The sequence below is a fragment of the Microcaecilia unicolor genome, chromosome 3, assembly GCF_901765095.1.
Source record: "Microcaecilia unicolor chromosome 3, aMicUni1.1, whole genome shotgun sequence".
NCBI lineage: Eukaryota > Metazoa > Chordata > Amphibia > Gymnophiona > Siphonopidae > Microcaecilia > Microcaecilia unicolor.
This window is the reverse complement of record NC_044033.1, coordinates 320127204-320271382: the sequence shown is the minus strand read 5'-3', so window position 1 is coordinate 320271382 and position 144179 is coordinate 320127204. Positions and strand designations below refer to the sequence as shown.

The 144179-nt window shown below is 44.4% G+C and overlaps 2 protein-coding genes across 2 annotated transcripts; both read right to left on the bottom strand.

Moving 5' to 3' along the window:
• Window positions 1-11295: 11295 nt before the first annotated feature.
• On the bottom strand, window positions 11296-12225 carry LOC115464666 (olfactory receptor 1019-like). Its single transcript, XM_030195027.1, has one exon. It carries the CDS (start codon window positions 12109-12111, stop codon window positions 11296-11298), a length of 816 nt encoding a protein of 271 aa, XP_030050887.1. The 5' UTR covers window positions 12112-12225.
• A 39495-nt stretch (window positions 12226-51720) lies between these two features.
• LOC115466829 (oocyte zinc finger protein XlCOF22-like) lies at window positions 51721-134413 on the bottom strand. The gene is made up of 6 exons (XM_030198375.1): window positions 134170-134413; window positions 105945-106071; window positions 97744-97854; window positions 86244-86357; window positions 57656-57769; window positions 51721-54565 (listed from the first exon to the last, which is right to left on the bottom strand). Exons 1-6 carry the CDS (start codon window positions 134191-134193, stop codon window positions 53094-53096), a joined length of 1962 nt encoding a protein of 653 aa, XP_030054235.1. The 5' UTR covers window positions 134194-134413; the 3' UTR covers window positions 51721-53093.
• Between the last annotated feature and the right edge of the window lie 9766 nt (window positions 134414-144179).

Genomic DNA, 144179 nt, shown 5'->3' with positions numbered 1-144179 from the left:
GGGACTCCTCCAATTCTCCCCAAAGATTACGTGGAGGGGCATAATCGAACGCTTTCAGCTATAATGGAAACCGAAGGCGCCCAGCTCAAAAACGAACAAATTCAAGGCATTTGGTTGTGGGAGGGGCCAGGATTCGTAGTGTACTGGTCCCCCTCACATGCCAGGACACCAACTGGGCACCCTAGGGGGCACTTGTAACAATGAAAAAAACAAATTAAAATACCTCCCAAGTCCATAGCTCCCTTACCTTGGTTGCTAACACCCCCCAAATCCCCCCTATAATCCACTGCCCACAACTCTACACCATTACCATAGCACTTATGGCTGAATGGGGGCACCTAGATGTGGGTACAGTGGGTTTTGGGGGCAGTTTGGAGTGCTCCCAGTTAGCAGCACAAGTGTAACAGGTAGGGGGGGATGGGCCTGGGTCCACCTGGCTGAAGTCCGCTGCACGCACTAGCAACTGTTCCAGGGACCTGCATACTGCTGTGATGGACCTGGGTATGGCATTTGAGGCTGGCATACAGGCTGGAAAAAAAAGTTGTTAAAGTTCTTTTTTTTTTTGGTAGGAGGGGGTTAGTGACCACTAGGGGAGTCAGGGGTGGTCATCCCCAATTCCCTCCGGTGGTCATCTGGTCATTTAGGACACTTTTTTGGGACTTGTTCATGAAAAAAAGGATCAAAAAAGTGACCCAAATTCACGCTAAAAACGCCTTTCTTTTTTCGATTATCGGCCGAGGACGCCCACATCTCCTCGGCCGATAAACACGCCCCAATCCCGCCTTCACCATGTCTCCGACATGCCCCCGTCAACTTTGCCAGTTTCTGCGACAGATTGCAGTTGAAGACGCCCAAAATCGGCTTTCGATTATACCAATTTGGGCACCCAAGGGAGAAAGACACCCATCTTCCGATTTGGGTCGAAATATGGGCGTCTTTCTCTTTCGAAAATAAGCCGGATCGCCACCTCCAATGCCTCTACCTCTTTCTCCCTGAGCTCAGGCACTACTGGGGAGAGCCTGTCACAAAAAGCCTAGACACCCACCTGAGGTTACCCCATGAACAGTGGTGTGCTGGAGCAGGCTTTCACAGGCTCACAAGAGCCGGTTGTTAAGTTTTTAAGAATTTTGGGAGCCGGTTGTTAAAGTAGGGCCTCCATGGCTACTTTAACAACTGGCTCCCAAAATGTGGGCTTGGGCCCCCTGCTGAATTCTCTTTTACTTTGCTGGTGGGGATGCTAAGCCCTGCCAGCCAAGTAAATAGACTACTGCTGCTCCCTGCTCCTTGTTTCCAGCTCTAGGCAGCAGGCTGGGACTTCTCGAGCATGTGAGAAAATATAATGTTAGGTGTTATTCGTAAAGGATGGCAGCATATGCTTATTTAAGATTGACATGTTATTTCCACAGAAGTCACGTGGCTGGTGTAATTTATTTCTTTAGGGGCCCCTTCACTCAATGTGTAATTAACAGAGAATGTGGTAAAGGCGGTTGTTTTAATATCTATGATTAATGCATCTTTGTATTGATATCTGGTTGCTTTTAATTGTTCTTAATTGTTTTGATTCTATTTTTTAGTACTATATTCATTATTATTATAACTAATCAGGGCCACCTTAAGAGAACAGGTCCCACCACGGGAGGAAGTGAGCAGGGCAGGGCGGAGTTGAAACCAAGGAGTTTAAAGGGAAGGGCCAAGCAGAGACAAGGGAGGCCCGTGGGGAGGAAGAAGAGAAGCCCCAGCATATGACCTGACAATATATCTGAACCTGACTGTGAGCGGGCTGAGGTAAGCCCTTCTTTCTCTATTTATTTATTGCATTTGTATCCCACATTTTCCCACCTCTTTGCAGGCTCAATGTGGCTTACAATACATCATGAATAGTTTGAACTTTGTTTGAACTTTGTAAGTTTGCTGGTGGCCTGGCTAGAGCCAGACCTCAGTGGTGTAGGAAGGGGGGGCGGTGGGGCGGTCCGCCCCGGCTGCACGCCACTGGGGGGGGGGTGTCGGCTCCGCTAGTTCACTGCTCTCTCTGCCCCGGAACAGGTTACTTCCTGTTCCGAGACAGAGAGAACAGGGAACCAGTGGAGCCGACACAGCTCCCAGCGACATGCACTCGGGGCGGAGTGGCCCTCCCGCCTGCCCCCTTTGGTAAAAATGCGCTCGGGGGGGGTGCGTGCGTGCGTGCGCTGAGGGGGGGTGCCGTGCTGCACTCGGAGGGGAGTTGCAGCGGCGAACCGCCCCGGTTGTGTCAGCCACCTCGCTACGGCACTGCCAGACCTGATACCTAGAGTAGAACTGAAAGGCTATGTTTGGAGTGTGGCAACCCTGCAGCATACTTATTGTTGCATTCTACCTTTTTGGCCGGCGCTTGTCCTGCTGAAGGAAGCCAGATCCTGACCTCTGGGGAGGGGACATTTAGCTAGTGCTGAACAGACAGGCTTTTATTTTTGTTTAGACTGTACTACTGTATGTGGTTTCTCTCGCTGGCAGTAAAAACATGGAAAGGCTACTCCAGGCTTTATTATAGGGCCAACAGCAACAGCAGGAGATCATGCAAAAGCAGCAGCAGGCACAGCAACAATTTATGCAGGCACAGCAACAATTTATGCAGCGGCAGCTACAACAGCAGCAACAACAGGTGCAGCAGCAGCAATAGTTACAGCAGCAACAACAAGTGCAGTAGCAAGTGTTGCAGAAGCTCATAGAGCTACAACAGGGCTCTCAGGCCCAAGCGTGGATAAGTACCAAACACCCAGTTTATCAACAGCCCCTCCGGGTTCCGTGTTGAAGAAAATGGTACCGAAGATGATCCAGACTACTTTATGACTAACTTTGAGAGGACCACCCAATTTATTTGTTGGCCGGAAAGGTCATGGATGGCATATTTCTCGAAACTACTGACTGGAAGCAGCCAGACAGCATTCCAGGATGTTAATGTGGAGGTGAAAGCAGCCATCTTGGAGAAGGCAGGCTGTATCCCAGAAGCCTATTCACAGCGGTTCAGGAAGGGTTCCATGCAAGCCAAAGAAAACCCCAGGAATTTCTTTTACCACCTCAAGGAGGTCGCCTGCAGGTGGCTGCAGCTGGAGAGAAAGACGGGACCGGAGATTGCAAGAATCATCCTCCTGATCAGTTTCTGGAGGGATTACCACAGGGTATGAAGCAGTGGGTGCAACATTTCCCCAGCCTGACCTCTGGAAGTGTGTTAAGCAGCTGAGGCCTTCTATCAAGCGCAGCCAGAGTCTGTCTGTCATAGAGAAGAGGCGACATGATCCATCCAACAATATAATCTGATCCGGTATAGAACTCTGATTAATAGCAAACCATAGTAGCATAGTTTTATCAGCATTCAATTTTAAATGATATTGTACAGACCAGCTTTTAATCTTATCAGTAGCAGACATCAGTAAAGCACTATGTTTGTAGCTTTGATGCGGAAGCATTGTTGTTACCGGTAGGAGCCCACTTAAACACCTTCTTCTTCTCCATGGCAGAGGAGACACTTACCATATCTGGTCTCCATAGAGCACTTTGTGTAAGGGAACTGAGGAAGAATTATAGTTCATTGTGGGAACGTTGGGAACAAGATCTAGGTACTTGCTTGATTGGGATATTCAGGGGACCCTTCTTGGTAGTCCTCGGGAGGTTGCCACTGCTACTACTACTACTACTACTTAACATTTCTAAAGCGCTACTAGGGTTACGCAGCGCTGTACAATTTAACATGGAAAGACAGTCCCTGCTCGAAGAGCTTACAATCTAGAAGACAAATGTACAGTTAATCTGATAGGTCAGACAGATTGGGGCAACCTATATGTTCGAAAGGTTAGGTTCCCACTTCCAAGTTCTACATTGCGCCACTATGTCCCAACTGTAGCTGGCAAGGGCAGCAGGGCTCTTTGGCTCAATGCTCTAAATGTCACCTTGGGGAAGGCTCCTTCTATCATTCTATGTGGGGGTGCTCAAAAGTACTTAGTTTTTGGTCCACAATGGGGAAATTTATTGTCTTCTCCTTACATTTTAAGGTGCCTTTGACTCCCCTGGCCTATTTGTTGGGTAGAGTGGCCTCTTGGGCCTTGGGAGGGGGGCAGAGTCTCTCCTTGTTTTAGAAATTAATAATTGGAAACCCTCAGGTGTGTCAATCATGTCTAGGTCTCGACAGAGCCTCTTTCTTACTGGAGCTGGTGGTCTCAGATACATGCTCTGGCCACCTGGGAGGCTTGGGATGCCTCCTCTTCACATAAGCGGGCTCAAAATTTCTTGTTATTTGGGATTTGTATATCCAGGTACTCTCCCTTCGGGCGGGAGTTTGTTACTTAACAGGCTACAACTTTGATTGCTCTGGGGATGCGTTGTTGCCCATGTCCTGGCCAGATGGGTGGGTAGGGGGGATTGGGAGGGTTGGGTGGGTTTGGAGGTTGATATGGGAGTTATATTTGCAATGATATGGTAATAATTTTGGTGACACACAGCTTGTAGAGAGTCATGTTCCATATATTTGTTGTTGCACTTTTTTCTAGTTTTACGTTACTGATGAGAAGAGTTGCACTAGTTAATTTGTTCTGGTCACTAATAAAAATTGTTTAAACATAAAATTTTTAAAGTGGGATTGGAACCTGGGTCCCTTGGTTTACATTCCACTGCACTAACCACTAGGATTCCCCTCTGCTCTGCATGAATAACTATGTAGCCACTTTCTAAGAATGCTGCCATATAGATATCCATATCCCTTGTTTTCCCCCATTCATAATTTGGACGTTCCAGTTTGTAAGATTTTCATTGGCACTTCCTTGTCATTATATACAAATCATTCTTTACTGTGATGAATTTACAGACCATCAGCTCCCCCTCTCTCGAACTACTAGCTTGCAAAATTAAGGAAAACTTATTTGATGATTATGCTGCATGTTATGCTATGCTCCCCCTGGAAAGTGACTCAGTGCAGAAGATAACTTCCAGGAGACCCTTTCTAAACACTCTGTACACTATAGTATTCCTACTAGGGGATTCCAACCTTCACCTAGAGAAAGCCTCCAAACCCAGATCACAAAATTCTTTGACACTTTGGAAGCAATTGGGCTACAGCAATTGCTCAACACTCCCACTCACAGTAAAGGTCACCAATTAGACCTACTAGCATGCATTACAGCATCCAAGGGAAGTGCCTTCCTCTCTTTCAATACTAAAGCAAGAGTCCTCTGGTCAGATCACTCTCTACTGGACTTCACACTATCTTGAAGAAAAACATTTTAAAAAAGGGGCCGTTCCTCAGCAACTTTCCCACTACAGAGCCAAGATTGATCCAGCCAAGTTTTGGTCAGACGCCATCAATCAACTCCTCTTAACTTTCTTTACCAATGATAACTTTTTTGAAAACTGGAACTCGACCTGTGGAGAAATTCTTGACTCCTTAGCCCCAACCAAATGCAAAGTGAAACCTATCAGAACCTCAGATAAATGATTTGACCTAGAACTTATCCTCTTAAAACACTCATGCAGAAGACTAGAGTGGTTCTGGAGATGTTCCCCTACCCTGGAAAATAGGAACACGTGGTGTACCAAGATCATGGAGTATAAGCTCCTTCTGGCCAAGAAAAGGAGAGACTACTATTCCAAGCTAGTTGGAAATGACTGACCAGATAGCAGAAAACTATTCTTCCTCCTCAATAAACTAATATAAACCATCTGACAAGTATCGGAAGCAAAGCCTCCCTACCTGCATCTGACTTGGCCACCCATTTCCAGTCCAAAATTCAGACAGCCAGGAACCATATCACGTACCTCACCCTTTTACACTCCCACTCCCACATCAGCTGGCAGAATCTGGTCTCACTTCGACGAAATCCAACTCCCTGAGGTGAAGCACATATTTACAAAATACACCAAATCAGTCTGTTGTATGGACACCTGTCCTCCCTAATTAATTAGACTAGCCTCCCCAACATTACTTACGGCCCTCATTCAGGGACTCTTTTACAGAGTGGCGGTAAGCCCAACGTGTGCTTACCGCTCACTCTTCTGGGACTACCGCTGGCCCAATGTGGCCACCGGTGGTAGTCCTACCCTGAGCGCGCCATTTCCAGAGGAAAAAGAAAACCCCTGGAAATGGCTTGTGTGGCAATAACCAGGCAATAATCAGGCATTGCCGTGCACTGCCTGATTACCACCGTGCACTGCCTGGTTACCACAATGTTAGCACGGGAGCCTTTATCGTCACCTCAATGGGTGGCAGTAAGGGCTCCCCACAACATGGCCACACAGTAAGAGTTATTTCACTACATGGCCATTATTTTTGGCTTTTACTGGCTGCAGAAAAAACGGCCCTGGCACGATGGAAAAATAGTCCCTGCTGCTAGCACAGGACCCTTTTTCTCACAGCTTGGTAAAAGGACTCCTCAATGGCTAAACCACTATCTGGTCTCTGGTAAATTTCCCCTTGCAGGTAGCGACATTTTCCTCATGCTCATACCAAAAACACAAAATCAAACAAATCCAATATAAACAAATATCGTACAGTGGCTTCCATTCTTTTGTTTGTCCAGATCATGGAGGGTTATGTGACTGAACAACTAGACTGCTACCTTCAAAAATTTGACATCCTCCATCCCTCCCAATCAGGTTTCTGAGAAAAACTACAGCACTGAAACCATGGTAGCAGCACTGGTGGCATACGCCAAAGAACTATAATGTGCGATTGTTATTCAATTTGACTTAAGAGTGCATTTGACTTAGTGGATTTTGAAGTTATGATGCAAATTCTGAGCTACTTCGGCATCCACAGCTCAGTCCTATCTTGGTTCTGCAGATGTCTAACAAATCCCCACTATATTGTCAAAAAAGATATTGTTCTTTCTAACAAATAGAGCCCCCCCCCCCCCCCACCAGTGGAATCCCCCAAGGATCCCCCTTTCCCCTCCTTCTTCAACTCCTAATACAATCTCTTGGTGCTACTCTAGATCAAGACAAGTTAAAACATTTTATCTATGCGGATGTTAATACAGTGATTATTCTGGTTTCTCAACTCTGGACTGACACAGTACACAGTACAGCATAAGCATGATTGCAAACTGGACTGCATTCCATAGGCTTAAACTAAACAAGAGTAAGACCAAGTTTCTATGGTTGGGTTCTATATCAGACCCCAGATATGTAGACTTCCTACTACTAGAAGGAAATTGGTTCACTTTGGAACTTCATTCTAAAATCTTAGGAGTAGAGATAGATCATCTACTATCCATGCAAAATCATACTCAGTCACTCATTAAGCAATCCTCCAGACTCCTGGTCCAAACACTAATCCTTCCCAAACTGAATTACTGCAACCTAACATTATACGTCCGTTCAAAATCAGTGATTCACTGCACACAGCAAGTGCAGAACTCTGCAGTCAGACTACTCTTCAGACTACCTCGATTTCAATCACTTCAGCCTTACTTTTCAAAACTTCAGAGTTCAAATTAGGCATCACTACCTTCAAAATTCTCTCTTGGAATGCCCCTGACTACATGCTGAATCCAAACATAACACCTTCTACTTCCTCCAGCTCAAATTTCTGATGTACAAAAATCTATAGTCAATCAAACACCTCATTTTGTTCATACCATACCAGCTAACCAAACTATGGAACCAACTCCCTGTATCTATGATATAATACACGCACTACCTTCAAATCAGGAAGTCTCTAAAAACCTTCTTATTCTGTAAGACCGGCCTATCAAATTCTTAAACCAATAATCATTATTGAGGTCTCATCCTAAACCACGACACTTCTTTGCTGCTTAGCACATCTGTAATTCCTGGAGTGACTAGTCCTGCTCTTGATCTATCTTTGATCTGAAAATGTACAGTTGGAATACAAGATCTAGAATAACAACAACAATAACAATAATGATAAAATGGCTGTCTATGTATTTTCCAACAGGAAATCTCAACGTATTTCCTGTTCAAAAATATAAGTGAGATAGGTGACCATTTGGGACATTCTGACATGGACATCCCTATTCTAACTTGGACATACTTTTGAAAATGCTCCTCCAAGTCTATTCCTCCAATTGGCATGCTATGAAAATATTTGATAGAGGCCATTCAGATACCAGCTGATAAAATGTCATTGTGGAAGAAAGTATAGAAAGTATCCATTAAGAGATGTGATTCTATCAGTCTAGTACTGAGATTTTACAAATTTCTAACATGGCTTCCATAAAAGTTGAAACATCTTAATTATTGGATTCACAAGATTTAGTTTTAACTTCTCCTGTAACATTACTAGTGACTTTTGATAAAGAGCAGGTTGTTTTCAAGCATCTTAAGAATTTGGATTTTATTTATTAGGATTTATTTACTACCTTTTTGAAAGAACTCACTCAAGATGGTGTACAGTAAGAATAAATCAGACATAAGCAATAAACAATTAACAGCAGTAAAAATATTCAAATAATACAAAGTATGGCATAGTATACTACTTACAATGTCAACACAATAACTCAAAAGAAATGGAAACAGTAGTATTGTGAACTGGAGTGTTTCAACTGAGGCACTGTTTTTTCTAGCAACTCCTTTTTAAATATGTTCTCAACATATTGTATGATTTTTTTTTTTTGCTCTTTCTCATTTATCCACTTTTTTTGAATGCCAAGAAGTCTGTTTTATTTGATTTGATATATGCTTTTTATTAAAGCAGTTTGCAACAAAAATAGCATATGATTAAACAATGCATTGGAATTGAAAAGAAAAATAAGAACACCCATCAAATTTAACTTAAAAATACAATGTTAAAACTTAAGTCCTTAATTTATACAGCTTATGAGTTGCTGAAAGCCATTTCAAAAATCCAAGTTTATAAAATTATTTGAAATCCAAAATAACTAGACAAATTTCTGACCATAGTAAGCATAGAGTTGTATAGAAAAGGTCTAATACAACTACTACTACTACTACTACTATTTAACATTTCTAGAGCGCTACAAAGTGTACGCAGCGCTGTACAAACACAGAAGAAAGACAGTCCCTGCTCAAAGAGCTTACAATCTAATAGACAAAAAGTAAAGCATTTAAATTTAAAATATTTAAGCAGTCAAGCACAAGAGAACAGTCACAGAAGGACAGAAGATGTTGAAGGGTGGTCAGTGTGATTAGGTGTAACTCTGGTTGGAGTAGTGGGAGAAGGTGATAGAAGAATAGAAATGGGTGAGGTAAAGTAATGAGTGGGTTGATAGGGAGGTTATATAAGACATGTCACTCTAGGGGTGGGTGGGTAGAGGGGTAGGGTGGGTGGAAGCAGGAGAAGGTATTCTCTGCAGCCTATCTGTGAGATGGAAAATGCTCTCTGAAGCTGCTGCTATAAGTTGTTAGTTTTCTCTCCCTGAAAGAGATCCAAGCCACACCCACGAAGTTCAAACTGTCAGTGGGGAGGGTGAGGGGAGGAAATGGCAGTGCTTGATGAAAAAGAGAGCTCAGTTTGATAGGAGATATACTATACAACTAAAGACTCTATTCCTCATAGAATTCAATCTCGCCAGTTTCATTGATGGGGATTGTAATAAACATCACAGGGAGGACCGTAAGGAATGTTGATGCTCTTGTTTGTTCAACTTTTCTGCCAAATTTTCAAGAACTCTCATCTTAAAGGCTTTGACAATCAAACAAAACAATTTAAATGTGATCCTGTTAGGCATAGGTAAGCAGTGTAGGTCTCTCAAAATTGAAGTAATATGATCCAATTGTTTTTTCCATTAACTACCAACATGCTGCCATATTTTGGATCAGTTAGAGTCATTCTAAATTAGTTTTAGTAAGACCCGGAAATAGAGAATTGCAGTACAAACGCATGAGTTATCTTGATCAAGTTGAATCTACTCAAAAGAAATTTCAGTTGACCAATCTAAGTTGGAAATAAGATGATTTGACCAGAAAACAATGTATTTATCAAATTAACTGTAACAAATTAATCTTATAATGACTATGGGGCTCATTTTCAAAAGAGAAAAATGTCTAAAAAGTGACATCAAGCAGCATTTGGTCATTTTTCTCACAAAAACATCCAAATCAGTATTTTCAAAATCCATTTTCCAGACATTTTCCTATGCTGTTTGTCTGCAATGCATCCAAAGCTCAAGGGGGCGTGTCAGGGGTATGTTAAGAGTGGGATTTGGGCGTTCCTAAGACCTGTATGTTTTTCAGTCATAATGGAACAAAGCAAAACCGTCCAGAACTAACTTTAAGATGTTTTGAGCTAGATCTGTTTTTATAACAAATATGCCACAAAAAAGTGCACTAAATGGCCATCCAACAATATAATCTGATCTGGTATAGAACTCTGATTAATAGCTAACAACAGTAGCTTTGTTTTATCAGCATTCAATTTTAAATAATATTGTACAGACCTGCATTTAATCTTATCAGTAGCAGACAACAGCTTTCCCATTATATACTCAGGTACAGTAGGTATGTTGCTGCTCCTGGAGGGCTCACAATTGTGAAGTAAAAGCCTTAGGGCCCCGTTTAACTAAGCTGCGCTAGAGGTGTGTTATTGCTTTTAGCGCATGCTAACCATTAGCTTGTGCTAACTGTGTAGGTGCCCATAATATTCCTATGGGCACCAACATAGCGCACGCTAATTTTGTGCACCTGCTAAAAATGCTAGCGCACCTTAGCAAACACTACTACTACTACTATTTAGCATTTATCTAGAGCTACAAAGCGTACGCAGCGCTGCACAAACATATAAGAAAGACAGTCCCTGCTCAAAGAGCTTACAATCTAATAGACAAAAATAACGCAAGCAAAGCAATTAATTTGTAGAGGAAAGAGGAGAGGAGGGTAGGTGGAGCCCTTAAAGTGGGATTGAAACCTAGGTCCTATGGTGTTACAAATAGTGCTGTATGAATTTGTGGGACAATTGTATTCCATTGTTTTGAATGAGTAATAATAATAATTTATTATTATAGAGAATGCATATTACCTTTAAACATGTCAAACTATATGGAAGTAATTTTGTAACAACCATCTATAAAAATGTCCATTATCTATTTCTAACACAATCCCAGAATAATCAACAGTAATAAAAAGTTATGCTTACTCCAAAGCCGGGGTAATTTTCTATATGTATTCTGTACAGGTACATACATATTTTATATAGTGTGTATACATAGTATATATATACTGTACAACTCTACTCCTCACCATATCACTGGGAATGGACACCTGTAATTTGCATAATGTATTTCCACAGTTGCATGAAGTTATACACTAGCACAATTTTATAAGTAAATTTCCACGTGTAAAAAAAATAAAATGCTAAGTATAACCCATACATTTGTTTGCATTTACAAATTTAGCAAGGGCTGTCTTCACTTCTACATTTCTCAAGCTATAGATAATGGGATTTAACATTGGAATCAGAGCTGTGTACAGCAAGGAAAACAGTTTGTCTTGGTCTGGTGAATACATTGAAGTTGGCCTCATATACACACACATGATAGTTCCATAGAACAGAATAATGACTGTGAGGTGGGAGGTGCAGGTGGAAAAAGCTTTGCGTCTCCCTCTTGCAGAACGGATTTTCAGGATGGAGCAGATGATATAGATGTAGGATGTCAGAGTTAATACAACAGGAGTAACTCCCAGAAACACTCCTTCAGGAAATAACAAAATTTCTATACTGTACATATCACTGCAAGAGAGTTTGATCAATGCTTCATAATCACAGAAGAAATGGTTAATCTCATTATTTTTACAAAAAGAGAACTGAGATGCAAAAATTGCATGCGGTATAGTCTCCAGAAAGCCAACTGTCCAGGAAGCAAATGACAGATGGACACAGGCTCTCCTGTTCATGATGAGCACATAACGTAGAGGGTTGCAAATTGCAACATATCGATCATAGGCCATAGCAGTGAGAAGGAAGAATTCTGTTCCCGTGAGAGACATGAAAAAGTAGAGTTGACTTATACATAAAGAAAAAGAAATCAGAGTCTCTCCTGTCAATAGACTGTGCAGCAGTGTAGAGAGAGTGACGGAGGTGTTACAGATATCGAGGAAGGACAGGTTACTGAGGAAGAAGTACATGGGTTTTTGTAGATGGGAATCAGCACAAACTAACAATAAAAACATCAAGTTTCCCAGCACAGAGAGCAGGAAGATCAGGAAAACTGTGACAGAAATGAGGAACTGCAATTCAGGATGGTCAGAGAATCCCACGAGAATGAATTCTGTAACGGAGGTCTTGTTTTCCTTTCTCATTGATTCAATGTTCTTAATCTGTTGGGATTTAAAGGATACAAAATATAGAGGTCAAAAAGTCAAAGCAATTTAACTGAGTAGAATAGGCTCCTCTACCCAGTTAAATTGCCTGTGAAGGGCTATCGACTGATATACATTGGCACTTAACCAGATAGTGCTACTGAATATCAGACTAACTGCTTAAGCCAAAACCGGCTATTTAGTGGGTGGTCTGGTGGATAGAGTCGGCATTTAACCAGTTAAGTTCCGATATTCATCCCTTCACCAGTCAAATAACACTACATATTTAGCAATCCTATCCAGGGCCGCCGAGAGACTGGGCCGGGCCCGGGGCAAGGCTACCCCGGGCCCCGCACCCTGCCATCCTCACCACCCCACCCCCTGAGGTTGCCACCGCCACTCTCTCCCTTCACCCCCCCCCATGAGGTCGCCACCACTCCCTCCCCCGAGATCGCTGCAGCCACTGCTCCCCCTCCTCCCCCCGAGGTCGCCGCCACCGCTCCCCCCTCCACACCTGAGGTCGCCGCCGCCGCTGCTCCCCCCTCTGTCCACCACTGGGCCCAATGCCGCAGTCCCACCCACCCTCCGTTGTTGACTGTCTGCCTTCTGCATTGAAATCGCAGTTTCACCTCCGTGAAAGCAGCGCTGCAGGCAGCAGAACACCTCCTTTCGGCCCTCCTTCCCTCCTTGTGTCCCGCCGTTGCGGACGTTATGTCAGGCGAGGGCTGGACACAGGGAGGGAAGGAGGGCCGAAGGGAGGTGTTCTGCTGCCTGCAGCGCTGCTTTCATGGAGGTGAGACTGCGATTTCAATGCAGGATGCAGACAGTCAACAACGGAGGGCGGGTGGGACTGCGGCACCAGGCCCCCCCTTGGAGGCCTGGGCCTGGGGAATTTTGTCCCCCCCTGCCCCCCCTCTCTGCAGCTATGATCCTATCTTTCACCAGTTTAACTTAACTGGTAAAACTGAATATCGGTACTTAACCAGTTAAGTACCACCTGTCTGCACATACCTGGATATTCAGGGGCTCTTTTACAAAGTGACGCTAGCCTTTTTAGCATGCGCTAAACAATAGAGATGCCCAAATGGACATCTCTAATATTTAGCACATGCTTATTTTTAGTGTGCGCTAAAAATGCTGGCACACCTTTTTTAAGGGATCCCTGAGTACTGGTGGACTGGCATTGAATATGTGGGCAAAAACTAACAGTGATGAAAAAATTGTTGACCACTGCTGGTTGAATACTTACCCCATAAAAAATTAGGGGCCATTTTTCAAAGTTGCAGGAGGGCTAATTTGTAGGTAGCGCACCCAATTAGAACTACCACCAGGGTAGCGCATGCACCAAATCTTGCGGTAGAAAATAATTTTCTATTTTCTACAGGAGGGGGGTAACCGGCCGAGCGCTCACATTGGCACATGCTGAATGGTTACCAGGTGGGAAGCATGTTAGCCCTTACTGGTAGATCAAAGGGTAGTGGTAAGGGCTCAGGCCATAAATAGGCGTGCACTAATTTTAATATTAGCGCAGGCCCATTTACCAGTCCATTAATTGTATTTTTCCCAGCCATGGTAAAAAAATGGCTCAACGCATGCCTAAAAGAAACACCCACAATACCGCAGGCCACGTTTTACCATGGCCTTGTAAAAGGACCCCTAACAGAAGAAAATATTTGTAGTTACACAGCAGATGATAGACTGTCAAAATACCCAGTGTACCTGAATGTAACTCACCTTGAGCTACTACCGAAATAAAGAAGAAAGAACACCAATAAATCATGGATGAGGAACATTCTGTACAGTATATGTAGACAGTCATTTTATAGCAAGGAAAGTAATTTCTGAGGGCACATAAGTGCTTACGTTACATCTATTTTATAAAGGATATATATATACACACTTACGTGCCTTTAGAAATTAGCCGGTGAAACGTAGGAATAGATATTTTCATGGCCTTTGAGTCAGCTGCAATTGGTCCACATATTTACAGTCATGTACATATGCCAGTTTGTGTGTACATCTAAATTGATTAATTAACCAATTAGCACCAATAATTGGCTTTTAAACAAGCAATTATTGGCATTAATTGAAAACAATTAACATGTACAGGCTTGACATGCCCCTATTATTCTCCCCCATGTATGCCTCCTTCCAATTGTGTGCTATGACATTTACATGAAAGTCTATAGTGAAAAGCTTAGGGCAAGCACATTCGTAAATGCAGGTGCTCTTTTTACAGAATTGCCTCAGATATTAAGATCAGCAAGCAAGTTATAGGTGATGCTCTTTGAGCACAATTCTCAAAGCAATGAGGGTACATGGGCTGGCAGGAAATTCCCATTAAATGGCTAAGCTCTATCGAGCAGGGACTGTCTCTCTGTGTCAGGTGTTCAGCGCTGCGTGCGTCTGGTAGCGCTATACAAATGTTAATAATAATAATAAAAATGTGCACATTCTTTCATAATATATGTGTTGTGGGTGAGGGGTGTTTTCATAGGGATCAGAAAATAATGCATGTGGATTGTGATTCAAGTCTAAGGTGGTGGGGGGGGGGGGGAGTTGCCAATATTGGCTACAATTAAGACGTTATTTTACTCTTAACTACTAACTAGGTCTGACTGCTTAAAATTAGACTTCTGCTAAAACAGCATGAGTTAATGGTAAAATAACACATCTTAACAGGTTGTTCCCCCCCCCCCCCCCCCCCCCCAGTTCAGTACATTCTGTAGAAAAGCTACACAAAAATCAGGTACTGAAGTTTGCAGGTACATTGTACTTGCAACAAGTTTTATGAGCATATCAAATCTTCTCAATGTATGGATAAAATATATCTGAAATGTGTTTTTAACTCTATCCAATAAATAACAACAGATATCCTTCAGAGATGCAAATGTTCTGTCTGGCTTCAAATCTGAAAACTGGATCATAGTAATATGGAATTCTGTCTCACCTGGGGTAGATGTTATCATTAGACTTATCTTTAGTACAAATGCTGCTTTATTTCAAGGTGCAGTACATATGAAATAACTGAATAACATTTTTTAAATTACAATATGATAGCATTCTCCAAACTATGACTTGAAATAAACTGCCATATAATAAACTTATCTGCCAGTAGATTGTGAGTTTCCAAATGAATTAATTCATTACTGATTTCTAGTGTCTGCAATGTTTCCGTAACCCTACTTCCCCAGCCTTTTCAGGTCCAAGGCAGGGCTACATTTTCAAAAATATAGTACAGCACACCAAACTAAACAGTATAAAGACAGAAGAGACTCAAATGACCAACAGAGAAACTAAAGAAGCACTCAGCACCCCATTAGAGACAGGAAGGCTCAAATGAAGAGGCTCAAGAAGGGGAAGAGGAGAGGAGGAGGTGCTGTGTGCAAGGTGCTGGAGGAAGCAGGGTCCTGCAATCCCGCTTTGCATGCTGCTAGTTATTTCCTACACTCTGTGGATCATGCTGTATCTAGGATGCAGAGGGATGTGTGATTATACATGTGCTGAGAAAGGAGCTCCTGAATGTTCAACAGCCATCGGTAGGGTGTATGTGGCGGGGAGGGGGTGTTTGTTTTTAAGATGCTGAATTGTAGGTTGAATTTTGGATTATTTTTAGACTTTTTCTTCATTTTTAGACATAGAGAACATAAGAGTAGCCATACTGGGTCAGACCAGTGGTCCATGTAGCCCAGAATCCTGTTTCCAACCGTGGCCAAACCAGGTCACAATGACTTGCAGAAACCCAAATCATGGAAACATTCCATGCTATAAATTCCATGGCAATAGTTTGTGTTATCATTTGTGTTAGTATTATTTCCCAATACATGTTAGAACTTTTTAGTGGCACATCAGTTATCTTTACAGATGAAAACTTGTAGGACAACATGCATTTAATCATTTTAGAGTGCACTAATGTTTTAATGATTAACAACCTTCCTTCAAAAACTGCACTGGCTACCAGAGGCTCAAGAAGGGGAAGAGGAGGAGGTGCTGTTTGCAAGGTGCTGGAGGAAGCAGGGTCCTGCAACCCCTGCTTTGCCTGCAGCTTGTTATTGCCTATATTCTGTGGATCATGCTGTATCTAGGACAGAGAGAGGTATGTGTGATTATACATGTGCTCAGAAAGGAGCTCCTGAATGTTTAACAGCCACTGGTAGAGTGTGTGTGTATGTGGGGGGGGGGGGGGGGGGGGGGGGGGAGGGGGGTTATTTTGAGACATTCAATTGTAGGTTCAATTTTGTGGGGGAGGGGTTTTTAGACATATTTCATTTCATTTCATACATTTGTGTTAATATTATTTTCTAATACCTGTTAGAATGTTTTAATGTCATGTCAGTTGTCTTTTCAGATAAACACTTGTAGGGCAACGTGCATTAAATGAATCATTTTAGAGTGCACTAATGTTTTAATACTATAACAAAACAGAGGCAGCAATCTGCACATAGACAGTCCCAAACAGAATAGAACAGACCATTATATTGAAGACACAGGTATTTATTGACCAAAATGTCTGATGTGGTCACATTTCACCTTCCAAGAGGCTGTCAGGGGCTACACTGTACAATCAAAGCATGTGTGTCTTCAAGTATAAGACCCTAAAGCATATTTACTAAGTTTTTTCTACATATTATGGCTTTTTGAAGCTTTTAAAGTGCTTTCAATGTAGGGCACCTCTGACCTCAGGCATGCAGCATATAAACCTGCTAGCTCAAGTGTGCTTGTTTTCATGCTGATTAAGAAGGAGAAATCCTGCAAGCCAGAGAGCTGCTGTTTGTAAGTAATTGTTTTCCTATTTGTCAATCTTGAAGCATTTTGGAATCAATTATTGGCGCTATATTTATTTTTTAAATAACTTTTGTTGCTCTTCTTAGAACCAGAGAAGTAAAAGAGAAGCTGGACATAGTTGAATATTTTCACTAGGACAACCTGGATCACCTATCGTCTATAGAAGTTGCTGGAACAGCTCTCGAGGCTGAAGAATTAAATATCCTGGGGATCAACACTTCCAACCAGGACCAAGCTGACACGTATTGCATCTGGAGCCTGCCTGAGTCTCTCTGCATATTAACAGCAAAGACTGAAAATAATACTCTTCTGTTATACTACTTGTTACAAACTATTACACTCATAAAATGAATTAGAGGGGATATCTGCAATCTCATAAGAAGTAAAGAATATAAGACAGATAGAAGATTTTGTAAATTCTATTTGTAAACTGCTTCTGCCAAAGTAACAGCCTCTGCTATTATTATTGTCCCAGATATTTGCCAAACAAAGCTCTTAAATTAACAAGTTGATTCAAAATGACATACTGGGTTAGTATGACTCATTCACTGTGTAGAGAGTGCAGACCGTATGGAATATATCTCGGCGGTCTCCTGGTCTTTACCAGTCCTAGCCCTGGTCCCAACCAAAGAAATGAGTTATGTGAGTGGTTCCCCTTTATAGTTATATGGTAATACCATGAAATCCACCTTACACCCAGCGAGTTATCTGGGCAATGACAATGCATATCAACAATGCCTGGTTAACGTTTGGGTCCTATCCAATTTTGCTCCCAGACCACCCTGGCACTAATCGGCAGGCACCAAGTTGGTCAGAACTGATATTCAGAGACACTCTCTGGTAATACAAAGCAGGAGCCTCTCTTACCTGGTTAAACTATGCTGAATATCCACCCTATAATTAATATCAAATTCTTGAGATGACTTCCCACTTGCATATGTAGAACAGACAGCAGCTCTTTCCTCAAATGCTCACCTTCTTAAAAACACTGTAAGGGCTTCTGGGACCCGATCACAGGACTATGGGGTAATTCACACTTCCAGTAGCTCAGAAGAGAAATAATTGGGCTTGTGTGTTTTTTAAAATACATTTTTTAATTCAGCATTTTATTTAAACAGAGAACAATTTAACAATAATTATCAGGAAGCACAGAAAACACAAGTTAACAATGCATGTACAATATGACAGATTCAGTTGGCATTCAAGGGTTCCCACATTTTGTGATAGGATTGCATGCGATTTAAACATTCAGCAGCAACAGCCTCACATTTAAAATACATTTTTAAAATTAAAGTTAATAGCTGAATTCTGAAAGTTATAAATAATATTTCTGTTGGACTTGGGTATTTAATCCTACAAAATTATTTGTTTAAATTATTATAGTTCTTGATGTGGTGGTGTACAATAATCAATAAAGAAAATACAAAGAAACACTATATAATAATAGGAAAGGAAACTTTAAGAAGAGTGGGAAAACACATGCAGAAGACAAGCTTAACAGGTAGGCATATTAGCAGTAACGTCTACAATAAAACATTTATTACACCAGTATTTTCCAAGTCAATCCTGGAGTACCCCTTGCCGGTCAGGTTTTCATGATATCCACAATGAATAAGCATGAAAGAGATCTGTATAATATGGAATCAGTTCATGCAAATCAATTTCATGCATATTCATTGTGCATATCCTGAAAACCTGACTGGCAAGGGGGTACTCCAGGACTGACTTGGGAAACACTAGTTTACGGTACTTTGAACCTTTTATAAATTTAAATGGCCCTCGTTTAGCATCCAAGGGTTCCTTTTACCAAGCTGCAGTCATCATTAACGTGTTGGAACAATCACTTTCAGATATATCTCAGCGACAAACTTTATTAATATCATTGGTCTTTGAACAAGATCTTAATGCTATCATGAAACAATATTTTAAAAATGCTATGAAAAACTTTTGTGGATCAAGGGTTTGGATTTATCCGGATGTCACTAAGATGACTCAAGAAAAAAGGAAACTATTTCTGTTACTTAGAGAGGAAACCAGGGCAATTCGAGCTAGTTTCTTGTTATCTTACCCATGTAAATGTATTGTGAAATATCAAAATGTGAAATATGTTTTCTTTGAGTCAGACCAACTTAAAAGTTTTTTGGATCAAAAAAAGCTCTCCAGTGTAACTCCAGTGAGAAGTACAATAGCTGATTAATATTTAAGATTGTGTAAAAAGAAAAATGCCTTAATTATTTTGATATATTTCCTTTGATCTCCTTGTCTATGTTGGAATGCCCCCAATTATTGAGGTCTAAGGAAGAGAAAATATATCTTTATGTTAATGATTTTGATAATCATATGTTTAAATGATTTTCTAACTCTGTGTTTCTAATACAAGATGTAAGGCTTCTTTATGTTAATAATAAATAAATAATAAATTTTAAAAAAAATGGCATAGCAAGGGGTGCACTGAGGGTCTCTTGATAATTTTTAAATATACAAACACAAACCACACACATAAATATTTTTGCAGAGGGGCAGATATGCTAACCACTATTACCACCTCCTCTGGAAACGAGTTCCAGAGCTTAACTATACGTTGAGTGAAAAAACATTTCCTCCTACTTGTTTTAAAAATATTTCCATGTAACTTCATTGAGTGTCCCTTAGTCTTTGTACTTTTTGAAAGAGTAAAAATTGGTTCATTTCTACTTATTTTACACCACTCAGGATTTTGTAGACCTCAGTCATATGTCCCCTCAGACATCTCTTTTCCAAGTTGAAGCCTCTTTAGCCTTTCCTCATATGAGAGGAGTTCCATCCCCTTTATTATTTTGGTCGCTCTTATTGAACTTTTTCTAATTCTGCTATATATTTTTTGAGATACAATGACCAGAACTGAACGCAGTACTCAATGTGTGGTCACACCATGGAATAATACAGAGGCATTATAGTATTCCTGCTCTTATTTACCATCCCTTTCCTAATAATTCCTTGAATCCTGTTTGTTTTTTTGGCTACTGCCACACATAAAGAAGAAGATTTCGGCATATTGTCTACAATGACATCCACATCTTTTTTTTGAGTGCTGACTCCCAAGGTGAACCCTAGCATCATGTAACTACGATTTTTAGTTATTGAGCACATTATGGCATATATATGATATACACTAAGGGATACTGTATATGTATAGGTTGTCAATTGTTTCTTATCACTGTGTATATATTTTTATTCTATTTTGATGTTTTTAAGATTTTGTATTATTTATGTCACATTTTTATATTGTATTTATTGGGTAAGCATGTTTAATTGGTATATATTTTGATACACTTCTATATACTATTAAGTGCTTATCATGGTATTTTCTTTGTTTTACTTTATAATTGTTATTATTTTTATTATTCATTGTAATTCTGAATATTTATTATTTTGTAGCCCCTGACACTGCTCTTATGTGGAGAAACATGGCCTGTGATGGGCATTGCTTTGGTTTGTGTTATCAATAAAAATTTGTTGGTATTTGTCATTGAAATGCTTGGTTTGTTTCCATGTTGGAGTTTGCAGATCAGTTGCCCTGTTATTTCCTATAACCTTTTCCTCCAGGAAATTGTCCAAACTTTTTAAAACCCAGATAGGCTAACCGCCATTACCACATCCTTCAGCAACGAGTTCCAGAGCTTAGCTATTCTTAGCATGAAAACAAATCTTTCCTCCTATTTGTTTTAAAAGTATTTCCATGTAATTTCATTGAGTATCCCCTAGACTTTGTACTTTTTGAAAGAGAGAAAAATTGATTCACTTTTACCCGTTGTACACCACTCAGGATTTTATAGACCTCAGTCATATCCTCTCAGTTGTCTCTTTTCCAAACTGAAGAGCCCTAACCTCTTTAGTCTTTCCTCACATGGGAGGAGTTCCATCTCCTTTATCATTTTGGTTGCTCTTCTTTGAACCTTTTCAAATTCCACTATATATTTTTGAGATACAGTGACCAGAATTCAATGCAATACTCAAGGTGAGGTCACACCATGGAGTGAGATGGAGGCATTAAAATAGTCTTGGTCTTATTTTGCATCTCTTTCCTAATAACTCCTAGCATCCTGTTGGCTCATTTAACTGCTGCCACACACTGGGCAGAAGATTTCAGCGTATTGTCTACAATGACACCCAGATCGTTTTCTTGAGTACTGACTCCCAAGGTGAACCCTAGAACCCTAGCATCAGGTAACTACGATTTGGATTATTCTTCTCAATGTGCATCACTTTGCATTTATCCACATTAAATTTTATCTGCCATTTGGATGCCCAGTCTTCCTGTAAGTTTTCACAGTCTATCTGTATTTTACAGCTTTGAATAGTTTTGAGTCATCTACAAATTTAATCCCCTCACTTGTCATTTTGATTTTCAGATCATTTATACATATATTAAATACAGACAGTGATTCATGCCAAATCACCTAGAATGGTGGTAAAGTGTTTAAGTACTGTCAGGAAAATTAGGATAGTGCAGACTCATGCTAACCCTTACCCATGTGCCCCAGCATAAATCCCTCTTTCTTTTATCTCTTCTGACCCCCCCCCCCCCCCCAAGGAGGTTAGATTGAGAACAGAAGATGGCATGAGCCTGTCTAGCCCATTATATGGGCTGAAACCAGTAGGCAGAACTTGCCACCATTTTTGCTCACCCAAAATAATAGCAAACACTACTGAAAACAATAACAAAAGATTATTAGAAATTACAGACCATCTTTAAAAAAGACAAAAGCTGTTCCAGTTGGATAGGCAGTGCCTTAAAAGGTGGAGGACAAAAGATTCTTTTTAACTTATTTTATAGCTTTTTCATTTATTTGAAAGCTTCCCATATGTAGATATAAACATCATGAAATAAAAATTGAATGTCATTAAAACATCTTAAAAATTATTGTAGCTTATAGGAACAGCAGTTATACACTCTGTATTTTGTGTGCATTTTTCTACACTGTTCTATACAATAGAAATGGCGAAATTTCAGTGATATCCTGTTTCCTGATGGGTTCATCTTAATTGTTGTTGTAATCTGCCTTGGGAAGATTGGTGTTATAAAGATTGAATATATTGAAATTAAATAGAAGTAAAATTAAATTCTCCTTTTATTGGGGCACATGGAATCACATGTTCACCTCACTTCTTTTGTAGAAGTTTAGATACACAAATGGATTATTTTATTTTTGAGCATGTTTCAGGGACAGGTGGTTTTATAAGACAAAATAAAAATAAATATTTTATTCATGCAGATCTCTTTTGTGTAAACATACGTAAATGGGCTATGATCCTCTAATGTAGTCCATTGGTTTTCTTATATTTTGTGCTTGTAATGACTTATACAGTGCCAAAACTGTGAACTCTTATCTCTTCTATCTGGTGGATAATATAAGGAGCTCATTGTGAACATTATCCACCCTAAAAAGTTGTTTTGTGACTGTACTTGAGGAATTACGATATTGAATAAATATGTTTTTGTTCCTAATCATGCATCCAATTGTTATATAATCAGAGAGGTATGGTATGGTCATATTTTCAATATGGTAATGCTAAGGAACAGGTTATTTTGAGTTAGTCTTCATTGGATAAACTTGCTTTCCATGTGCCATCACCATCCAGCTAGATAGGCAGTGTCTAAAAAGGTGGAGGATAAAATTTGTTTTTACATTTATATCCCACATTATCCCAAGCAAACAGGTTCAATGTGGCTTACATTTGAAAATACAGTGAGACAGAATAATATAATTCAGTTATATGATAGGAGGAAGTAGACAGATATGTCTAAAACATTTAACAAATTCGAGATTAGCATATAAGCCAACTGGGCATTTAAAAGTCTTACATTTTAAATGAATTATTACATGCGCACACCAAAACAGGCATCCACACATACATAACATAACATAACATAACATAACATAACATAACATAACATATAAACAACAACTTCTACAGAGTACATCCAAAACTTAATTTTAATTTTCTTATCTCCATCTTCCAAAATGATAGACATCAGATGTATAGATCAGTAGGACCCAAAGCAGTCCAAAACAAGTAAAGTCAGAAACAACACAGTTTATGCCTAACTGTTCAACCACCCTTAAGATTAACCGTGGGGTTTAAAAAGCAAAGCCACTTGCATGTAAGGACAGGATAAATGAATTAAAACAAAGTTTAAAGCAAATACCCTTAATATGTAATACTTGATAAGTAGTAGTAGTAGCAATAATGAAACATAGCAGGTAGCCTGAGCCAACAGATTTATTTTCCACTGAATATAATTAACTTTGAATGAACTTGGCGGCTAATAGTGTGATGAACTGGACAATGTTGGCACATTTAGATTGACTCTGGACAGAACTTCGGCATGAAGGAAGCCCTTCCCTCATTATTCAACGCCTCTGTGAAATAGTAGTAATAAAAAAAGGCAAGTGCATTTTTATAATATACCACTGCATTCCACAAAACAGTACTGCAGCAGTAGTTACTCCAAACTTGTAACTGTTATGTGTCAAGCTGCTGTGTACCCATTGCTGGCTGTGCATAAACATTGTAGTCTAACGCCACAGGTCACTGCAACGACACCTCGTTTGCCGTGGTCCCCCACCCCTCCTGGCTACGGCCATGCCCTAACGCTATGGCTTGTATCTATTCGCAAGTCATGTGGGATCATATGGCTTTTAATGTACACATGAATGCCTGAAGCATCCCTCCCTTACCTATACCCTGTTATGGCTACTCTATCGCCCTGGCTCCTCTATCACCCTGACAGCCCAGGCTCTCACTGTTCGGTCTCACTGCTGCCCTTCTATGCGCCCACCGCCTTTCCCTATGCCCAATGTACATACGAGTGACTGCATATCCAAATCTGCTGCAGCTCATTCTGGATATGGATACCTGTAATAGAATATAATGGAAAGTGACATGTTAGCACAGTGCAAGCAACCATTATCACTTTGCTGTGGATGCCTTAATGGGTCCAATGTACCGCTTGTATACATTAGACGGGTCTGATGTAGCAGTTGTGTACATTAGGTCACCATCGGCCCAGTCTTTTGATGGCCTCTATGGACACTCCTAGCGCTGCCCCTGCCGAAGCTGCCCCAATCCTAAATGAGTGAGTACTGTACATAGTGTATGAATCAGCAGGCTGGTCTTTGGTCTTTGTTTTAAGTCGGCTTGAAGGTTCAGGACAGGGCATGTCCCTCTTAATACGTGACGCGGCCATTACAGCCACGGCAATTGACCTACTTATTCACAAATCAAAAATGGATCAGAACGGACATGCCCTGGTGGGCATGCTTGTACATAGCCACCAACTCACTGACTCGCAGAGCACCATGCCAAGCTAATGAGCATGCGCATTTGCCTCGACGGCCCTTGAACTCAGTGTCACATATCTCCACTAATGTTGCGAAGAGACAGCCCATTTCCCTGCCGGTACTGGGTTTTCTTTTACCTGGGTAGGGTACTCCCGGCCTGCCCTATCCTCTCATCAGTCTCATGACAACAAATGACCTAGGTGGATTTTGGACCGAGAAAACTGATGGCTGCGAACATGATTGAGTCCTGGTTTCTGCTAATTCCCTTCATACTTGCTGGGGGCCGGGAATATATCAGTACCACCCTGCTCTTCTATGTGTTGACTATATGTGCGGTTGTGTATCTTGGCTGCGAGGTGTCTGTTAATTATCGCAGCATCGGGTCCCATTTCCAGGTCTGCGCTCTAAGAACGAGAAAGAGCATCCGCTATATAAACATTCTCCCTGCCTGGTATATGTTTAGCTGTAATCACTGCGGAACTATCTGTCTGCGCACATAACTTGTGGGAAGTGCATGGCGGACAACTACTGCCATATTGTCTGAGGTAAATACAATCAACTTGTTAGATACGCCAGGTCCCCCCAGGAAACGTGATATCCTACATGGTCCCTGCTGGAACCCGAGCTTGCTGTGCACCCCGCTCCCTGGAAGTAAATCTGCCGCATCTGTGGAGAAACTGCAGGGCTTCCGTGGGAGTGGGTGAATCATGCCAGAATGAAATCCCATTAGAATGGGCGAAGAACCTGCTAAATCTTGCTTCATGTCCTGTGTACGTCTGAGATGAAAATGCACTTTGTTCGTTCCTGATGTTGCTAAAGCTATTGGGAATCACCCTTATTGCGAAGCCTACTGGACCCAGGAGTTCCTGTACGTGCTTCAGCCTTGCTTTTTTTTACAGTGCCACATCGCATTCACCGCTCTGGCAAGCTTATGAATTTTGTCAGCCGGCAGTCTGGAACATCTAGTTCTAATTAATACCTAAAAGCGTAAGGATTCGCTGTGGGCCTACTGTTTTTTCGACGGCTAATGGGATGTCCAATTTCTGTGCCAAGCGGATAAAAACCTGTAACATGTCCGTCCCCTCTTGAGATTCCCGGCCTATGAACAGGAAGTCCTCAATATAGTGGACCAGAGCTCCAGCGAGGGCTAGTTGCTCCGCTACTCAGTGCACAAAAATGCTAGGCTGTTCGAAGTCTACGCACTGGAAGCAAAGCCTGTAGCACGTCCGTCCACTCTTGTGATTCCCGGCCTATGAACAGGAAGTCCTCCAGATAGTGGACCAGAGACCTAACGGGGGCTAGTTGCTCCACTACCCTGTGCACCAAAATGCTAAGCTGTTTGAAGTCTGCGCACTAGATATGGCCGCACATGAGGACGCATTTATCGCATTTATCGGAGTGGAGGAGTGGCCTAGTGGTTAGGGTGGTGGACTTTGGTCCTGGGGAATGAAGAAATATGTTAGCCTTGCTAGCCCTTGCTCTCAGTAAAATACAGGCCAATGGCTTATAATAAGAGCTAGGCTTCTTAAAATCAAAATCACCTCTGATACAAAAGAGAGCTAGCTTGTAAGAATCAGAGATCACCTTTGACACAGTTATATTTCACAGTAGCAAGTGCTGAGCTGGCAAGGGAGGGGGTTTTTGCTCTTGGAAATATTCCTGGGACTGGCACCTGTGAGAAGTTAGAGCAAAGCTGTTAGGGCTAATGTACGTCATTAGAAGGTCGGATGCAGGGGGGTGGGGGGTAAGCACACCAAGGGAGGAGGTGGAGCGGAAGAGGGCAACATGACCTGTGAGATCATCTCACAGATGGGCTCTCAAGAGATTTTGTTTATACTTAGGGCTTGAGAATATGTGAAGTTATTTTAATTAAACTGATAAGGGCTAGGAGCCCTGTTGAGACAGCTGGGGTCCATTGAAATGAATAGGGCCAAAATTGTATATAAGTAGCAGTTTGAGGGGTATTAAATTAGACAAGAGGAGAAGAAGAACAGAGAAAGAAGACTCCAGAAGGCTAGAGAGAGCGAGAGGTCGTACCATAATATGCGGTTCCATTATGTGAATGCTTGACTTGCCCGTACTGCTATTGGTAAGATTATAATAAACTTTCTTATTATATCTATTGAATACTGGGTTCCTTCCTAATTACAGACCTAGCTACAGCCTGGTCTATGCAGACCTACCATGCGCAGATACAGGATTGGGGTAATTAAGCATCTAGAGGGGATTTGCAGTTCTCTCTAGGATAGTACAGAGAGCCCATGGCTTCTGCTGCCCAAATGGGTGAGGCAGACCTAATTATTTACAGGAACTGAGGAACTGAGTTCGATTCCCACTTCAGGCACAGGCAACTCCTTGTGACTCTCGGCAAGTCACTTAACCCTCCATTGCCCCATGTAAGCCGCATTGAGCCTGCCATGAGTGGGAAAGCACGGGGTACAAATGTAACAAAAACAAAACAATAGAACCTCTCCTAGAACCTGACACCTAACAAGGGAAAGGGCTGTGGGTGTAAAGGCAAGGGCGAAAATCCGAATCTCCGTCCATCTTAGCCAAATGCGCCTAGTTGCCTTGCCGCCGAATTATTTGAATGGCGTTGTCTACCGATGCATATTGTACTGTACAGCTGCTAGGGTCAATGTAGTCATTTACTGATGTTCCTATGTGGTGGGCCTACCTTTCCCCAGCTCCTTCCTTGGTATTATGCCTATCGGAGACACTGTCATTGCCTTGAATGGCGGGTCCACAAACAGCCCCGCTATGCAGCCTAGCAATAGTTTTTTTGGTAATCTTGCCTGCAGCAATCTGTCGATGCCTGTGAATCGAGGATGCATTGTTGGGGTATGCATGTGACTCGAGGATGCATTGTTGGGGTAGTGTTGTAACTGTTGGACCTCTAATATGGAATCGTGCAACCAGATTGGAACCCTGTGGTGATGTACCCGTTCTGTCAGGGTAACGAACTAACCTTGAAGCTTAATGGCTTCCGGACCCTGTCCTGTGTTAATAGATTGCTGTCTCCTGTCTCTTAAGCTTGATGGGGGGAGCGCTAGCTCCCTCAGTACCCTGTCCCGTGTTCATATTTTACTGTTCCCTGTCTCTGGGAAGCCTGCATTGCCCTGCAGCATGCCCGTGCGGGCGTGTCAGGTTCTAGGTGCAATGTCCGCTGTTATATTGGTAGCATAGCCTCCGTCCTGCCTTTGTCCTGACGGTATTGCCTGAAAGGACTAGCACTGGCGCTGACCCGATATGTATAGATTGTCTGCACTGCTTTCTTGTAAATTTAATATCGTAGTTAAGCCATGCCCGTCCCCTGAATAGCTCATGCGCTTTTAAACTTATATTCCATATCCCACACCAAGTCCAGGCCCCCTTCCGTTTTCTTCACTATAGTGAGTGTCCTGAGTATGTGAACAGCCTATGACCAGTCCGTGAAGGACCTGAATATCTTTGGCTTCTTATCCTGCTTGAATGGTGACATTACTCTATCCCTGCTTACGGTACCCTCCTCATGCAACTCCCGCACAAGGAGGGAGAAAATATCGATCCACCTGTATTGTGAGAATGGTACCTAATGCATCGCTCCTGTGATTAAGTACTCCCACATCCTGACTGGTCCCCTGTGTACCGACTGGTGCCACAACCGCATTCTGTCCTGCCATATTGGGTTCTGTTACCCGTTCTCATTGTCCCTTACTGCACATCTAGTTATGTCATGCGTCTGCACTGGAAGGAGTGTGTTGCATATCTAGTTATGTCATGCGTCTGCGCTGAAAGGAGTGTAGTGCTGTCATTAGGCTTACCACTTGCCCCCGCAACTAAGAAGGTGGAGTCTGCGATGCTGCTACCTCCCTTGCAGGCCCCTGCACCGTCTATGCTTGTGGTGTAGGTCCCTTGTGACTTCTAAGGTCCGGGGCTACAGTACTCCGCGTCTTAGCTGGCGTAGTTTTGGTGGGCCACTTGGCTGGCCTTGCTGGTGCATATGTCTCCTTCGCATGCTGCAATGGCATTACTGCAATGGAGAGACTAAAAGTACAGACAATTTAAAGCAAAATGACCTCATAATAACTCATTGTGGTGACGCTGGCTTCCCCAATAGTTGTGTGTATCCTATGGCGCCTGTGTAAACTGTACCCTCCTTGCTTACAGCTGCATATCCGGCTGCGTGCTGTCTGCGCAGTGCGCCCTTCCCTAAATGGCCAGCCTAAAGCCCCACGGGCGATGGCCGTTACATTCAAATTTGGCCTGGCAGTCAAAATGGCCGCCATATGCACAATGGGCCGCTAAAATTAAAATGGCCGGGCTCCTGTACACCCGGCAAATAAATCAGTAAGACCGCTGGTCCTTATATCAAAATGGCTGCAGTTTTCAAATTAGCCGTGTTAGTTCACGTGGCCGCTCTAGTCAAAATGGCCGCTAAGTGCACATGGCCCTCTAGGACTAACACCGTTGTACCAACCCTTCCCCCCGTGGACCTGGTCCTAACGGCAGCTGGGTGTAGCATACTGTAACCGATATGTTTGTCCGTCGCCCCTAAGTACTGTGTCCCGCTAGGCTGGCACCAACGATATGATATCAATTGGTCTGGCCTATGCAGTGTGTCAAAGACACATGTGTGCGGTATCCTAGGTGGCCGCTGTGGTTAAATGTGTATTTGGAATGTCCGTTCTAGTGAATTTTTAGCGCCATAAAAATGGCCGCCTTTTTCAAATTTTACTGCTAGTCGAAATGGGCGGTGTATTGAAAGTGGCTGCCGTTTTTACAATCGGCACTCCTGCAAATGGCCGCCTTATCGAAATTCACTGCTGCCATACGTGCCTCTGTAGGTTAATGGCCGACTGTATGGGCGGGCAATTACAACGCGAGGCGAAGTGCATGTTCCGCCAATTTTGGACTCCCCCTAAGTGGCCCGCAAGAGAAGACCCTGACTAGCGAGGATCGCATTGTGGACGTTTATGCAAAAACCCGCACCTCAAATATCGCATGGCAGGCCAATCATGCAGACATGGCGCCAGTAAATAACGATTAGGATGAACCGTAGTTGACCGAGTAGAAAACACGGCATGGCCGTAGCGCTGCGTGACATGGGCGGCTTATACAACACTAGCCATTAAGCCCGTTAAAACGGGCGAGTTTTTTAAATTTTACCTCCATGTGCAGCAAGTCTGCTCTGTCCCCTGTCCTCCCCCCATGTCCAGCAACCCTCCTCTGTCCTCTTCTCTCACCCCATGTCAAGCCACCGTCCTCTGTTCCCTGCCCTCCCAAAGAGACAGTGAGTGTGAGAATGAGCAGCTAGTGTGTGTGCTTGTGTGTCTCTGTGTGTGAGTGAGTGAGTGAGTGAGAGAGAGTGCTTGTGAGCTGTTAGTACTCCCTGTCTCATTGGAGGTTCAGTGTCTCCTTGTAGTCAGTTGTTGGAGCTGTGTGTCGGTGGAGGTTCAGTGTCTCCTTGTAGTCAGTTGTTGGAGCTGTGTGTCGGTGGAGGTTCAGTGTCTCCTTGTAGTCAGTTGTTGGAGCTGTGTGTCGGTGGAGGTTCAGTGTCTCCTTGTAGTCAGTTGTTGGAGCTGTGTGTCAGTGGAGGTTCAGTGTCTCCTTGAAGTCAGTTGTTGGAGCTGTGTGTCAGTGGAGGTTCAGTGTCTCCTTGTAGTCAGTTGTTGGAGCTGTGTGTCAGTGGAGGTTCAGTGTCTCCTTGAAGTCAGTTGTTGGAGCTGTGTGTCAGTGGAGGTTCAGTGTCTCCTTGTAGTCAGTTGTTGGAGCTGTGTGGCAGTGGAGGTTCAGTGTCTCCTTGTAGTCAGTTGTTGGAGCTGTGTGTCAGTGGAGGTTGTGTCTCCTTGTAGTCAGTTGTTGGAGCTGTGTGGCAGTGGAGGTTCAGTGTCTCCTTGTAGTCAGTTGTTGGAGCTGTGTGTCAGTGGAGGTTCAGTGTCTCCTTGTAGTCAGTTGTTGGAGCTGTGTGGCAGTGGAGGTTCAGTGTCTCCTTGTAGTCAGTTGTTGGAGCTGTGTGGCAGTGGAGGTTCAGTGTCTCCTTGTAGTCAGTTGTTGGAGCTGTGTGTCGGTGGAGGTTCAGTGTCTCCTTGTAGTCAGTTGTTGGAGCTGTGTGTCGGTGGAGGTTCAGTGTCTCCTTGAAGTCAGTTGCTGGAGCTGTGTGGCAGTGGAGGTTCAGTGTCTCCTTGTAGTCAGTTGTTGGAGCTGTGTGTCAGTGGAGGTTCAGTGTCTCCTTGTAGTCAGTTGTTAGAGCTGTGTGGCGGTGGAGGTTCAGTGTCTCCTTGTAGTCAGTTGTTGGAGCTGTGTGGCAGTGGAGGTTCAGTGTCTCCTTGTAGTCAGTTGTTGGAGCTGTGTGGCAGTGGAGGTTCAGTGTCTCCTTGTAGTCAGTTGTTGGAGCTGTGTGGCAGTGGAGGTTCAGTGTCTCCTTTTAGTCAGTTGTTAGAGCAGTTTGAAAGGCAGGCTCGTTTTTTCAGTCTTGTGCCGGTCTCCCTCCCCCCATACATGTTGTTGTTGTTGTTGTTGTTCCGCCCCTTCTGCTGACTCCTGCTGTTCAGTGAGCCAAAGGGGCGGGACAGCCATGTCTTTGCTTCATGCTGCAAAGCAGGACTTGTGTGTGTGTGTGCTGCGAGTGAATGTACCTGTTTACCTTTTTCTGTTGGCCCCAGAACGTTTTTTGATCCCTGCTTGGTTTCTGCTGCGGATTTTTTTGTTGCCTCGGCCACTTCGTCATTCCTGCTGTGCCCTTGTACATGGTGGTTCTCTTCTCCATCCTCCCTCCCTCTCCCACCGATGTCCATGCCCCCTCCTTCCCTCCCTTTTGGCTGCATTACGTCCTCCTTCAATTTCCACGCTCCCTCCCCTCCCCTCCCTATTGGCTGCATTACGTCCTCCTTCGATTTCCATGCCCCCTCCTTCCCTCCCTATTTGCTGCATTACGTCCTCCTCCGATTTCCACACCCCCTCCTTCCCTATTGGCTGCATTACGTCCTCCTTCATTTTGCACGTCCCCTCCCCTCCCTATTGGCTGCATTACATCCTCCTCCAATTTCCACGCCCCCTCCTTCCCTCCCTATTGGCTGCATTACGTCCTCCTCCGTTTTCCGTGCCCCCTCCCCTCCCTATTGGCTGCATTATGTCCTCCTCCGATTTCCACGCCCCCTCCTTCCCTATTGGCTGCATTACGTCCTCCTTCATTTTCCACGTCCCCTCCCCTCCCTATTGGCTGCATTACGTCCTCCTCCGATTTCCACCCCCCCCCCTCCTTCCCTCCCTATTGGCTGCATTATGTCCTCCTTCGATTTCCACGCCCCCTCCTTCCCTCCCAATTGGCTGCATTACGTCCTCCTCCGATTTCCACGCCCCCTCCCCTCCCTATTGGCTGCATTACGTCCTCCTCCGATTTCCACGCCCCTCCCCTCCCTATTGGCTGCATTACGTTCGGTACAGGAACAGGAGCTGCTGGTGGAGGCGGGGTTTGGATTGTTGCTCCTTGAACGTTCGGTCTCTACTGCGCATTTGCGGGTGAGTACGGTCACTCGCAATTTATATGTTTGATGGGCGACTTATACTGCACTAAATTTTACCAAATTAGATAACACGGCGTGGCTGACCACAATGGGGCTTGTATAGCTCTGCATGGAATGGGCGGCTTATACAGCATGGGTGACTTATACCGCACTCATTTTTGCTGCATTAAATCGAAAATCTGGCTTGGCTGACCATAACGGGGCTTAAGGTCCATCGCCGTAATGGCATGGACGGCTTATACTGCATTAAATTTTCGAATTAGATAACCTGGCGTGGCCGGCCACAATAGGGCTTGTTTTTTTTTACCATGACGGCTACGTCAGCATGGCTTTTGCCGCGGGGTCCAAAACTCATATGTGCGCTGCGTCACCATCACCGCATGTTCATTCAATGAGACCTATGCTGTAGGTAGTGGGTAGGTACCATGCCGCACCGGCGAGGAGCCGCGTGGCCGGGCAAAAAGACCTCATTATAGGTCGCGATTAACTACACTAGCACGCATCTCGTGACCTGGCAAGCAAAACTCGCTGTATGTCGCTGCTACGGCAACCGCCCATGAACTGGTAAAATTGTGAGTCGCACAGGGTTGCCAGCTGGGAAAAGTTTTCTCAGCCCCAAACGAGCCGTAAACCCGCCCAAAAACTGCCCGTAGCCAATCCCCGTCTCCCGCGTCACCGAACCCCGCCCCCTTGTCACTAACCCCGCCTCCCACATCACTAGCCCCGTCCCCTACGTCATCCCTGACGTCAACCCCGCCCCTGAAAGGCTTCTATTGGTCCAATTTGGACCAATAGAAGCCCCGGAAAAGCTTCTATTGGACCAAATTGGACCAATAGAAGCCCCGGAAAAGCTTCTATTGGACCGAATTGGACCAATAGAAGCCCCGGAAAAAACGGGAAAACCGCCCAAAAAACCACATCCCTTGGCCGGCAAAATTTTCCCGCCGCCGCTGGCGAAAATCCGCCCAATTGGGCGATAAAACCGCCCACCTGGCAACTTTGGACTTCCTGTGCATTTCGAATTCCTCTCTCCTCCTCCCTTGCTCCTCCCCTTCTTTCCTGCCCCTCCCCTTGCTACCCCTTGTTTCCTTCCCACTACTACCTCTACTATCTAGCTGGTCCTCCCTGTCCCCTCCCCCACACTTCTGTCTTGGCTGGCCTTCAGCCCGGTTGTGGTCGTCCCCCCTTTAATGGGTGTGCCTGGTTCTTTCTGAATTGTATGCTCTTGATTTATGTAATCATTCAAACATCATTCTATCCAGTTACAGTTCATCCACCTTCCTTCCATAAAAGTGTAAAGTAATTCCCAAATTTTCAACTTCCTGATAAATAGAGATATATATATATTTTTTTAAAGTTGCTTATCTTTGAATAATCTCTACTAAGTGACCTCAGTGACACTCACCATCCAACACCCTCATAGGAATTACATGGAGGTACCATAGAGCGTCAATCATCTTCACCGGTACACTTTTCTCATATTAATTTTCAACTCCTTCAATAATTATTACTTGATTTACTTATCTTTAAGATACTTTCATTAGTCGGACCAAGGGGTTCAAACGCCCGACATGTTTCGCTCGCTACACGAGCTTCCTCAAGGACAACCCCTATAACAGAAAAACAACTTATTAATCTCATCTCTGCCTCAGCTTCAAAATTTAACAGATCACTAGGGTAAAGATATTCTCTCTCCACCTTTCTTATAAGTTCTAAATATCTTACCCTAGAAACTTTCTCAGCGCCAGCTCTGCATACATTTCTTAACAGCAAAGATGGCGACAGCGTCTTTTCAAATCTATTACATACCATCAATTTTCAGTGACGTATTAAGTCCCACTCCCGTGACTCCCCGGGCTTCAAAATTACATGAGGGACGCCCAATCCAATTCAGCGTTTAAACCCAGAGGCATAACTGTTTGCAACTTAAAGATATACCATTGCTCTCTATAGTTTAAAAATTTTTCATCTGAGCCAACCTCCCTCTTTTTTTCTATCACTTCTACAATTCTCCAGCGTATATCCTCAACAGTATGCTATTTATTAAGCCAGTGATCAACGAGCGGAGCCTGCATATTCTGAGTATTTATTCGGGATTTATGCTCATTCAACCGCACTTTGATTGGGCGTGCACTTCTCCCAATGTATATGAGATCACACGGACATATAATCGCATAAATAGCATTACGGCTGTCGCAATCCATAATCATTTTACTTTTTATCATTATATCTCTAGCGGGTGGAGCCCACATGTTACCCAAAATTGCCCTAGGGCACCATTGACAGTGCCCACAGCTCTTTTGGCAACCCATCTCTTCAATATTAGCCCTTGAATACATAAATTTATTTCCACTAAGCCGCTCTCCCAGCGTTTTTCCCCTGGTATAAGAAATTCCAAGAAACAAGGGTATAATTGCAAAATGTGCCAGTGATTACGCATAGTTTGAACTATTTTTTGACTCATATCATTGAACGGTAGCACGCATGTTGATTTATGTAAGCCACACTGCGCCTGCTTATGTGGGAAAGTGTGGGGTACAAATGAACCAAAATAAATAAATAAATCCTAGGAAATAACATTCAGGACAGATTTTAAAATACCTCAAAGGCTAATTCAATTAATCCTAAATAAATAACATCTTCTGAAACAAGTGACCAATATGCTATAATTAAAGAACATCCAACATCAACTCAAACATATGAAAAATAAATGTGCTTTTATCAGCTTTTGAAATTTCAAGTAACATTAGGTCAATCTCAATTGAAGAGGAAATGAGTTCTAGCATTGAGCTAATCTATAACCGAAGCCCACTGCATGTACTATGCATTTATGCTTCACATTTTTCAGGGAGGGGAATTGTAATAAGGCATGATCTCTTTACCTAAGCGAGTGATCTATTGCACATTACAAATTTAGCCAGTGCTGTGTTCACTTCTAAATTTCTTAAACTATAAATAATGGGATTTAGCATTGGAATCAGAGCTGTGTGAAGCTTGGAAAACAGTTTGTCTTGGTCTGATGAATACATTGAAGTTGGTCTCATATAGACACAGACTAGAGTCCCATAGAATAGAATAACAACTGTGAGGTGGGAGATGCAGGTGGAAAAAGCTTTGCGTCTCTCTTTTGCAGAATGGATTTTCAGGATGTGGAGATGATATAGATGTAGGATGTCAGAGTTAATACAACTACTACTACTACTTAACATTTCTAGAGCGCTACTAGGGTTACGCAGCACTGTACAGTTTAACAAAGAAGGACAGTCCCTGCTCAAAAGGAGCTTACAATCTAAAGGACAAAATGTCAAGTTGGGGTAGTCTAGATTTCCTCAATGGAGGTATAATGGTTATGTGCCAAAGGCGACATCGAAGAGGTGGGCTTTGAGTAAGGATTTGAAGATGGACAGGAAGGGGGCTTGGCGTATGAGCTCAGGGAGTTTATTCCAAGCACAGGGTGAGGCGAGGCAGAAAGGGCGGAGCCTGGAGTTGGCGGTGGTGGAGAAGGGTACTGAGAGGAGGGATTTGACCTGTGAGCAGAGGTTTCGGGTAGGAACGTAAGAGGAGATGAGGGTAGAGAGGTAAGGAGGGGCTGCAGAACGAGGGCATTTGTAGGTAAGTAGGAGAAGCTTGAACTGTATGCGGTACCTGATCGGAAGCCAGTGAAGTGACTTGAGGAGAGGGGTGATATGGGCATATCGGTCCTGACAGAAGATAAGATGTGCAGCAGAGTTCCGAACAGATTGAAGGGGGGATAGATGGCTAAGTGGGAGGCCAGTGAGGAGTAGGTTGCAGTAGTCAAGGCGAGAGGTAATGAGAGAGTGGACAAGTGTTCGGGTGGTGTGCTTCGAGAGGAAAGGGCGAATTTTGCTGATGTTATAGAGAAAGAAGCGGCAGGTCTTGGCTATCTACATAGTAACATAGTAGATGACGGCAGAAAAAGACCTGCATGGTCCATCCAGTCTGCCCAACAAGACAACTCATGTGTGCTACTTTTTGTGTATACCCTACTTTGATTTGTACCTGTGCTCTTCAGGGCACAGACCGTATAAGTCTGCCCAGCACTATCCCCGCCTCCCACCACCGGCTCTGGCACAGACCGTATAAGTCTGCCCAGCACTATCCCTGCCTCCCACCACCGGCTCTGGCACAGACCGTATAAGTCTGCCCAGCACTATCCCCGCCTCCCAACCACCAGCCCCGCCTCCCACCACCGGCTCTGGCACAGACCGTATAAGTCTGCCCAGCACTATCCCTGCCTCCCAACCTCCAGTCCCGCCTCCCACCACCGGCTCTGGCACAGACCGTATAAGTCTGCCCAGCACTATCCCTGCCTCCCACCACCGGCTCTGGCACAGACCGTATAAGTCTGCCCAGCACTATCCCCGCCTCCCAACCTCCAGCCCCACCTCCCACTACCGGCTCTGCTATCCAATCTCGGTTAAGCTCCTGAGGATCCATTCCTTCTGAACAGGATTCCTTTATGTTTATCCCATGCATGTTTGAATTCCGTTACCGTTTTCATCTCCACCACCTCCCGCGGGAAGGCATTCCAAGCATCCACCACTCTCTCCGTGAAGAAATACTTCCTGACATTTTTCTTGAGTCTGCCCCCCTTCAATCTCATTTCATGTCCTCTCGTTCTACTGCCTTCATATCTCCGGAAAAGGTTCGTTTGCGGATTAATACCTTTCAGATATTTGAACGTCTGTATCATATCACCCCTGTTTCTCCTTTCCTCCAGGGTACACATGTTCAGGTCAGCAAGTCTCTCCTCATACGTCTTGTAACGCAAATCCCATACCATTCTCGTAGCTTTTCTTTGCACCGCTTCGATTCTTTTTACATCCTTAACAAGATACGGCCTCCAAAACTGAACACAATACTCCAGATGGGGCCTCACCAACGACTTATACAGGGGCATCAACACTCCCTTTCTTCTGCTGGTCACACCTTTCTCTATACAGCCTAACAACCTTCTAGATACAGCCACCGCCTTGTCACACTGTTTCATCGCCTTCAAATCCTCAGATACTATCACCCCAAGATCCCTCTCCCCATCCGTACCTATCAGACTCTCGCCGCCTAACACATACGTCTCCCGTGGATTTCTATTCCCTAAGTGCATTACTTTGCATTTCTTGGCATTGAATTTTAATTACCAAAAGTAAACTAATAACCCCTTCTATTATATAACTTATACAGTGTATCTTACTAAGTAACTCTACTTCACCAATCACCAATCGTTTTTTTATGTATTTTTTCTCTTGCATTCAAAATAGTGCTCAGTGACTGGAAAAACATTTCTAGACTGACTAGCAGCCATATATAATGCTTTCCTTGTGGTACATCATTGCACTCCACCTCCTACCTATCTTATATGATGTTTTACTTCGAGTGTAATGAATCTACCCACTTCTATGTGTAGTTCTTTTATATATTATGTGTATACTCCCACAATTATACAGCTGCTTATCTTAATATTTGACAGTGTTCCCACTCTCCAGAAATGCTCTCAGTCACTTTAAATAGTGCAGTGCTGTAAATCAAAGGAAATTTTTGGAGTTCACTAAACCAGTTCCCGGTTGTCATCCATTGTTGGTGCCCTACATGCGAGCATGTTTCGCCGTAGCGTCATCAGGGGAACACCATTCTATAAAAATAAACCAAATACAGTGTAACTAAAAACTAATCCCACTACGAATGCAATTTTCACTTTCTTATTACTCATATATACATTACTATCTTACTAAACAAGTAATTCAGAATGTTTTCATTATATATATCACTTAGTGGCTACCTTCAGGCAGGAACAGCTTACACTCCTCTCCCTCCAACGGCCAGAACGCCGGTACATGCGTAATAGATACACCCATACTGTCTTTCACAAATTTGAATCCCCGATAGGTGGGACAAAGCCCACCAATCAATCTCCTTGTTAAGACCTGACGGGATTACCGTGCGCCACTGAAAAATGAAGCGCTGTTCCCTTTGAATCAATGCAGACATCACGTCCCCACTAAAGGTACTAGGTAATTGATATAATACTTGAAAGGATACATCCCGTATTTCATGTTTAAGCTCCACCCAGTGTGAAACCAGTGGTGCCTCAAATTTCTGTACCCGTAGATTGCTTATATGCTCTGCAATGCAATCCTTTATTCTCCTTTTTGTTTGGCCAATATACCATTTTTTACAAGGGCAACATATGCCATACACTACACGAGCTGTTTCACAATTCATGGAGTGTTTTAACACAAAATCCTTCCCTGTAATCGGGTTCTCAATAGTTGTTGCAACCAGAGCATATCTGCAATATACACAATGGCCACATTGACTGTGGCCTTCATGATTATCAGGAAAATCTTGCTCATATATCCTTGAGTTAGGATTGTCGTTTGTCCCTTTCAGAAATTATGACGCTTTTTCCAATCGTCAGCATTTGTACAAGTTTTTTAGAAAACTAAAATTGAAAGCATATTTTGGCAATGAAACATCAGATACACAGTTGATGGAAGCGGTTACTTTTACTAGTAAATACCATCTGCCTTCCACTTGGATGCCGCCGGGTCCCCACGATGCAGTTATAGAAACTTTTCAAAAATTGGTATTGCGGGATATAGAGGATATGGAACGGAAGAAACGATACTCTCCGAATAATTTGACTAAGGCGCAATTATTAGCCCTTAATCAATTACAACAGGATACTAGTATTATCATCTTAAAAGCTGATAAGGGTGGGGGAGTTGTTGTGCAGGACACTAGTAAGTATAGAGCTGAAGCAGGGCATCAATTGAGGTATCAGGATTTTTACACTCTTTTGGATATGGACCCTACTAAACAAAATCAGCTGGAAATTAAAGCACTTTTACAGGAGGCTAATGAGAAAGGTGTGATTTCTAGCAAAGAATTTCAATACTTGTATGTTGCCAGTCCTAGAATGCCTCAGATCCGCTTTGTTCCTAAAATACATAAAAGATTGGTGGATCCTCCTGGGTGTCCAATAGTGTCGTGCACCAACTCTCTAAATGAGCCCTTATCTCAGTTTTTGGACTTTCATCTACAGCCAGCGATGACCAATATCCCTTCGTTTGTACGGGATTCAACACATTTTCTTGGGATGTTGCATGATTTGTCGAGCATTGAGGGTCCGATAATTCTGGCATCCATGGATGTGCGATCATTATACACAATGATACCTCAGGATCAAGCTCTTCAGCTTATTGACCAACAATTAAGTACGATGGATTATTCACATGAGAAGATACAATTGATGAATCATATGGCACGGCAGGTTATATCAAACAATTTTTTTCAATTTGAAGATCGATATTATCTACAGAAACGAGGGGTCGCCATGGGCGCGACGGTGGCTCCCACTGTTGCCTGTATGTATTTGGCACATTTTGAACAGCTGTTTGTGTACCCCTCCCGATATGCCACCCATATTCTGTTATGGAAGAGATTCATCGACGACGTGATTTTGATTTGGTCAGCAGGAATGGAAGAATTACAGCAATTTATTCAATTTCTTAATAATTGTGATCCTAACATCAGTTTTGAAACCAACATATCATATAATCATGTTTCATTTTTGGACATATCCATTGACTGGTATCAGGGCCAATTCTATACTGAGATGTATCGCAAGCCAACCGATACAAACACTATCTTGCATTATAAAAGCTTCCATTCGAAAGCACAGAAAGATGGAATACCAATGGGGCAGTTTTTACGATTGAGAAGATTGTGTCATTCAAGGGAAGCATTTGATAGACATGCAGCACATTTACACCGTAGGCTTATACACAGAGGGTATCCTGGGCAGGTACTTAAAAGAGCATTTAAATGAGCCAGAAGTGTTTCACAACAATGGTTAAGACACCCACGGAATTTTAAGAATAGCCAAGAAGATCAGATTGTATGTGTATTACCGTTCTCCACAGAGGCCAGGTATGTTAAGCAAATTATTCGTAAGCACTGGCCCATTTTAAGGTTACACGATATACCCAGGCACATTTGTTTTGCACACACTAGAGCCCGTAATTTAGCGGAAATATTTAAGAGGAGATATGTGCAAGATTTTCCTGATAATCATGAAGGCCACAGTCAATGTGGCCATTGTGTATATTGCAGATATGCTCTGGTTGCAACAACTATTGAGAACCCGATTACAGGGAAGGATTTTGTGTTAAAACACTCCACAAATTGTGAAACAGCTCGTGTAGTGTATGGCATATGTTGCCCTTGTAAAAAATGGTATATTGGCCAATCAAAAAGGAGAATAAAGGATTGCATTGCAGAGCATATAAGCAATCTACGGGTACAGAAATTTGAGGCACCACTGGTTTCACACTGGGTGGAGCTTAAACATGAAATACGGGATGTATCCTTTCAAGTATTATATCAATTACCTAGTACCTTTAGTGGGGACGTGATGTCTGCATTGATTCAAAGGGAACAGCGCTTCATTTTTCAGTGGCGCACGGTAATCCCGTCAGGTCTTAACAAGGAGATTGATTGGTGGGCTTTGTCCCACCTATCGGGGATTTAAATTTGTGAAAGACAGTATGGGTGTATCTATTACGCATGTACCGGCGTTCTGGCCGTTGGAGGGAGAGGAGTGTAAGCTGTTCCTGCCTGAAGGTAGCCACTAAGTGATATATATAATGAAAACATTCTGAATTACTTGTTTAGTAAGATAGTAATGTATATATGAGTAATAAGAAAGTGAAAATTGCATTCGTAGTGGGATTAGTTTTTAGTTACACTGTATTTGGTTTATTTTTATAGAATGGTGTTCCCCTGATGACGCTACGGTGAAACATGCTCGCATGTAGGGCACCAACAATGGATGACAACCGGGAACTGGTTTAGTGAACTCCAAAAATTTCCTTTGATTTACAGCACTGCACTATTTAAAGTGACTGAGAGCATTTCTGGAGAGTGGGAACACTGTCAAATATTAAGATAAGCAGCTGTATAATTGTGGGAGTATACACATAATATATAAAAGAACTACACATAGAAGTGGGTAGATTCATTACACTCGAAGTAAAACATCATATAAGATAGGTAGGAGGTGGAGTGCAATGATGTACCACAAGGAAAGCATTATATATGGCTGCTAGTCAGTCTAGAAATGTTTTTCCAGTCACTGAGCACTATTTTGAATGCAAGAGAAAAAATACATAAAAAAACGATTGGTGATTGGTGAAGTAGAGTTACTTAGTAAGATACACTGTATAAGGTATATAATAGAAGGGGTTATTAGTTTACATTTGGTAAATAATAAAAACCCTGAAGGGACATCTATACCCCAGAAGTGGTGACTATTGAATTTTAATTGCCAAACCTTAGACCATTCTAGCTTCTTCAGATCCTTTTTCATGTTTTCCACTCCCTCCGGGGTGTCCACTCTGTTACAGATCTTAGTATCATCCACAAATAGGCAAACTTTACCTTCTAACCCTTCGGCAAGGTCACTCACAAATATATTGAACAGAATCGGCCCCAGCAGTGATCCTTGAGGCACTCCACTACTCACCTTTCCCTCCTCCGAGCTAACTCCATTCACCACCACCCTCTGGCGTCTGTCCGTCAACCAGTTCCTAATCCAGTTCACCACTTTGGGTCCTATCTTCAGCCCATTCAGTTTATTTAAAAGCCTTCTGTGGGGAACCGTGTCAAAAGCTTTGCTGAAATCTAAGTAGATTATGACCATAGCTCGTCCCTGATTCAATTCTCCTGTCACCCAATCAAAGAACTCAATGAGATTCGTTTGGCACGATTTCCCTTTGGTAAAATCATGTTGTCTGGGATCTTGCAACTTATTGGCTTTCAGGAAATTTACTATCCTTTCCTTCAGCATCGCTTCCATTACTTTTCCAGTAACCGAAGTGAGGCTTACTGGCCTGTAGTTTCCAGCTACTTCCCTATCACCACTTTTGTGAAGAGGGACCACCTCCGCCATTCTCCAAGCCCTCGGAACCTCTCCTGTCTGCATCCTGTTAGAATATCAATGATATGCTTTGATGTCCCCATGCATACCTCCTACCCACCCCCATCCTCCCACCCTGTCAGACTGTCATAGTAAAGCTTGAATGTTTTCATTTATATACACTGTCAGCTAGCACATTTGCTTATTTCCGATCTGATGAAGAAGGGCAACCTTCGAAAGCTAATCAAGAAATGTATTAAGTTATGTCCAATAAAAAAGGTATCATCTTATTTTCTTTTCCATGTTTTATTTTGTTTGATTTCTATTGATATGCTAAGTACTTTAAAGAGGATATTAAAGGGGGGGCAAGATGGCGACTTGAGAGGAAGCAGATTCTGAGCTCCCGAAACCCGATAGCGTTACCTGAGTAAGCAGCACTTTCCCCCTTGAAGATTCATGGGGAAAAGGAAGGGGAAAACAGGGATCCAGTCCTCCTCCTGCCTTGGAAGCCCGGCGCTCCGGTAACAAACGTTGGAGAAGTACGTAGTCCAGATGAATAGAACGCCAGTACCCACGACAATGGGATCCGTAGCTAGTCTATCGGACCGCAGCATAGAGGTGGCGTCACTTAGCCCGCCTCCATTCACAGCTCCACCGCGACCCGGAAGTATTTGCTCTCTATCGGAGGGGCAGCTAGCGCAAACCAAAGTGTTTACTGCGTTAGCAACCGGAGAAGGCCCCGTGGAAGCATCGACCCCAGAGAAGACAGCGGCTACAGATTTGGGTGCAGAGAGTCCTGCACTCACTCCTGTCCTGGTGGCACCTCCGGGGGTAAGCGGTGAAAGAATAAAACCGGCTGTGATAATGCTTGAGCGGTTGTGGGACGCCATGCAGGGGATGAACACCAGCCTAACTAAGGTAACAACGTCCATAAAAGAAGAAATTGTTAGTTTAAAACAAACCCAAGAGCAGCTTTGTGGGAAGATACAAGAAAATCAAGAAAAAATTGATGCCTTGGGAGGAGAGCTAAAGAAAATACAGACTTGACAGGAACTTTAGTAAAGGACAGAGATACTCTAGCTAAAAAGCTGGAGTATCTGGATAATCAGGGGAGGAGAAATAATTTGAGATTCCTTATTTTTCCCAAGTCTCCTTTAATTCCTGCTAAAGATATGCATAAAAAATATTTCGGAGAAATTCTAGGAATCCCAGTGGAGGGTTTTCCTCCCATCACGGGGGCTCGTTATATATCTGGAATTCGGTCTAAATCCCTGGTTTCCCAATCTCATCCGGATCTGAACTTGACCGAGTTCCTCGAGAGTTCATTAGAGGTGGTTACTGAACGTACAACTCTCTTGGTGTCATTTGCCCTTGAGTTTGATAGAAATAATGTCTTCAAACTGTTTTTTCGGCATATGAATGCACTTTTTTTTGGAGCCAAGATCCAGATTTTCCCTGACCTTAATAAAGAGACACAAAAGCGTAGACGAGAATTCTTGGTGCTTAAACCACGAATCCTCGCAATACCTGGGACTTTTGTTCTTAAATATCCATGCAGATGCTTTGTGTCTATTGATGGTGTTAATTATATGTTCCTTGACCCCAGAAAAATGCAAACATATATTGAATCAAAAGAACATAGTAAGACTGATGTTCATACCTGAGGCCCCACTTTAAATATGCTGTTATATCGGCTAACGAGTAACTGGGGTTTTCTTCCTCTTACTAGAGTAAACTAAACTCAATAATTTTTTTTTCCTTTCTTATTTTGATTTTCCTAGTTTCTTGCCTCATAATGTGGTGTTGATTGTGGTCGAAATAGGAATAATAATATTCTTTGTTATAGTGTGTTTAATACATTTTCTGTATCTAATACATTTTTGAAATGGATGTAATATTGTAAAATCATAATTAAAATTTAAAAAAAAGAGGATATTAAAATCTATTTATATAAAAAGAAGTAATGAAATTAATGCGAAAGTAATCGCCAATGAAGAATTGGGTGCAAATATACTTTTCCAATAATAAATAAAGATTGGAAATATGCATCGCTGAGGCAAAAACGGGAAGAGGTATAAGAAATGTGAAGTCTGGTGTGGATAAAGTTGAAGGTGTGGGATTATATTTAGGATCCTTATAAGATTGATGGTTTTAAGTTTTGAAGGTTCCTAAGAAAGATAAAGAAAAAAAACTTTTTGCCATATATTATTAATGAATAAGCCACAAAAAGGTGCCCTAAATGACCAGATGACCACTGAAGGGAATCAGGGATGACCTCCACTTACTCCTCCAGTGGTCACTAACCCCCTCCCACCCCCCCAAAATGTGATTAAAAACATTACTTACCAGCCTCTATGCCAGCCTCAGATGTTATACTCAGGTTCATTAGAGCAACATGCAGATCCCTGGAATAGTCTAATGGTGGGTGAAGTGCACTGCAGACAGCTGGACCCAGGCCCATGCTGCCCCCTAACTGTTACACTTAAGGTGGAAACTGTAAGCCCTCCAATACTCACCAGAAATCTACTGTACCCATATATAGGTGCCCCCTTCACCCATAAGGACTATTGTAGTGGTGTACAGTTGGGGGTAGTGGGTTTGAGGGGCTCAACAGATAAGATAAGGGAGCAACAGTGAGATGTGTACATGGAAGCATTTATTTGAAGTCCACTGCAGTGCTCCCTAGGGTGCCCCATTGCTCTCCTGAGGTGTCCGTGTTGCCAGTCTACTAAGAATTATGGCCCCTCCTACATACTAGTGGTTTCATTTTGTAGGTTTTTCACTTGGAATTTTTGTTAATGGACCAAAAAGATAAATGCACAGAGCACAAAAACATCTAGCAAATAGCCATTTTTGAAAAAAAAAAAAATATATACATTTTTCTGTTTTGAAAGTAGCTGTATTCCCCACTGAGAGTGCAGCCTGGAACAGAACAAAAATGGGCCTAGGGGGGTGGAGTTGGATTCTAAACCCCAAACAGATTCTGCAGTACCGACTGCCCAAACCAACTGTTGCGTCGGGTATCCTGCTGAAGGCAGTAATGAGATGTGAATGTGTGGACTGAATACTACGTCGCAGCCTTGCAAATCTCTTCAATAGTGGCTGACTTCAAGTGGGCCACTGACACTGCCATGGCTCTAACACTATGAGCCGTGACATGACCCTCAAGAGTCAGCCCAGCTTGGGCATAAGTGAAGGAAATACAATATGCTAGCCAATTTGAAATGGTGTGTTTCCTGACAGCCACTCCCCTTCTATTGGGGTCAAAAGAAACAAACATTTGGGTGGACTGTCTGAATGGGCTTCTCCGCTCCAGATAGAAGGCCAATACTTGCTTGCAGTCCAATGTGTGCAACTGACGTTCAGCAGGGCGGGTATGAGGATGGGGAAAAAAATGTTGGCAAGACAACTGACTGGTTCAGATGGAACTCCAACACAACCTTGGGCAAAAACTTAGGGTGAGTGCGGAGGACTACTCTGTTATGATGAAATTTAGTATATGGAGCATGGGTACCAAGGCTTGGAGCTCACTGACTCTACGAGCTGAAGTTACAGCCACCAAGAAAATGACCTTCAAGGTCAAGTACTTCAGATGGCAGGAATTCAGTGGCTCAAAAGGAGGTTTCATCAGCTGGGTAAAGGTTTGACCGGGAGCTTTGACAAAAGCAAACCTCTCATGAAGCGAACAACTAAAGGCTGTCCAGAAATAGGCTTATCTTCTACATGGTAATGATAAGCACTAATCTCACTAAGGTGAACTCTTACAGATTTGGTCTTAAGACCAGACTCAGACAAGTGGAGAAGGTATTCAAGCAGGGTCTGTGTAGGACAAGAACGAGGGTCTAGGGCCTTGCTGTCACACCAGACGACAAACCTCTTCCATTTAAAAGAGTAACTCTTTTTAGTGGAATCTTTCCTGGAAGCAAGCAGGACCCGGGAGACCCGTTCCGACATACCCAAGGAGGCAAAGTCTACGCTCTCAACATCCAGGCCACGAGGGCCAGAGACTGGAGGTTGGGATGCAGAAGCGCCCCCTCGTTCTGAGTGATGAGGGTTGAAAAACACTCCAATCTCCACAGTTCTTCGGAGGACAACTCCAGAAGAAGAGGGAACCAGATCTGGCGCGGCCAGAAGGGCGCAATCAGAATCATGGTTCAGCGGTCTGCTTGAGTTTCAGCAAAGTCTTCCCCACCAAAGGTATGGGAGGATACGCATACAGAAGATCCTTCCCCCAATAAAGGAAAAAGGCATCTGATGCTAGTCTGTCGTGGGCCTGAAGTCTGGAACAGAATTGAGAGACCTTGTGATTGGTCTGAGTAGCAAATAGATCGATCAAGGGGGTGCCCCACACTTGGAAGATCTGACGTACCACTCTCGAGTTGAGGGACCACTCGTGAGGTTGCATTATCCTGCTCAGCCTGTTGGCCAGACTGTTGTTTATGCCCGCCAGATACGTGGCTTGGAGAAACATGCCATGCCGGCGAGCCCAAAGCCACATCTGGACAGCTTCCTGACACAGGGGGCGAGATCCGGTGCCCCCTTGCTTGTTGATGTAATACATGGCAACTTGATTGTCTGTCTGAATTTGAATAATTTGGTTGGACAGCCGATCTCTGAAAGCCTTTAGAGCATTCCAGACCGCTCTAATATAGGGTTCAGAGACCTCAAATCTGACTCCATCTCTAAATAACACTAGTACTGGGGTAATCAAGAAGTTGTGAAGTTCTAAAAGGAATTGCCACTGAGAGAGACGTTAGTCCGCCTCTCAGCACTGGCAAGGAAAAGATACCAGCCTTATGACAAACTGGATTTAGGCTACAGGTTATACAGGTTATACAATGCAGCAAGAGAGAGCCTGATAGAGCAGAAGCATCTATACTTACAGCCTTTGATCATTAAGTGAAGTCGACAGAACATCATTTGGGAGTTTATTTGCCAAGATACAAGTCAAATCAGTGATTGACAACAGGCACGTACAATCGATCAATTATAGGAATATAATAATCCAGCTGCAAACAGGTGTTAATTAGTTCCTAATCTTTTATAATTTCTTTTACCAATTAAAGGTTTTACAAGGGAAAGCAATTAGGTAATTTGTCAATTCTGCTGGTCACATTAGTTTCCCTTGGAGAGAGAGAGAGTGGCAACCCTTCTCTCTAACTTAAACCAGGAAATACTCTGATTTTTATAGGTGCCCTCAGGAGATGGATAATATGACAGTAGATATTCCTGATTGGATCTATGCTAATGTCATGGTTACCACTGATTGGCTCATACTAATGAGTAGCTTTTATCTTGCTAACATGGTTTTGTCTTTAGCTCGCTTGACCACAAATCTTAAGCAAGACCATGGCTGACCACAATGTCACTCTGTCCTTTGGACCCCCACCCTTGTGTTTCCTGTTGTTCTCTGCAGTGCTCCAACACTGGGAGTTCAAGCAAGAGCCACACAGGCCTGTAAGCTTTTCTCTCATTTTAGAGCCTGAACCAAAGTCTAGGCAGGGGACCAAGGCTCATAGCTGTAGCATTTTTATACAAACTCCAGGAGATTGATTTGAAATCCGGTTTCCTGGAGGGACCAACATCCTTGAGTGTGAAGCCCATCGACATGGGCTCCCCATCCGAGGAGAGACGCATCCGTTGTCAGCTCTTTTTGTGGCTGAGGAATTTGAAAGGGACGTCCCAAGGTCAAATTGGATCGAATTGTCCACCAAAGAAGAGATTGGAGAACCCCGGTGGACAGCTGGATCGCGTCCTCTAGATCCCCGGCGGCTTGAGACCACTGGGAAGCTAGGGTCCATTGAGCTGATCTCATGTGAAGACGGGCCATGGGAGTCACATAAACTGTGGAGGCCATGTGGCCAAGTAATCTCAACATCTGCCAAGCTGTGATCTGCTGAGACGCTCGGACCCAGGAAGCAAGAGACAGAAGGTTGTCTGCCCTCGCCTCGGGGAGGTAGGCATGAGCAGTCTGGGAGTCCAGCAGAATTCCTATGAATTCTAGTCTTTGAACTGGAAGAAGGTGGAACTTTGGGTAATTTATCACAAACCCTAGTAGCTCCAGGAGTTGAATAGTCATCTGCATGGACTGTAGAGCTCCTGCCTGCGAGGTGTTCTTCACCAGCCAATCATCGAGATAAGGGAACACATGCACTCCCATTCTGCGCAGTGACACCGCTACAACTGCCAGGCATTTTGTAAACACCCTGGGTGCAGAGGCGAGACCAAAGGGTAGCACACAGTATTGAAAATGCCGTGTTCCCAGATGGAATCAAAGATACTGCCGGTGAGCAGGCAGTATCAAGATGTGAGTATAAGCATCCTTTAAGTCCAGAGAGCATAGCCAATCGTTTTCCTGAATCATGGGAAGAAGGGTGCCCAGGGAAAGCATCCTGAACTTTTCTCGGACCAGGAATTTTTATCAGGGCCCTTAGGTCTAGAATGGGATGCACCCCCCCTGTTTTCTTTTGCACAAGGAAGTACCTGGAATAGAATCCCAGCCCTTCCTGCCCTGGTGGCACGGGCTCGACCGCATTGGCGCTGAGAAGGGCGGAGAGTTCCTCTGCAAGTACCTGCCTGTGCTGGAAGATGAAGGACTGAGCTCCCGGAGGGCAATTTGGAGGTGTTGATATCAAATTGAGGGAGTATCCTAGCCGGACTATTTGAAGAACCCACCGATTGGAGGTTACGAGAGGCCACCTTTGGTGAAAAACTTTTAACCTCTCCCCGACCGGTAGATCATCCGGCACAGACACTTTGATAGCGGCTATGCTCACCTGGAACCAGTCAAAAGCCCGTCCCTTGCTTTTGCTGGGGAGCTGGAGGGGCCTGTTGAGGTGCACACTGTTGACGTGAACAAGTGTGCTGGGGCTTAGCCTGAACAGGCTGTCGAGAAGGCGGATTGTACCTACACCTATTAGAAGCAGAGGGAACATTCCTCCTTCCCCCATAAAAATGTCTACCTGCTGAGGTAGATGCTGAAGGCGTCCGGTGGGAGAGTTTGTCAAAGGCGGTATCCCGCTGGTGGAGCTGTTCGACCACTTGTTCGACCTTCTCACCGAAAATGTTATCCCTCCGGCAAGGAGCATCCGCAATCCGCTGCTGGACTCGGTTTTCCAGGTCAGAGGCACGCAGCCATGAGAGTCTGCACATCACTATCCCTTCAGCAGTGGCCCTGGACGCAACATCAAAAGTGTCATAGGCACCCCTGGACAGGAATTTCCTACACGCCTTCAGCTGCCTGACCACCTCCTGAAAAGGCTTGGCCTGCTCCGACGGGAGCTTATCGACCAAGTCCGCCAGCTGCCACACATTGTTCCGCAAGTGGATGCTCGTGTAGAGCTGGTAGGACTGAATTTTGGACACAAGCATAGCAGAATGATAGGCCTTCCTCCCAAAAGAGTCTAGAGTTCTCGACTCCCGCCCCGGGTACCGAAGCTGATGATCGCAGCAGCCCTTCCATGATCCCAGGAAGGATGGCTCGGAGGCGCTCATCAAGAGCATCTGTCGAGAGAAGCTGAGGGGCCGGTGCAGGAGACGATGTCAGAATCCTGGATAGAGGGGGAGCGGTCCTCTCGGCATCAACGCTTAGCGGGTGCCGAATTCTTCGGCGCCCCAGAGCTCTCGGTACTGTGGCGGGAAGGCGACCGATGGCGGTGCTTCTTCGCCTTCGCTCGAAGCATGTCACCGGAATCCCCCGGTACTGACGAGGAGGACCTGGAATCCACACGCCTCCTTGGGGTCGGGTCCAAAAGAGAACAGTCCCAATGGCTCTGTACCGCAGGAGCCCTCGAGGCAGGTGGAGACCCACTCGATGGCTCACTGCTACCAGCATGGGGGGCCCTATGGACAGCCATCACTTGCGCTCCCGACGTTGATGCACTCTCTGATGCCGACATTGACACCGCCGTCGATGACCTCGGTACCGCTGCTGACGGGGCTCCGGAAAAATCACGGCGGCAAAATCAAAACTCGCGATGATGCCAAAAAAAGGCACCAAAACAAGGGGAAAACCTGTATGGGCGGCCAAAAAGGCCGCGCACGAAAACGAAAGGAAACTTAAAAGGAAAAACACTAAGAAATAAAGGTTTGTTTTTGTTTTTTTGACCAAGAAAGAGCTCGACGAGGAAAACAAAAAAAAAAACGAAGAACAAATGGACAGCAAAAAAACAAAGCTGTGAGGACTCTTTCTGGGGCGCAGAGCAGCGAAAAAACAGCCACCCCGACCGCGGAAAAAAGGAGACTGAGGCACGTTTGCTACGGGCGGGAAGATGGGCGCGCATGTGCTAGGAAGATTCCGTTCCTGGGGCTGCCGTCGGACGTCACCCATATATGTGAGAACAAGCAGCCTGCTTGTCCTCAGAGAATTTTACTTTCTTGCTTTTTCCTCAGCATTTCTACACCTCAGATGTTTGAATGGTTACATAAACTATAATAATCATTCAAATATGATGTTTGGAGTTATATATACTAGTGTTTTTGTTTAGTAAAGCAGGGACAGAGTCATATTGTCTTCTGCTCATAGCTCCATTTTTTATATAGGGGTCCTTTTACTAAGATGCGCCGAAAAATGGGCTGCGCTAGCGTAGGCGCATGTTTTGGGTGTGAGCAAAACCATTTTTCAGCGCAACTGTAAAAAAGGCCTTTATAAAAATTTTTGCTGAAAATAAACGTGCGTCAAAATCAAGATTGTCGCACGTCTATTTTGGGTCTCAGACCATACTGCCGGCCATTGACTTAGCGGTAAGGTCTCATGCATTAACTGTGTGGTAATCATCTACACACATAGAATGACGATTACTGCCTGGTTTCTGCTGCGTGTCAGAAAATAAAAATTATTTTCCGGTGCATGTAGCGGTCACGTGTCAAAAATGAAATTACCGCAAGGGCCATGCTGTAGCCAGGCGGTAACTCCAAATTGACGTGCGTTGTACGCATGTAAGTGCCTATGCAGCTTAGTAAAAGGGCCCAATAGTTCCCTTTGCTTGAACTGTAATGATTCTTTATACTGATTTTTCCACTATTGTCCACAGATTAACGGCATCACTTTTCTTTTTATTACGTCAAGAGCAAATGTTTTACACTATCGTATAGTGTTTTTCAGCATAATTTTGATAAAAGATAATGGCTAACCAGGACATTCCTTTGACCATAGTTTCCTGGAATATCAATGGTTTAAAGCATCCAATAAAAAGAAAAAATAAACATTCCTCCAATTTCAATGCTATTTAACTGGCCAGAATGACTGCTGACTGGTTAAATAGCGCTTAACCAGCTATCTGTTGATATTCAGCTAGGGATAACTGGCTAACCTCCGCTGAATATCGCTGTTTAGCGGCTAGCAGATAGCTAGTTATGAGGGGCATTTTCAATATGACGTCTAAGTCCAACTTTGGATGTTTTGCAAAAAATGTCCAAAATCCAAATAGGAAAGAAGGTCATTTTCAAAAAAGAAAAATGTCTATTACTACTACTTATCATTTCTATAGTGCTACAAGGCATACGCAGCGCTGTACACCATACACAAAAAAGACAGTCCCTGCTCAAAGAGCTTACAATCTAGATAAGACATGAGACAGACAGAACAATTAAGGGTAGGGGAATAAAGAGGTGAGGATAAAGGATAGGGCAATAAGTGAAGGGTACTGAGTAACAGAGTCATGGTTAGGAGTCGAAAGCAGTAGCAAAGAGGTGGGCTTTAAGCCTAGATTTGAAGACAGCCAGAGACTGAGCCTGACATACCGGCTCAGGGAGTCTATTCCAGGCATATACTGTTCCGAACAACGTTTTGTGATTTGGACATTTTGTTTTTTGGTCTATTTTTTTGAAGAAAAAAAAACGCCCAAGTGCAAAATGCACAAAATCAAGCCATTGGGATATAGAAGCAGCCAGCATTTTTAGAAGACTGGTCCCCCTGACATCCCAGGACAGCAATAGGGTAGATAGACCCAGTATGGCTATTCTTATGTTCACTGCTCCCTAGTTCTCTGTAGAATTGTTAGGGGTTTTTCTAAATATCTTATTTTGATATCTCTCATTTCTGTTTTCATCATAATTCCTCAATTTTTGTGCTTCAGCTTTTATTTTCAATTTATTATTGGCGCTTATGAATATAAGATCTTCCTCCATGAATGCAGCATATTTCAATTTGATATTTTGGATCTTCCGCAGTATCTTTGGTAATCGTGATCCTATTAGGTATCCTTTTATCCAGGGCACCTCTGTTTGCAAAGATGTTATATCTCTTTCAATGCGAGTTGTCCCAAGAAATTCTCTTTCTCTTCTAGACCAGGAGTTTCAATGGTAAAACCGTCACTGTAATAATTTTGCCTGCACAATAGTGTATTTGGTTAATTTCAGTAATATCCAATGGCTGGATCCTTATACAAATTATGGCCTTATTCATCTTATTTAGTCTTGGTTTTAGATTCAACTAGGGGTAACCTTTTTCTCTCCTGAAGACCAGCAAATTTATCTATATCAATATAAGTCAGCAACTCAACTGCTAATTCCTCCAACTCTGGGTCCATCTCCTGCAATTCTTCTTCCTCTTCAGTTGACTTCTATCCCTGCCCCTAATTTATCATACTATCTTACATTTATCCACCTCCACTCAGCTATTACAGAAACTTTCTCTATTGTTGCCTCCAAATGCTGTGAGTCATTTCATGCCTTTTCAGTTCAGCTTTTCTTTTGCAAGAGTTATCCTATTTAAAACATTTAAATAGTTTATGTACCATATGAGCCATTTTACGCAGTTGCAGGTTTCTTTACTGACTGAACCTTTTATCACATTCAGAACTTTATGAATCACTTTATGCCATTGCAGTTTCCTTTTCTGATTGAAACCTTTATCACATTCTGAACATTTAAATGGTTTATCCCCCATGAGATAAAACCAAACAGTGGAGAGCAGTCACAACACCTATACAGTTAAGTATGCAATAAAAACGTTTAAAATGATTCTTCATAAAAATGTCAAAAGGACGATGTGTGAGTCATTTTATGCCATTGCAAGTTGTTTTTCTGATTAAAACATTTATCATATTCAAAACATTTAAATAGTTTATGTCTCATATGAATCACTATATGCCATTGCTGATTTGGCCTTGCTTCTAAAACATTTATCACAGTTGGAACTGTTAAATCATTACTCTCCTATATGAATCATTTTGCGCCCCTTTTACCAAACTGCAGTAAAAAGGAAATATCATCACATTCTAAACATTTAAAGGGTTTCTCTCTTGTATGAACCCTTTCATGCCGTTTGAGCTCAAAAATGCTTTGCCAAAAGTTATCATATTATGAACATTTAAGTGGTTTCTCTCCTGTATGGGTCAACTTGTGAAGTTTTACAAGTGATTTCCTTGTGAAACATTTACCACATTCTAAACATTTAAATGGTTTCTCTCCTGTATGAATCCTTTCATGCAATTTCAGCTCAGACATGCTTTTGAAACATTTATCACATTCTGAACATTTAAATGGTTTCTCTCCTGTATGAATCCTTTCATGGACTTTCAGGTGGCATTTACTTCTGAAATATTTATCACATTCTGAACATTTAAATGGTTTCTCTCCTGTATGACTCCTTTCATGGACTTTCAGGTGGCATTTACTTCTGAAATATTTATCACATTCTGAACATTTAAATGGTTTCTCTCCTGTATGAATCCTTTCATGAAGTTTGAGCTCAGACATGCTTCTGAAACATTTACCACATTTGGAACATTTAAATGGTTTTTCTCCTGTATGGATCCTTTCATGGACTTTCAGGTGGCATTTACTTCTGAAATATTTATCACATTCTGAACATTTAAATGGTTTCTCTCCCGTGTGCATCCTTTCATGAAGTTTCAGCTCAGACATACTTCTGAAATATTTACCACATGCTGAACATTCAAATGGCTTCTCTCCTGTATGAATCCTTTCATGCCGTTTCAGGTCAGACATACTTTTGAAACATTTATCACATTCTGAACATTTAAATGATTTTTCTCCTGTATGACTCCTTTCATGCCGTTTGAGCTGAGACATGCTTCTGAAACATTTATCACATTCTGCACATTTAAAAGGTTTCTCTCCAGTATGGGTCAACTTGTGAAGCACTACATGTGATTTCCTTCTGAACCATTTATCACATTCTGAACACTTAAATGGTTTCTCTCCAGTATGAATCCTTTCATGCTGTTTGAGCTCAGCCATGGTTTTGAAACATTTATCACATTCTGAACATTTAAATGGTTTCTCTCCTGTATGAATCATTTCATGCCGTTTCAGGTCAGATATGCTTTTGAAACATTTATCACATTCTGAACATTTAAATGGCTTCTCTCCTGTATGAATCATTTCATGCCGTTTCAGGTCAGATATGCTTTTGAAACATTTATCACATTCTGAACATTTAAATGGTTTCAATCCTGTATGCGTCCTTTCATGAAATGTCTGCTGAGATTTCCATCTAAAACATTTATCACTTTCAGACCAGTTAAATGCTTTTTTACAGTATCCAGATAGCTTAGTTTTGTTAGTACTTTCACAGTCATTAATTTCAGTCCTAAGCCTGTTTATGTGGCTTCTCTTTTCTCTGTCTAATTTTTCTCCTGCCTGGGCTTCTGCTTTCACATTGCTCATTATTATGCTACTGATGATAGCTCCCTGACAGTCAGCTGAAGGATCAATGCCATCTCTGGAGGGGTCTCGCTGTTTCCATTCCTTTTTCTGCTGTTTATTGCACTTTCTCACTCTTTCACTATTATTCCTAAATCCATCATCTGTTGAATAAAAAAAAATAAGAGTATGATCCTTAATTTTACAGCTATGGAAAAAACAAAGGCAGCTGTGAGGGGCAGGAGCGAGGAGAGTGCGTTCCTACTCTGGGATAGATGTAGACCCGGGGAAAGGGACGGAAAGGAGGGAGCTTTGTCAGGAGGGTGGGAGGGGGTGCAGGGGGTTAAAAAAATAATTCTTTTTAAAGCGATATGGGAGGCAGCCCAGTACTCAGTAGCTCATGTCTTGAGAGAGCCAGCTGGTAAATGCAAAACCCTGGGCCCTCCAAAATGCCACCCCCTGTACTGCCCCTGACCTGACCACTTTTTCTGTGAGCAGTCAGAGGCAATATTCAGTAGTACTGCCTGCTTTACTGCCAATTAATTTGGGGGGCTCAGGCAGTCCCAGGGGATTTAAATGGACAGGAGCCTCTGCTGCCCATTTCAATTGCTTTAAATATTGGGCTTTGGGTGTTCACAATTACAAACTCACTGCAAGCATAAATGTCTTGAATGAGATATCCCCCAATGTGTGTGTAAATGCCAATATTCTGACTACGCAATATTCTGTTAACTTTCATAGGGAGACATTTAGTCTTTCCTGATCATTTTTCTTCCATTAGTTCCTCCAGAACAGTTCAGATGAGGGGGTTTTGCACTCCTACCAGCAGCTGAAGAACCTAAAGAGCATGTTCTGTAATCAAAACACTGGGTTAGTTCTGAACTGCTCAGAAGGAACTAAAGAAAAGAAACCTAAGATCACATGTCTCCTTCCTTAGCGTTCCTCCAGAGCAGTTCAGATGTGTGGCAAATACCATAACAATGACCTTATCAAGGGTGGGACAGTAAAATCCATGGACTACACTCTCTATCCAAAGACTACATCCTGTCTTGCCTGCAAATCCAAACTATAATGCCTTAAAAAAAAAAAACCAAAAGAATGCCCAGGACGCCTTACAAATTTCTAGATGTGCCACCGGACCACTCACTGCTCAGGAAGGAGCTTGTCCCCTCGTAGCATGCACATTTAGCACTTCTGACACCAGGCAACTTCTAAGGCAGCTGTTCCCAAACTGTGGCTCATTTGCAAAATCCTCATTTGGGTTAAGAAGCAGTTAGCACAGCACTAGCATTCTCCTCTTTCCCGCTACCACTCTGCCGGGCAGCTGCCTCTCAGGGTTGGCGGCAACAGTGGTGAAAGTAGCAGCAACCCACAGGGGTCCCTCTCCCTGCGCTCAAGGCTGATAGTTCTGCTGGTCCTTCCCACAACTATCAGCTTCACATGTAAGATGAGAGACCCACGTAGCCTGGTGATATGTTACACTGCTCCTGCCGACTACAGAGGCAAACAGGTTGAGTGCTGAGGGGGACTGAGAGAAGAAAAAGGCATTAGTGAGAAGCAGAAACAAAGAGAAAGGGCTGCAGAACAGGGGGAACAGAGAAAGAGAGTAAGAGGCTGGATGGCAAAGGAGACAGAGAGAGAGGGTGAAGAGCTTCTACTACAGCAAACATAGAGAGAGAGAGAGAGAGAGAGAGAGAGAGAGAGAGAGAGAGAAAAGGATCCATGACAGTGGGGGAGGAGGAAGGGGAAATCCCGGTAGGGCAGTTCACAAACCTACATTTGCCTAGGGCCTGATATAGTGTTAATCTGGCCCTGGTGGAATACCCAGGAGATCAAACGATTGAAAGGTGGGAGACTAAGTTGTGGGTTGGAATGGGATGCCCCATAAGAGGCCTGACTACTGCCGATCCAAAATTTCTGAGTGTTATTATCTTGTCAGATTCAATTGCTCTTCCTGTGCCTGGGGTTAGGTATCCTAATAACTTCAGGATTAGTTAATAGTGTGTGTTATCTTTAAATCACTCCCTTGACAGGTACTTAAGATATTTTACTATCATTCTGGGTGTTTTGCATAATACATTGTCTCTGAATTCATTTTTCATTGCTGCCAATTAGAGAATGACACAGGGAAAAATTTGTCCCCGTCCCCATGGATTCTCTCTCTGTCACCACAGGCTCCATCTCCATTCCCGTCGCTGCAGGCCCTGTCCCCGTCTCGTGGGCTCTGTTCTCATCTGCAGAAGCCTCGAACACTTATGATTTTATATTGAAATGTTTTCATTAAAGTATAAAAAGGAACAATATCCTGTGCTACTGTGGTTTAAAAATCACAAATAGAAAACAATAACAACAATGAGCAACTATAATAACCCCACCACCACCACCTTCTACCCTTCCAACCCCAACCATAGCTCACTTCTGCTACCCCAAGGAATCTTAATTCACCCTGTTAAAATGTTCAGGGGTACAAAATACAACCCATTCTGTCTGCCCTAGAGGGGAGAAATATGCCCTATGAAGCACTGTTATGATTTTTTAAATCTGCGGATGAATAAGAAGTCATCAACAATTTCAAGTTCTCCTGTCTTCCACAGTCCTTCCTGCAATAGAATATATCTTCTTAGAAGATGTGCTGGTAGCAGGATGTACAGGATCCTGCATGCAAATTTTGCTACCAGAAAATAAAAATATTGTCGTCTGCTATCAAACATAAATAACAGTCCAGTTCATTACAACACTTCAAGGCAGAAAGTGACACGGGGACAAAGTTTGTCTCCGTCCTCACAGGCTCTCTTCCCCATCCCCGCCCCTGTGTCATTCTCTACTGCCAATATTGTCTAATAAGCAGCTTTTCTATTTTTATTAACATCTGAGCCTTGTGTCCGATGGTGTTTATGTTTTAGGACTGCGAGTGGGAAGTCTTGATTTAATTTAATTACCAGAGTACTAATTTACCATTATTTCTTTATTTTTGCTTCTCACTTGTTGCCATTCCTCTCCTGGGGTTTGGCAAAACGTAATTTGTCCCCTAGTCAGTCAGATTTTCAGGAAATCCACAATGAATATTCATGAGAGAGATTTGCACGCACTGCCTCCACTGCATGCAAATCTCTCTCATTTGTGCATATCCTGAAAACCTGACTGGCTGGGGTACCTCCAGGACCAGGCTTGGGAACACTGGCAGAAAGTGTTTATCTGGACTCCATAAGGCAGTTTTATAAAGATGAGCAACAAACAAAATAAAAAAAACTTGCCTGTTACAGGACAGTGAACCTGTTCAGATGTCTCTGATTCAGGATGATCCATGAAGGGGAGATCTTCCTCTTGTTTAATGTTCAGTGAGAACACAGATGTTACAACTGGGAAGCCTGTGATGAGAAAATAAGGGTATTCAGCGAGCCCTGATAAAATCTGTTTTCTAATATAAGCTTAAGTTCCCACATCTTTGATGTTGATGATCCATCTCCTGTGATCTGAAAATGCAAAGCCCTTTAATTCCAAAACATTCACTTACTTGTTCTGGGGTCCTTCATTTTTTCTTTTCCCTCCAGTTCAGTGTTGCACAAAATATTTCTAGGCAGTTCAAAAAAACTGAGTCACCCCATTTTTGTATTCCTTACACTATCTGCTTTATTTAAATTAATGTTGCTGGTTTTTAAAATACTAAAAGGGATGGCCCCAGCAATGTTATGACTTTATATACTCCTTGAAGAGATTTGCATTCTTTGGATGACGTTCAATTTCAACTTCCACCATGAAATGACATGTGTTCACGTGATACAAGAAAGAAAACGATTCAAAGACAGGGTCCAGTTAGACTGAACTTGTCACCAACTCAAATACGACGTCAACCTTTATATAAGATCTTTGGAAATGCACTGGTGCCTCAACATGCTTCGATTGAACGCGGACCCATTTACAATGCAAACAGCTTGTGGACCTCAACTTATCGTTCAGCCTCTTCAGGTCTTATTGAGTTAAACTGGCAATTAACAAACAATAAACCATCAGCTCTTCCCGTTCATGTGCAGAATATACTAAAGCACTGCACAAAGAAATGTCTTCTATGTTTAAATCTTTCTTTATTAATGATAACACGATTACATATACCATTCTCCAAACAAACAGAAAGAAATGTGACATCATAAATACATACTGTCATCATACATACTATGGTAACTGTATTTTATACATTTTCTCCCCGTACCCCCTGCTCCTCCCCCCCATCCTATTATTCCCCCTAAACTCATCCCAAAGATCAACCAGAAGAACCTAAACACCAGCCTTCCTCCCTTATCTCCTCTTCCCCCCCATGTCACCCTACCACATATATAGTATCAGCAGTGGTTAGCCTGTCTCTTATAGCCCGCCTCTGCCGAACATGCAAGTTGGTCTGTCCCCACCTCCACCCCCCCTCCATTCTCCTCCCATCCATCCCCCCCTTTTAACCCACACAAAGAAATCTCTCCTTCTGCTTCTTTATCACTTATATCGAAATGGAGTTCAAAACCAAACTACGAGCTCGCCCCGGTAGTGACTGGATATACGACTCCCAAATTGCCCAAAATTTTTTCTCTCTTTGAACTGCATATCTAGCATCTTGTGCCTCCACCATCAGCAAAGCATGAAAGGCGTTCCTCCAATGCCAGATGTTGGGCACAGCTTCTTGTTTCCAGTGCTGCATTATACACTGCTTTCCTATAATTGTATCTTTATATATTAATGTGCGTTCTCCCCTGCTATATAATCTGCTGTCCCTCACCAATCCCAGTATTACATCCTTTGGCATTAATCGGATATCTTACTTATCAAAGCCCCACAATATCTTAGAATCTTACTCCAGAAGTCTCTGATATATGGACATGTCCACAACATGTGCAACAATGTCACATCCAGAGCTTCACATTTGTAGCATTTAGGCTCCTCTAGGCGTCCAGCATAATATGCCTGTTTGGGCAAGAAGTATGCTCTAGTAACAATTCTATATTGCAGCTCTCTATGTCTTGCGCTATGCATATGTGCGTGTACCTCTCGTAATGATTGTATTATATCTCCCTCCCGTATTTCAACCCCACGCTCTTCCGTTTACTTCCGCCCTTTGTCCTTATATCTTCTATATGGATTAACCAGGCTTACTGCTCTATATAGCGCCAATACTGTGGTTTGTACATTCTCCGTTGGTCGAAAAAATTGTTCCAGCATCTTGTATATTCCAATAGAGCATTTAGCCCTTTTAATTTGATTTACATATTCATAGATCTGACATTATGAGTACCAGTCCACATTATCCCTCCCCACTATATTTTCCAGACTCTCTAGTTCTTCTCTCCCCTGACTCCAGAAACATATCTGCTATATATATACTATTCCCCTTTGCACCCATCCTATCACCCTCCCTCTTGCCATTCCTGGCCCAAAATCTGAATTTCCAATCAATGGTAACATATCCGTGCACAAGGGGTTCTTTTTCAATATGAGTATTAAGTAATGCCATGTGCGTCTCATAACCTGCAGTAGAGTATGTTTTCACCACTTCTGAGGTGTTTGTTTAAATGTTACATGGAGCAAGAAATCAAAAGGTGTGAACTCCTCTGTACCCAACACCCAGTCCGCCACATGTCTTAACAGACAAGTCCAATTATACCATCTTATATTAGCTAATCCCAACCCTCCCATTCTCCATCCTCCATATAATCTCTCTAACTTTATCTTAGTTTTTTTGCCACCCCAGCAAAAACGCGATAGCATTGACCTAAGTTGTTTTAGATCTTTTTGCATAATATGTAGGGGTAATTGTCGCACAACATATAACCATCTGGGAAAAATTATCATATTGTACAGACCAATTCTCCCACTCAGAGACAATGGCAGGTGCTGCCACTGTAGTAGCTGCTGCTTCGTATCTTGCAGGAGTCTTTCTATGTTCCTCTTATACAATGTTCTCATATCCGCTGTCAGCTTTACTCCCAAATATGTAAATTCCTCTTCTGCCTACCTCAAGGGGAATTCCCCTATCCATCTCTCTCGTAACGTAGGATTACTGGGTAGCCCCTCTGACTTTTGAGTATTTAGTTTAAACCCCGAGAACACTCCGTACTCTGCAAAGCTTTCCAATAATACCGGAAGGGATTTATATGGGTTATCTAGGTGGACCAGTAGATCATCAGCAAATGCTAATATCTTAAATTCCCACCTTCCCATCCGTATCCCTATAATCTCCGGATTTCCCACAATCTCACGTATCAAGGGATCCAATGTCAACGCAAATAATAAAGGGGATAATGGGCATCCCTGTCTTGTGCCCCTACTTATTGGGAATGCCTGTGCTTGAGTGCCATTGGCCAATACCCTTGCCATTGGTCCATTGTACAGTGTGTGTATCGCCTTTTGAAAAAAATCCTCCAAACCCATATGTGTGTAATGTGTGGAACATAAAGTCCCATCTTACCCTATCAAATGCTTTTTCAGCATCAAAGCTTATTAGCAGAGTACCTTTTTGCTTGTTGCGTACCCACTCTAATGATGCCAATATCATCCGAATATTTTTGACTATTTGTCTCCCCAGGATGAAACCCACCTAAGGCTTTGCTATTAGCTCAGGTAGTATTCCTGATAACCTCTGTGCCATAATCCCTGCAAGTAATTTTGCCTCAATTTATTAGCGATGTAGGTTTGTACGACTCTGGTTTAGTCGGATCTTTTTCCTGCTTGAGAAATACAATTATGTCTGCTAATCTGAGCGATGTTGGTAACTCACCAGCTTCCACAGAAGTATTAAAAAGGTCCGCCAGTGGCTGTACTATGTCTACCTCCAATAGTTTATAAACTTTTGTCCGGTATCCGTCCGGGCCCGGTGCTTTATTCAATGCAGTTCTCTTTATTTCCCTTCTGATTTCCTCCGGGTCTATACACTTATTCAATCTCCTGCTTTGCTGCTCTTATAACTTAAGGTAGCTCTAAATTACTAAGATACATCTCGGGGTCCAGCTCTTCCACTGAGTCCATCTCATACAGTTTCCTATAGTATTCCTGAAAAATCTGTTGAATCTCTTCATCAGTGTGCACTAGATTTCCCGATGCATGTTGCAGTGATAATACTTTTTGCATACCTGTTTTTTGTCTCACCATTCTGGCTCAAAGTCTATCCTGCTTATCCCCATATCTAAAAAGTTGATATCTATAATAAGCGGCCAATTTAATTGCTCTTTGGTGGAGCAATTCGTTAATCGCTGCTTGCATGGCCAACAGCTGTTCTCGAGTTTGTTTTGTGGTGGTACAATCATATATTCTCCGCAGATATGTCAGTTGTTTCCTCAGCCTAATTATATCTTTATCTCTTCTTTTCTTTTTTTGACTGCAGTACGCAATTATCTCCCCCCTCAATACTGCTTTTGCCGCTTCCCAATAAAAGATTGCATCGGAACTATGTATCCCATTATGGGCCTTATTCCATTCATTTATCCATTAAAAATACTAAGAATGCTTGGTCATAATATAGTTCCAGGGCAAATCTCCACCTTTTTTTTGTTTTGTTACATTTGTACCCCGTGCTTTCCCACTCATGGCAGGCTCAATGCGGCTTACATATACAGGTACTTGTTTGTACCTGGGGCAATGGAGGGTTAAGTGACTTGCCCAGAGTCACAAGGAGTTGTGCCTGAAGTGGGAATCAAACTCAGTTCCTCAGTTCCCCAGGACCAGAGTTCACCTTCTTTGGATGTTCCGCCCTTTTTGCTCTGTCAACTCTATATACACCGCTGCATGATCTGAAATTATGGTCGGATCTATGCCCGTTGTTTGGATCCTTGCCAAACTTCCCTCATCCATCAATATATAATCTATTCGGGATTGAGTGCTATGTGCACGTGAGTAATGTGTGCAATCTCTAACTTACTACTACTACTACTACTATTAAACATTTCTATAGCGCTACTAGATTTACGCAGCGCTGTAGAAATGAACATGAAAAGACAGTCCCTGCTCAACAGAGCTTACAATCTAAATTGGACAGACGAACAGACAGCTAGGGGTGGGGAAATTGCAGTGGTGGGGGTATTGAGTAAGAGAGTCATGGTTAGGAGTCGAAAGCAGTACCAAAGAGGTGGGCTTTAAGCCTAGACTTGATTACAGCCAGAGACTGAGCCTGATGTACCGGCTCAGGGAGTCTATTCCAGGCATAGGGAGCAGCGAGATAGAAGGAACGGAGCCGGGAGTTAGCAGTGGGGGAGAAGGGGGACGACAGGAGACATTTACCTAGCGAACGGAGTTCACAGGGAGGAGTGTAGGGAGAGATGAGAGCGGAGAGATACTGAGCAGCCGCGGAGTGGATGCACTTGTAGGTCAAAAGGAGAAGTTTGAACCGTATGTGGAAGCGGATAGGGAGCCAGTGAAGCGACTTGAGGAGAGGGCTAATGTGAGTATAGCGACTCTGGCGGAATATAAGACATGCAGCAGAGTTTTGGACAGATTGAAGGGGAGATAGATGGCTGAGCGGGAGACCAGCGAGAAGCAAGATGCAGTAGTCTAGGCGAGAAGTGATAAGGGTGTGGGTAAGGGTTTTGGTAGCGTCCTCGGAAAGGGCGAAACTTCAGGATTTAACACCCGCCACACATCAACCAATCCCAACACTTCACACAGCAGCGGTATACCTTTGGTAGCGTCCGGGGCCTTTCCATTCTTGTAATGTGATCTATCTAGGACTGGGTCCGTCACTATATTAAAATCTCCTCCTATGATCATCTCTGTGTGTTGGATCGCCTGTAGCTTACTTATAATATTCCTATAGAATTGTTTATGGGGCATATATATTACCCAGGAGCAGGGAGATACCATTTATCCATACTCAGGCTATTATATATCTCCCTTCAGTATCCACATATAGTTGCTATTTTTCTACCTGAAGAGATTTATGAAATAAGATCACTACCCCTGCCTTTTTTCCCACCGCTGGGGCCTCTATCATATTACCCACCCACCAAGTTTGCAGTTTCTTATGTTCTGCAGAGGATAGGTGCGTCTTCTGCAGCATAGCTATCGAGGCTCCTTTCTTTTTTAAATTGTGCAGTATTTTCTTACTTTTAATGGGTGAGGATATACCGCCCACATTCCATGAATATATTTTCAGTCCCATTACAGTATTATCTCCTGCGGTCTTATTCTCTGCTGCATATTCATTATCATTAAGCAAGCATGTTGTCCCAGACCCAACATCCTCATCTTTCCAATTATCTCCCGCCTTCTTATTCCCATATTGTCTTGCATACTTTTCATGCTCCCTCTCATTCTTCCTTCCATCATCCATTCACCATTCCCACATCCATACTCTGTGTTGTTTCCCCATCATCACCCTCCCCCCTTCCCTCCCCCTCCCTACCTTTCGCCCATACCCCATCTGTCTCCCTGTTCTCTCCTCTTCCCCTGTTAGAACAAGTCACCTTTTGTCGCCCACGCCTCCCCCCCATTTAATCTAAGTATCAGAATCGCCCCTGACTTGATCCCTCCCTGTGTATTTCGTAACCAACCCTTCCGACCCATTCCCTTTGCTATGCATTGCCAAAATGTCTTTCATCTATTATAAGTCTTTGTAAATAAACCTGAAGTTGGATTTTCTTCCACCATATAGCTATCCCATCACGGTCTCCCCTCCACGAGCACTATCACACCGCCTCTTCTTTGTGTCCAATATTCAATGTATTTTCCCCCAGCCAGTCCTTCCACCTGATCTGTAATCTCAGTTATCTGTCTGCTGAGGTTACCTCTGAGTTCATTTGTTGTATATATGCCTTCGCTTCAGCTGCCTGTTCAAAATGTCTGGTTGTACCGTCAGCCATTATCTTTAATTTCGCAAGGCATAAAAGTGCAAAACGAATCTTTTTCTTGAAGAGTTCTGTACAGACCGGCGAGAAAGTTTTCTGTAGCCGTTGCACATGTTGCGAATAATCCTGGAAGCACAAAATATTTTGTCCCTGATAAGCAAGTTGGCGACCTTTTCATATCTGTCAAAATTTGCTGTTTATGTCGAAAATTTAAGCTTTTAAAGATGACCACTCTCGGCCGATTCATCGAAGGTTTGATCGGTCCGATCCGATGTGCTCTCTCCACACAAAAGTGTTGTAGTCTGTCTCCCAGCTGCAGCGCACACAGAATTCACTCTTCTAAGAATGATGGTAGGTCTTTATCCAAAAGTGTCTCTGGTAGTCCCACCAAACGCAGATTATTCCTTCTACTGCGGTTCTCCAGATCGTCCACTTTCGCTTCTAACTCCACCACCTTCTGCTGCAATTTCGTATGCGATTCTTTCAATGTCGCCGTACTGTCCTCTAGGTCTGAGGTACGCTGCAGGCCCGCATCCAGCTCCAAACAAATATTATCTATTCGTTCGTGTGCCTCTTCTGCCCAGTCATAGATTTGTTGCAATTTTTTGTCTAGTGCTGCTTCTACCGCCGCTGTCACTTCTGCTGTTATTTCAGCCACCCATGCCGATCCGACCGTTGTTTCTCACAGTGTACGTGGGTCAGCCATTTTGTTTTCAGGTGGCCTTATCTTCTCCCTTTCTTTCCGTACCGTTTTGGTCGTCATTTCACCTCTTTTGCTATATCTGCCTGGTTATTCGCGGGGTTAACCACCTCCTCTGCTAGTACATCCAATCTCTCCCGATTCTTTCATTATTTTGCTGATTTTTCGCCGCGTAAAGGGAGACGCGCACGGAGTTCTGCTTTTTAGCGTCTGCCCCGTCTCATGGTGTCACGTGACCAGCAAGAAATGCCTTCTAAAAGTAAACAAAAAAAAATGGACAACCAAAGAAAAACTAAATGCACTGGATATGCTAAAGATGGGCCCTACTCAGGCAAATGTGTTTTCTAAGCTTGGTGTTAGAGAAGCAACTCTTCATGGCTGGATCACGAAAGAGTCCAAGCTAAGGGAATCCATCTTGGATTTCGACGAGAGTGAGGGTTTGCAAAGGAAGAGAGATTAAAACTCAGCACAGACAATGATTTGGATAAGGCTGTGTTCACATGATTCACACAGGAAAGGGCAGAAGGAATGCCAATTTCTAAGGCCATTATACGTCATAAGGCAGAGTCTCTGAAACAAAACCTTGACAGTGAGCAAGGAATTTCAAAGTATTTCAAAGCAAGCAATATAGATGGTTATGGTGTTTAAAACATCGTCACGGGATTTGGCAAGTTGCCATATCAGGTGAAATTCATCCAGCTGGCACTGCTCCTGCTAATGACCGTGCAGATAAACTACGCACCTTAATAAATGAATATGGATAATCTCCAGAGCTAATCTATAATGCAGATGAAACGGGGTTCTGTTACCGAACGCTCTCAGACAAAACACTTGCCTGCAAAACTGATGAACAAAAGGCAGAGGGCTTCAAGGAGATTAAGGATCATGTAACACTGCTTTTTTGTATGAACAAAATGGGTTCACGCACACAAACTACTCTGCATTGGGAAGTCAAAATCGCAAGTATTCAAAAGCAACAGCAGCACTCAAGAATGGTATCATGAGTATTTTGTGCCATCTGTTTGGGCTCATACGAGGCAGCTTAAACTTGAGCCAAAGACAGTCCTCCTTCTCGACAACTGTCCTGCGCGTTCTTCAGTGGAAACACTTACCAGCAAAAATGGAAAAATCAAGGTAAGCTGTCTTCCCAAAAACATCACCTCCAAAATACAACCGCTGGACCAGGGAATCATTTCTACTTTTCAGATGAATTAAGTAAAATATTTGCAAAGGTTACTAAAGGCAATCTGATTACTTGGGTTAGCTTCAAAGGGTTTGCTTGAAGCAGTTTCCTTACAATCCAAACTATATAGAAGAAAGGTCCCAATTAACTTTCTTTCTGAGACGTTCTGAAAGAGGACATTTCTCTGGGTAAGTGACGTGATTGTGCTTGGTAAATTAAAGATTAGGTTTATAAGAGGAATTGTATGTTATTGATAAACACAGAATTAAAAAGAAAAAAAAAAGATCCAAGATGGCGACGGTATGAGAAGCGTTACCAGACACGCCTCACTCTTCCCTGAAAACGCCACGAAGTTGATACTCACCTGAACCCGATATGGGGAAAAGGAGAGGCAAAGTCAGGGAGATTCCCTCTCTCCCAGACGGGACAAGTCAACTCCAGCAGGCCAAAATGGAAGATTTTGCAGTTGCGCTGGGCCCCGGGAAGATTTCTACTCCGGTAGCTGAGGCTGGCGCTGTGACGCTAGCCGACAATGTGGATGGGACTTCCCTTAGCCCCGTTGAACATGCGGTCCCTCCACAACCGGGAAGTGAATGTATTCAGACGAGCCCTGTAGCTCAGGCTCAAAGAGGAGAGCAGAGCTTGCAGGGAGGGAGCCTGCTGGAGACAAGGGGAGATCAGAGGGACAACAGCTTGGGAGCTCCAGAGTTGACATCGGCTCCTGTACTGCATGCACAGACAGTGAGTTTCCTGGAAAATGCTGCTAAAGCACCCCTTCCTGAGCTGACATTGAAGAAAATGGAAAAACCAGCCGTAGTGATGTTAGAGTCACTATGGGACTTAACCTTTACTGCACATTCCTCCCTACAATCTGTGGTAACTAAAAATGCTGAAATTATTAAGACTATCAGAAACTGCATTAGCCCAATTGCAAAAGACTGAACATCAAGCCGCGGAAGTAAAATCTCTTACTGAACAAACTCAAAAATTGGAACTTGTGGGTCAAACATTGATTAAGGATAAGAATTTTACTCTACGAAGGCTGGAATATCTGGAAAATCAGTCTAAGAGACTCAATTTGAGGCTAATAAATTTTCCTAGTTCGCCTCTTATTACTCCAGTACAAATGGTAAAAAAATACCTTGTGGAAATATTGGGTATGTCAGATAATTCACTACCACCAATTACTAGAGCGTTTTATTTGCCAACTGATCCTAGAGTGGAGTCAGGAAAATTTCCTGGTGGTGCAGCGATGAATTTGACTACCTTTTTGGAATCATCGTTAGAGATTATAACGAAAAGAGCTACATTAATAGTCTCATTTGCTTTAGAAATAGACCGGGATGTAGTATTGAGACTTTCATTAAGACACTTGGATTCAGTTTTCTTGGGGTCAAAAATAAGGATATATCCAGACCTATCAAGAGAGACTCAGAAGAGGTGTAAGGCCTTTCTGGCTTTGCGTACAAGAACTATGGCAATAGGAGCTAGTTTCCTATTGAAATTCCCTTGTGTATGCAGAATTGTATTTCAATCTAAACAGTTCCAATGTTTGACCCCCAAACAACTAGCGGAATTTCTAACTAGTAGGGAGGAGGTTAATATAGAGGTTTAAACCCATATGTTCACTGTTTAACAGCCTTGGAGTGAATCACTCGGGACGTGATGCTTCGTTAATATAAATTTCTAATGTATAACTATTTCTTTTAGATTATATGATTAATCTTACATCTTGGATAGATTTCTTACTCTTGTGGTCGATATTTGTTCTGATACTCAAAAATGATATGCTTGTTTACAATTTATTATTTCCAAATTGTGTATTATCATTCATAAATGTGAAATTATGTTTGTTAAAAATCCTAATAAAAATATTTAAAAAAAAAAAAAAGAAGAAGCAAACTTTATTAACTAGTCTCCATACCCTTTAACCCATAGTTGTAAAACTTGAATTTTCTGCCACAGCATTAACAGACAGACTCTAGAAGGCACAGCAGGGCCTAGTTCAGTCCTTATTCCCAACCCCTACCCAGCTCCCACTCACCCTTAGCTCAACATTTATAGTCAATTATTCTAATTAGAACAAAAAGAGGGGAGGGAATAGGACTTACATACTGCCTTTCTGTGGTTCTTGCAACTACATTCAAAGTGGTTTACATAGTATATACAGGTACTTATTTGTACCTGGGGCAATGGAGGGTTACGTGTCTTGCCCAGAGTCACAAGGAGCTGCAGTGGGAATCGAACCCAGTTCCCCAGGATCTAAGTATGTTGCACTAAGAGTTTATATTCGAGTACTGATAGAATTTAAAAATGAACTTGCAGAACTATTGTTAGTAATATGTAATTTATCTTTAAACTCAAGCATAGTACTGGAAGATTGGAAGGTGGCCAATGTAATGAAATTTTAAAAAAATGTTCCAGAGGAGATCCGGAAAATTACAGACCAGTGAGCCTGACATCAGTGAAGACCAAAATGATAGAGACTATTATAAAGAACATAATTACAGAGCATATTCAAAAGCATGGATTAATGAAACAAAGCCAACATTGATTTAGTGAAGGGAAATCTTGCCTCCCCAATCTATTACATTTCTTTGAAGGGGTGAGCAAATATGTGGATAAAGGTGAGCCGGTCGATATTGTGTATCTGGATTTTCAAAAGGTATCTGACAAAGTACCTCATGAAAGACTCCAGAGGAAATTGGAAAGTCATGGGATAGGAGGTAGTGTTCTATTTTGGATTAAAAACTGGTTAAAATATAGAAATCAGAGAGTAGGGTTAAACGGTCAGTATTCTCAGTGGAGAAGGGAAGAGAGTGGGGTTACCAAGGGGTCTGTGCTGGGACCGCTGCTTTTTAACATATGTATAAAATTATCTAGAGATGGGAGTAACTAGTGAGGTAATAAAATTTGCTGATGACACAAAGAGGGGCATAATCGAAAGGGACGCCCAAGTTTTTCTGAGGACGTCCTCGCGGGACGTCCCCGTGAAGGGGCGTGGAAACCCGTATTATCGAAACAAGATGGACGTCCATCTTTCGTTTCGATAATACAGGTTCGGTACCAGAGGCAATTGAAGTGGAGCCACCACCAGCATCCGGCGGAGATCCGCATACCACGAACGCCTTGGCCAATCTGGAGCGATAAGAATCACCAGACCTCGGTGCTGTCGAATCCGCAGTAGGACTCTCCCTATCAAGGGCCAAGGAGGGAACAAGAAGGAGTGGCCTAGTGGTTAGGGTGGTGGACTCTGGTCCTGGGGAACTGAGGAACTGAGTTTGATTCCCACTTCAGGCACAGCTCCTTGTGACTCTGGGCAAGTCACTTAACCCTCCATTGCCCTAGGTACAAATAAGTACCTGTAAGCCGCATTGAGCCTGCCATGAGTGGGAAAGCACGGGGTACAAATGTAACTAAAATAAAAATAAAATAAATATAGGTGCTCTGAGGGCCAGGGTTGAGCTACAGCATCCAACCCCTCCTAGTGAGGATCTCTCCTTCTGCTGAAAAAGCGAGGTACTTTGGCATTTGCACTTGACGCCATGAGATCCATTGCGGGAGATCCCCATTTGGCACAAATCTGAAGAAAAACTTCTTTTGCCTTTTTCCATTCCACCGGGTCAACTTGGTGCCTGCTGAGAAAATCGGCTTGCACATTGCTCTGACCTGATATATGAGCTGCTGACAGAAGTTGCAGGTTTAGCTTGGCCCAGAGGCAAATCTGAGCGGCCTCCGCAGCCAGGGCTCTGCACTGAGTCCCGCCCTGGCGATTGATGTAGGCCACCGCTGTCGTGTTGTCCGACAGAACCCGAACAGCAAGTCCCTTCAGAGTCTTTTGAAATGCCAGAAGAGCCTGGACTATCGCTCTCAGTTACAAGCAACTGATGGACCATCCCGCTTCTGCGGTTGTCCACAGACCCTGAGCATAGCGTCCTTGACAATGCGCTCCCCAGCCCAACAGGCTGGCATCTGTTATCACTGGGCACCATGAAGGAAGCGCAAGCGACATTTCTTGGTGCAGCTTGCTGTCAGAGAGCCACCACTCCATACTGAGCCGGGCCACAGGGAGCCACTTTAGTCTGCGTTGATATTCCTGGAAAATTGGAGACCATTGTTGAAGCAGGGCAATCTGCAAAGGCCTCATATGCGCTCTTGCCCAAGGAACCACCTCCAAAGTGGCCGTCATCGACCCCAGCAGGTGGACAAAGTCCCAAGCTCACGGGCGATGCATCCGCAGGAACAGATGGACCTGATTCTGAAGCTTGCACCGCCTTTGATCGGGGAGGAAGCCCAGCCCCGAAGCCGTATCGAACCGGACCCCCAAACCCTCGAGAGACTGAGAGGGGGTCAGGTGACTTTTGGGTTTATTGACCACCCAGCCTAGCGCCTGCAGGACAGAAACCACTCTGGCCGTGGCCATACGACTCTCAGCTGCAGAATCCGATAGGATGAGCCAGTCGTCGAGGTAGGGGTATACCCTGATACCCTCTCACCTGAGGCAAGCAGCTACGACCACCATTACCTTGGAGAAGGTACAGGGAGCTGTGGCTAGGCTGAAAGGCAAGGCCCGAAACTGGAAATGTTTTCCCAACACCACAAAGCGGAGGAACCGCTGGTGTGGAGGCCAAATAGGAATGTGCAAATAAGCTTATTTTAGGTCCAGAGACGTGAGAAACTCTCCTGGCTGACCCGCCGCAATGACGGAGTGCAGGGTTTCCATGTGGAAGTGTTGCACTCTTAACGCCTCGTTGACCTTTCTCAAGTCGAGGATCGGTCTGAAAGACCCACCTTTTTGAGGCATGACAAAATAAATGGAATAGCGGCCGCAGCCGCGTTCGGCGGGAGGCACTGCGACCATCACTCCTAGATGCAGCAAGACTTGTAAGGTCTCCTCTACCGCCGCCCGCTTTAAGGCAGTGCCGCATCGGGACTCCACATACACGTCTCTCACCGGGGCACCAAATTCCAGTCAGTAACCTTCTCTGATCAGGTCCAGGACCCACCGATCTGAGGTAATCTTGGTCCATCTCTCTAGAAAGAGGGAAAGACGTCCTCCTGCTGCAGGCAGTGAGGAGTGGACCGGTGTCCCATCATTGTGGCGAACGCCCTTGAACTCCTGGACTAGAACTGGCCTCTGCGGAACGCATGTCCGAGCGAAAGGAGTTCCTCTGCTGAAAACGGGAACGTTGAGTAAACCCAGAAGAGTGCCCCGGGCGATACCTACGAGCTTCACTGAAGCGAGGTCTGGAAGAGGAGGGAAGCATAGCACCCCGGGAAGAAGGCCGTGGTCTATCCTCGGGTAACCGCTGGGGCTTAGAGTCACCCAGGTCTTTCACAATCTTCTCCAATTCCTCTCAAAATAATAGGAGGCCCCGAAAGGGTAACCTCACCAGTCTTTGCTTAGAAGCCATGTCAGCCGCCCAATGCCGTAGCCATAGAAAGCGGCGGGCAGCAACTACCACAGACATCTGTTTAGCCGAAGCTCTGACCAGATCATAAAGGGCATCAGCCAAGAATGACAGGGCCAACTCCATCCGCGGGGCAACCTCAGAGAGGCAACCCGCACCATCCGCTGGGTTTTCCACCACCTGCTGTAACCAGGAAGGACATGCCCGGGCTTTATAGGAACTGCAAACAGACGCCCTTAAGGCAAGGCCCGCAATTTCAAAGGACCGTTTGAGCGCGGATTTCAGGAGCCGGTCCTGCACGTCTCAAAGCAACTCCTCCCTCCACCGGGAGAGTGGTCTTTTCACCGCAGTGACCAACGCATCCACTTTAGGCATCCCCAAAGGGGCCAAGTGCTCCTCACGCAGAGGGTAAAGCTGCCCCATAGCCCAGGCCACTTTAAGGGCCCATTGGGGTCAGACCATTGAGCAGAAATAAGCTCTTGGATGGAGTCATGTAGAGGAAAGGCCCGAGCAGGCTTCTTAGTACTCGCCATCCTTTAGCAGGATCATCAATCGAAAGGGCTTGCAAGGTGTCAGTAATGAGAGCTGGAAACTCATCGCGGTGGAAAATCCGAACCGCATGGGGATCATCCAGATCCAGTGGCATACAGGAACCCTCCTCTGGATCATCCGTCCCTGAGGGCCTGCTAGATCCCTCAGACTCCCCACACTCCGAAAACGGGGGTGGGGGGGGGGAAGGATATGCGCCACTTTGCAACGGGGAATTCATCCGTCTATATTTAGCGTGTTTCCAACGCTCGGGGGAGGAAAGAACATCTGTAGACATCCCCGGGGCATCACCTCCCGGGGGAAAACCAGGAAGCAACGCAGTGTCAGACACCTGCGACAGAGCTCTTTTCATCATGAAAGCCTTATGCAAAAACAGCACATATTCAGGACAGAAAATCCCACCCTGATTATCCGGCCCTGAATTAGGGAAAACGGACATAGGAGCTCCTCTTGTAGCCTCACGAAGAGGCGTCCCCCTAGCCTCAGACTCCTCCGCAACAGCGAGAGTCGAGACATGCGGAGTTTCCAAGATGGCGCCCGCAGCCAGCTCCATCAAGCGGGAAGAAACATCGCTCGGCATGCTTGGAATACTTCGAGTGTCTAAGGAGCATGTTTTACACAGCCCCGCTGCAGATCTGCGTTTACCATAATGGAAGCATCGCTTAACTCCTTCAGCAGCCATCGCCCAACAGGCCGTAAATAAATCAAGAAAATGGCGGTTTTGCACAACAACCTGATCGGAACGGCGTCCACGGGACCTCCCAGGAGGAGCTGGGCACCATTCTCACCTCAAAAGACCGAGTCAACGAGCTCCAGTCAAGCTGCAATCTCTGGAAAAAGCCTCAGAATAGCCACGCAATAAAAGCGCACATTTTTTTTTTTATGCTTTGAGGAAAGTTGGAGGCAGGCAGCAGGGAGGTACTCCGGGAGGCGGGGGGAATGGGTAAGGCAGGGAAAGGGCGAACCTTTGTGCCTTTAAAGTGGGCACCACCAGCCACAACACCCCTGGCTCTACTGGCCAAGCACAGGAGCCACCCCAGGCAGATTTCATCCAGGAGCTTGATCAAGCAACGTCCTCACCTGCTGGGAGATAGAGAAATTCTGAAGGAGTTGGGGCTAGCCGTCCTAGAGGCACTATGGTTTTTCAGTATTTTCTCTATCTCCACCTGCTGGTAGGCGGATACAACCCATCAGTTAATGGATTCATCTGCTGCTGATGACAAGGAAAAATTGTTTTAAAAATTTTTTTAGGGTGGGAGGGGGTTGGTGACCACTGGGGGAGTACGGGGAGGTCATCCCCGATTCCCTCTGGTGGTCATCTGGTGAGTTGGGGCACCTTTTCTAGGCTTGGTTGTGAAAAACATTGGACCAATATACCACTACATTCCACAAAACACGATGTCCCCTGGCCTGTTCTCAATCTAACCTTCTTAGTCAGTCCCATGGGGTTCTGGCTGCTGCGGTCCGTCTTTCTGACCTCCACCACCCCTTTTCAAATTGGCTCCATACTGCAGCGCTTCTGAGCTCTAAAAAGAAAACAAAATAAAGCTACCTGCCTGCCGGTACAGAGCTACAATACTGACTGCGAGGCTCTGCAGGATCCTCCCCCCACTGAAGCAAGTGTGTCGCAAGGGCAGGGTTCCGGTAAGCCTCGCTGTCAGTGTTGTAAGCACAGGGCTCTGTACCAGCACTGCAGCGTTTGCAGTGGCGGCCACTAGACCACCAGGGCAGCTGACGGCTGTAGTGTGCGATGGCGGCAGTGGCGAGCAAGGGCAACCAGGCAGAGCCTCCAGGCCCCCTGGAGTCTCTGGGCCCTCGGGCACTGCCCGAATGGTCAGTCCACCCCTGTTTGATACTGATTCAAGGTAAAGAAAAGGCCCAAATGGCTTTACAGGAGCTAACGGCAGAATAGTGTTGAACAAAAGTATGAAAGATTTGTTGAATAAAAGTATGAAAAATGCGGAGTGGAAGGCTCCATGATTACAACAAGCTGTTTTAACACTAACCCTCCTGAGGCATGAAAAGAATGTGGCAACACATTAGCCAAAGGCAGGCTCCAGAAAGTCTGTGGGCTAAAAGGTAGGGGGGTAATAGAAAGCAGATGTTCTGCACATGATTAACAGTTTGTGGTATTCAGAGACTTGCACAGGAATGTTGTATGAGAGAATTAGTCAGAGGCCCGGTATAAAACTAGAGGGGAACAAAGAGGTAGTAAGCATTTTGAATTTTTCTTTGTCTGTGTATAGCATTTTGATTTGCCTTAAGCTTGCTGTAAATTGCTTGTGTGTGTAGATATGCTTTGAGTATAGAAATGCTTCCTGACTACCCCTATTGATGGTAATCAGCTTGTACACTAAACAAATGAGTAAACTGTTTATATTAAATATGAAATTCGTCTGGCCTTCTCTACAAAAGTGGCGGCATCCTTTTATACAAAAGTGGCGAGCCAGCCAGGAGTAGGCCGCATACGGAAAAGAGAAGGCGAGACGAAGGACAAATTAAGTGTGTGTTGTTAATGAAGTTTTTTACAGGATTCTGAGAGAGAGCAAGCGTTGTTTAAAGCCTGATTTCTGTGTACCACTGAAGTGGGATTGATCAAACTACTGAACTGGACATACAGGCTACGACTCCTGAGCTTGCTAAAGAGAAATAAGAAGACGCGTAAGTAAGCTTACATTGTGGACATTAGTAGTATATTTGTTTAGCTTTGTAGTTTTCTTTTTTGTATATTTTCTTTGTTTAAGTGCATTAGTATATTTTTGTAGGTTGTGGCTCTATAGGAGAAATTGTAATAGTCAGAATAAAATGAAAGGGAAAGGGGCAGATAAGAAAGAAAAGCCTCCTGTATATGCTATGTATTTAGATTTAGATAGTTCAAAAAAATGCTCCCCTTTGCAGCATGTCATAGAATTATTCCCATTAGAAAAAAAACAGATTGAAAAGATACATGAGAAATGGATCAAATATGATGCAAAAGATTCTGTTTTGAGCTGGTCTCAGGATGGATCGTTTGATCGTCCAAAATTATTATCTCTCCTGAGCTATTTACAAGAAAATAAAAATAAAACTAGGCAGAAGAAAAGCTTAGAAAAGCATCTTACAATTTGGAATTTATTTTCTTTAGCAGCAGATCTGTTTCATGCTGATGTAGATAGGATACAAAAAGAGGCAGAAAGAAATAATCCCCCGTCGTATGAATCTAGCAGGGACACGTTGTGCCCCATAAGGGCGACTGATAAAATGAAGGAATCAAAGTCAAAGCGCCCTGTGCCATGCGCTGGGTATTCGGCTCTTGATGACCCCCCCAGTGATTCAGAAAGTGAAAAGGGAGGGGATAATGAGGACAGTGATGTGGGGACTAGGGAACAGAAAAAGGAAAAAAAACGGGTGAGACAGAAAGAAAAAGGAAAATATAGTGCAGAATCAGGCACTTACCCTGATTTGAAAACCCTAATTACATCAGAACAATATGACCTGGCAACTCAATTTGAAATTGAGGGACGACTGCGGATGTACTCTGAGCCTCCCATGACCATGTCAACCCCAACTCATAAGCGAACAAAAACTATGCCAACATCTTTAACCCCAGGGCCCCCCAGGCCAATTTTTCGAGGCACGCATGTGGCTGCAGAGCTTATGAGACTGAATAATACTAGATATGGTGAGGAATGGTGGGGGGCTACTAGACACTTGTTAGATGTAAAACGGCTCCCTTTGCCGTGCGATGAAAATGGTCCTAGTACACATGAGGACATTCAGGAATTATTAGAGGTTGTCAACAAAAATTGCCCGGGTATAGGGACTGGAACATTTGTAAAAGAGGGATTGGAATTCTGGGATAATTGGTTCCACCAAATAAAACGTGATTTGGAAGAGGAAGGTAAACAGGAGATTTGCGGCGCTTTAGATAGTAGTGCTTTACACATGCCAGTTATGACGCGCTTAGACGCAGCTGGCAATCGAATACAACATTACAAACCATACACCCCTGTAGATGTGACAACTTTAGTTGCAAAAATTCCCAGTATAGTGAAAGGAGCTCGTATGTGGTTAGATGGGATAGAACAGGCAACTGCAGGGACTCAATTGACTATTGGAGATTTTAAAGCTTTATGTGCAGCATCAGGTATTAGTATTTCTCAACTAGCAGTGCAGTGTGGATATCGGCGTCTGCCGTCACATACTGCAGATGGGGATGTATATGTAGGGAATATTAAGGCTGCTCTTTCTGCAGCTCTGCATGTGATGTATCCAACCCCGATTGATTTTTCAGCCATAACGGCAAATAAATGGGACCCTAAAACTGATTTTTCGGCACATTTGACAAAATGTATAAATTTGTATAAGGCTCAAACAGGGCAAGATGCAGATGTGGATCATAATGTAGCAGTATTTTTACACCTATTTATGTCCACACTGCCTGATAATATGCGTAAAAATTTAGACGCTGTCATTGCCCTGTCCTCAAAGCCATGGCCAGAAATAAGAGAGACATTGATGCATTTTAGTAATGTGCATCGTAAACTGATAGAGACCCCACAGAAAGAACAGGCAAAATTAACCTCTAAGTTAATGACTATGCAGTTAAAGGATTTGGAAAGCAAGGAACAGGATAGAAATAAAAAACAGGAAACAATGGTGATGCCCTCTGCCTCACCTCCACAGGTCATTTACTATGTACAACCGGGATATAGCCGGCCGTACCAACCAAGGGGACGAGGCATGGTTAGAGGCAGGGGTAGAGGTCGAGGGATGCAAGGATCAGGTCTATCACCTAATAGAAGGGCACATGTACAATGTTGGGGATGTCAGCAATTTGGTCACTATGCCTCAGAATGTTATCAGAATGCAGGAATGCCCCAAGTACAAATGCAGACGCAGCAAGGATTAATGCCACAAGTAGTAGGGATACCTGCGAATGCCCCGCAGACTGCAATACAGCAGCCAGCGACGCAATCACAGGGACCAGGAGCGGCAGTACAGAGACAGGGTACTGTAAATGCCTTTCCAACTTGGCAGAATACTCCAGACCAATGCTATTGACTGGAAGCAGACCAGTGTCAGGAAGAGGGAATGATTTTCAGATTAGACACAAGGGAACCCTTTATTACATTGACAATTGGCAAATATGGAACTCCTGTGAGATTTTTGATAGATACAGGGGCGAGTACCTCTGTGTTATGTGCAAAACCGCAGGGAGTTAAGCTTTCAAATCAGTATAGAACAACAGTGGGATTTACGGGGATAGAACAAAGAAAAAGGCTAACGGAACCGACTCTGGTGCGCTTGGAATGCCAACCGCACGGTTCAAGGGAGGCTGTGGTACCCTTTTTAGTGGCACCTGATTGCCCAGTAAATTTGTGTGGTAGAGACTTATTGTCTCAATTAGGATTGTGTTTAGATTTTGGAAATAAAGAAATACCAAGTTTGCTCACTATGGTCCAACAGTTGAATAATGAAAATAAAGTAAGGGTTATGGAAGAATTACCACAACATATTTGGAGTACAAGTGATTCACCATATGGACTAGCCATAAATGCAAAACCCCATAAGATAGAATTAATAGAAGGGGCAAAGGGGCCGAAGCAAGACCCTTACCCCATACGACCTAAATTAGTATCCAAAACCCTGGAACACATTGGTAAATTATTGAAATGTGGTATTATTGAACCTTCAGTATCCCCGTATAATACCCCATTGTTTCCTGTCCCGAAAGGGGAAAACAATGTAAGAATAGTACATGATTTAAGAGAGCTAAATGAGGTTACAAGAAATCAATTTCCGATTTGTGCAAATCCTGCTACTCTTTTGCATACCCAGAATATATATATGCATATAACACTGTTATTGACTTGTCTAATGCATTCTTTTCAATACCTCTTCATCCAGAGTCTAGGGATTTGACGTCATTTATAGTACAGAGTGAGGCATACAGGTGGACTAGGATGCCTCAAGGCTTTACTGATAGTCCATCGGTATTCTCAAAACAACTAATGATGGATTTAAAGGATTTCAGGAGTCAATTGCCTGACACGGTGTCATTGTTTGTCTATGTAGATGATATTCTACTGTCTGCTGAGACTGAAGCAGAATGCCTAGATTGGACTACAAAATTATTTTTGTTATTAGGAGAGTTAGGATATAAATGTAATAAGGAAAAATGTGTTATAGCTCAGTCTACTGTCACCTTTTTAAGACAAAATGTTTCAGCAGAACATAAGGTCATTATACCGGAAGTTATATCTATTTTAAATGAAACCCCGGTACCGCAAACAGTTACCCAGTTACGTGCTGTTTTGGGAATGTTAAATTACTGCAGACAATGGATACCAAATTATACACAAAAAGTAATGAGACTTTATAAACATTTGAAACTGCCCGCAGCCACACCAAAGAATACACTAATTGTATTGGAAGAACAGGATAAGATGGTATTGGCTAAGATTGTGAGGGATTTATTATCTCCAGGACCCTTAGCAGTAATAGATATCCAATCACCTGTGCATTTGTGGGTAAAAGACATGGGAAACAGTTGGGCAGCTATGATTAATCAAAACAATGAAGTAAATGCACCAGTAGCTTTTTTGTCAGGCTCTTTTAATCATGTGGAAAAGGGAATGAAAGAAATACCAAAGTTACTGACAGCTATAGTGGCTGCAGTAGGTAAATGGAGAGCACAAATGCCTTTTGTTCCTATTGTAATACATACCAACCACACGATTAAAACGCTGTTGAGCCCTAGCCAGACGGCATTGACAGCCACTAGATTTGGAAAATATCAAGCAGTACTTTTAGGACAAGATATAAGAATAATACCATTAACTAAAGAACAGAGAAATAAGATAGATCTGCTTTTTCCTGTCGATCAAAAGGGTGAGATCGATACTATAGAAATCTCTACATTTCACTGTCTTACTTTTGAACCCTTATCTGATGGATTAATATGGTTTACAGATGGAGCTTGTGAAAGGACTGTTGCAGGCTTTGCCTGCGTGCAGGTAGATGAGAATCTAAGAAAGATAATGCAAGTACAATATAAAACCCCTCCTGATCATACTGCACAGCATGCTGAACTTTTAGCCGTTATTACAGCCTTACAACACACTGATATGACTCAAAATGTCACTATATATACTGATAGTGGTTACGTTGCAAGTTCACTACAGTATCATATATTAAAATGGCAGCGTAGGGGGATGATAACCAGTGCGGGTAAACATTTACAACATTACACATATTGGAAATTGCTGTTTGAAATTTTGGCAAGAAGGGAACGTGAAGGTAGAAAAACTGCAGTTGTGTGGACCCCGGCCCACACTGAAAAGCCAACCTTTGAAGCACTAGGTAATGCAATGGCTGATGCAGCAGCAACGGAGGTGGTTAAGCAAAGTGAAAAGATTTTGTATAATACTAGACAGACACAGGAAGGGCCACTTACGAATGTAGATAAGATTGAAATGTGGCAGCCAGAGGGACAGGAAAGTGAAAAATGGTTGAAGAGAGGATGTATAAAATTGGGAAGTGAATGGTTTAATGCAGAAGAAGGATTACCTTGCATGCCAATGAGCCAGGCGATTAAGGTATTGGCTGAGTGGCATGCAACCATGCATTGGAATAAGGAAACAATGAGGCAACAATTTGAGCAAAGATTTTGGACTTTAAAAATTGATAACCTGATTCAACAGGTTGTGCAAAATTGCATGGTATGCAATATTAACATACCTAAACGAGGTCCTAAAATATCACCTGGGACACTTCCAATACCAGAAGGCCCAGCAAAAGAATGGTATATCGATTTCACCGATATGATTGTTCCAGTGCAGGGAAAAAGATATTTGTTAGTTTGGGTGGATGCTTTTTCAAGGTGGATAGAAGCATTTCCATGTAAAAGGGAGACAGCACATGAGGTGGTACAATGCCTGATAACTCATATTATGCCAAGGCATGGATGTCCATCTAGAATAATTTCTGATAACGGGACACATTTTAATAACAGTGTTTTGAAAGAAATGGAAACGATTATGGGTTTAACACACAGAAAAGTATCAGTGTATCGCCCCACCTCCAATGGTTTGGTGGAGCGCTACAATGGTATTTTAAAAACTAAATTGAGAGTATTACTGAAGGCTTTAAACAAGGAAACAGCAGGTAAACCATATACCTGGCTTGATTTGTTACCATTAGCTTTGATGGTTATAAGGGCCCAACCTAATGGGCGTACTAAATTGACCCCATTCCAAATTCAGACAGGACGTCATTTCTTCCCGATGCAGACAGCAAGTACTGATAGCACAGCTCAGTACTGGCAAAAGCTACAACCTATGTTGAACCTGACAAGTGATATGATCCGAACAAATGTAGCATCACAGGCAGGGACTACTAATGATGTTTGTGCTTTTAAAGTAGGTGATCTAGTACTACGAAAGAACTTTACACATAAAACATGGAAGGATCCTGTGTATGTAGGACCTTTTGCTATCACGGCCCTTACTCAGACTGCTGCCCGTCTGGAAGGTCATACTTCTTGGATACATTTAGCAGATATTCGACGAATTAATAATATTGAAATGGACAAAGAATAAACAAACATCATGTCCCTAAACATGATGGTATTGGACTGTTGTTGTTTGTTAATGGACAATGAACACATATGAGAATAGACTTGTTACAGTGGCCAAGATGTTGAATTTGACTGATTGTATCATATGTGCCCACTGATTGACATCATCCTTGTCCTTGCCAGCTATGATGTATGGGACTACAATGATAAAATTGAGTGGGCACCATGACTGTGATCCCAATAATACCTATGTAAGGGATGATGAAAACCTTCATTGGACAAATGAGACTATTTATATTGCTTATGGACAAGTGCCCACAGACATCATGTTGGTGTCTGATTAATAGTATGACAACTGAACACATTCCCCCGATAAAGTGCACTTACATGCAGAATGTTGTAACAACTGATTCAATGAATGTTATGCTTTTAATTTGTGTAATTTTTAATGCCACATTAACTAATGCAATTGGGCATTATCCTTATAATTGTTCTTATATGAAACATAAGAATGACAGTGTACTTCCCTTTGATGAAACTCACTGTCTGTATTCAAAAGAAATATAAATTTTGTACCCTAGTACAATTGAATCTGTTTAATGCAACATGTATTAGCATGTTTGCAAAGATGTGCCAGGATGCTTTTAAAATAACAATGATAACTGAAATCAAGAATAAATAGAACTTTAATATGTCAGCCAAAAATATTGAAAAAGCGTGCAGAAACTGAATGCCACAAACAAAGGGGGGAGGAAATTTAGAAGGGAGGTAAGGATACAGACTGGAGCTAAAACAGATGTTTGAGTCCTGGAATACCAGGCCTCAAAAGGGAGGATTTGTTGAACAAAAGTATGAAAGATTTGTTGAATAAAAGTATGAAAAATGCGGAGTGGAAGGCTCCATGATTACAACAAGCTGTTTTAACACTAATCCTCCTGAGGCATGAAAAGAATGTGGCAACACATTAGCCAAAGGCAGGCTCCAGAAAGTCTGTGGGCTAAAAGGTAGGGGGGTAATAGAAAGCAGATGTTCTGCACATGATTAACAGTTTGTGGTATTCAGAGACTTGCACAGGAATGTTGTATGAGAGAATTAGTCAGAGGCCCGGTATAAAACTAGAGGGGAACAAAGAGGTAGTAAGCATTTTGAATTTTTCTTTGTCTGTGTATAGCATTTTGATTTGCCTTAAGCTTGCTGTAAATTGCTTGTGTGTGTACATAAGTACATAAGTACATAAGTAGTGCCATACTGGGAAAGACCAAAGGTCCATCTAGCCCAGCATCCTGTCACCGACAGTGGCCAATCCAGGTCAAGGGCACCTGGCACGCTCCCCAAACGTAAAAACATTCCAGACAAGTTATACCTAAAAATGCGGAATTTTTCCAAGTCCATTTAATAGCGGTCTATGGACTTGTCCTTTAGGAATCTATCTAACCCCTTTTTAAACTCCGTCAAGCTAACCGCCCGTACCACGTTCTCCGGCAACGAATTCCAGAGTCTAATTACACGTTGGGTGAAGAAAAATTTTCTCCGATTCGTTTTAAATTTACCACACTGTAGCTTCAACTCATGCCCTCTAGTCCTAGTATTTTTGGATAGCGTGAACAGTCGCTTCACATCCACCCGAGTATAGAAATGCTTCCTGACTACCCCTATTGATGGTAATCAGCTTGTACACTAAACAAATGAGTAAACTGTTTATATTAAATATGAAATTCGTCTGGCCTTCTCTACAAAAGTGGCGGCATCCTTTTATACAATAGGGAAGCTTATTGGGATTCAGAGTTAACCTCACTAAGACAGAGATTTTGAACATACCCCTTTTCAAAGGGCAGGGGACTAATCTTAGGAAATGTTTTTCCTTTCGATGGGTTTCTGGCTCTATTAAATATTTGGCTATCAACCTAGGGGCAGACTGGTAGACACTCTTCAGTTGGAACCAAGATTTAGAGAGGTGGGATAGGAAGGATGGAGACAGCGAGAATGATGGTTCTCCCTAAATTTTTATATTTATTCCAAGTTCTCCCTGTTGAACTACCTCCTTTAATATTTCAATGTTGGCACAAAAAGATATTTTGTTTTATTTGGGGAAGGAAGAGATCCAGAGTGGCATGGGAGGCTATCTCAGGGGAATGGGGGGATGGGAATACCCAAGCTAGAAAAATATTACCAAGAGTGGAAGGTACCCCATGCAAACAATGGGTCCTAGCAAAACAAGGGGCTAGTACTTTTCAGTTGGAATTTCTCTCCTGGGCAGCTAGCATGCTCAAAGACATTAAGAGGTCCAAAACCCATTTATGAGGATCACTACGGGCCTAAGGATCAAGACACGTCCCCATTTATTGGAGGATATGACAAGGGCTTATTTTCAACCTCTGGGACGTACAAACTTTGTACCTGGGTGTGGCAATAGCTTGTTTCAAAGACTGGAAAGACACAGTCTTCTCTATTTTGGTCAATTTATAGAAGATGCCCAAATTCTACATTTTGGAACGTTACAAGATTGCTACTAACTGGAAGCTAGAGATGCATTCACTTACCTTCAAGACAAACATTTCATTCAGGTAGAACAACTAGTACCTAAGTTGGCTTTTGAAACTTTAGTGGGTGGACAAGTTGGTTGGGGTTATATATATATTATGTTTATGGGCGCCCCAACACCTTAGATAAATGGAAGGCTGCCTACAGGGGGGTATGAGAGATGGATTTAAATAGAGAGTTTTCTGAGGACGAATGGAAAAATATATCATTGCAATCTCATAAATTGTCATATGCACCTCAGATTATTGAGAACGGTCTTAAGGTACTGGTGAGATGACACTACAGGTCATTATGAGGAAAGAGAATGTACATAAGTAATGCCATACTGGGAAAAGACCAAGGGTCCATCGAGCCCAGCATCCTGTCCACGACAGCGGCCAATCCAGGCCAAGGGCACCTGGCAAGCTTCCCAAATGTACAAACATTCTATACATGTTATTCCTGGAATTGTGGATTTTTCCAAGTCCGTTTAGTAGTGGTTTATGGACTTGTCCTTTAGGAAACCGTCCAACCCCTTTTTAAACTCTGCTAAGCTAACCGTCTTCACCACTTTCTCCGGCAACGAATTCCAGAGTTTAATTACACGTTGGGTGAAGAAAAATTATGGTTTATGTTGAGTACAGTTCCTCTCTGACCACACCCTCTCCATCGGGTGGGAATGTCCTAAGGCAGTGATTCTCAAACCTGGTCTGGGAGGCACACCAGCCAGTCAGGTTTTCAGTATATCCACAATGAATATTCATGAGATACATCTGCATGCAGTGGAGGCAGTACATGCAAATCTCTCATGACTATTCATTATGGGTATCCTAAAAACCTGACTGGCTGGGGTGCCTACAGGACCAGGTTTGGGAACAACCTGTCTTAAGGTCCAGAAATTATGGAAGGAAGTATTTGCATATGAGCAACAGTTACTCGAGACTCATACTGTGTATTGTGGAAAATGCTCTACTAAGTGGGAGACTGGAAGGGATAACGGGAGCTATGAATAAATTAATGCTGTTGGCTTTTACAGCAGCCTAACTGCTGATTGCTTCACGTTGGCATACACGGGACATGCAAACTACAGAGATGGTTAAAAAGACACTGTGTATTATATGCAAACTAGTAAAAAAGGCTCATTTCTGTTAGAAATGAAACGGGCGCTAGCAAGGTTATATTGATTAGTTGTTTTTCCTTAACCAAATAGTTCATATTAAAGTATTGTAATGAGATGTTTATTTACATTTTCAAAATGTCTTGAGTGTGTGTGAGAGTGAGACAGAGGGATTGAAAGAGTGTGTGTGTGATAGAGACTGTGTGTTTGTGTGTGTGAGAGATACAGAGAGTGTGTGTGGTGAAGTGATTTCCATGACCCTCTCCTTCCCTTGCAGTCGTTATGTCTGTGTTGCAGGCCTTGCCCCCTCGCTCCCTCTTCGGTCCTACTTGAAGACAGGGATTATTATATTTAGCGATGGTGCCCTCCCTGCTTACCTTTGTTCCGTGTTTGTGTGCGTTGGCCAGCACAGCGTTAACTGTGGATGGAGGGTGTTCATCGTGTTCGTTTGTTAGTATTTTTTTCGCGAACGCCAGCTGATTTGTAAATGAGGGAGTCTGTTCAGCGCTTCAGTGACAGCGCTGGTTTTTCTATTTTGTTGTCATCCGTGGGAATGCCAGCTGAGCTGTTTGTTTGCAGGGAGGCTTTTCAGCGCTTCAGTACCGGCAGCGGCGTTGCGGGGGGGGGGGGGGGGGGGTGTTTTCAGCGCTTCAGTGAGTGCTTCTTTTTGCCGCTTTTGTTTTGTTGTCGTCCATGGGAAGGGCAGCTGAGCAGTTTCCGCTTTTGTTTGAGTCCGTGGGAAGGCCAGCTGAGTGGTATCTGAGGAGGGAGGGTGTTCAGAGCTTCACTGCCGGCACTGGTGTTCATTCATCCAACGTTTGCGACAGTGCCTTCCCCGCCCTCGACGTCATCGCATTTGGACGCGAGGGTGGAGCTACACTGCAGGCCATTCGGTGAGTGTCAGTGCTCCGCCCTCAACGTCATAACGTTGTGACGCGAGGGTGGGACATACACTCATGGGGAAAGCGGATATCTACACCATCACGGAAGTTGGAGACTTTGCAGCTTGTGGCTTCATTAGAACGTTGGGGTTGTGAATTATGTCTGGAAGGGGCGTGGCTGAGGGCGGGTCCATGAGTGAGAGTGAGTGGTGCTCACAGCCTAGCCTACCAACAGTACAGGGCTTCAGTGTTTCCCTGCCACAGAGTGAAGAGTGAGCTTCAGAACGTTGGAGGTGAGAATTATTTATATAGATGATATAGACTGACTGCCTTAAAACATAATAAATGAAAATATTATCAAGAAATGTAGGGAAGACTTCTCCAGTTGGAAGGACATTCTGTGAGTTTTGGGGAAAGGAGTGGAAGGGGGGAGGGGGAGATAAGGGATGGAAAGGGTCTATTTTTAGTTTTTAATTACTGGAGTGGCAGTTCATTGTGTAACAAAATGCATACTTATTCTTAATTTTTTTCTGTTAATAGATGCTGTCAGTTATTTTGCTTGAAAATGCATACATTTAAAGTTACAAAAAAACCACAACAAAATGGCAGTCGAGACTGATGTGAGGCTGCGGCCTCAATTTTGGAATTGGGAATGCCATGAGCAGGAGGCTGCCCCAGGAAGTTGTGACCGCCATTTTGGAACTGGGAATGGCATCATTACGATAAACTGCATTATGTACTGTGATTTGCATTAATCTATCAGCAATATAAAATGTCCATAACTAAGTCAAACTGCACCATGTCAGTCAATCATGTTCCTCCACAACGGTACAGCCCTCCACCTCCAGTAGCCCTTTCAACAGTACAGATTTCTCAACCCCAAGACACTCTAGGTTGAAGGGTTTTGCAGACCTGATCCCACCCCTAGGATACCCACCTCTATCCGTGCCTCCTCCATCTTTACAGCTAGTTTAATCTATCTAAAGTAGGGAAATCGACAGTGGGAAGAGAAGAGGAGATGACAGCCTTTTATCCCACCAGAGCTGAATTCCTGAATGGTCCCAGCTGACTTCAGTAAAGATGTGCAGGAGGATTTTTATACTTACTTGTTACAGAAGGATGACTCTGTTCAGACATCTCTGATTCAGGAAGATCCATGAAGGGGAGATCTTCCTCTTGTTTAACACTCGTCGAGAACACAGTCATTATAACTGGAAGACCTGCGATGAGAAAACACATTTACAAGGATTCACCAAGTATCTGATAATACTAAAATAGGGGAAAATTAGGTTCTTACCTTGGTAATTTTCTTTCCTTTAGTCACAGCAGATGAATCCATTAACTGATGGGTTATGAACGCCTACCAGCAGGTGGAGATAGAGAACACTGAAAAACCATAGTGCTCTTTGGACGGCTAGCTCCATCTGCCTTCAGTATTCGAAACTTTCAAAGCAGAGTGTATCCTCAAGTAGAATAACATGAACTTTCCTCACAGCTAACGAATGCCCCAGAACAGGAGCAATAATCAAACAAAGGAGGGACGATCTCAACCTCCTGTAACAGAACAGTAAATAGAAATCCTGAAGACTGTTTTCCAACTTCTCCCAATGAGGGAACATATCTGCAGGAAAAACTGAACAAAAAAAAGTCAGACAGGGAGGGATCATAGATTAATCTGCTGTGACTAAAGGAAAGAAAATTACCAAGGTAAGAACCTAATTTTCCCTTCCTTGTCATCAGCAGATGAATCCATTAACTGATGGGATGTACAAAAGCACTCCCTAGATAGGGCAGGAGTCTGACACTCCCCGAGCAAGTACTTGCGCTCCAAACTGTGTGTCCTGCTTTGCTGCAACATCCAACCTGTAATGCCGGATGAAGGAGAGCTTAGAAGCCCAAGTAGCCGCACTACAGATTTCCTGAAGAGAGAGTGCTCCTGTTTTGGCCCACGAAGAGGAAATCGCTCTTGTGGTATGCGCTTTAAATGCACCAGGCAGAGACCGCCCTGACAGCAGATACGCAGAAAAAATTACTTCCTTGAGCCAACGGGCTATAGTGGCATTAGACGCCGGGGACCCTCTTCGAGGACCTGACAAGACAAAAAGGTGATAAGAGGTCCTGAAGTCATTTGACATTTGCAGATACTGCAACAGAACCCTGCGAACATCCAGAAAATGTAACTGCCCAAAAGATTCCGGAAACTCCTCCCTAGTAAAGGAGGGCAGATAAATGGGCTGGTTTAGGTGAAACGCTGAAACCACCTTAGGCAGGAAGGAAGGCACAGTACGCACCGTAACTCTGGACTCTGAGAATTGCAGAAAGGGGTCTAGACAGGACAGAGCCTGGAGCTCAGACACACGTCTCGCCGAAGTGATGGCCACCAAAAAGACTGTCTTTAGAGTCACATCCTTCTCTGAAGGTCGCCTCAGTGGCTCGAAGGGCGAACACTGGAGCGCCTTCAACACCAGCCCCAGGTTCCAAGCCGGACACGGCAGCTGCACTGGAGGGCGAAGCTGGAGCGCCCCTCTTAGAAACTGGGCAACGTCTGGATGATCGGCCAGAGAAAGGCCAGCGACCTTCCCTCGAAAGCATGCCAATGCTGCCACTTGCACTCGCAGGGAATTGTAGGCCAAGCCTTTTTGTAAACCATCCTGCAAAACTCCAGTATTGGCGAGACCGTAGCCCTCGTCGGTTTGATCGCCCTTAAACCACATCACACCTCAAACTGACGCCAGATCCGAGCATAAGCAACGGAAGTGGACCGCTTGCGGGCCTGCAAGAGAGTGGAGATGATTTTGTTAGAATAGCCTTTGTCTCTCAATTGTGCCCTCTCAAACGTTCCTGAAACAAGTTAATGAAACTGCACCTAAAATAAAACTATTAGAGATTGACTTACAAAAAACAGAGGAAAAGATTAAAGTTATAGATGAAAAAACTGACAAAATGGAACAAAGCATTATGAAATTGGAGACGATTCAACCTTTAATGACTAATGACTTGACAAATCTTAGAAAAAAAGATGGAAATGTTTGATAATTATACAAAAAATCATAATTTAAGATTTGTCAATTTTCCTAGAACAAAAACTGTTTCTCCTCTTGATATGTTAAAACGTTACTTGCGGGACATTTTGAATATACCAGAGCAGAATTTGCCACCTTTTACCCTGGCATATTATATCCCAGGAAAAGAATTGAATCAAATGCCTGAAACTCCATTGGATATCTCTCTTTTGCTTGAAACTTCTGACTCCGAATTAGCAACTGCTGCGACTTTGGTTGCGACAGTTACATTATTGCCTGACAAGGATTGGATCTTCCGCTTATTTTTCCGTAATAAAGATAAACCCTTTTTGGGATATAAAATATTATTATTTCCTGATGTCTCTAAGGAGACTCGTAAGCGGAGGAAACAATTGTTGCTCCTTAAGCCTGAAATACTGCACTTGGGGGGTACCTTCTTTTTAAGATACCCCTGCAAGTGCATAGTCAGACTTGAAGAGAAGAAATATGTATTTACAGAACCAACACATGCATCAGCTCTTATAGCCTCGGTGAAAAAGGATAAGCGTTAAGGAAAAGGTTAACTCTTTCTAGTAGAGATTGTGTTATCCTTATTAATTTCCTATTATTTTTTTGCTCCCCTTGAATTCCTAAATTTTGGATTTCCAATTTATGGACTTGAGTATCAAAATTTACCTGTTTGATTGTTAATTTCTGTTGATATACTTTTATTTTTATGATGCTTTTCCAATCAAGAAGTTTCTTGTATATTTCTTTTAATTGAATAAATAAAATAAATAAATAAATAAAAATAAAAAATAAAAAAAATTGTGCCCTCTCAAGAGCCATGCCGTAAGAACAAAGTGGCAGGGATCCTCCATGGTCACCGGGCCCTGCATCAAGAGACTCGGTACCAGAGGCAAAAAAAGAGGGGCCTCCACCAGCATCCGCCGGAGGTCCACGTACCACGGTCGCCTGGGCCAGTGAGAATCACCACTCCTTGATGTAGTCGAATTCGCAGGAGGACTCGTCCTATCAAGGGCCAAGGAGGGAACACATACAGGAGGCCTGGAGGCCAGGGTTGAGCCAAGGCATCCAACCCCGCCAAGCAAGGATCTCTCCGTCTGCTGAAAAAGCACGGGACTTTAGCATTTGTGCTTGATGCCATTAGATCCGCTACGGGCGTTCCCCATTTGGCACAGATCTGAAGAAACACTTCGTCTGCCAGTTCCCACTCCACTGGGTCGATTTGATGCATGCTTAGAAAATCAGCTTGCACGTTGCTCTGACCTGCAATGTGAGCTGCTGACAGAAACTGCAGATGTTGCTCTGCCCAGTGGCAAATCTGGGTGGCCTCTGCGGCCAGTGCTCTGCCTGTCGATTTATGTAGGCCATAGCTGTCATATTGTCCGACAGAACTCTGACAGCCAGCCCCTCCAGAGTCTTGTGGAAGGTCAGAAAAGCCTGGAATATCGCTCTCAGTTCCAAGCGATTGATGGACCACCCCGATTCTGCGGGTGTCCACAGGCCCTGGGCATAGCTTCCGTTGCAGTGTGCTCCCCAGCCGACGAGGCTGGCATCGGTTATCACCAGGCACCAAGAGGGAAGCGCCAGCGGCATTCCTCGCCACAGCATGCTGTCGGAGAGCCACCACTCCATACTGAGCTGGGCCGCAGGGAGCCACGTGAGTCTGCGTTGATAATCCTGGGACATTGGAGACCATCGTTGAAGCAGGGCAATCTGCAGAGGTCTCAACTGCGCTCTCGCCCATGGCACTACTTCCAAAGTGGCCGTCATCGACCCCAGCAGCTGGACAAAGTCCTAAGCTCGTGGGCCAGGCATCCTCAGGAGCAGACGGACCTGATTCTGAAGCTTGCACCGCCTTTGGTAGGGTAGAAATACAAAACCCGAGGCCGTGTCGAACAAGACCCCCAAATATTCGAGGGATTGAGAGGGGTCAGGTGACTTTTGGGTATATTGACGACCCAGCCGAGAGATTGCAGTACTGTGACCACTCTGGCTGTGGCCAGACGACTTTCGTCTGCAGAATCCGCTCTGATGAGCCAGTCGTCGAGGTACGGGCCTATCCTCGGGTAAGCGCTGGGGTTTAGGATCCCCCAGGTCTTTCACAATCTTCTCCAGCTCTTCTCCAAATAACAGGTGGCCCCGAAAGGGAAGCTTCACCAGCCTGTGCTTAGAGGCCATGTCAGCCGCCCAATGCCGTAGCCATAGAAGGCGGCGAGCCGCAACTGCCACAGACATCTGTTTAGCCGAAGCTCTAACCAGATCATAGAGGGCGTCAGCCAAAAATGACAGGGCTGACTCCATCCGCGGTGCAACCTCAACGAGGGACTCCGCACCATCCGCGGGCTGTTCCACTGCCTGTTGTAACCAAGAAAGGTAGGCCCGGGCAGCATAGGAACTGCATTTAGATGCCCTTAAGACGAGGCCCGACATTTCAAATGACGGTTTCAACGCGGATTCAAGCCGCCGGTCCTGTATATCTTTCAGGGCAACCCCTCCCTCTACGGGGAGGGTGGTCCTCTTGGTCACCGCCGTGACCACAGCGTCCACTTTAGGAATCCCCAAAGGGGCCAAGTGCTCCTCACTTAGAGGGTAAAGCTGACCCATAGCCCTGGCCACTTTCAAAGGCCCTTGGTGTTCAGACCATTGAGCTGAAATAAGCTCTTGGATGGAGTCATAAAAAGGAAAGGCTCGAGCAGGCTTCTTAGTACTCGCCATCCTCGAATTAGCAGAGGAGGCCTCGCTCTTGGCAGGATCATCAATCGAGAGGGCCTGCAAGGCATCCGAAATGAGCGCTGGCAGCTCATCACGGTGGAAAATCCTCACCGCATTGGGATCATCCAGATCTAGTGGCAAACCAGCACTTTCCTCTGGCACTTCAGACCAAGAGGCCCTGCCAGAACCCTCAGAATCCACAATGCTCGACCACGGGGGGGGGAGGAGGGAAGTGCGCCACTCTCCGACGGGGAATTTACCTATGTTTTGCATCCATCCAACGCTCAGAGGAATCAGCCAGCCCCGGGCCATCAACACCCGGGGAGAAACCAGGTAGCAGCGCAGTGTCAGGCACGTGCGGCAGAGCTCTTTTCAGTATGAAAGCTTTATGGATTAAAAGCATAAACTCCGGGGAGAAACACTCACCCTGACCCTCCGTCTCCGAATCAGGAGAAACGGGAACAGGAGCTCCTCTGGTAGCCTCTAACCGAGGCGTCCCTCTGCACTCAGACTCCTCTGCAACAGCGAGGGTTGAGGCACTTGGCGCTTCCAAAATGGCGCCCGCTGCCTGATCCATTGAGCGGGAAGAATCATTGCTCGCCATGCTCATACCAGCTCCAGCGCCTAAAGTGCACGTCTTACAGAGCCCCGCTGCTGATCTACGTTAACCACAACGGGAGCAGCGTTTAACCGCTTCAGCAGCCATCGTCCGACCGGACGGAATTATATAAGTAAAACGGCGGCTTCGCACCAAAACTTACCCCGATCAGAACAGCGTACGCGGGACCTCCCAGGAGTAGCTGGGCACCACTCTCACCTCAAAAGACCGAGTCAAACGAGCTCCAGTCAAGCTGCATGTGGAAAATAGCATCAGAATAGCCACGCAGAACCAATGCGTATTTTTTTTATTAAGCTGTGAGGAAAGTTGGCGGCAGGCAGCAACAGAGGTACTCTGATAGGCAGGGGGGACGGGTAAGGCAGGGAAAGGGCGAACCTATATGCCTTCAAAGTGGGCACCACCAGCCACAACACCCCTGCTTCAACTGACAAAAGCACAGGAGCCACCCCAGGCAGAACTTTTCCAGGAGCTGATCAAGCTACGTCCACACCTGCTGGGAGATAGAGAAATACTGAAGGCAGTTGGGGCTAACCGTCCATACAGCACTATGGTTTTTCAGTGTTCTCTATCTCCACCTGCTGGTAGGCGGACATAACCCATCATTAATGGATTCACCTGCTGCTGATGACAAGGAAGAAACTGATTTAAGTGTCCAAATGTTTTTTTTTTTAATTTGTAGAAGTCTTTATTAAAATTTGAGAGATATAACAAAGGCAGATAAGTCACAACAACCAACATCAGCAAATACAATGCAAATGTAAAACAATACAAAGTCCAAAGTACACTAGAGATTAACAGTGTAATAATCTCTCAAGGCTAAGGTAACTGCTTGCCTTATACTCCTTAGGTTTATGTTTTTTAACAAGAGTTTACAAAGTGCCTCCCCCCACACCAAAGAAAGAAAGAGAAAAAAAATTCCCCTGTATCCCACCCCCCTCTCCCCCCCCCCACCTTCTAACCACAGACTCTCAACACAAACAGTGTGACACAAAGGGTTCCCAAATCGCTTCCCACTTAGACAGTGTTTTGCTGTGAATGGCCCAGAGCCTCTCCATTTCACAAATATACCACAACTTGTTTAACCATTTTAACAAAGAAGGAACATGAGGAGACTTCAAGTGAGCGACCAGAGTAACCCTGGCTGCCGACATAGCATGGTGAACCAATAAGGACTGGGATGTAGTAAGGCCAGGAGGTTTTTTAGGAAAAAGAAAAATTCAGGTGACCACTTTATAGGCTTAGAGAGCCAGCTCTGGAGTCTATGTTGAATAGCTTTCCAGAAAGCCCGAACCTTAACACATGACCACCAGAGATGACCCATGGTACCATGGTACCTTTCTGCCCACATTCCCTCCAACACAAAGGGAATACCTTTGGAAACAAGTGATGAAGGCGCGCTGGAGTCAGGTAACACCTATATAAAACTTTTACAGCATTTTCATTAAAAGGAACAGAAATAGAGATCTTTGACAAAGCATACACCATAACATTTCAACAGCAGCAAGAAAATGTTTCACTTGGGTGTAGTCACCCAACGAAAAGAAAAGGCTTGTTGTAAAGATTGTAAAATCGGACCAGAAATACCAATAGTCATAGCTTCCGGTTTAGTCATGTTGAGCTTGAACCCCGAAACAGCAGAATAATCAGCTAAAAGTTTGATTAAGTTAGGCAAGGAGAGTAATGGTTTGCTTAAGGTAAGCAAGATATCATCAGCAAACATTGCCAACTTATATTCCTGACCACCTACCTTAATGCCCACTTAAAGAACGCATCACGTTCAAAATTTGCTCCCGAGTTCACAAAATCATTCATGGAGATGCACCAGCTTACATGTCAGACCTGATAGACTCACCTCCCAGGAATGCCAAAAGATCATCCCGCACATTCCTTAATCTGCACTTCCCTAACTGCAGAGGTCTAAAATACAAACTAATGCACGCGTCAAACTTTACTTACTTAAGTACACAGTTATGGAATGCACTGCCACGCAACTTAAAAACGATTCACAAACTAACGAACTTCCGTAAACTACTGAAGACCCATCTCTTTAACAAGGCTTACCACAAAGATCAACCAATGTGAATATACATAACTCCTCCACACATAGTTAGAACTGCCTTATAATATCTGCTTGTTATACTACTATCATGACTTTTCATTATCATATTGCCAAAGTTTCTTCTGTAACACTAAATGTCTATTTTTATTATATTTCCACTACTCATAACGTATTGTAAGCCACATTGAGCCTGCAAAGAGGTGGGAAAATGTGGTATACAAATGCAATAAATAAAATAAAAATAAATAAAAAAATGCCCGAGACATTAAGAACGAATTGCAATAGCCAGGGGTTCCATAACCAAGGCAAATAGCATTGGCGAGAGAGGGCATCCTAGACAAAGGAAAAGTTGCAGAATTACAACCATTAATTCGCACACAAGCGCTAGGAGAGTTATAAAGAGCTTGGGTCCAACCCTTAAAGCCCAACCCAAATCCCAATCGCTCCATAATATTAATCATGAAAGGTCAATGAACCCGGTCAAATGCCTTTTCGGCATCTAATCCTAAAAGACACAACCGGGTTTTTTAACTTGTTAGCCACATGCAGCAGGTTAACCATATGGCAAACGTTATCTTTATTTGTCTTTGGGGGAATGAACCATATTTGATCAGGATGGATTAGATCAGGAAGGACTTTCGCTAGTTGAATCGCTAGGATCTTAGCTATAATTTTAACATCAGAATTAAGAATGGAAATAGGGCGATAGGAGACACAGTCCACCTTATGCTTGCCTGGCTTTGGAATCACTGCTATCCAAGCTTCCATCATAAAGGGAAGCAACACCTCCCCATCCTGAACCCCATTAAGAATCTCTACCAACAGAGGGGCAAGGTCCCCCCTAAAAGTCCTATAAAAATCATTCGGTACGCCATCCAGACCTGGGGCCTTCCTGGTGGGCAGGTCCTTAATGACTGGGAACCTCATCCACTTGGACAAGATTATCCAACAGGCACCACTGCTCATCAGTCAAGGAAGGAAGGTCTTGGGATGATAAAAAAGCCTCAATAGCGACTTGGTAAATCATAGAGTCAGCCGAGTTTAAGGACTGGTAAAAAGATTGGAAACGCTGACGAATCAAAGAAGACCTAGTCAGCACTTTATTCTTACCATCTCCAATGTGAACAATAGTACGATCAAATCTTTGCTGTCTCAACTTAAGGGCCAATAAACACCCTGGCTTATTATGACAAAAATACTGAAATTGTTGTTGTTGGCCCGGAAGAAATTGCAATTGGTCCGAGTAAATATTGTCTAATTTTAACCGGAGAGCTTGGATCTGCCTTAGAGATCGAATGAGAGGACTTATGGAGATCCTCCAAGTGGGACAATTGCGAGATGCAGTCAGCAACTTCCTTTTACCTGGCCCGAGTGCTAGCCTGTTTTAAAAAGAACCCCTTGTTACAACCTTTAAAGCATCCCAAACAATCCCCAGAGAGGGACCCAAATTCAAATTAGTATCAAGATATTCCCTCGAGTGTTCTATAGTTAGCTAAGATCTTATCCTCCTTCAGCAAAGAGGTGTTCAATGTCCACCTACTGTCCTTATCTTCCTCACAAAAGGATGAAAGCTGAACCCAGGTCGGAGTGTGGTCCGAAATGGTAATGGAGCCAATACCTGAGAGACAACCCCCCTAAATCAATAAGATTTCAAATAACAAATGATCAATACAGAAGTATGAGTCATGAGCATGGGAATAGAAAGAATAATCCCTGTCCTTTGGATGATGTAGACGCCATGCATCGCATATGGCTAAAGATCGAGCCAGACCAAACAACACTTTAGAATTTAACATCAATTTCCGACACTGCACCAGACCTATCCAACGCTGGGTCAAAAGATGCATTAAAGTCGCCTCCTAACACCAGTTTACCATAGGGATCAGATTGAACCACCCTGCCAAACCTGACAAAAAAAAACCCCGAGATTCGTTGAGCGCATAAACAGCAACCAAGGTAAAAGCTAAATTATTCAATAATACATGCAGAAGCAAAAATCTACCAGCAGGGTCACGCTTAGTTTTCAACACCTGAACCAGCAAAGAAGAATGAAGCAAGATTGCAACCTCTCCCCCCCCCCCCCCCGCTTCGACGTGTCAGCAGCAGAAGCGCAATATACATATGAGTAATGATGATGAAACAAATATTTTTCATGTTCCCTCTTTAAATGAGTCTCCTGTACAAATGCAACTTGAGGTTTATGAAACAGCAATTCCTTAAAGAACTTTTGACGCTTTTGAGGAGAGTTCAGACCCTTGACATTATATGTCAAAAACTTTAGATCCACACTCATTTAGAGTTCAACACTAAAGCTTATTAACTGTGATACAACTTGAAAACCAAGTAGCCTTGAAAAAGTTGGAAGGACCGGGAGAAAAAAAAATGACAACCTCCATGCACCCCTCCCCCCCCCCCCCCCCCCCCCCCCCCCCCCCCCCCCCCCCCCCCCCCCCCCCCCCGTTTCTGCACAACACTACACAAACAAGAGCATGGAATAATAGCTAAGCGAGATAGTACCAACCCATATCATCATGAAACAAAAGGTAACAATAAGGCACTAGACCCCGATGAAGACTGCCTAACCCACCCCCACCACCCTCCAGAGCAACCCCACACACATCACCCACCACTAGACAGGGACAAAGTCCCCTAACTAGGAAAACAGGAGAAAGAACTCCAGAACCCCACCACACCCAAAACACCACCCAAGCCACCCCTCCCCATGCATCCCCACCTCCACACAAACGCCTCAACCACCCAAATACTAACCAATTCTAACACACACACACACACACACACACACACACACACACACACAGAAAAAATCCCACTCAACCCCAAGACCCCCAATCATACCAAACCCCCTCATACAACCCTATCTCAATGACAAGCCAACGGATGTACACATCATGAACACATCGTATATAACCTTAAATATAACCATAACAGCAAGTCCCACAGAGCATCTTGAATATGACTGCAAACAGACCAAGCAATCCATTCAGGTGTCTGCCGGGGCAGTCTTGGATTTGCTGGGAACACGTTTCCATTTTTGGAGTTAAGCCCAAGTTGTGGTGGCTAGGTCTACGGGCAGAGTCTCAGTAGTCATCAAGCCCTCGGCGTACAGAATCTTCCAAACCTCAGAGAGGAATCAAATCTGGTGCAATTTCCCCCCCCCTCCCCAACGTAAAGCAGAGGGCAAAAGGAAAAGCTCAGCGGTAGGGGATCTTAGGTTTTATTAAAATGTCCAGTGCAGGTTTCATCGCACGTCAATGGGACAGCGTAAGCTGAGATAAATCTTGGTATACTTTAATTTGAGCCTCATTATAGTCAATGTGTGGAACCTGGCGGGCCCACTGCAGCACTTGTTCTTTAGTGGAAAAGGCAGTAAAACAGACAACAATGTCCCGAGGTCGGTTATCAACTATCTTTCCTAGGGCTCTGTGTGCCCTTTCAATAGCTATGTCCTCCATCCCGAGCAACTTTCCACAGAGCATCTTAACAATCGTAACATCTTCTTTGTCCCCCACCTCAGGAACCCCACGAAAATGGGGGTTATTCCTGCGGCATCGGTTTTCTAAGTCGTCCACTTTGTATTGCAGATCTTCATAATACTCAAAAAGCTTAAATAATCGTAATTCAGCCCTGCTCAGCTGCTCATCATGCTCCTCTGCACGTGCCTCCAAGTCCTCCACTCGCCCGCCCAACTCTCGCAGATCAACGCTCAGGACATCCATGCGCTCTAGAATTTCCCCTTTGGAGGATTTGATCTCCTCCCGAATCTCTGCTAAGCATTTGGTTATGTCTTTTGAAAGGTCCCGTTTAGAAGAAGCTTTACCTGCCTCGATAAGGGACATAGAGGAGTCAGAGTGCGAGGTGATGACAACACGTGGCGCCACGGGGCCTTGCCCGCTTGCCTTACCGGTTGGCGCTCGCTCCCTTCCAAGCTGTTGACATAGCTTCCATATGACCAGAAAAGTCCTCACTCAAGTCAAAAACGTTGCCCCGATGAAAAAAGTTTTCAAATCAGGGGTGGATGGTTGCTGATATTGCTTAAAGGCAGGGACGCGTCGGAGCTACAGACTCAGGCAGCCATTCAGGTCCTAAGTGTCCAAATGTTTGATGTTTTACACCATCTCCTGTGATCTAAAAATGCAAAGCCCATTAAATCCAAAACATTTACTTACTGTTGGAGTCATTTGGGTTTTCTTTTCCCTCCCACTCAGATTGTTGAGTGAAATATTTCTCATCTTCATTTTTAATCTTGAATACAACATCAGGATTAACAACTGAATAACCTGCCAATAAAAAGTAGGAAAATTACTGGAAAAGTTCCGTCTCTGATCGAGCCATGTGTGATGTGTGCATGGATGTGTGTGCATATGTGTATATACAGATATCTTGGGGTGTGTGTATTTGTCTGACAAAGCTTGGAGAGAAGAGGCAGCAGTGGCCTGACACTTGGTTAGATTATATCATAGAGTTTTCCTGGTACAGAGATTTCTCTTCATAGTCCTCCTAGGTGGAAGCATTGCAGGTGACAATCTTCTGGTTATCATTTGGAGAGGTTATATGTTGTACACTATAGTTGACTCGTGTACACCTGATATGTCATGACCTTATGCAGAAGTCTCAGAAGAAATCTTTGAGGTAAATCCTCTCTCTGGATTTCTGTTCCAAAATATTTTGTATAGGAATGGGAGAGATACTCCTGCTGGTGTTGTGTGAAGCCTCTAGTTTAAGGTCTACATTTTATCTTACAACAGAGAGCAGCATCTTTTGCAGATCCCGTAGCAGTGGAGTCTTTCACAGACTCCTATTGAATATGGGATGGCATCAGAAGCCAGGATCTAAATTTCAGGTGCCCATGGTATCTAGTTCCTGTGAATTTTACACCACTGATTCCATAATATGTTCCTCTATCATCTACCACATAAGCACATTTACTTCGTGAGATGAGGATGTCATGAATCTCCTTGATGACCTTCTTGTAAAGCTCCTTCTGCCATTCTTCCAGAATGTTCCACTCCACTTCCAAGAAATAAGCAGCAACATCCTTGAATGTGACCAAAGCCTAGAACAGCAAACAGGACACCCAACATCAAAGTGTCATTATTTTACACCTATTAACATACTTCTACATGGTTTACAACAAACACATGTAATAGTTCACATAAAAAGAAACAATAAGAGAAATAGAAAATCATTCAAAATGAAATGGGTAAGTAAAAGAAAACAGACAAGCCTTTATCTTAAAAAAAAAATTGAATAATGCTACAGAAACCACATCTTCAAAGGTAAATTGTTCCAGTTGAGTACATCATAGTGAAAACACACACTGTGTCATGGAAGTTTTATAAACCACAGCACTGCTAAGAAGAACAAAGGTTTCCAGAAGGAAGACATTTACTAGTGTTCGATACAGGTATCCAATGCAACTCCCTCAGAATGGAAGAACTAGGTATTAAATGGGAAATGCTATAATCTAGATGCTGCATACGTGAATGTCTAGAATACCAGCATTTCGGCGTGTATGTGTGCTGGTACTTGCATTATTGCTAGCAGGAAGCCTAAGTGCTCTTTTGCAAATACCCACGTACAAGGGGACTGACGCAGCGATAGAGCATGAGCAAGACATTTATGCCAGCTCTACGGTTGGTAACACTGAGGATCTAAATCTTAGCTAGGTCGACAGGTTAACCTACTATTCTATAAGAGAACTTATGCCCCTCTTTACAAAGGATCACTAGCGTTTTCAGTGCGCGCTAACTATGTAGATAACCATAGGAATATTCTGAGCATCTACACGGTTAGAGCGCGCTAAAAATGCTAGCACGCCTCTAGCGCAGCTTAGTAAACAGGACCCTAAGTCACTTAGATTCCATGATGGAGTAGGGTCCTACTGCACATCCTTGGGGCACCTAAATGGAGGCTTCCAGTTGTCGAATTGCCTCCAAATTGTCCACATCCAGAAACCAGATGTGCTGCAGTGTTCTAAACAAGTTGCAAAAGCCTAAGCACTGTATCTGGCAAACCTAAATATAGAACATTACAGTAATCAAATGAAAGTAAAATCAACAATTCAGTCAGCACACAAAAATCATCTGACATAGTGAAAATGAAGCAGCAAAGTTCAAATAATACATTAAAAAACCTGTGGGCGAAATGTCAGCAAAGTCAAGAAGTATTCCTAGATAACAGATTTAACTATGAATTGGAACAGCTTCAAGAAAGGAGGGTAAAGACAAAAATGTAGAGAAGAGCAGAGCTGATCAGTAGGTACCACCATCATCTCAGTCTTTTCCATATTCATTGTTGGGCCATTTTGACCACACTGTGCTGAAATCTCAGTAAAATGACTGATGAGAACCAAGAGACTTAGAAAAAGATACAATCGCTAATATAGCATCAGCACAACAACTGACAAACACAATACTCTTGTCACAAGAAATCACATAAAACAGACCTACAGATGTCAAATAATATAGCAGAAAACAGAATCCTGAGGAACCCCCTCCCCAGCATACTAAACCACTGCGACTCTCCCTGGAACCCCCCCCCCCACCAAAAAAAAAAAAAACTCATATTTGATGGAGAAAACCTCCTAAAAAGGAGGAAAACCACTGCAAATTTGTCCCCATCTATACTTATATCTTGTAAGCATTTTAAGAGGACCTGAGCTAATATTTATTTATTCATTCATTCATTCAGGGGCCCTTTTACAAAGCAGCGGTAAACCCATCATGGGCTTACCACTTGCTAAAAAGGAAGTACCGCTGGGCTACTGCAGAATCCCGGTGATAGTTCCCACCCCTAGTACGCTGTCATATCCGGCGCTACAAAAATATTTTTATTTTTGTAGCGCCGGTGTGTACCTGGCGATAATCAGGCAGTGTCATCACTGACCGGTTACCACGGAAGCCCTTACTGCTACCTCAATGGGTGATGGTAAGGGCCCCCCCCCCCCTCTTGAAATGACTGTGCGGCAAGTGCTTCACTTGCTGCATAGCCATTTCCTCAAGAAAAGAAAGACCTACCTTTTACCCGCTGCGGTAAAGTAGGGACCCCGGCACAAGTCAAAAACACACGCTGACACCAGCGCAGGCCCCCTTTTGCTGCAGCTTGGTAAAAGGGGCCCTCGGTCTTATATCCCACATGGTTTCGATTCAACGTGGCTTACTCAGTCAAAAGCAGCTGAGGATGTGTCTCCAGGAAGTTCTGCTAGGGAGAGAAGGGTAAGGTTAGGGTTTACTTGACTGAATATAGAGTAGAGTTGCTTACCAGAGCAACTCTAATCTATATTCAGTCGAGTTAATTTCAGCAGCACAAGATCTTTAAAGAGATAACCGGACAGTTGTTCACACAGACGTTTTACAAATGGTTCATTCATTAAATTTACTACATACCAATACTAACATCATCCGTTGTATCTATAGAGAACAAGACTCTATATGGTGAAAAGACTCCCGACGCAGGCCTTTACGGCCGAAACACAGCTGTGTCGAGTCCTTTTCTACCTATTTTGTCATCATTTTTAATTGCCAATAAATATTTTGTAGATTTTAATCAGAACTGTCTTCAATACATTTTTTATTAAAAATATTTTTATCTTATTACTTTACTTTGGTTATAATAATTTTTTTCTTTTTTTTATAATTTTCTTTGTGGTTCTATTTACTTATTTTTTATTAATATTTTTATTTTTTATTTATTATTTATCATCATCATTATTTTATTATCTTCATTATTTTTCATTTTTTTGTTTGGTCATTTTCGCTGTTTTGCCCATTGATATTTTTTGCGAAGACTGTTTTCTTCTGTTTTTTTGCAACAGAATAAAAATTCAGCAGGAAACAGATTGCAAAGTGGATAGAGAGAGGTCAGAAACAGTGAGAGATACAGGGAAGATTATAAAACTTGGTAAAGGATGAGACAATAGATATTAAAGAAGATGAAGGAAAGAGAGAGCGACATGGGATAGGGGTGAATAACAGAAAGAGAAGAAATGAAAAAAATAAAGAGAACACAAAAGAAAGGAGAAAAGTAAAAATAAGAAAAATAGAACAAATACATTATCTACACAACAAGAGTTAGAAGTCAGAGGCTGTGATTATAACTGCTCATTCTCACTATCCCTGGTCCAGAGGAGGCATCTTTCTTAAAGGAAAAGTTTGTATCACCTCATTACTAGCTTTAATCGTAGCTTCATCACATGCTTCAGGCAGTTCCTCACATGTGCCTGTGGTGGTCAGATTTCCTCTTTCCTCAATTCCTGGAGGCTCAGTCCTGAATCCTTCTTGCTCAAATCGGATTAAAATGTCAGGCTTGACATTGTGGGAGCCTATTATATGAAAAAAAAACAGCACAATGGGTAAGATTCTATATATGACGCTTAAAAAATCCACACGGAAGTCATTTCCGCCTAGGCCAGTGGTCAGCAAACTCATTAGTCAACAGAGCCAAATATCAACAGTATGACTGAAATTTCTTTTGAGAGCCAAATTTTTTAAACTTAAACTATATAGGTAGGTAGAACTGTAATTACACCAGGCTCTAAAACACCAATACACTACCTCGTGAAAAAAAAACCCCAAAAAGGGCTGCAAATACTACACGCTAGCAGGATACTGCACCTTGATCACACATGAAAAACACATGTCACAACAGATATGAAGGCAAAATACTGAACTGGAAAGTTACCTCAAGAAGTCAGACTCAGCATGCAGCAATACATGCAAAATATCACAGATGCACATTTCCAAAAGCTGACATATTCCAATTAATAAATTCTGAATAAAATACTTTTTTGTACCTTTGTTGTCTGATCATTTAGTTTTTCTATTCGCTTTGGTCCCAGTGTCTTCTGTTTTATGCAGTTTCTATCCATTTGATATTTTTTCTCTCACCATGTCCACCATCCTCCTGTGTCCTTATGTGTCCTGTCTACCATCTGTAGCTCTGTCCCTATCCTTTCTCCAGTTTCAGCATCTGCCTTCAAAGTGTTCCGATCCAGCCCTTAAATTCAGCAACTTCCCCTCCATCCATATCGAGCATTTCTCCTCACTCCCCTCCATCCATGTGCATCTACTTTCCTCCCCTCCCCTGCATCCATGTCCAGCATTTCTCCTCTCTCCCTTCCACTCCATCCATGTGCATCTCCTTCCTTTGTCTTTCCTTCCCTCCATTCCTGCCCAACATTTCTCCTCTCTCCCCTGCCCTCCCCTCCATGTCCAGCAATTTCTCCTCTCTCCCTAGGCCCTTCCCTCCCATCCATGTCCATCGATGCTCCTCTCTCCCCTTCCCTCCTCTATCCATCTATATCCAGCAATTCTCCTCTCTCCTCTGCCCTCCCCTCCATGTCCAGCAATTTCTCCTCGCTCCCGGGGCCCTGCCCTCCCATCCATGTCCATCGATGCTCTTTTCTCCCCTTCCCTCCTCCAGCCATCCATAGCCAGCAATTCTCCTCTCTCCCCTGCCCTCCCCTCCATGTCCAGCAATTTCTCCTCTCTCTCTGGGCCCTGCCCTCCCATCCATGTCCATCAATGCTCCTCTCTCCCCTGCCCCCCTCCATCTATCCATATCCAGCAATTCTCCTCCCTCCCCTCCATGTCCAGCAATTAATCCTCTCACCCTGGGCCCTGCCCTCTCATCCACGTCCATCATTGTCAATGCTTCTCTCTGCCCATCCCTCCCACTCCCATGTCCACCTGCCCACCCTCTTTCTCTCTTCTAGTTCTAGTATTTAAATTTACCTCCGTTTCAGCAGCTGCGCAGCATCAGTGAAAGCGCTGCCTGTCTGACGTCTCTCCACCAGCCTTCCCTTCGTTCATTTCCTCAGTGCCCCGCCTTCTTCCGACGTCATTTCCTCGAGGGCAGGACACAGAGGGAACGAACGAGCAAAGGGAAGGCTGGTGGAGAGACGTCGGGCAGCGCTTTCACTGAGGTTGCGCAGCTGCTGTGACGAATTGGAGCGAGGTAAATTTAAATAGCGGAGCGCCGGGATGGAACGTGGAAGAGCCACACTCAAGGGGCCAAAGAGCCGCATGTGGCTCGCGAACCGCGGTTTGCCGACCACTGGCCTAGGCGTACGCTATAAGGTTTAGGCACGGTACATAGAATATGCTCGGTTCATATCCCAGTGCCTAAAACTACCTGCCTCCATTTATACCAAGGAAAATGTGGCGCAAATCCCCACGCTTAGAGTTAAGCGGACTGTGGTATATTTGATAAGAACGCACGTAAATTTGGAAACGTCCATTTACCCGCCATGGCCACGTCCCTTTGAACTGAACAGTTCAGAATTTAGGCGTAGTTCATTACAGCATACGCTCAGTGAGTTATGTGCGTAAATTCTAATTATTGCCAATTAGTAACATAGTAAATGACGGCAGAAAAAGACCTGCATGGTCCATCCAGTCTGCCCAACAAGACAAACTCATATGTGCTACTTTTGTGCATACCCTACTTTGATTTGTACCTGTCCTCTTCAGGGCACAGACCGTATAAGTCTGTCCAGCACTATCCCCGCCTCCCAACCACCAGCCCCGCCTCCCACCACCGGCTCTGGCACAGACCGTATAAGTCTGCCCAGCACTATCCCCGCCTCCCGCCACCAGCTCTGCCACTCAATCTCGGCTAAGCTCCTTAGGATCCATTCCTTCTGAACAGGATTCCTTTATGTTTATCCCACGCGTGTTCATTATTGCTTGTTAAATGCTGTTAGAAACGCTGATTGGCTTATTAAGCCAACTAAGTTACGTATGTTATGAAATACGCTAAGATTTCGGCAGAGAACGTAAGGCGCGATATATAGAATCTGGTCCAATATGTTTAGAAAAAAAAGTTACCACATGGCCTCAAAGTGCCCATACTGATGCTGTTTTCATAGACACCTCCACTGGTACAGAACCAACAAAGAGGGGTATTTTGACAGCATCTGCTTTATAGAGAGGGTAACGGATTTTTATCCCACCAGCTCTGAATTCCTAAATAATCCTGGCTGAGCTTAGTAAAATATGCAAGAGGAATTTTATTCTTACTTGTTACGGGAGACTGAGCCTGTTCAGACGCCTCTGATTTAGGAAGATCGTCCTCTTGTTTAACACCAAGTGAGATCACAGACGTTACAATTGGAAGGTCTGTTAAGAGAAAATACACTAGAAGGAGTCATCAAAGATACAATAATACTAAATTAGGAAATGGACTTTAAGTCTCTAAATGCCTGGAGACTTTGATCTGAAAATTCAGAGCCCTTCAAATCCAAAACATCTTACTTACTCTTCATAAGATCTGGGTTTCCTTTTTCCTCCCACTCAAAATGTGGAGTGAAATATTTCTCGTCTTCGTTTTTAATCTTGAATATAACATCAGGATTAACAATTGAATAACCTGTAAGTAAGCAGGAAAATAGCATTTAAATATATATGTAGAAGTCCTGGGGAGGTTCCATCTGTTTCCTGTTCTGAACAAGCAGTGCATGTGTGTGTGTCTGTGTTTCTGTGTGTACGAACAGGACTAAGTTCTTAATACAGCAGCAAAAAAACAGCGCTGATAAAAATTGGCACTAAACGTTATTCTATAAATGCTGCTCAGAGTTGGGCGCAATTTATAGAATACCCTTTGCGTCAGGATCTGCACTCAATTTTGAGTGGGAGGATTTACAGCAACTGAAACCTGGTCTAGATTCTCACACCTAAATTAGGCGTGGATCTCCGTTGTTCTGTAACACTGTATGCAAATTTCAGGAACGCCCATGTCCGCACCCCCTTTCTAGATCCAAGCATAGTTTAAATTAATGCCAATTAGCACTAAAAATTGATCATTAGTGCCCACTATTGGTGCTAATTGGCTCATTCAGCAATTAAGTTGCACACACAAAATTTTGAGGGCCATATATAGACTTAGGGCAACACTGTTTATCTTGGGCTATTTGTATTGTCCTGAGGAGGTTTGCAGAGAGCAGGGAGCTGCAGTTTGCTGCCTGAGTTACACTAAATGTTGGAGGCTTTCTGGTGCCGCATTTCTCTTCATGAACCTCTAAGCTGAAGTCACTGCAGGTGTCAAACTTCGCTGCGATATCTGGTTACCAACTGAAGGGGTTACACACTGTATGGGGTAATTGACCAGTGAGCAGCTGGAAGTCAGGCTCCAGAAGCTGCAGTTCTCAGCAAAAAGGGTAAAAATGCTGTTGTACAGAAAAGGGAGACAAACTGCAGCTGGTCTTGGATGAAGCCTCTACTTTAAGGTAAACATCTTTTGCATCAGAAGCCAGGTCTCAATTTCAGGTGCCCTTGGCACCTGGTACCTGAGATTTTTCCAGCTCTGACAAAACAGCAGCACCCATTCCATAATGTACCTATGTGGTAAATGATAAAGAAGGCATAGTTACCTTGTGAGATGAGGATGTCATGAATCTCCTTGACGACCTTCTTATACAGCTCCTTCTGCCATTCTCCCAGAATGTCCCAGTCCACTTCCAAGAAATAAGCAGCGACATCCTTGAATGCGACCAATACCTGGAACAGAAGACAGGACACCATCAGTCACAGTTTCATTATCATGGTTGTGTAACAGACTGTTATATTTATTTATTTATTTACTGGGATTTATTAACCACCTTTATGAACAGATTCCCCTAAGGTGGTGTACAGCAGGTACAGTTGAATATAAGACTTACAATTTTGTTAACAGCATAACAATAGTAAAATAACCAAGAATAAACATAAATACAACAAATGAGGTAAACTTGAAAACAGTAAATTGAATCCCAATAATAGAACTACCGTGAAACAGTATCAAAAATATACACATTTAAACAGAACTGAAATTCAAATACCAGAGATATAATACAATGTTAGCATAATACTAATGATACACCTAATAAGCATTAGAACATTCAACTAACATAGTAACATAGTAACATAGTAGATGACGGCAGAAAAAGACCTGCACGGTCCATCCAGTCTGCCCAACAAGACAACTCATGTGTGCTTCTTTTGTGTATACCCTACTTTGATTTGTACCTGTGCTCTTCAGGGCACAGACCGTATAAGTCTGCCCAGCACTAGCCCCGCCTCCCAACCACCGGCTCTGGCATAGACCGTATAAGTCTGCTCAGCACTATCCCCGCCTCCCACCACCGGCTCTGGCACAGACCGTATAAGTCTGCCCAGCGCTATCCCTGCCTCCCAACCTCCAGTCCTGCCTCCCACCACTGGCTCTGGCACAGACCGTATAAGTCTGCCCCGCACTATCCCCGCCTCCCAACCTCCAGCCCCGCCTCCCACTACCGGCTCTGCTATCCAATCTTGGTTAAGCTCCTGAGGATCCTTTCCTTCTGAACAGGATTCCTTTATGTTTATCCCACGCATGTTTGAATTCCGTTACCGTTTTCCTCTCCACCACCTCCCGCGGGAGGGCATTCCAAGCATCCACCACTCTCTCAGTGAAGAAATACTTCCTGACATTTTTCTTGAGTCTGCCCCCCTTCAATCTCATTTCATGTCCTCTCGTTCTACCGCCTTCGTATCTCCGGAAAAGGTTCGTTTGCGGATTAATACCTTTCAAATATTTGAACGTCTCTATCATATCACCCCTGTTTCTCCTTTCCTCCAGGGTATACATGTTCAGGTCAGCAAGTCTCTCCTCATACGTCTTGTTATGCAAATCCCATACCATTCTCGTAGCTTTTCTTTGCACCGCTTCGATTCTTTTTACATCCTTAGCAAGATACGGCCTCCAAAACTGAACACAATACTCTAGATGGGGCCTCACCAACGACTTATACAGAGGCATCAACACCCCCTTTCTTCTGCTGGTCACACCTCTCTCTATACAGCCCAACAACCTTCTAGATACAGCCACCGCCTTGTCACACTGTTTCGTCACCTTCAAATCCTCAGATACTATCACCCCAAGGTCCCTCTCCCCGTCTGAACCTATCACACTCTTGCCACCTAACACATACGTCTCCCGTGGATTTCTATTCCCTAAGTGCATCACTTTGCATTTCTTCGCATTGAATTTTAATTGCCAGACCTTAGACCATTGTTCTAGCTTCTTCAAATCCTTTTTCATGTTTTCCACTCCCTCCGGGGTGTCCACTCTGTTACAGATCTTAGTATCATCCGCAAATAGGCAAACTTTACCTTCTAACCCTTCGGCAAGGTCACTCACAAATATATTGAACAGAATCGGCCACAGCACCGATCCTTGAGGCACTCCACTACTCACCTTTCCCTCCTCCGAGCTAACTCCATTCACCACCACCCTCTGGCGTCTGTCCGTCAACCAGTTCCTAATCCAGTTCACCACTTTAGGTCCTATCTTCAGCCCATCCAGTTTATTTAAAAGCCTCCTGTGGGGAACCGTGTCAAAAGCTTTGCTGAAATCTAAGTAGATTACGTCCATAGCTCGTCCCTGATTCAATTCTCCTGTCACCCAATCAAAAAACTCAATGAGATTCGTTTGGCACGATTTCCCTTTGGTAAAACCATAGGTATGATGCTAATGATTTTCTATGAGATAGTTGTGTTAGCCATTAGGGCTTTTTTTTTTTTAAACTGGTACTAGAAAGTTGCACGGGGACAGAAATCTTACCCATCCCCGACGTCCCTGCTGGAATCTTACCCATCCCCACCTGTCCCTTTAAGAACTTAACCCGTCCCACCCATCCCCACAAGAATTTAATGGTACAAAAAAGAAAATTCCAGTCAGCTCTCTCAGTCTCTCTCTGGACTTGAGCCGCAGCACTGCAAGCAAAGAAGGAACAGAAGTTGGAACTTGGAACACTCTGGTGTGTACATGTAAGATCTGTCTCTAATTCACTGGCATGGTGTGCTGAGAGGTTGCCACATGCATGAGTCAGTAGGTCAGGTGACATCTGATGCTCATGCCTGTGTCAGAGCTTAGGTCCTTGGTGCGACCGCACCTCAAGTATTGTGTTCAATTCTGGTTGCCGCACCTCAAAAAAGATATAGTGGAATTGGAAAAGGTGCAGAGAAGGGTGACAAATTTGATACAGGGGATGGGACGACTTCCCTATAAGGGAAGCCTCTTCAGCTTGGAGAAAAGGCGGCTGAGGGGAGATATGATTGAGGTCTATAATAAAATGAGTGGAATGGAATGGGTCGATGTGGAGCGTCTGTTTACGCGTTCCAAAAATACTAGGACAAGGGGGCATGCGATGAAGCTGCTGTATAGTAAATTTAAGACAAATCGGAAGAAATTTTTCTTCACTCAGTGCGTAGTTAGACTCTGGAATTCGTTGCCGGAAAAAGTTTTTAAGGCGGTTAATTTAGCGGAGTTTAAAAAGGGATTGGACGGCTTCCTGGAGGAAAAGGCAATAGAATGTTATTAAATGGACGTGGGAACAATTTACCATTTCTGGGATGGGCGGGACAAATTGTTCTTTTGGCCGCTGTCAGAGACAGGATGCTGGGCTCGATGGATCCTTGGTCTGTCCCGGCATGGCAATGCTTATGTCGGCAAGACTACTGACTGGTTCAGATGGAATTCCGACACCATCTTCGGCAGGAACTTAGGGTGCAGGTGAAGGACTACTCTATTGTGATGAAACTTAGTGTAAGGTGCATCCACTACTAAGGCCTGAAGCTCACTGACCCTACGAGCTGAAGTAACAGCCCCCAAGAAAACAACCTTCCAGGTTAAATACTTCAGATGGCAGGAATTCAGTGGCACAAGAGGAGCTCTCATCAGCTGGGAGAGAATGATGTTCAGATCCCATGACACTGGTGGAGGTCTGACAGTGGGCTTTGACAAAAGCAAACCTCTCATAAAGTGAACAACTAAAGGCTGTCCAGAGATAGGCTTACCTTCTACACGCCAATATTAAGCACTAATCGCAGTTAGGTGAACCCTTATGGAGTTGGTCTTAAGACCAGACTCTGATGTGTACAAGATATTCAAACAGAGTCTGTGTAGGACAAGAAAGGGGATCTATGGTCTTGCTGTCACACCAGACGGCAAACCTTCTCCATTTGAATGAATAAGATCTCTTAGTGAAACCTTTCCTGGAAGCCAGCAAGACCCGGGAGACACCCTCTGAAAGACCTAAGGAAGCAAATTCTAGGCTCTCAACATCCAGGCTGTGAGAGCCAGAGACTGAAGGTTGGGATGAAGAAGCAACCCCTTGTTCTGCATGATGAGGGTTGGGAAACACTCCAATCTCCATGGTTCTTTGGAGGATAACTCCAGAAGAAAAGGGAACCAAATCTGAAACGGCCAGAAGGGTGCGATCAGGATCACAGTTTCGCTGTCTTGCTTGAGTTTCAACAAAGTCTTTCCTACTAGAGGTATTGGAGGATACACATACAGGAGGCCTGTCCCCCAATAAAGAAGGAAGGCATCTGATGCTAAGTCTTGTAGGGGTATTTCCCTGTGATCTAGCCTGAGCTGGTCTTGGCCTATACAAGCCTATGACATCTTGGTACAATAAGATGGCTGCTGCACCCTCTGACCTGCACATCTCTGTGTCAGCAAGATCCAGCTTCAGCTTGTGGAAAATCACTGACAGGCTTGCTGAAGCTAAGGACATTCTGTGTTCCAACCATCCCCCTTCTATCTCTGAGACGCTGGGAAGGGAGTCATACTCATGGCACCAGAAGTTACCATCTCCAAGGTCACAAAACCAAGAACTCTTCTTGCCTATGCACTGGACTGTACGAGAGGCTAATTGGTCCAGGCTATCATCTGACAGAGAAGTCTGGAAGAACGCTGGAAGAGTGAAAAAAAAAAGTTAGTCGGAGACCCTCGGAGGAGGAGTACCTGTGAAGGACCTGAGAAATCCAGCAAGGCTCGGGGTGAGCTAGAGACTGTATGATACCAACCTTGTGACCTGCATAACTGGTGCAAATACCTGTGGCAGAGATTTTGGCTCTGATAACCAACGGAGAGACGAGAACCTGCTTGTTTGCTGAGAAAGACCTGCACTACATAAGACACAGACAGCTGAGATAGCGTCTGGGGAGATTCTGCTCCGGTCTCATCTGAAACCGTCATCAGGATAGCGTGGTGAGTGAGATCACAGTGATATATTTCCTAGTTTGGGGTTAGGCAGTGGTTTTATCTAAGTACGACTGATTTATGTCAGCTCTTGGTCAGGGAAAGCTGCTAATGTGTATTTTGCATAAGATGTGATAAGTTTTCATAAGGATCATTAGGATATCATTTGTACTGTTCTAATCATTACTGTACGTAGTCTCAGGATAATCAGAGTGTAGTTAGACAATATATTTTGTTAGTGTGCATATCAGTAAGAGACATTATTTTGCATATAAGCTATGGCAGAGTGTTTATTTTTCTACCTACAATAAATATTAATAATATCATCTGTGACGTGGCTTTGGTTCTTTGGCGGGGAACAAAACACTGGCAGGGTGCCAGCAACAAGGTTCCTTTATAATATCCCCTAGGCTGAGCGGGAACCTTGTAATAAGTATTATCAGGGAATAATTATTGTCCTAATTACTTATTTTCATCCTACAGTCCAGAACAGAAGTGAGGAACCATGCCAGTGAATTAGAGACAGATCTTACATGTACACACCAGAGTGTTCCAAGTTCCAACTTCTGTTCCTTCTTTGCTTGCAGTGCTGCGGCTCAAGTCCAGAGAGAGACTGAGAGAGCTGACTGGAATTTTCTTTTTTGTACCATTAAATTCTTGTGGGGATGGGTGGGACGGGTTAAGTTCTTAAAGGGACAGGTGGGGATGGGTAAGATTCCAGCAGGGACGTCGGGGATGGGTAAGATTTCTGTCCCCGTGCAACTTTCTAGTACCAGTTTAAAAAAAAAAAAAGTGGATTTCTTGAGAAGAGGAGGGAACCGCAAACTCATACTACAAAGAAAAGAAGCCCGATGGATCTTTAATCTTAAATCTATTGAAGCTTGGGGTCTTAATAGTTCAATAGGCTGGTATATTTTCTATTGATTTAATTTCCCCCATTTAATATAATACCACCTCTAAGAATTTCAAAGGAGGAACCTATATATTCCATGAACAATGGTGTGTGACGTTGCAACCGCCATTTTGAGACAGCATTTCCATGACTGAAAGCAAGTGAACAAGGGTGTTTGTGGTTTAGCTGGTATCTTACTCAATACCCTCACTTATCACCCCCACCACTGCAATATCCCCACCCCTAGCTGTCTGTTCGTCTGTCCAATTTAGATTGTAAGCTCTGTTGAGCAGGCACTGTCTTTTCATGTTCATTTGTACAGCGCTGCGTAAATCTAGTAGCGCTATAGAAATGTTTAATAGTAGTAGTAGTACTTTGTATGTTTCTTTATTTATATAAGTTCATATATTTGTTTCCCAGATAATGAGCATTGCCATTCAGCACCAGTTCCTGATGAAGCCTGTGATGGGTGAAACGGTGGCCCCGTCGAGCTAATTTGAGTCTGTGCTGGATTTGAAGAAAAGCTAAGTGCTTTCTCTAACGTTATTTTGAGTGGAAATTGATGTGTTTAGAGTTGATATATGGGAAAGAATCACATAGGTGTAGAGGCACTTTATGTCCACAGCTTCACTAAAAGAAAAACTAAAAAAAGAATATACGTTAATACTTTTTTGTATTCTTAAGAGTTATTGGAGTTTTTATGCCCAATGATCGAAATCAAACGCTGGATACATATACATAAATTGAATACAACAGTGTTTAAAACCAAAGACGGCTTTTCTCCAATTTTTCAAACCAGAATTTACATCAGCTGTTTTGAACGACACTCACTAGAGGCCGTTTGTTTTTGTATTAGATAGTGGGGTTCCTCAGGGGTCTGTGCTGGGACCGCTGCTTTTTAACATATTTATAAATGACCTAGAGATGGGAGTAACTAGTGAGGTAATTAAATTTGCTGATGACACAAAGTTATTCAAAGTTGTTAAATTGAGGGAGGATTGTGAAAAATTACAAGAGGACCTTACGAGACTGGGAGACTGGGTGTCTAAATGGCAGATGATGTTTAATGTGAACAAGTGCAAAGTGATGCATGTGGGAAAGAGGAACCCGAATTACAGCTATGTCATGGAGGAGTGGCCTAGTGGTTAGGGTGGTGGACTCTGGTCCTGGGTTCGATTCCCACTTCAGGCATGGGCAGCTCCTTGTGACTCTGGGCAAGTCACTTAACCCTCCATTGCCCCAGGTACAAATAAGTACCTGTATATGTAAGTCATTTTGAGCCTGCCATGAGTGGGAAAGCGTGGGGTACAAATGTAACAAAAAAAAAAAAAAGGTTCCACATTAGCCATCAGTAAAGGCTGCAGGGCCAGTGGAACACCAGGCTGCAGAATCGCCTGGGGTTCGGGAGCAGGAACTTGACTGCTGGGAGACAGACACGCTGGCACCTCTTGAATGGAGGGAGAGCAGTTCTCCCGGCTTCGACGCTTCTCGGGTGACAAATCTATTGGCGCCCCGTAGTTTCTAGCACCATGCATCAAAGAAGAACAGTGTCGGTGCTTCTTAGCCTTTGCTCGATGAACCTCACCAAGACTCCTCAGTGCCGACGAGGACGACGTTGAATCCCCACTGAGGAACACGGTCGCGCAGCAGACAGGCACACAATGTGCACCACAAAGCTCAAGCAAACTATTTGAATAATGCCGGGTCCCAGGCTGACGCGGATCGTCGACCCACTTCTGAGAAGGATTCAGCCTGCTTGTCCTCTGAGAAAATCATTTTTCATAACTTTGTTGTCTGGAGATTATACTTTTCTAATCATCTTGTTCCTAGTCTTTGGTTCTGCTTCCCTTTGTCTGCGAGCTTATCTCTGTTTTCAGGACGTCCTGCACATTCGCTATTTTTTCTCTCCTCCTTTCTTCTTCATTTCCTGTCCTACATCCATCTTTAGCACTGATCTTTCACATTCAGCTTTCTTCCATTATCTACCTCCTTCACAAATCTAGTTTTTCATCTCTTCTCTTCCAACCATGTGCATTTCCCCCACTTCCTTCCCTTCTATACATGGGCATTTCTCACTCACACACACACACTTTCTTTCTATCCACTTGCAGTATTTTCTCCTCTCCCCTTCACTTCCATCCATGTGCATTTCTCCCTCACCCCTTCCCTTCCATCTTAGCCAGGTGCATTTTCCCCTCTCCCCTTCCCTTTCATCCATGTGGCTCCCCCAATCCCCTTCCCTTCATGTGCATTTCCTCCTCTCCTTTCCAACTGTGTGTAGCTTCTCGCCCCCTTCCCCCCCTATGGATCTGGCCTGTCTTCCTACCTCCCACTGCCCACCCCTCCCCATGGGCCTACAGATTTGTAACATTGGCCGGCAGTGCCTAGAGCAATTACATCTTGCTCCCTCCAACTGGCCTGAAGCTTTCCCTCTGCTGCGTCCTTCCAATTCGGCCACAGGAAGTTATGACAGAGGGAAGAGCTGGCCGAAGAGAGATCTTCAAGTAGGTTTAATAAACAGGAGATGAAGTGATGTCAGAACGCTGAAACCAATTAGGAGTCTAAGTTTCCCCTTCCCAGCACAGCCGTCATCCCCGTTCACTCAAAACAAAGCAAGCAAACTTATGAGCTGCTGCATCCACGTTGTCGTTCTTTATTGTTGGCAGCATTTTTATTTAATCTTACTTATATTTTCAAACATGCCAACTTGTGAAGCATATGGATGTACACAGACGAAGTACAATAACAGAATAACTTTTCATAGGTAAAGTAGTAATTTGTTATAAATCTTAATCAGTGGTCAGTAGGAGGGGCTGGTTATAGGGACACCCTAGCATGTGCTATATTCGTGCAGAGATTCTAGCTTCTTCAGATATTTTTTCATGTTTTCCACTCCCTCCTTGGAGATGGGAGAGGTTCCGAGGGATTGGAGAATGGCGGAGGTGGTCCCTCTTCACAAAAGTGGAGATAGGGAAGAAGCTGGAAACTACAGGCCGATAATTCGATTGTTGGAAAAGTAATGGAAGCGATGCTGAAGGAAAGGATAGTGAATTTCGTGGAAGCCAATAAGTTGCAAGATCCGAGACAACATGGTTTTACCAAAGGGAAATCGTGCCAAACGAATCTCATTGAGTTCTTTGATTGGGTGACAGGAGAATTGAATCGGGGACGAGCTATGGACGTAATCTACTTAGATTTCAGCAAAGCTTTTGACACGGTTCCCCACAGGAGGCACTTAAATAAACTGGATGGGCTGAAGATAGGACCCGAAGTGGTGAACTGGATTAGGAACTGGTTGACGGACAGAAGCTATAGGGTGGTGGTGAATGGAATTCGCTCGGAGGGAAAGGTGAGTAGTGGAGTGCCTCAAGGATCGGTGCTGGGGCTGATTCTGTTCAATATATTTGTGAGTGACGTTGCCGAAGGGTTAGAAGGTAAAGTTTGCCTTTTTGCGGATGATACTAAGATCTGTAACAGAGTGGACACCCCGGAGGGAATGAAAAACATGAAAAAGGATCTGAGGAAGCTAGAAGACTGGTCTAAAGTTTGGCAATTAAAATTCAATGCAAAGAAATGCAAAGTGATGCACTTAAGGAATAGAAATCCTCGGGAGACGAAAGTGTTAGGCGGGGAGAGTCTGATAAGTACGGATGGGGAGAGGGATCTTGGGGTAATAGTATCTGAGGATTTGAAGGCGACAAAACAGTGTGACAAGGCGGTGGCCGTAGCGAGAAGGTTGTTAGGCTGTATAGAGAGAGGTGTGACCAGCAGAAGAAAGGGGGTGTTGATGCCCCTGTATAAGTCGTTGGTGAGGCCCCACCTGGAGTATTGTGTTCAGTTTTGGAGGCCGTATCTTGTGAAGGATGTAAAAAGAATTGAAGCGGTGCAAAGAAAAGCTACGAGAATGGTATGGGATTTGCATCACAAGACGTATGAGGATAGACTTGCTGACCTGAACATGTATACTCTGCAGGAAAGGAGAAACAGGGGTGATATTATACAGACGTTCAAATATTTGAAAGGTATTAATCTGCAAATGAACCTTTTCCTTAGATGCGAAGGCGGGAGAACGAGAGGACATGAAATGAGATTGAAGGGGGGCAGATTCAAGAAAAATGTCAGGAAGTATTTTTTCACGGAGAGAGTAGTGGATGCTTGGAATGCCCTCCCGCGGGAGGTGGTGGATACGAAAACAGTAACGAAATTCAAACATGCGTGGGATAAACATAAAGGAATCCTGTTAAGAAGGAATGGATCCTAAGCAGCTTAGCCGAGATTGGGTGGCAGAGCCAGTGGCGGGTGGTGGGGATGGTGCTGGGCAGACATACGGTCTGTGCCAGAGCCGGTGGTGGGAGGAGGGACTGGTGGTTGGGAGGCGGGGATAGTGCTGGGCAGACTTACACGGTCTGTGCCCTGAAAAGGACAGGTACAAATCAAGGTAAGGTATACACAAAAAGTAGCACATATGAGTTTATCTTGTTGGGCAGACTGAATGGACCATTCAGGTCTTTTTCTGCCGTCATCCACTATGTTACTATCCAGCTTATAATCGAAAGTGATCGCCGGCCTTCTTCCGACACAAATCGGGAGATGGACGGCGATTTCTTAAAAGCAGCGAAATCGGTATAATCGAAAGCAGCATTTTTGACAGCATCGCCGCTTTCCCGTCGCTTCGCCAGCGAAAGTTCAAGGGGGCGTGTCGGTAGATTAGCGAAGGCGGGACATGGGCGGGCATGGGCATGGCTACCAGATGGCCGGCTTTCGCCGATAATGGGAAAAAAAGCAGCGTTAAGCAGTATTTCGCCGGCTTTACTTGGTCCTTTTATTTTCACGACCAAGCCTCAAAAAGGTGCCCCAACTGACCAGATGACCACCGGAGGGAATGGGGTATGACCTCCCCATACTCCCCCAGTGGTCACCAATCCGCTTCCAAACTAAAAACCTGTTTTGCTAGCCTGTATGCCAGCCTCAAATGCCAGACCCACCTTCATGACAGCAGAATGTGTTCTATCCTTTGACAGCCTTTCCCTGGTTGTGATGTGGCTCTCAGGTGAGTGTGACACCTTTTCTGTTAGGTGCCCTGCAGAGTCACATTAGCAATGCATTGTGGTGGGTATAGGGTACTGTTGAAGTCCATGCGGTAGTGGCCATTTTTGTAAGCCATTTTTAGTTCCCTTTCCTGTGTTACCCACGTTAGAGAACGTAGTTCTTACCTTGAATGGTGCTGAAAGAGGGCATTGTACACCATTGTGCCAGCTCTGACCTACTGCTAATCTTAGTACCAGGGGACTCTTTGCCAGTGGAGCACAACCTCTGATCTGCAGTTAACTGTGAGTAAACGTGGTTATTTCAAGAAAGGACTTTTTCAGAGAGATTAGTCTTCAGGTGTGAACTGGTGTGCCAAAGTTATACAGCAGCAATAAGTCCTAGAGGCTGTATTGCAGGTCCCTGGAGCAATTTTAGTGGGTGCAGTACATTTGTGGGTAGTGGGTTTGGGGGGGGGGGGGGGTTGGGCAGCTGAGCTCCCAAAGTAAGGGAGCTATGCGCGTGGGAGCTTTTCTGAAGTCCACCGCAGTGACCCCTAGGGTGGCTGGTTGGTGTCCTGGCATGTCAGGGGGGCCAGTGCACTAAAAATGCTGGCTCCTCCCATGGCCAAATGCCTTGAATTTGGCCGGGGTTTGAGATGGCCGACATAACTTTCCATTATCGCTGAAAAACAAACCCGGCCATCTCAAACCCGGCGAACTCCACGGCATTTGGCCGAGCTAAACCGTATTATCGAAAAAAAAAAAGATGGCCGGCCATTTTTTCGATAATACGGTTCCAGCCAGCTGTAGCACCGCCGCCAACATAGATTGCCGTCGATCTATTTGGCCGGCGACGTTCGATTATGCCCCTCTATGTTACTAGCTATATTTTTTAACTGTTTTAATGTATTCAATTGTTATTTCATGATACTTATTTCTACATATGGGAAGCTTTCAAACAAATTAAAAAGCTGTACAATAAGTTTAAAAAAAAATCTTTTCTCCTCCACCTTTTAAGGCACTGCCTACCCAACTGAAACAGCTTTAGACTTGTTACAGATGGACCAACAATAAAAAAAACGACAACGTGGGACGGTGTAAAAGCCAGATCTGCGGGATCCCCAGGTCTAAGTACGGCCTTAAGATCGGAGCGCGTCTTTGTTTTGACGACCGGTGCTGCTTACAGTATGCAGCAATCACCAGCCATAGCCCAGCGCTGCGATTCTGTATTCCCCTCTTTCCGTGGCAAATCTTCAAGGAGGTATAATAGACTGGAGTGGAAGTGACTGTGAGCCTATGCAGTCCACTGTAAGTAAGGAAGACATTTGATTAATCTCTGTTTCCACTCCCCATGAGACCGTCATTGCCGTTCACTCAAAACACAGCAAGGCAGCAAGCAAACCTGTGAGCTGCTGCATCCACGTTGTCATTCTTTATTGTCGGTCCATCTGTAACAAGTACTGTCTAACACTGTTTTTGTTGGATAGGCAGTGCCTTACAAGGTGGAGGAGAAAAGACAAAATAGAATATCACTAAAACAACTTCAAAAATTATTGTAGCCAGTAGAAACATTAATTTTTAATTCTGTAGTTTGTGCTTATTTTTCTTCAGTATGCTTCTATACAATTCAGATGGCCAGATTTCAGTGAGAATATTCTGTTTCCTGATGGGTTCATCTTAACTGGGTGTAATCTGCCATGGGAAGCCCGGTGCTTATAAAGACGATGGCATATATTGAAATTAAATGGAAGCAGAATTAAACTCTTCTTTCATTGAGGCGGGACGGTGTAAAAGCCAGATCTGTGGGATCCTCGGGATCTTCCTGATCCAAGTATGACCTTAAGACCGGAGCACAAGCGTGTCTTTGTTTTGACGGCCGGTACTGCTTACAGTATGCAGCAATTACTAGCCGTAACCGAGCGCTGCGATTCTGTATTCCCCTCTTTCCGTGGCAAATCTTCAAGGAGGTGTAATAGACTGGAGTGGAAGTGACTGTGAGCCTATGCAGTCCATTGTAAGTAAGGAAGACATTTGATTAATCTCTGTTTCCACTCCCCGCGAGACCGTCATTGCCGTTCACTCAAAACACAGCAAGGCAGCAAGCAAACCTGTGAGCTGCTGCATCCACGTTGTCGTTCTTTATTGTCGGTCCATCTGTAACAAGTACTGTCTAACACTGTTTTTGTTGGATAGGCAGTGCCTTACAAGGTGGAGGAGAAAAGACAAAATAGAATATCACTAAAACAACTTCAAAAATTATTGTAGCCAGTAGAAACATTAATTTTTAATTCTGTAGTTTGTGCTCATTTTTATTCTGTGTTCTATACCATACAGATGGCAGATTTCAGTGAGAATATTCTGTTTCCTGATGGGTTCATCTTAACTGGTTGAAATCTGCCTTGGGAAGCTTGGTGTTTCTAAAAGACGATGGAATATATTGAAATTAAATGGAAGTAGAATTAAACTCTCCTTTCATTGAGGCACATAAAATCACATTTTCATCTCTTTTGTAGAAGTTTGCCTTTTAGATACACAAATGGATTATTCTGTTTTGGAACATGTTTCAGGGGCACGTGGTTTTATAACTTCAAATAAAAATAAATATTTAGTTCCATGCAGATCTCTTTTATTTAAACATAACTAAATGGGCTAATAGCCCCAAATGTAGTCCAGTGGTTTTCTTATATTTTGTTCTTGTGATGTCTTATACTGTGCCAAAACTGAAAACTCTTATCTCCTTGAGGTTACATGGGATAAGTTTATGTGGTCTACAGGAGACAGTATGACTATAAAGTTGAAGCCGGTCCCGCTACAGCAGCCATCTCTGTTTGTCAAAAACAATAGAAAAGTAGATTTGCATTTATTTGGGCCTTCTGAGCCTAATATATCAGGATCCTGCTATATGTGGCCCCTGTAATCGAAAATAGACCAGGATCCTGCAGCATGCGGCCCTAAAAATAGACCAGGATCTTGATGTGTGCGGTCCTTCTGATCCCAAATACACCAGAATCCTGGTGTATTTCGCCCTTCTGAGCCTAATATATCAGGATCCTACTATATGTGGCCCTTGTAATCGACAATAGACCAGGATCCTAGTGTATGCAGCCCTTCTGATGGAAAATACATCAGGATCCTGATGTATTTTCGATCAAAAGGGCCAAATACTGCAGGATCTTGATGTATTTTAGATCAGAAGGGATGCATGTGGCCTTTCTGATGAGAAACAGAGCTGAATCTAGGTGTATGCTGCCCCTCAGACAATGAATACAGCTGGATCTACGCGTAAGCAGCCCTTCCAGAAAGATTTGGACATATGCAAAGAGAGTTTCTGCTGTGTCTAGCAGGTACAATCATTTTTAATGCTGTTTTGCCGATTTAAAATTTTGTTATATGTTCATAGGGGAAGCTTTAAAATAAATGACATTTTTGTCCAATTTTAAAAAATGACACACATAGACATTAAAACTTTTGCAAGTATTTTTATAGAGGACTATCTTTTTCTCCAAGGACAAGCAAGCTGCTTGTTCTCACGACTGGGTGACTTCCACGGCAGCCCCGAAGAATGGAATTCTTCCTAACAACAAATGTTTGCTTGAGCCTTCGAGCACACGCACCGCACATGCGCGGCCATCTTCCCGCCCATTGTGCGAGAGTCCCGCTTAGTCTTTTTCTTTCTGCGGTTAGGGAGTGACTGTTTTTCAGTCTCTCTCTGTGCCCCTGTGAAAAAGAACCTTCGTTTTCGCAGGTTTTCCTCCTTTTTTTTTTCATTTCTTCTTTTTTTTTTGCTCTGAGTTGTTAAAAAGAAAAAAAAAAAAAAAAGAAGTTTTCCTTTATAGTTTTAGTTCGTGTCCCCTCTTAAGTTTATTTTAGCTGCCATCGTGGCCCTGTTAGGCCGCGCTTCTCCTTTTTGTGCCCTTCTTTTTGGCACCATCGAGAACTTTGACTTCGCCGCCGCTATTTTTCCGTCCATGACATCGAGGATTCCCAGCGGCTTCAAGAAGTGTGGTCGGCGCAGCCGGGCAATCTCAGGTACCGATCCCCACGCGTGGCGTATCCAGTGTCTTGGGCCCGACCATTGCCGAGACGCATGTAAGTTGTGTCTCAGCCTCAAAAAGCGGACACAAGCGTTGAGACAAGCTAAGCGGGACCGTCTGTTTGGAGCTTTGCCCGGCACTTCGGCGTCGGCACCAGAGATGGCATCGACATCGGGAGTGCAGGTAAAGCGAATGATACATACCTGTAGCAGGTATTCTCCGAGGACAGCAGGCTGATTGTTCTCACTGATGGGTGACGTCCACAGCAGCCCTGAGGTCCGGAAACCTTCCTAGCAACAAAGCTCCCTGCGTCAACGCATCTTGGGTGCCAAGTCTCTCGACGCCCCGGAGCTCCCGGTACCATGACGAGAAGGGGACCGGTGCCGATGCTTCTTGGCCTTCGCCCTCGGCATGGCATGTTTCCCCTCGGTACCGACGAGGAGGACGTCGAATCCAAACGCCTCCTCTGGGTCGGATCCGAAGAAGGTCGGTCCCGATGGGCCTGTGAAGCAGGAGCCTTCGAGACAGGTGGAGACCCACTCGACAGCTCACTACTCCCAGCATGCAGAGGTCTGCGGACAGCCATTACCTGTACTCCCGAGGTCGATGCCTGCTCCAGTGCCGACATCGACGCCGAAGTTCCGGCCGAAGCTCCGAACAGACGGTCCCACTGAGCTTGTCTCGCCGCTTGTGTTCTTTTCTTCTTTAAACCGACCAGAGGCAAGATGGCATCTTGAGCAAAAGTACCTGAGCTCCTGAACTGTCGTGAACATGGGGAAAAGAAAAGGGAAATCCAGGGGGCAGGCCTCCTTAACCCCTGGAGGGAACCCCGCACTTTGCCAGACTACACTGACGATGTTTGCTACTCAGGCACTGGGAACTCCAACGCCCACTGCAAACGGACATTCCCTCTCTCTTTCAGAGAGGGAAGCCCGCAGCACAGAGGAGATCTCTCTGAGCTCTCCCTCCAGCACCACACTTCCCAGACGGGGTAGAAGCTTTTTACAAGCAGAGGAGCAGATCAAAGAACAACCTGGAGTGGTGATTGCTTCTTTGTTATCTGGAGGAGGCCCCCCTGCTACTTCTACCCCAGAGCTATTATCTTGTGAAGGAGGGGAGATACCGTTTCCTTCCCTGGGGTCTGCTACTGTGACCTGGAAGAGAAGAGAAAAACCGAACCTGGTGACATTGGACACCCTATGGGATGCGATTCAAGAGTTGACCGGCTCTCTCCTCCAGGTAACTCAAACATTTACAGAAGAAACAAGTGGTTTGAAAAAGACCTATATATCTTTGTCTGAGACTGTTCAAAAACAGGAGGAAAAAATTCTAAAACTAGAAGGCGAAATAAAATCCTTACAAACTTTTGCAGGGGCAGCCACTATAGAAAGGGAGATTGTTAATAGGAAATTAGAGTACCTGGATAATAATGCCAGAAAATTAAACCTAAGATTGCTTAATTTCCCGAAATCTCCGATTATATCGGCTCTCGATATGTTAAAGAAATACTTTAATGAAATTCTGGCTATTCCGAAAGAAGCATATCCTCCAATTACCCGGGCTCAATACATTACAGGAAAAGGAACTTCAATACAACCGCAACAGGGATTGAATCTAACTGAATTTCTTGAAAGTTCCCTTGAAGTAATTACTGAGCATACCACTCTTTTGGTATCATTTGTGTTTGAATCTGACAGATATAACATCTTCCGTTTATACTTCAAACATATGAAGGCATTGTTCCTCGGTCCCAGAATGCAAATATTTCCAGACTTAAACAGAGAGACTTTGCAACGAAGGCGTGAATTTTTGGGTTTAAAGCAGAGGACTCTTACTTTCCTATTGAAATTTCCCTGCAGATGTTTTCTCTCTCTTCCTCTGTTAACTATATGTTTACCGATCCGAAGAAAATGCAGTTTTATTGCCTTTAAGGAGGAAGAGAATCGTTCTAATCAGAACAATCCCGTAGGCTAATGCTGTTAAATTCGATTGTGGGCTTAGTAGTTCTCCTGCTCGTATGTTTATAGCATTTCTTATTTGAATATTTGCATTGTGTTTTGCCTCACTTAATAGTGGACTAAATAAATGAAAGTATTTACCTAGAGGAGGTTATACCTCCTAGATTTATATTTCTTTTTCTGTTTTTTGTAAAATTCAATTACTGCTTTTGCAGTCATGTTATGTGATTGTAAAATTAGAAAATTATACATAAAGAATTTAAAAAAACAAAACAAAACCGACCAGGTCTTCTGGAAGGGCTGCTGCATCAGTCTGTGCCGGTACCGGGGGTGCTTGCGCCCTTGGTACCGTTGATGGAAGCAGTGGCTGGCTCTCTGCCCGTGGTGCGGTCTCCGACGCTGGTGCTGCTTGCGGCATCGGCTGCCACTCAGGTCGACATCGTTGGAGGGAGCTTCATCGCCGCCAGCACGGGAGTCGACCTCTCGACGCCGTCATCGAGGACGTGGTTCCTCGGAGTCAAGACGGGCCCGGTTTCGGATTGCAGTTCGAGAACTTTTGTCCGACACTGAGGAGGATGCCTCGTGGGGAGAAGAGGAAGATCCCAGATATTTCTCGTCTGAGGAGTCTTGTGGTCTTCCCTCTGATTCCACTCCTTCACCAGAAAGAAAGCTTTCTTCCCTGGAGAGTCTTTCTTCCTTTGTCCAGAAAATGTCTGTGGGCATTCCCTTCCCGGTGGTAACTGAGGATGAGCCCAGGGCTGAGATGCTCGAGGTCCTTGACTATCCTTCGCCACCTAAGGAGTCATGCACTGCTCCTTTGCATAATGTTCTTAAGGAGACATTGCTTAGGAACTGGATGAAACCATTAACTAATCCCACCATCCCCAAAAAAGATGAGTCCCAGTATCGGATTCACAGAGAACCTGAGTTGATGAGGTCGCAGTTACCGCACAATTCTATGGTTGTGGATTCCGCTCTCAAGAGAGCCCAGAGTTCTACAGATTTTGCCTTGGCGCCCCCGGGACAAGAATCTAGAACTTTGGACTCTTTTTGACTCCTAACCTCTACTCACTTGCCCTGTACCCCACCTCTTTAATTCCCTTACCTCTTAGTTGTTCTGTTTACCTGTCTTATTTAGATTGTGAGCTCACTGAGCAGGGACTGTCTTTTCGTGTTTAATGTACAGCGCTGCGTATGCCTTGTGGCGCTATAGAAGTGATAAGTAGTAGTAGTAGTAGGAAGGCCTACCAGTCCTCTGTGCTCGTGTCCATAATTCAGTCTTACCAGCTCTACACGAGCATTCATATGCGGAACAATGTGAAGCAACTGGCGGACTTGGTGGACAAGCTCCCTGTGGAGCACGCCAGGCCTTTTCAGGAGGTGGTCAGGCAGCTGAAGGCGTGCTGTAAATTCCTGTCCAGGGGTGCTTATGACACTTTTGATGTTGCATCCAGATCCGCTGCTCAAGGTATAGTGATGCGCAGACTCTCATGGCTGCGTGCCTCTCACCTGGACAATAGGACCCAGCAGCGGCTTGCGGATGTCCCTTGCCGGGGGGGGGGGGGGGGATAATATTTTTGGTGAGAAGGTCAAGCAGGTGGTAGAACAGCTCCACCAGTGGGAAACCGCCCTCGACAATCTCTCCCACCGGACGCCTTCACCATCTACCTCAACAGGTAGAAGGTTTTTCAGGGGAAAGAAGACTGCTCCCTATGCTTATAATAAGTGTAGGTACAATCCACCTTCTCGACAGCCTTCTCAGGCTCAACCCCAGCGCGCTCGTTCACGTCACCAGCGTGAGCCCAGTCAGGCCCCTGCAGCTCCCCAGCAAAAGCAAGGGACGGGCTTTTGACTGGCTCCAGCTGAGTATAGCCGCCATAAAAGTACATGTACCGGACAATCTTCCGGTCGGGGGGAAGTTAAAATTTTTTCACCAAAGGTGGCCTCTTCAAATAGTCCGGTCAGGGTACTACCTCAATTTGATCTCCAGACCTCCAAATTGCCCACCGGGAGCTCACAGGAAGTATCTTTGATTCCGTCTGGGAACACAGCACTTCCAGTATTGTGTGCTGCCCTTTGGTCTCGCATCTGCGCCAGGGTGTTTACAAAATGCATGGCGGTGGTTGCAGCGTCGCTACACAGACTGGCGGTGCATGTGTTCCCTTACCTCGATGATTGGCTGGTAAAGAACACCTCCGAGACAGGAGCTCTACAGTCCATGCAGATGACAACTCCTGGAGCTACTAGGGTTTGTTCTAAATTATCCAAAGTCCCATCTTCTTCCAGTTCAAAAACTAGAATTCATAGGAGCTCTGCTGGACTCACAGGCGGCTCACACCTATCTCCCCGAGATGAGGGCAGACAACCTTCTGTCTCTTGTTTCTTTTTTGTTTGTTTGTTTGTTTCCATTAACAACATACACATCTTTCTTAAAACATGAAAATAAGCTATTTCATAGAAAATAACATTGTGTGTACAGAAGTTAACATTTCGATTACTCCCTTTGCAAACCCTATTCCCATCCATGTCGTGCCTTCTGTCCTCTCCTCCCCTCCTAGTCCTTCCTTCCCCTTTTAGCCCTCTCAGTGTTTTCCCCCCTCTCCCCTCCTATCTCCCCCCCCTTTTCCATCAGTTAATGATGCGGAGTCTCGATTGTTGTACGAGCAGATGTCCAATGTTCATACTGTTCCCATGCTTTATAATGTAAAGTCAGCTGTCCCATTGAGCCGAAATAAGCTCTTGGATGGAGTCATGCAAAGGAAAGGCTCGAGCAGGCTTTTTGGTACTAGCCATCCTAGGATTCACAGAGGAGGCCGTGCCACTGTCAGGCTCTTCAATAGAAAGGACCTGTAGGGCATCTGAAATAAGCGCTGGCAGCTCATCACGGTGGAATCATCCAGATTCTGTGGTAATTCTGCACCTGACTCTGGCTCCTCAGACCACAAAGGCCTGCCAGAACTCTCCGAATCCTCACAGCCCGACCACGGGGGGGGGGGGGGGGGAAAGGAGGTGCACCACAATCTGAAGGGGAATTAGCCCTTCTACGCTTTTCTTTATGCCAATTATCAGGGAAAATAGCCTCAGCGGGCAGTCCCAAGCCAGAATCCACCGGGGGAGACAATAGAAGGGGCCTCAGACGACCCTTGAGGGAGACCTCTTTTCAGCATGTATGCTTTATGCAATAACAACACAAAATCTGGGGAGAAGAACTCGCCCTGGGCACCCAGATCCCGTCCGGGGCTAGCCACTCCCTGAATAGCCTCAATTCGAGGTCCCCCCCCCCCCCCGAGCTCAGGGCTCTCCGTCTCTACGGAGGCTGCGCCATGCGGAGAATTCAAAATGGCGTCCGCTGCCAGCTCTAAGCGGGAAGAATCATCGCTCGCCATGCTCGGGCCGGCTCTTACACCTGTACAGCACAATTTACAGAGCCCCGCTGCTGATTTGCGCATGCCACACCGGGAACAGCGCTTTACATTCTCTGCAGCCATCGCCGAAAATGGCGGGAAAATTCAAAATGGCGGTTTCGCGCCAAAAACGCTCCGATCACGGGCCCACCCCGGAGGAGTTAGAAAACACTCTTACCTCACCGGACCGAGTATCACAGCTCCGGTCCCATAGAAGAATCACAGGAAAACCTCTGTTCCATTTTTTTTTTTTTAACGCTGTGAGGAAAGCAGAGGTAATAAGAACTCCGGAGGCTCAGATGAGTGGGAAAGGCAGGGAAAGGCGAACCAATGTGCCTGCATCCACTGAGTGGGAAAGGACAGGGAAAAGCAAGCTAATATGCCCACATCCACGGGGGCATGGGTAAGGCAGGGAAAGGGCTAACCTATGTGCCTTCAAAGTGAAGCTGCTATAGCCTCTAACACCCCGGCTAACAACTGGCAAGCCAGGAGCCACCCCCCAGGCAGATTTTTGATGGAGCTCGAAGAAGCTGCAGCCACCCTGCTTGGGGAGACAGAGAATACTGAAGAGGCAGGAGCTGGCTGGCCATGAGGCACTGAGAAAAGTTGAGTGCTCTCTATCTCCCCCTGCTGGTTGATGGACACAACCCATACGTAATGGCTTCATCTGCTTGATGACAAGGAAGGAGAAGATTTTACTCTGTAAGCCCCTTAGGAAACTATTTGGCAGGATTATGGGCACGGCCATAAGTATAGGATCTTTGAAAGAATAAACATTTTTACCGCACTAATCCTCCCTATCCAGGATAAGACAGACCCTCCCATCTATGGAGATCCTTAAATAACCTCCAATCGGGGAAATTAACCTGGAAGAGCTCCTCAATGTGTCTAGGAATATTAACCCCCAAGTATATAATATATTTGGGAGCCCAAAAGAAGCGTCCTTTGCTGGGTAGAGATATTTACATCTAGGGCTTCTGATTTATCAAAATTGATTTTAAAGCCTAATACTTCCCCGTATGCTCGTAACACCTCCTGTACCACAGGAAACACGACCATAGGTTCTCTTAACATTAGTAATATGTCATCAGCAAAAACGAGGATCCGAGTTTCCTGCCCCCCACCCCCCAACCGCGGCCTCCTAATCTCTGGATGGTGTGCTTCGGACTCCATTTCCTTTTTCGTGCGCGGCGTGCTCCCTCCCAGGAACACAAAACAGGAGAAATCTACTGCAGTGGATCTGTCATCGATCGGGTCTGTGGTGTCAAGCTGCGGGGGATCTAGAGGATGTTATTCAGCTGTCCACAGTGTTTCTCAATTCCCTCTACTGGTGGACAATTCGATCCAATTTGACCTTGGGACGTCCCTTTCAAATTCCTCAGCCACAAAAGGTGCTGATGATGGATGCGTCTCTTCTGGGGTGGGGAGCTCATGTCCATGGGCTCCACACTCAGGGAGTTTGGTCCCTCCAGGAAACCGGTCTTCAGATCAACCTCCTGCAGTTGAGAGCGGTCTGGAACACGCTAAAGGCTTTCAGAGATCGGCTGTCCAACCAAATTATTCAAATTCAGACAGACAATCAGGTTGCCATGTAGTACATCAACAAGCAGGGGGGCACTGGACCTCGCCCCCGTGTCAGGAAGCCGTTCAGATGTGGCTTTGGGCTCACCAGCAGGGCATGTTTCTCCAAGCCACCTATCTGGCAGGCGTAAACAACAGTCTGGCCGACAGATTGAGCAGGAGAATGCAACCTCACGAGTGGTCTCACAACTCGTGGTACGTCAGATCTTTCAAGCGTGGGGCACCCCCTTGGTGGATCTCTTCACCACTTGACTCAATCACAAGGTTCCTCAGTTCTGTTCCAGGCTTCAGGCCCACAGCAGACTAGCGTCAGATGCCTTTCTCCTACATTGGGGCAAAGGCCTCCTGTATGCATATCCTCCCATACCTTTGGTGGGGAACACTTTGCTGAAACTCAAGCAGGATCGTGGAACCATGATTCTGATCGCTCCCTACTGGCCGTGTCAGATTTGGTTCCCACTTCTGGAGTTGTCCTCCGAAGAACCATGGAGATTGGAGTGTTTTCCAACCTTCATTACTCAGAACGAGGGGGCGCTTCTGCATCCCAACCTCCGGTCCCTGGCTCTCATGGCCTGGATGCTGAGAGCGTAGACTTTGAGGCTTATTTTCAAAGCACTTAGACTTACAAAGTTCCAGAGTAACCTATGGAACTTTGTAAGTCTAAGTGCCTTTGAAAATGAGCCCCTTTGCCTCCTTGGGTCTTTTGGAGGGTGTCTCCCGAGTTTTGCTTGCTTCCAGAAAAGATTCCACTAAGAAGAGTTACTCCTTTAAATGGAGGAGATTTGCCGTCTGGTGTGACAGCAAGGCCCTAGATCCTCGCTCTTGTTCTACACAGACCCTGCTTGAATACCTTTTCCACTTGTCTAAGTCAAGTCTTAAGACCAACTCCGTAAGAGTTCACCTTAGTGCAATTAGTGCTTATCATTATCGTGTAGAAGGTAAGCCTATCTCTGGAAAGTCTTTAGTTGTTCGCTTCATGAGAAGTATGCTTTTGTCAAAGTCGCCTGTCAAACCTCCACCAGTGTCATGGGATCTCAATGTCGTTCTCACCCAGCTGATGAAACCTCCTTTTGAGCCACTGAATTCCTGCCATATGAAGTACTTGACCAGGAAGGTCATTTTCTTAGTGGCTGTTACTTCAGCTCATAGAGTCAGTGAGCTCCAAGCCTTGGTAGCCCATGCTCCATATACTAAATTTCATCATAACAGAGTAGTCCTCCGCACTCACCCTAAGTTTTTGCCGAAGGTGGTGTCGGAGTTCCATCTGAACCAGTCAATTGTCTTGCCAACATTTTTTCCCCGTCCTCATACCCGTCCTGCTGAATGTCAGTTGCACACATTGGACTGCAAAAGAGCATTGGCCTTCTATCTGGAGCGGACAAGCCCCTTCAGACAATCCACCCAAATGTTTGTTTCTTTTGATCCCAACAGAAGGGGAATGGCTGTCGGGAAACGCACCATTTCAAATTGGCTAGCAGATTGCATATCCTTCACTCATACCCAAGCTGGGCTGACTCTTGAGGGTCATGTCACGGCTCATAGTGTTCAAGCCATGGCAGCGTCAGTGGCCCACTTGAGGTCAGCCACTATTGAAGAGATTTGCAAGGCTGCGACGTAGTCATCTATCCACACATTCACATCTCATTACTACCTTCAGCAGGATACCCGACGAGACAGTCGGTTCGGGCAGTCAGTGCTGCAGAATCTGTTTGGGATCTAGAATCCAACTCCACCCCCCTAGGCCCATTTTTGTTCTGTTCCAGGCTGCACTCTCAATTAGTTCTTTATGTTTTCAGGTCAATCTATGTTATGTCCTCGCCGTTGCAAGGCCCAATTGACCCTGTTTGTTGTTTTGAGTGAGCCTGGGGGCTAGGGATACCCCATCAGTGAGAACAAGCAGCCTGCTTGTCCTCGGAGAAAGCGAGGTTACTTACCTGTAGCAGGTATTCTCCGAGGACAGCAGGTGATTGTTCTCACCAACCCGCCCACCTCCCCTTTGGAGGTGTCTCTTCCCTTGTCTTGCTTTGTAAGTTGACTGAAGAGCACGGTCGTGCATGAGTGGTGTGCGCACTCGTGTGCACGAGGGCTCTAGCAAGCTTTGTTGCTAGGAAGATTTCCGGACCTGGGGCTGCCGTTGGACGTCAACCCATCAGTGAGAACAATCAGCCTGCTGTCCTCGGAGAATACCTGCTACAGGTAAGTAACCTCGCTATATGTATAATGAGTTTGATTTGTCCCTGCCTTTCTCAGGGCACAGACCATAGAACTCCGCCCTGCAACGGTTTTTATTCTCCAAATGCCGGTGTTGCCACCCATGTCCGCTAAGATTCCATAGATCCATTCCTTCTAAACAGGATTCCTTTGTTGCAGCATCGCTAAGCAGACTGGCAGTGCATGTGTTCCCTTACCTCGACGATTGGCTGGTAAAGAACACCTCCGCATGTTTGATTTCATTTATCGTTTTCATCTCCACCACCTCTCATGGGAGGGCATTCCACGTATCCACCACCCTCTCCATGGAAATATACTTCCTGACATTACTCCTTAGTCTGCCCCCCTTCAACCTCAATTCATGTCCTCTAGTTCTACCACTTTCCCGTCTCCGGAAAAGGTTCGAATGCGGATTAATACCTTTAAAATATTTGAACGTCTGTATCATGTCACCACAATTATGTCTTTTATCTTCCACCTTGTAAGACCTGCCAATCCAACTGAAACAGCTTTAGGCTTGTTACAGATGGATCAACAATAAAGAACTACAATGCAGATGCAGCAAAATGTCTTAGGATACATGTTCAGAAATAATTATATAAATTATTCAATTAAAAAAAAAAATCCTATCTTTGGAAACTGTAGCAGTAAACCTCAGAGGTTCCAAAAACAAGGCAGGTTAAGGTATTGCAATTAGCCATAGCTGATGAAACTATTTTTATCACTGTTTTTGAGGCATGCATATATTTAACGTAGAACATGTCTAGGACAGGCAAATCACATTGATTACATTCTGTTTTTTTCTCATCTGCATTGAAAGTGAACAGCCAAAATCTTTTTGATCTGCAGTACATTGCTTCTTTTTCTCCCAATGCAGCAGAAGGTTGGAGGCTGCTGCTGTGCCTGAACCTATAGCCTTTTAGTTGTTAAACACTACCATCTATCACTTTCACTTACTTTAAAAAAAAAAAAAAAAAAGAGAGAAATTGAACATTTGGGGCCAAACATTAGTGTACCTCAGTAGAGATTATTACAAATCAGCCAACTCAGTGGGTGCCAGCGGGGTGCTGAGCATCCCCATATTGAGCAAGGGAAAGGTAATTTGTATTGTGTTTGGCATCCCCAATCATTTTAAAATGTTGTCATCTATGGATGTGCACTTTTTCACAATTGTCTATTTGTTAAGTGCCAATATTTCTGCTTCTGTTACTTTTATCCTCTGCTTTCCTAATCCCTATAATGGAGTTCTTTTCCACACTTTTTAAAACATTTTAATTTGTAATCCACTTTGTTACCCAAAGAGGAAAGGCAGAATATTAAAGTTCAAGAAACTATAACCTCTCGCTTAGACTACTGCAACTTGCTTCTCACAAGTCTTCTACTCAGCCATCTCTCTCTTCTTCAATCTGTTCAAAATTCTGCTGCACGACTAATATTCCGCCAAAGTCGCTATGCTCATATCAGCCCTCTCCTGAAGTCACTTCACTGGCTCCCTATCCATTTCCGTATACAATTCAAGCTCCTCTTATTGACCTATAAGTGCATTCACTCCGCAGCCCCTCACTACCCTCATCTCTCCCTACACTCCTTCCCAGAAACTCCGTTCACTAGGTAAATCTCTCCTAACTGCACCCTTCTCTTCCACCACTAACTCCAGACTCCGTTCCTTTTATCTTGTCTCACCTTATGCCTGGAATAGACTTCCTGAGCCGCTACGTCAAGCTCCATCTCTGGCCGCCTTCAAATCCGGACTAAAGGCCCACCTGTTTAATGCAGCTTTTGACTCCTAACTTTTCACTTGTTCATAACCTTTATCTTATCTTGCTCTCTTCAATAGTCCCTTATCCCTATGTGTCCTATCTGTCTGTCCTACCCTTATCCCTTATTTGTCCTGTCTGTCTGTCCTGATTTAGATTGTAAGCTCTCTTGAGCAGGGACTGTCTCTTCTTCATGTTCAATTGTGAAGTGCTGTGTATGACTGGTAGCGCTATAGAAATGATTTGTAGTAGTAGTAGCAGCAGCAATTAATAGGTTTGCTTGCTTTGTTCTATTAGATTATAAGCTCTTTGAGCAGGGACTGTCTTTCTTCTATGTTTGTGCAGCGCTGCGTACGCATTGTAGCGCTATAGAAATGCTAAATAGTAGTAGTTTTGAGTGAATGGCAATGACGGCTGCATGGGGGAGTGGAAATAGAGATTAACCAAATTGGCTTCCTTGCTTACAGTGGACTGGATAGCAGGGGCGTAGCTGCTATGGGGCCACGGGGGCCTGGGCCCCCATAAATTTGGCCCTGGACCCCCCCCTGCTGACGCCCCTCTCAACCCCCCCAACCCACCGTCGCCGTCTGTACCTTTGCTGGCAGGGGACCCCAACCCCCGCCAGCCGAAGTCTTCTTCCTGCGTTTGGTTTCTTCTGAGTCTGACGTCCTGCACGTTGTACGTGCAGCAGGACGTCAGACTCAGAAGAAACCAAACGCAGGAAGAAGACTTCAGCTGGCGGGGGTTGGGTCCCCTGCCAGCAAAGGTACAGACAGTGACGGACGGCGGGCGGGTCGAGACGGTCGTCGGGGGGGGGGGGGTCAAACTTGGAGGTGGTGCTGGCGGCAGCACGGGGCGTCGGCAATGGCGGCGGGGGGGGTGTCAGCGGCGCCGGGGGGGGGGCTAGGGTTACCATTTTGTGTCCTCTGAAAAAGAGGACACATGTCACGCCCCCTACCCCGCCCCCGCCCCATGCCCCGCCCCTGCCCCGCCCCCTTCAGGTCCGGGTTCCCGTTCCGCCCCTATTCCCCCCCCGTCACATAGTCCCCTCCCCCCCATCACATACCCCCCCCTCACTTACTGTCTAGCCCTGGTGGTCTAGTAGCGTCTTCTCTTCGGGGCAGGAAAGAGCCCCCTCTTTCCTGCCCGGAGCGCTGCCTGCCCTTGCCTGCTGCATCCTCCTCGGTATGGCTGGGGATTCAAAATGGCCACCGAGAGTTGAAGCGGCCTCGCGAGAGTTCAACTCTCGGCGGCCATTTTGAATCCCCAGCCAGACCGAGAAGGATGATAGACAGGGGAGGCAGCGCTCCGGGCAGGAAAGAGGGGGCTCTTTCCTGCCCCGAAGACGTCACTAGACCACCAGGGATTATGGTAAGGAAGGGGAGGGGACGGGAGACCACGCGCCGATCGCCCGCCCACACGCCCACCGCACGCACGCGCCTGCCCGCACCCGCGCCCACGTTTGTCCAGAAATCCGGACAAACGTGGGCGGGGGCAAAATCCGCCGGACGCCCCGGACATGCCCTCAAAAAGAGGACATGTCCGGGGAAATCCGGACGTATGGTAACCCTAGGGGGGGCTAAAATGTGCCCCCTCACCTCGGCTCTGCACCCCCCCACCGCTGAAGTCTAGATACGCTCCTGCTAGGCTCACTTCCACTCCTGTCTATTATACTTCCTTGCAGCAGCTCATAGGTTTGCTTGCTGTGATTTGAGTGTATGGCAATGACGGCCACGCGGGGGAGTGGAAACAGAGATTAACCAAATTGGCTTCCTTGCACACAGTGGACTAGATAGGGTCACTTCCACTCCAGTCTATTGCACCTCTTTGTTTAACCTTCTAAAAGATTTGTGCAGCGCATACTGTAAGCAGTAGCTGCCGTGAAAACAAAAACGCGCTCCTTCTGTCATTAAACCTTATTTTAAGCTTGAGAACGTAGTAGTAGAACGCCCGCCGATCCGCTAAGTTACGCCTCCTGTGACGTAATGTTACCGTCGCACGGAGGATCGCAACTTTTAAGGAGGACAAGATTGGTAAGGAAATAGGAGGATCCCGGGAGAATAATCCTCAGCGTTAACTACATCAGCTGTCTTCTTCTAAAAACATTTATTTTGGAGGATATATGTAAAATGTCCACATATAAACGACTGGGCAAAGAAAAAGAAAATAACTTTAAAGGTTTTTAAATCGAATCCGGGAGGATCCCGCTGTATCCGTTTCTTACGTTTTGCCCGACAAGTAGTGGATGAAGCAGCTCATATGTTTGCTTACTTTGTTTTTTATGTACGAGGATTGACGGCTGCGCTGGGAAGGGGACACTTAGACTGTCCTAATTAGCTTCCTTGCTTACAGTGGACTAGATAGGCTCACTTCCACTCCTGTTTATTAAACCTCCTTGGAGTTCTTTTCAAATTTTCTGTGTTTTGTATTGTAATTATCTTTTATTTAGCTAAGCATAAACATAAACTAGACAACTGCTTCACTCCAACACAAACAGGGAGAGAGAAGAGGAAGCTGGAAAAGCTGTGCACAGAAATGTTTTCCTTATAGTGCTGGAACCCATAGGAGACAACTTGGTGGGTAAAGTGAGTGCTTGAGCACCCCCACTATTGAACCAATTCCGAGACTGTGTTCAGGGAGAGGAAATTTACATCAGGGTTATAATTTTGAAAAGCTGGCTCCTATGCTAACACCCTGTGTGCAAGAGGAGACAGAATCATTGCTTACCTGATCAGAAACCAGGGCAGACATTTCCCTGCTGTTTTCCCTCTGAATTCTGTTGCTGCTGGGGTGGATTCAGGCTGGAGATTTCCCTTTTACAGGAAAGATAACACAGAAGGTTGAACTTATTCCAGGTCTCAGGTCATTCCCTCCTCTCCCCCTCTGCAGACCCGGGACAGAGACTTGCAGGATTTCAGACCACAAAGAGAGAAAGTTTCCGCTTTCGTTCTCAATCTTTTCTTTGCAGTAATGCAAAAGCTACACAAAGGAAATGTCAGAGCGCCAGCTCCTCCCCCTCCCCTGAGGTCATTCTGGGATTTCCTACCTACTTAAGGTGGATCTGTGTAGAGAAAGCAGATTTTTTTTTTTAGTTACATTTGTACCCCGCGCTTTCCCACTCATGGCAGGCTCAATGCGGCTTACATGGGGCAATGGAGGGTTAAGTGACTTGCCTAGAGTCACAAGGAGCTAGCTGCCTGTGCCTGAAGTGGGAATCGAACTTAGTTTCTCAGGACCAGAGTCCACCACCCTAACCACTAGGCCACTCCTCATATCATCAGCGAAATCTTAGTCTACTACTATTTAGCATTTCTATAGCGCTACAAGGCATACACAGCGCTGCACAAACATAGAAGAAAGACAGTCCTTGCTCAAAAAGCTTACAATCTAATAGACAAAAAATAAAGTAAGCAAAGCAAATCAATTAATGTGTACAGGAAGGAGAGGAGGGTAGGTGGAGGCAAGTGGTTATGAGTCAAAAGCAATGTTAAAAAGGTGGGCTTTCAGTCTAGATTTAAAGGTGGCCAAGGATGGGGCAAGACGTAGGGGCTCAGGAAGTTTATTCCAGGCGCAGGGTGTAGCGAGACAGAAGGCGCGAAGTCTGGAGTTGGCAGTAGTGGAGAAGGGAACAGATAAGAAGGATTTATCCATGGAGTGGAGTGCACGGGAAGTGGTGTAGGGAAGGACGAGTGTGGAGAGATACTGGGGAGCAGCAGAGTGAGTACATTTATAGGTTAGTAGAAGAAGTTTGAACAGAATGTGAAAACGGATAGGGAGCCAGTGAAGCGACTTGAGGAGAGGGGTAGTATGAGTAAAGTGACCCTGGCGGAAGACGAGACGGGCAGCAGAGTTTTGAACCAATTGGAGAGGGGAGAGGTGAGTAAGTGGGAGGCCAGCAAGAAGCAGATTGCAGTAGTCTAAACGAGAGGTGACAAGGGTATGGATGAGGGTTTTGGTAGAGTGCTCGGAAAGAAAGGGGCAGATTTTACGGATGTTGTAAAGAAAGAAACGACAGGTCTTGGCAATCTGCTGGATATGAGCAGAGAAGGAGAGAGAAGAGTCAAAGATGACCCCAAGGTTTCGAGCTGAGGAGACAGGGAGAATGAGAGAGCCATCAACAGAAATAGAAAACAGGGGGAGTGGGGAGGTGGGTTTGGGGGGGAAAATGAGAAGCTCGGTTTTGGTCATGTTTAATTTCAGGTGGCGTTGAGACATCCAGACAGCAATGTCAGACAAGCACGCTGAAACTTTGGTTTGGATGCAAGGTGAGATATCAGGGGTAGAAAGGTAGATTTGGGAGTCATCAGCATAGAGATGGTAGGAAAAGCCACGGGATGAGATTAATGAACCAAGGGAAGAAGTGTAGATAGAAAAGAGGAGGGGACCAAGAACAGAACCCTGAGGTACGCTGACAGGCAGAGGGATAGAAGCAGAAATCCTCTAGCATCTACCTCCTTGTGTTTCTTGACACCTGAAAATTCTGGATATCATTTATCTTCTTAGTGTTTATTTAGGCACAAGCAAAAAAAAACCATTTCGCAAAAAATGAAACGGCCCTAGCAAGGCTATCGCCATTATATTTTAAATCTCTCTTCCCTGCCTTCTCCTCCATCCATATCCAGTAATTCTCCTTTCTCCCTTCCCCCTCCCCTCCATGTCCAATGATTTTTTTGTCTCTCCGCCTCTCCATGTCCATCGATTTCTCTGTTACAACTAGAAGTTAAACGCAGAAGGAGAGACAATTTACCATTCAATTACTGCACTGCATTTGCTGAATTTATGCAATTTCAAGAAGCAGTTTGCAATCAATAAATAAATTGAAATGCCTAAATAAACACTAACAAGATATAAATGTAATGTTACCTAGTGAGAGATCCAGTATTTTCAGATACATTCAGGACAGGTCTCAGAATGACAAGGAGGTAGATGCTAGAGGACTAATTTCCCTGATCTGTTATCTGCTTTCTACACAGATCCACCTTAAGTAGGTGGGAAATCCCAGAATGACCTCAAAAGGGGGGCGGGGGGAGCTGGAGCCCTCTGAGCAAGTGTACTCCCTGTTGCTTCTTTTTTTGTGTGGTGGTTTCTGCATTTCTGCAAAGAAAAGACTCTGAAGAAAAGCAGAAACTTTCTCTCTTTGGGGTCTGGAAATCCCTGGAACACTCAGTCCCAGGTCTGCAGAGGGGGAAAGGAGGGAATTTATCTGAGACCTGGAATAAGTTCAACCTTCTGTTTTATTTACCTTTCCTGGAAAAGGGAAATCTTCAGCCTGAATCCATCCCAGCAGCAGCAGACTTCAGAGGGAAAACAGCAGGGAAATGTCTGCCCTGGTTTCTGATCGGGTAAGAAATTATTCTCTCGCCTCTTGTACACAGGGTGGTTTCCAGCACTAAAAGGAAAACATCTCTGTCTACAGCTTTTCCAGCGTTCTCTTCTGTCTCCTTATTTGTCTGTGTTGGAGTGAAGCAGTAGGTCTAGTTTACAAACATTTAATATACTGTTTAGCTAAACAAACTATCAAAGCTGTTTATAGTAAACTTAAAACACACAGAAAATTAGAAAAGAAGGCCAATATAAGATAGTAAAGTATATCAGTCAGAAGACTGAATTAAGAACAAGACATCACAACATATCGCTCAAAGACAGCGTTTTTCTGTGGGGATCCCTCGGGGATAGGTGTCACTATGGAATGGCAACTACCACCCTAAGAAAATGCCTTGCCATTCCTTTGCCAGTGCCACCCCAAAATCGCCCTGGCAGTCCAGCATCACTTCCTAGTTATTGCCCTTTCCCCTGTTCCCTCCTACTGGCCCGGCATAGTTTTCCTACCTCCCTCTACTTCCCTGGGCCTCCATGCTTCAGTGTTACCTGGAACTGCTGGCAGTGATTACAACAGGCTCTCTTTCTGACCAGTCCTGGGGTCCTTTCCTCTGTCACAACTTTCTGTGGCCGAATTGGAAGGATGCAGCAGAGGGAAAGCTTCAGGCCAGTTAGATGTAATTGCTTTAGGGATTGCCGACCAATTTTGCAAATCTGTAGGCCCAAGGGAAGGGATGGACAGTGGAGGTAGGAAGACATGCCAGACCCATGGGGGGGGGGGGGGGGGGGGGGGGGGGGGGGGGGGGGGGGGGGGGGGGGCAGAAGCTGCACACAGTTGGAAGGGAGAGGGGGAAATGCACATGGACGGAAGGGGAGAGGAGAAAATGCTGCAAATGGATAGAAGGAAAGTGTGTGTATGTGTTTGAAATGTACTTGTATAGAAGGGAAAGGAGAGGAGGAAATGCCCATGATTGGAAAGGTAGAGAGGAAAATGCTGCCCATGGATAGAAGGGAAGTGTGGAGGGGGGGGGGGGGTGAGGATGAAACGCACATGTATAGAAGGGAATGGAATGGGGGAAATGCACATGGATGAAAGGGGAGAGAATGAGGGGAAATACTGCATATGAATGGAAGAGATGAAAAACTAGATGTGTGAAGGAGGTAAATAATGGCAGAAAGCTGAATGTGAAAGATCAGTGCTAAAGATGGATATGGGACAGGAAATGAAGAAGAAAGGAGGAGAGAATAAATAGCAGATGGGCAGGAGGTCCTGAAAACAGAGCTAAGCTCGCAGACAAAAGGAAGCAGAACCAGAGACTGGGAAGAAGATGATTAGAAAAGTATAATCTCCAGACAACAAAGTTATGAAAAATGATTTTATTTTCAGTGTGCAGGCGTATTTTCAAAGAACATAGGCTTACAAAGTTATGTAGTAACCTATGTAAGCCTAAGTGCTTTGAAAATGAGCCCCTTGGTGATTGAATTATATGTGTTGAGAATTTATATGACATCTTTATTTTGCACTGTACAGAAGGACATACATTTCTTTCTGTTTCTCTGGTGTTGCCTGACGTTGCAGCATCCGGTATCTCTGCTTTCAAGTTTTGTCTGTGTGTTTTTTTGTGGTTCCATATTTTCTATGAGATGAGAGTCATATTCTGCATCTCTAACTAAGGTGAAAAATTCTGTTGGCATGTGGTTTCTCCGTGGGATTGGAGAACGGCGGACGTAGTCCCTCTTCACAAAAGTGGTGATAGGGAAGAAGCTGGAAACTTCAGGCTGGTAAGCCTCACCTTGGTTATTGGAAAAGTAATTGAAGCGATGCTGAAGGAAAGGATAATGAATTTCCTGAAAGCCAATAAGTTGCAAGATCCGAGACAACATGGTTTTACCAAAGGGAAATCGTGCCAAACGAATCTCATTGAATTCTTTGACTGGATGACCGGAGAATTGAGTCAGGGACATGCTATAGAAGTAATCTACTTAGATTTCAGCAAAGCTTTTGACACGGTTCCCCACAGGAGGCTCTTGCATAAACTTGACAGGCTGAAGATAGGACCCGACATGGTGAACTGGATTAGGAACTGGTTGACGGACAGACGCCAGAGGGTGGTGGTTAATGGAATTCGCTCGGAGGAGGGAAAGTGCCTCAGGGATTGGAGTGCCTCAGGGATTGGTTCTGGGGCCGATTCTGTTCAATATGTTTGTGAGTGACATTGCCGAAAGGTTAGAAGGTAAAGTTTGCCTTTTTGCGGATGATACTAAGATTTGTAACAGAGTGGACACCAGGGAGGGAGTGGAAAACATCAAAAAGGATCTGTGGAAGCTAGAAGAATGGTCTAAGGTTTGGCAATTAAAATTCAATGCGAAGAAATGCAAAGTGATGCACTTAGGGAGTAGAAATCCACAGGAGACGTATGTGTTAGGCGGTGAGAGTCTGATATGTACGGATGGGGAGAGGGATCTTGGGGTGATAGTATCTGAGGATCTGAAGGTGACGAAACAGTGTCACAAGGCGGTAGCTGTAGCTAGAAGGTTGCTAGGCTGTATAGAGAGAGGATGCGGAACAGACGGATGCGGAAATGTTAAAGGAAATCAGGGACGCAAACAAACTGGGCAACACAATAATAATGGGGGATTTCAATTACCCGCATATAGACTGGGGTAATGTAACATCTGTACACGCAAGGGACATAAGATTTCTTGATGAAATCAAGGACAGCTTCATGGAACAGCTAGTTCAGGAGCCGACAAGAGAAGGAAAAATACTAGACTTAGTCCTTAGTGGTGCTCATGATCTAGTGCAGGGGGTAACGATACGAGGGCCGCTTGATAACAGTGATCATAATATGATCGGTTTTGATATTGGCATTGAAGGAAGTGAAACTAGGAAATCAAGTACGCTAGCGTTTAACTATAGAAAAGGTGATTACGACAAAATGAGAAAAATGGTGAAAAAAAGACTGAAAGGAGCAGCTCGCAGAGTAAAAAACTTGCATCAGGCGTGGATGCTGTTTAAAAACACCATCCTGGAGGTTCAGGACAAATATATTCCACGTATTAGGAAAAAGGGAAAAAAGACTAAACGTCAGCCGGCGTGGCTAAACAGTAAGATAAAGGAAATCATTAGAGCCAAAAAACAATCCTTCAGAAAGTGGAGAAGAGAACCAACTGAAAGTAACAGGATAGATCATAAGTAATGCCAAGCCAAATGCAAAGCGGAGATAAGGAGGGCAAAAAAGGACTTTGAGAAGAAATTAGCGTTGGAAGCAAAAATACATAGTAAAAACTTTTTTAGATACATTAAAAGCAGGAAACCGGCCAAAGAGTCGGTTGGGCCGCTGGACGAAAATGGTGTTAAAGGGGCGATCAAGGAGGACAAAGCCGTAGCGGAGAAATTAAATGAATTCTTTGCTTCGGTCTTCACCGAGGAGGATTTGGGGGGGACACCGGTGCCGGAAAGAATATTTGAAGCGGGGGAGTCGGAGAAACTAAACAAATTCTCTGTAACCTTGGAGGATGTAATGGGTCAGTTCAGCAAGCTGAAGAGTAGTAAATCACCGGGACCTGATGGTATTCATCCCAGAGTATTAATAGAACTAAAAAATGAACTTGCGGAGCTACTGTTAGAAATATGCAATCTGTCCCTAAAATCGAGTGTAATACCGGAAGACTGGAGGGTAGCCAATGTTACTCCGATTTTTAAGAAAGGTTCCAGAGGAGATCCGGGAAATTATAGACCGGTGAGTCTGACGTCGGTGCCGGGCAAGATGGTGGAGGCTATTATTAAGAATAAAATTGCAGAGCATATACAAAAACATGGACTGATGAGACAAAGTCAGCACGGATTTAGTGAAGGGAAGTCTTGCCTCACCAATCTAATGCATTTTTTTGAGGGGGTAAGCAAACATGTGGACAATGGGGAGCCGGTTGATATTGTATATCTGGATTTTCAGAAGGCGTTTGACAAAGTGCCGCACGAAAGACTCCTGAAGAAATTGCAGAGTCATGGAATCGGAGGTAGGGTATTATTATGGATTAAGAACTGGTTGAAAGATAGGAAGCAGAGAGTAGGATTGCGTGGCCAGTATTCTCAGTGGAGGAGGGTAGTTAGTGGGGTCCCGCAGGGGTCTGTGCTGGGTCCGCTGCTTTTTAATGTATTTATAAATGACCTAGAGATGGGAATAACTAGTGAGGTAATTAAATTCGCCGATGACACAAAATTATTCAGGGTCGTCAAGTCGCAGGAGGAATGTGAACGATTACAGGAGGACCTTGCGAGACTGGGAGAATGGGCGTGCAAGTGGCAGATGAAGTTCAATGTTGACAAGTGCAAAGTGATGCATGTGGGTAAGAGGAACCCGAATTATAGCTACGTCTTGCAAGGTTCCGCGTTAGGAGTTACGGATCAAGAAAGGGATCTGGGTGTCGTCGTCGATGATACGCTGAAACCTTCTGCTCAGTGTGCTGCTGCGGCTAGGAAAGCGAATAGAATGTTGGGTGTTATTAAGAAGGGTATGGAGTCCAGGTGTGCGGATGTTATAATGCCGTTGTATCGCTCCATGGTGCGACCGCACCTGGAGTATTGTGTTCAGTACTGGTCTCCGTATCTCAAAAAAGATATAGTAGAATTGGAAAAGGTACAGCGAAGGGCGACGAAAATGATAGTGGGGATGGGACGACTTTCCTATGAAGAGAGGCTGAGAAGGCTAGGGCTTTTCAGCTTGGAGAAGAGACGGCTGAGGGGAGATATGATAGAAGTGTATAAAATAATGAGTGGAATGGATCGGGTGGATGTGAAGCGACTGTTCACGCTATCCAAAAATACTAGGACTAGAGGGCATGAGTTGAAGCTACAGTGTGGTAAATTTAAAACGAATCGGAGAAAATTTTTCTTCACCCAACGTGTAATTAGACTCTGGAATTCATTGCCGGAGAACGTGGTACGGGCGGTTAGCTTGACGGAGTTTAAAAAGGGGTTAGATAGATTCCTAAAGGACAAGTTCATAGACCGCTATTAAATGGACTGGAAAAATTCCTCATTTTTAGGTATAACTTGTCTGGAATGTTTTTACGTTTGGGGAGCCTGCCAGGTGCCCTTGACCTGGATTGGCCACTGTCGGTGACAGGATGCTGGGCTAGATGGACCTTTGGTCTTTCCCAGTATGGCACTACTTATGTACTTATGTACTTATGACCAGCAGAAGAAAAGTGGTTTTAATGCCCCTGTATAAGTCGTTGGTGAGGCCCCACCTGGAGTATTGTGTTCAGTTTTGGAGGCCGTATCTTGCTAAGGACGTAAAAAGAAGCACTGCAAGGAAAAGTTACGAGAATGGTATGGGAATTGCGTTACAAGACATATGAGTTGAGACTTGCGGACCTGAACATGTATACCAAAGGAGAAAGAGGGGTGATATGATACAGACGTTCAAATATTTGAAAGGTATTAATCCGCAAACGAACCTTTTCCGGAGGTGGGAAGGCGGTAGAACTAGAGGACATGAAATGAGATTGATGGGGGGTAGACTCAAGAAAAATGTCAGGAAGTATTTTTTCACGGAGAGAGTGGTGGATACTTAGAATGCCCTCCCGCGGGAGGTGGTGGAGATGAAAACGGTAACGGAATTCAAACATGCGTTGGATAAACATAAAGGAATCCTGTTCAGAAGGAATGGATCCTCAGAAGCTTAACCGAGATTGGGTGGCAAAGCCAGTGGTGGGAGGCGGGGCTAGTGGTTGGGAGGTGAGGCTAGTGCTGGGCAGACTTCTATGGTCTGTGCCCTGAAAATGGCAGATACAAATCAAGGTAAGGTATACACAAAAAGTAGCACATATGAGTTTATCTTGTTGGGCAGACTGGATGGACCGTGAAGGTCTTTTTCTGCCATCATCTACTACGTTATTAGCCTGCTTATTTTCGAAAGAGAAGGGCGGCCATCTTCCAACACAAATCGGGAGATGGCCGCCCTTCTCCTAGGTGCGGCCAAATCGTCCTAATGGAAAGCCGATTTTGGCCATCCTCAACTGCTTTCCGTTGCAGGGCTGGCGAAAGTTTAAGGGGCGTGTCAGCAGTGTACCGAAGGCGGGGCATGGTTAAGAGATGGCCGGCTTCGCCCGATAATGGAAAAAAGAAGGCCGGCCCTGACGAGCATTTGGCCGGCTTTACTTGGTCCATTTATTTTCAGGACCAAGCCTCAAAAAAGTGCCCAAACTGACCAGTTAACCACCGGAGGGAATCAGGGATGACGTCCCCGTACTCCCCCAATGGCCACTAACCCCCTCCCACCCAAAAAAAAGCAACTTTAAAAAAATTTTTTGCGAGCCTCAAATGTTGTACCCAGCTCCATGACAGCAGTTTGCAGGTCCCTGGAGCAGTTTTAGTGGGTACTGCAGTGCACTTCAGGCAGGTGGACCCAGGCCCATCCCCCCTTCCTGTTACACTTGTGGTGGTAAATGTGAGCCCTTCAAAACCCTCCAGAAACCCACTGTGCCCACATGTAGGTGCCCCCCTTCACCCATAAGGGCTATGGTAGTGGTGTACAGTTGTGGGGAGTGGGTTTTTGGGGGGGGGATTTGGGGGACTCAGCACCCAAGGGAAGGGAGCTATGTACCTGCGAGCAATTTGTGAAGTCCACTGCAGTGCCCCCTAGGGTGCCCGGTTGGTGTCCTGTCATGTGAGGGGGACCAGTGCACTAACAAATACTGGCTCCTCCCACCACCAAATGGTTTGGATTTGGCCGGGTCTGAGATGGCCGGCTCTGGTTTCCATTATTGGCGAAAAACGATGTCGGCCATCTCTAAGGGCAGCTATCTCTGGGGCAGACCCAAATGTAAGATTTGGCCGGCTCCGACTGTATTATCGAAACAAAAGATGGCCGCCCATCTTGTTTTGATAATACGGTCGGGGATGCCTGTTTACGGCGCCACCCTTAGAGGTGGCTGCCCTTATAGATGGGTGGCCCCATTCGATTATGCCCCTCCACGTTACAGATTCTCATTCAATTTCCCCTTTTCCTATCCGTTTCTTCATCCTCAGTGTGTTTGTGTGTTTTTTTTTTTTTTTTTTTTTGCTGGGTTACCTTTTTTCAGTACTGCTGTTCTGCTCTCAGTGGCAAGCGCCTGTGGGTCTTCGTTTTTACCGCAGCTGTCAGTGTCTTCTTAGTTGGGCTCCTGCTCTTCTTGTTTCAGCTGCTCTGTGAACGCTGAAGCGGCTTCCGCTCTTCTTATTTCAGCTGCTCCATGCCCGCTAATTCCGGAGGCAGGCAGGCAGGCCCAACTGAGGCTCCAAGGGGCGGCGGTTGTTTCGTCAGCTGGGGGGAGTTTCGGGAGGGCGGCAGCAGTTAGGGAGAGGAGAGGGATGTCGGGGGCGGTTGGCAGGGGGAGGACACTCGTGGCTCCTCCCCTCTCCGTGACATTTC

Coding starts and splice junctions, on each gene's coding strand:
- LOC115464666 (XM_030195027.1), bottom strand. CDS start 12,111: ATGTTTTTATTGTTAGTTTGTGCTGATTCCCATCTACAAAAACCCATG.
- LOC115466829 (XM_030198375.1), bottom strand. CDS start 134,193: ATGTCTGCCCTGGTTTCTGATCAG. Junction 106,072..134,169: donor CTGCCCTGGTTTCTGATCAG/GTAAGCAATGAT, acceptor CTTCTGTTCCAG/GTATTGGTCGCATTCAAGGA. Junction 57,770..86,243: donor GAGTCATCCTTCTGTAACAA/GTAAGTATAAAA, acceptor TTCTCATCACAG/GCTTCCCAGTTGTAACATCT.